At 46.2% G+C, this 134,225-nt stretch overlaps 1 protein-coding gene across 1 annotated transcript; it reads left to right on the plus strand.

Annotated features, from left to right (window-relative positions):
- Positions 1-30,135: 30,135 nt before the first annotated feature.
- LOC132381590 (zinc finger protein 585A-like) lies at positions 30,136-113,236 on the plus strand. The gene is made up of 7 exons (XM_059951083.1): positions 30,136-31,858; positions 59,834-59,905; positions 61,192-61,408; positions 64,028-64,960; positions 67,996-68,014; positions 92,446-93,250; positions 111,024-113,236. Exons 1-7 carry the CDS (start codon positions 31,852-31,854, stop codon positions 112,229-112,231), a joined length of 3,261 nt encoding a protein of 1,086 aa, XP_059807066.1. The 5' UTR covers positions 30,136-31,851; the 3' UTR covers positions 112,232-113,236.
- The last annotated feature ends 20,989 nt before the right edge of the window (positions 113,237-134,225 follow it).

The following is a 134,225-nucleotide window of genomic DNA, read 5'->3' on the forward strand; positions in this document are numbered from 1 at the left end:
GAGAAAAAAGGGGAGGAGGGGAAAATAAATAAATCAGGGATGGGGTAAGAAGGGGAGGAGGGGCATTAACGGAAGTTAGAGAAGTCAATGTTCATGCCATGAGGTTGGAGGCTACCCAGACGGTATATAAGGTGTTGTTCCTCCAACCTGAGTGTGGATTCATCTTGACAGTTTTAATAATTGTGTTTTACTAATATTTTTGATTTACCTGTTTTTTTCAAACTGAGTCGAGGTTATAGACGGTAGCTGGATACAGATATTGACCCTGTAGCGTTCTCGCTCGGGTGTAATGAAAACACCAAATTAAACGCCGAGATAAACCGTAGTCAATGAAAACAAGATCGCAGCAAGATTAACCATTTACTGTTCACTCTTCACATTAACGTATGGTGAAAACTGTTGATAAAACAATACAAGATTGATACAGTATTTGTTCCCTTCTTGACATCACATTTACATTGTAAATACTTGTAAAAGTAAACTACAACTACATTGCATTAAAGTGCAGCATACAGTCAGAATCTACCTACGCCATGGACCGCTTTAAATACACTTCATCACAAACTATCTGCAACTCTTTAACTAACGAAAACATAAACCTTATCAGCCGTCGTTACTTTTAACGGGATCGAAGTTAACATTTTAATTCAACATATCGATTATCTATTAACTTACAGCGTTGCTCTCACTGTGATTTCTAATGCATACAAACAACTCCTTGCTCTGGTCTCCCTTGTGCGAGCCCCCACCCTTGCGTTGATCCCAAACCGGTATCGTCCCACAAGACGCGGCTAAACCAGATGTGAAGTCATCGCATGCCAATGTATTTTACAGGCAATGAATATACTTTAGACAATTCTAATTCTAACTAGAAAATACTAACAAATGAATTACTAAGCGAAAATATTATAAACTAACTAACTGCCATAAAGGCAACACAGACCCAATAGAAACCTTGTGTACTTATAAATCCCATCCTTTGCATATTTACCAATCATAATGTGCATTTCAGGCTCCAATAAACCCATACATTAAAGGCCAGTATCATTGGAGAGTTGGTAAAATAACTGCCCAGCAGTAAGTTTGCCCTAGAATCTTTCGTTAGCATTTTTACCTTGTCGTGACCCAGGCTTGAGCAGTAAAGGCAGTGCGAAGGAGAACTATGTTTCCAAGGGCCGCGTTCAGCCGGGGAGACTGCACTCCCTCCACCACTGTCTCTGTCGGCTTATCGCCTTGTCTCACTGACTTCCCACACTCGGGAAAGGTTGTGCAAAGGCCATCTCCAGCTCTCAGAGGTTCGGTTCGGCTTGACGCCGCACAGTCCCTCGACTCCGTTCTGCCGGCGCGCCGTTTTCAGCCTCGTCGTGACTCAACTTCCACCCCGACAGTCAGCTGGAATTAGAAATACAGATCTTTCAGCAGAGTGTGTGATCAATAGCGTTACAGCATTGGGGGAAGCTCAGAGAGCTTAAACAAAGTGGAATTTGTTAAGGCATCACAAGACATAAAAATTAGGCCATTCAGCCCATTGAGTCTTCTCCGCCTTTGCATCATAGCTGATTTATTGACCTTCTCAACTCTATTCTCCTGTCTCCTCTTCATTACCTTTGACACCCTTACTAAGCAAGGTTCTATCTACCACTACGTTAAATATACCCAATGACCACCTCCACAGCTGTCTGTGGCAAAGAATTCCACAGGTTCTCCAACATCTAGCTAAAGAATTATCTCCATCTCTGTCCTGAAGGAGTGTCTGTCTTCTGAGGTTGTACCCTCTGGTCCTAGACTCCTCAACTACTGGAAACATTCTCTCCAATTCCACTCTGTCTTGGCCTTTCAACGGTCAGTAGTTTTCAGAAGGATCCCAACGCCACTCCCCCTCCCCTTCAGTCTTCCACACTCAAACAAGTGCAGGCTGGGCAATCAAATGCTGCTCGTACATTTCATTCTGAGGATTATTCTCAAAAATCTCCTCTGGACCCTGTTCAGTGTCACCACGTCCTTTCCTAGAAGCCATCAGAGGGTGCTGCCTGGTGGAGCTGCCTCTGACCCACATTGGGTCCATGTCCTGGTGTTGCCAGCTCTCCAGGGTGGTCCCGCAGTCTCTCAGCCTCGCCCCCTGCATTCGTGTCCCCCCGGACTGACTGGTGGAGCTGCAGATAATCCATCGTTTTTGGAGAATGAGGTAAGAGGTGCATATTGAAGGGAGATGCATCACCTGTCCTTTAACTCCATTCCTTCCCACCGTCCAGGGATCCGAACGGCCCTTCCAGGGGGAAGCGGTGATTCACGTGCACTTCTCCCCATCGCTCACTGCACTCTGTGCTCACAATGTGGCCTCCTCGACACCGGAGGGACCAGACACTCTGAGGGGAAGCTGCGTTCGGTCTGCAGGAGGAGCCCTGAGCTCTCAGTGACCGTTCGTTTTGAACCTCCATCCCACATCCACCCTTTCACTCTTAACCCATGACCTCTGGTTTTACTCCCACCCAGTCTCCATGGAAAAAGCCTGCTGGTATTTACCCCATCTATAGCACTCATAATTTTGTACACCTCTATCAAATGCTTCTCTGCGTCCCAAGGAATAAAGTTGTTATGTGTTGTAATGCACTGCTGCCGCAAAGACAACAAATTTCGTGACATACGCTGATTCTGATTCTGAGCCTGACATCATCTCTACAGACGAGATGCAAAACCAGGTTCCAAGGTAGTTTAAAGGTAAACCTTATCTTTATCTTCTTCTCTAATGTACGGGAGGTCCATTCTTGAATCTAGAAACCATCCTTGAGCCTGGCGGGACATCCTTTCAGGGTTGTATGTAGTCCGAGGGGAGGGGGAAGTGGGAGGCCGCTTTCCTGAGGCAGCTGCAGGTGTTGACAGAGTCCGTGGAGGGGAGGCTGATCCTCGTAACGGTCTGAGCTGTGTCCGCCGCCCGACGCAACTTCCTGCAGCCGTGTGCAGGGCGGTTTCCATACCAAGCAGGTGGTTACATCAGTGCTTGAGGGCACGGATACACCCCCAATTACAAGACCTCATCATTCTTTGCCGGTTTGGGGTGACCAGAACAAAGGGAGGGGCGAGGGTTCGGGGTTTGTGAGATCTGTCTTTGGTGAGGGGTTTGATATTTTAGTTTTGAATGACTCCCATGGTTTCTTTGGTTTGTGGCAGTCTGGAGAAGAGAAATCTCAGAGTTGTATACTGCATGCATACTTTGATACCTTTGAACTTTTAATTGTTCTTTCTTGGTGTGTAGTGACCAGAGCAGGCATATAACATCTGGTTGTGTCTAACTAAGATCCCTAACGGTAACGTTGTATCCACATTGTATTGTAACCCCCAAGAGAGAAACGGTGGGGGTGATTTCCCCGTAACAGAGGGCTGGGGTTCACGGGAAGGCTGGCCAACCTGATCTAGTGGAACATCCAAGTCCACAGAACCATCTAGTCCGTACGATCAGTCTGAACTCCGAGGTTAGTGATAATGTACGAAGGGGAGGTGTTACTGACCACTTGTAGCTATATTGATTAGTAATTGTATATTTTATATTTCAAAAATAAACTTTTTGAAATTAAAAAAGCATCTGCAGTTAAAGAATATACCAAAAACTGAACACTTCACATGCTTACTGTCAAATGGTCAATGCATTTGGCCCATTGAGTCTGTTCCACCACTCAATCACATCTGATCTATTATCCTTCTCGTTCCCATTCGACTTCCTTCTCCCCAAAACCTTTTAAACCCTTACTATCAACCTCTATTTTAAATATACCCAGTGACTTGGCCTCCACAGCCGTTGGTGGCAACAAATTCCATAGATTCACCACTATCTAGCTGAAGAAATTCCTCCCCATATCTGTTTGGACGAGACACCTTCATATTCTGAGGCTGTGCCCTCTGGTCTCAGACTCACCCCCACTAAAGGAGACATCTTTTCCAGATCAACTCTATCCAGCCCAACCAATATTCAATAGGTTCCAATGAGACCTGCCATTCTTCTAAACGCTAGTTAATGTCAACAATAGACAGTACACTGCTACATCTACTGGGAGGGCAGCAGCAGGAAAGCAGGGACCCCAACCGTCCCTACCGTCAGGTAGGAGGCACAGGATCCTCAGGCCCCATGTCACTAGGGCCCAGAACAGTTATTACCCCTCAGCCATCAGGCTCTTTAACAAGTGTGGATAACTTCACTCACCCCAACACTGAACTGATTCCACACATCAGGCTCCTGAACCAGTGTAGATAACTTCACTCACCCCAACACTGAACTGATTCAACACATCAGGCTCCTGAACCAGTGTAGATAACTTCACGCACCCCAACACTGAACTGATTCCACACATCAGGCTCCTGAACCAGTGTGGATAACTTCACTCACCCCAACACTGAACTGATTCAACACATCAGGCTCCTGAACCAGTGTGGATAACTTCATTCACCCTCAACAGTGAATTGATTCCACACATCAGGCTCCTGAACCGCTGTGGACAACTTCACTGACCCCAACACTGAACTGATTCCACACATCAGGCTCCTGAACCAGTGTGGATAAATTCACTCACCCCAACTCTGAACTGATTCAACACATCAGGCTCCTGAACCAGTGTGGATAACTTCACTCACCCCAACACTGAACTGATTCCACATATCAGGCTCCTGAACCAGTGTGGATAACTTCACTCACCCCCACACTGAACTGATTCCACACATCAGACTCCTGAACCAGTGTGGATAACTTCACTCACCCCAACACTGAACTGATTCAACACATCAGACTCCTGAACCAGCGTGGATAACTTCACTCACCCCAACTCTTGCACAATCTGTGCAATGTGTCTTCTCGGGCATGTTGGGTGTCTGACAGATTTTTTAATCAGTCGGTTTTCATAAACTATATTGTACTTTACATTCCTGTAAATGCCCGCAAGAAAATGTATCTCAGGGTAGTAAATAATGACATTTACATAGTTTGATAATAAATTTACTTTGAATTGACCTGCATTCATAATAATTCACATGCAGATTTTCAGGCAGACATGTGGCCCTCTGAGGCGATCCACTATTTCAATGTCTCATTCAGAATCAGGTTTAATATCACTGGCAAATGTCAAGAACGTTGTTACTTTGCGGAGATGCTAGGGTAAGGCAGAGGAGGATTCTTCCCCGAACTCTTTGCTCCCCGCCGTGGCCTACTACATCTGCCCGGAGAAGGGAACGTAGGAAGCGATGCGCGACGATGCAGAAGCACGGTAAATGCGAAAGGCTTCGTTCGAGGCCTGAAGCGGATGCCCGCAGGCCCGTGCTCCCGGCGATTCTACTCGCCAACATCCAGTCACAAGAAAACAAACTGGACTACCTGCATCTGCGTCCGAACCGGCGGGAGATGAGAGACTGCTGCACCCCCCCCCCCGCTGACAGAAACACGGCTCCAGGACACGACACCAGACTCGGCCTTCCAACTACTAGGCCTAACCTCCTTTTGGGTAGAAAGAGATGCCGCGACCTCGGGTGAGGCCGGCGGAGGAGGGTCTGCCGGTCTACGTCAGTAAGAGCTGGCGCGTGAATGACCCACAGCTCGCTGCAGTCAAAGTCCTTAACGGTGGAGTGCAGCTCCTTCTACTTCCTGCGGGAGTTCACTGCCATTGCGATTGTTGCTGTTTACGTCCTGCCTGGGCTGACGGAGTTTGGTTGTGCCCCCTGCACCCTCCAAGCCTCTCACCCTGCGCTGCGGACTTCAATCGTGCCAGCCCACAGGCACCCCTGCCAAAGTTCACCCAGCATGTTGACTTTGCAGCCAGAGGAGAGAATATATCAGGCAGGGGGACTATACTAGCATTCGTGGAGTCTACGAGGCTGCTCTCCGCCCCACGCCCTCACCTCGGGTACACAGACCACACTGACAATTTGCTAATTCCCCGCATACTGACCACCGGTGAAACGAGTCAAACCAGTTCTCGGGATCCAGCCAGACAATGGCACCTCAGCACTGCTGGGCTGTTTTGGAAGCACAGACTGGACTGCAGCAGCCAGGGAGGTGGTTACCTACGCTCATTGTGAGGTCGGAAACCGGCAGTCAGGCTATTACCGTGATTAAACACTGCAGGGCCAGGCCAGACCAAAGTTCAAAAGCTCAAAGTAAATTTTATTATCAAAGTAGATATAAGTCACCACGTAAACCCTGAGATTCATCTTCCTGTGGGCATACTCAGTAAATCTATAGAGTAGTAACTATAACAGAGTCATTGAAGAATCAGCCAGAGTGCAGAAGACTGTGCAAATGCAAATATAAATAAATAGTAATAGGTAACGGGAATGTGAGATAGAGAGTCCTTGAAAGCGAGATTTATTGATTGTTGGAGCCTCTCAGTGATGGGGCAACTGGGTGTAGTTATCCCCTTTTGTTCAAGAGCCTGGTGGTAACTGTTCTTGAATCTGATTGCACGAGTTTTGAGGTTCTCGTACCTTTTCCCTGATGGCAGCAGTGAGAAGAGAGCGTGGCCTGGGGGGTCTCTGCTTTCCTGTGACAGTGCTTCACATGGATGTGCTCAACGGTCCGGAGGGCTTTACCCACGGTGCACTGGGCCAAATCCACTACTTTTTGTCGGATTTTTGTTCAAAGACCTTGGTATTCCCATGTCAGCCGGTCAATATACTCTCTACCACGCATCTATAGCAGTTGGGCAAAGTTTTAGATGTCCTGCCAGATCTCCACAGACTCGAAGACCATGGCTGACAACCTCCTGCGGGAGCACGTCTGGGAGAGTCCTGTCTGGGCACATCTATCTGTGGTAGGGAAGACCAAGTTTCTGCAGGAGCACGTCTGGGAGTGTCCTGTCTGGGCACATCGATCTGTGGTAGGAAAGACCAAGTTTCTGCAGGAGCACGTCTGGGAGAGTCCTGTCTGGGCACATCGATCTGTGGTAGGGAAGACCAAGTTTCTGCAGGAGCACATCTGGGAGAGTCCTGTCTGGGCACATCGATCTGTGGTAGGGAAGACCAAGTTTCTGCAGGAGCACGTCTGGGAGTGTCCTGTCTGGGCACATCGATCTGTGGTAGGGAAGACCAAGTTTCTGCAGGAGCACGTCTGGGAGTGTCCTGTCTGGGCACATCGATCTGTGGTAGGGAAGACCAAGTTTCTGCAGGAGCACGTCTGGGAGTGTCCTGTCTGGGTACATCGATCTGTGGTAGGGAAGACCAAGTTTCTGCAGGAGCACGTCTGGGAGTGTCCTGTCTGGGCACATCGATCTGTGGTAGGGAAGACCAAGTTTCTGCAGGAGCACGTCAAGAGTGTCCTGTCTGGGCACATCGATCTGTGGTAGGGAAGACCAAGTTTCTGCAGGAGCACGTCTGGGAGTGTCCTGTCTGGGTACCTCCATGTCCCAGCAGTGGAAAATCCCTGGTCGTTCCTCTCAGAGTGTTGGCCTTGGCTGCACCGAGCCTCAGTGTGTGTCCCTCAACACATCCTCCTGCATCATGTGCCAGTCAATGGCAACTCGCTGGGCTGGATGCCCAACGGGTTTTGGGCAGACCGATGTGTGTCCTTATAAGGAGAGAGTTAATTGTGATTCCTCCTTGGTACTTGCCAAAAAAAATGGAAGTTCAAAGACAAAATGGTGTCAGGTTGGAATGTGACCAAAGTCTTGTCTCCATTTTGAATGTCCATCTTTAAGGTGAGATACCGGTGAAAAATGTTTTCCTCCTTACAGACCTGTCATCTCCCTTTTCCTTCATCCTGTGCCTGGGCTAGAGGTCGTAAGGGATAAGGGCGTGCAGCTTGTCCCAGCAAGGGATGGAAAAGTACTGGGGTGATAATTATGTTGTGCTTTGAAGGAATCTCAAAGGGTATAAAAAGGGGCCTTTTTTGTGAATTTTTAATACATTCATTGAGATACAGTGCAGCTTAGGTTTCTCTGGCCCATTGAGCCACACTGCCCAGCGATGCCCGATTTAACCCTAGCCTAATCACAGGACAATCCACAATGGCCAATTAACCTACCACCTGGTACATACTTGGACTGTGAGAGGAGACTCAAGCGGTCATGGGGCAAACATACTGTTACGGTCGGTCTCTGGAAACAACGAATATAGAATTGAGACAGGCTTTTTATAAACAAATAAACCATTTATTTAACTCTGTTCAACAACAAATGTAAAGTAAACAAATGACTAACTTAACCAGAAGTAAACTGTTATATGGCAACTCAGACAGTTCTTAAAGTGATAAATGTGACAACAGTTCTTAAAGTGGTAAATGCGAAAGTCCAGATGATTTATACACTCAGTTAGGAGAGACTTTCCTGAAGTAACCAATTCCTCAAAGAGGTGACATTACTGCTGATCCTAGAGGAAATATGCCTTGCCCGAAAGACTCACGATGAAGGCAATAAAAATGGCTTAAAGGAACTGACCTTTTCCTTGGCAAATAACTCTGCCCCAAACCTTTCTGCTCTTACAGGCAGGGGTCATCTCAGATGCAGGTTACTACTTCCTGAGCGAAGATCCAATAAGTTCGATCTAGTATTAAACCGCCAATGACGCCAACTTTACTCGATCCTTCGGGTTTCTGTACTTCGGTAAATGCTTCACTCTCCAACTGAATTGCAAAGGTAGAAAACCAAAACTGGCCGCGTTTGGTGAAACTGCCGGCAATAACCTTTGAGACTTAAGGTAGAAAGTAAAACTCCACTTTAAAACAAAACTGCATCATAAGACGAATATGCAGCATAACGGAGTAACTGACGAATTAAACCACGAATTGACCTGCGTCACAGCAAGGCTTTCCCCTTTTATACCTGTTGGAACAGGCCATCACATGACCTCACACTGGCAGGAAAATTACAGCATATGACCTCACACTGGCAGGAAATTACATCACCCCACCATCACAAGACCATTACATCATGCTCACCAGATACTCAATTACATCATGGTCATAAGACAGTCGCAAGATACCCACGGGATATGTTACAGTATAAACTCCTTACAGAGAGCAGCGGGTACCACAAAGCTGCTACCATAAAGCTGGCGTGTCGCTGGTACCATAAAGCATTATGCTAACCGCTAGGCTACCGTGCTGACTTAGTCTAGGTCATGACCAGTGCTAGTGTTAAGAAGACTGGGACAAGTACATCGAGAGAGTTAGAGAGAGTCGAGAGTGAGAGAGGGATATGCATGAAATTTGTCAGAGCTGTGCCTCCCCTTTGCCTTTGCAAAGATCAAATTGTTTAATTGATGGTATTACATAGAAACATAGAAAATAGGTGCAGGAGTAGGCCATTTGGCCCTTTGAGTCTGCACCGCCATTCAGTATGATCATGGCTGACCATCCAACTCAGAACCTTGTACCTGCTTTCTCTCCATACCCCCTGATCCCTTTAGCCACAAGGGCCATATCTAACTCCCTCTTAAATATGGCCAATGAACCGGCCTCAACTGTTTCCTGTGGCAGAGAATTCCACAGATTCACCACTCTCTGCGTGAAGAAGTTTTTCCTCATCTTGGTCCTAAAAGGCTTCCCTTTTATCCTTAAACTGTGACCCCTCATTCTGGACTTCCCCAACATCGGAAACAATCTTCCTGCATCTAGCCTGTCCAATCCCTTTAGGATTTTATAGGTTTCAATAAGATCCCCCCTCAATCTTCTAAATTCCAGTGAGTATAAGCCTAGTCGATCCAGTCTTTCTTCATATGAAAGTCCTGCCATCCCAGGAATCAATCTGGTGAACCTTCTCTGTACTCCCTCTATGGCAAGAATGTCTTTCCTCAGATTAGGGGACTAAAACTGTTCACAATACTCTACGTGCGGTCTCACCAAGTGAGTTTTTTTGTGAGTTCTGAACCAATGCTACTGTAGGTATCCGGTTTTCTTCCTGTATTGCATTTGTACTGGTTCTAACAAAGTGTTTTGCTGTGGTTTAATGTGTGTGCAGTGTCTCTGTTGTTAGTGAGTGAATCGGAAAATAACGCATGACGAATTTTAAAAGTAGTTGTGTTCCAGTTCTACTGCAAAGCGATGGTCTCGCAGCAGCTGTCAATGTCTGTCTCAATGTGTGACCCTGGCAAGAGCCCGTGGACGAGGGCGGGAGCCCTCTGTTAGCAGCTGCTTGGGATGAACTAAGACGAGGCCCCTTCATCCCCGATGATAGGTGCTGCCACATTGAGGCAGCGCCTTGTGCCCAGCAGGGCGGAACGTTGACAAAGCCACGGGAGCACCGACTTTGAGGGCTCCGACCGGGGGAGGAAAGATTGCACCGGCAAGGGACCAAACATAAAAACCGAGGGCCCTGGACTCCAGGAGCCATCGTGACAGCTCCATCACGGGCACTAGCCTCCCCACAACCGAGCACATTTTCAAAAGGCAATGCCTGAAAAAGGCTAAGGACTCCCACCTCCCAGGACAGGCTGTCTTCTCATTACTACAATCGGGGCGGGGGGGAGGTACAGGAGCCTGAAGACACACACTCAATGCTTCTGGAACAGCCTCCTGCCCTCACTATCAGATTTATGTATGGACAATGAACCTAATCGTTTTTGGCTCTTTCTTTTTGCAATATTTATTTATCTTCATTAACTTATTTCTTACTGTCATTTATTTTCTGAATAGCGCTGTACTGTTGCCACAAATCAACAAATCTCATGACGCATGTTAGTGATGATTAACCTGATTCTAATTCTGATCAGGTCCAAGCTTAAGCCGAGTCACTTTTATTGTCATTTCGAGCATAACTGCTGGTACAGTACACAGTAAAACTGAGACAATGTTTTTTCAGGACCATGGTTTTACATGACACAGTACAAAAACTAGACTGAACGACGTAAAAAACAACACAGAAAAAAAACTACACTAGACTACAGACCTACCCAGGACTGCATAAAGTGCACAAAACAGTGCAGGCATTACAATAAATAATAAACAGGACAATAGGACAGTAAGTTGGTGTCAGTCCAGGCTCTGGGTATTGAGGGGTCTGATAGCTTGGGGGAAGAAACTGTTACATAGTCTGGTCGTGAGAGCCCGAATGCTTCGGTGCCTTTTCCCAGACGGCAGGAGGGAGAGGAGTTTGTATGAGGGGTGCGTGTGGTCCTTCATAATGCTGTTTGCTTTGCGGATGCAGCGTGTGGTGTAAATGTCCGTGATGGCGGGAAGAGAGACCCCGATGATCTTCTCAGCTGACCTCACTATCCGCTGCAGGGTCTTGCGATCCAAGATGGTGCAATTTCCGAACCAGGCAGTGATGCAGCTGCTCGGGATGCTCTCAATACAACCCCTGTAGAATGTGATGAGGATGGGGTGGTGAGAGATGGACTTTCCTCAGCCTTCGCAGAAAGTAGAGACGCTGCTGGGCTCTCTTTGCTATGGAGCTGGTGTTGAGGGACCAGGTGAGATTCTCCATCAGGCGAACACCAAGAAATTTGGTGCTCTATACGATCTCTACCGAGGAGCCGTCAATGTTCAGCGGGGAGCGGTCGCTCCGTGCCCTCCTGAAGGGGGGAGATAGCAGGATAGGAAAGATGGGGAGTGGTCGGGAATGGAGAACATGTGGGACTCAGACAGATACACTCCACATTCGCCCAGTCTCTTCCACCACTTTCAGTTCCCTGACCCTGATCACCTCGTTTTTACCGCGGGTCCAGCCCCTATACTCTGATCTCCCGCATCAACGCTCTGCTTCTGTCTAGACCAGGGGTCAGCAACCTTTACCACTGAAAGAGCCACTTGGACCCGTTTCCCACAGAAAAGAAAACACTGGGAGCCGCAAAACCCGTTTGACATTTAAAATGAAATAACACTGCATACAACGTTTTGTTTTGCCTTTATGCTATGTATAAACAAACTATAATGTGTTGCATTTATGAAATTGATGAACTCCTGCAGAGAAAATGAAATTACATTTCTGCATGCAACAAAAACATTTTGAACTCCGAAAAAAAGACGTTGGGTTGAAGGTTACTTTTAAGTAAAATACTCAACGTCTATTTGAGTCCTTCTTGTATTTATGAAAAACGCCAAACTTAAATTTGCCGCCAGCAGCAAACCAAAAATAACGTCAGCCAGCTGTCAACTTGAAAAATAAAAGGACTATTTCACTGAACAATGAAAACATATGAATATACGTAAAATAATAGGCAATTAAAATATTTATCATACTTGGTCAGATTGACTCACACCTGACAATGCAGTCGTATTCAGTAGGGATGGATCGATGCTTAGGGGAGTGACCGGGAAGGATAATGTGTTTTTTTCCTCTCTGAACTCACAGAAGCGTTTCCCAAACGATGTTTGCATTGCGATGATTGCAGAATGTAAATACTCCGAATTTATCATGTCGTGACCTTGTTTGAACTCTCTCAAATTGGGGAAGTGAGACAATGTGCCTTTCTGTAAATCTCTGGCAAGCACTGTCAACTTGCGCTCGAATGCCAAAACATCCTCCAACATGTGCAGGGCTGTACGTCCTTCCCCTGAAGAGCTGTGTTCAGCGTGTTCAGGTGCGCTGTCATGTCTGCCATGAAGTGTAGCTTTTCCAGCCACTCTGGCTGTTCCAGCTCAGGAAAGGTGAGCCCTTTGCTGCCCAGGAAAGTTTTCACTTCTTCCAGACACGCGACAAAGCGTTTCAGCACCTCCCCTCTGGACAGCCAGCGATAAAAACACGTTGTAGCGGTGTGCTACACGCAGTCAGTAAACTGCAGTCAAAGATAGCTTTATTCGAACTAAACAGCCTTGCTTTTAAGCCTCCCTCAACCCGCCCCCACGTGGGCGCGGATGCTCCAAAAGACGCGTACTCACAAACCCCCGTAGGCTATCTCCCTTAGCCTGAACGCTGGCTAATTGTGAGCCGGTTTGGATGTGTCAGGAAATGGGTCGCCACAACGTCTTATTTAGATTGTACAAGATCACCATAATCTTCAAATTTAGAATTACATTTCAAAAACTAACAAACTAACATAAAATACATTTTAATTAAATACTGACCAATTATTTCCCAAAGCAACAGGGAGCCGCAGCACAGACGTAAAAGAGCCACATGTGGCTCCAGAGCCGTGGGTTGCCGACCCCCGGTCTAGACGACAGAACTAACTCGCTCGCGTCCATTGCCACCCTCCTCCTCCTGCCAGAACTGGTCCTTACACTGTTTATTCCCTGACCTGACCTGCTGAGATGCACCAGCATTTCGTGTGCGCCCAGAGCACGGGCTGTTGAATGCGTGTGAGTGTGGAAAGGAAGTCTCACTATCTGACAGTGAGGAGAAGAATCTGTCCCTAAATCATTGGGTGTGTGTCTTCAGGCTCCTGTATCCCCTCCCTGATGGCGGAGGGGAAGAAGCTGTTCCTGAATCGTTGAGTGTGTGTCTTCAGGTTCCTGTACCTCCTCCCTGATAGCAGAGGGGAAGAGGCTGTTCCTGAATCGCTGAGTGTGTGTCTTCAGGCTCCTGTACCCCCTCCCTGATGGCAGAGGGGAAGAAGCTGTTCCTGAATCGCTGAGTGTGTGTCTTCAGGCTCCTGTACCTCCTCCCTGATGGCAGAGGGAAGAAGCTGTTCCTGAATCGCTGAGTGTGTGTCTTCAGGCTCCTGTACCTCCTCCCTGATGGCAGAGGGGAAGAAGCTGTTCCTGAATTGCTGAGTGTGTGTCTTCAGGCTCCTGTACCTCCTCCCTGATGGCAGAGGGGAAGAAGCTGTTCCTGAATCGCTGAGTGTGTGTCTTCAGGCTCCTGTACCCCCTCCCTGATAGCAGAGGGGAAGAAGCTGTTCCTGAATCGCTGAGTGTGTGTCTTCAGGCTCCTGTACCTCCTCCCTGATGGCGGAGGGGAAGAAACTGTTCCTGAATCGCTGAGTGTGTGTTTTCAGGCTCCTGTACCTCCTCCCTGATGGCGGAGGAGAAGAAGCTGTTCCTGAATCGCTGGGTGTGTGTCTTCAGGCTCCTGTACCTCCTCCCTGATGGCGGAGGGGAAGAAACTGTTCCTGAATCGCTGAGTGTGTGTCTTCAGGCTCCTGTACCTCCTCCCTGATGGCGGAGGGGAAGAGGCTGTTCCTGAATCGCTGAGTGTGTGTCTTCAGGCTCCTGTACCTCCTCCCTGATGGCGGAGGGGAAGAAGCTGTTCCTGAATCGCTGAGTGTGTGTCTTTAGGCTCCTGTACCTCCTCCCTGATGGCGGAGGGGAAGAAACTGTTCCTGAATCGCTGGGTGTGTGTCTTCAGGCTCCTGTACCTCCTCCCTGATGGCGGAGGGGAAGAAGCTGTTCCTGAATCGCTGGGTGTGTGTCTTCAGGCTCCTGTACCTCCTCCCTGATGGCGGAGGGGAAGAAACTGTTCCTGAATCGCTGAGTGTGTGTCTTCAGGCTCCTGTACCTCCTCCCTGATGGCGGAGGGGAAGAAGCTGTTCCTGAATCGCTGAGTGTGTGTCTTCAGGCTCCTGTACCTCCTCCCTGATGGCGGAGGGGAAGAAGCTGTTCCTGAATCGCTGAGTGTGTGTCTTCAGGCTCCTGTACCCCCTCCCTGATGCTGGCACTGAGAAGAGGGCATGTCCCGGGTGGTGGGGGTCCTTAACGATGGACGCCGCCTTCTTGAAGTATTTTGAAGTCATCCCCGATTGCTTGGCCCGTGATGCAGCTCGGGTAAACACAGAAACATAGAAAATAGGTGCAGGAGTAGGCCATTCAGCCCTTCGAGCCTGCACCGCCTTTCAGTATGATCATAGCTGATCATCCAACTCAGAACCCTGTACCTGCTTTCTCTCCATACCCCCTGATCCCTTTAGCCACAGGGGCCATATCTAACTCCCTCTTAAATATAGCCAATGAACCGGCCTCAACTATTTCCTGTGGCAGAGAATTCCACAGATTCACCACTCTCTGTGTGAAGAAGTTTTTCCTCATCTCGGTCCCTTTATCCTTAAACTGTGACCCCTCGTCCCGGACTTCCCCAACGTCGGAAACATTCTTCCTGCATCTAGCCTGTCCAATCCCTTTAGAATTTTATACGTTTCAATAAGATCCCTCCTCAATCTTCTAAATTCCAGCAAGTATAAGCCTAGTTGATCCAGTCTTTCTTCATATGAAAGTCCTGCCATCCCAGGAATCAAACTGGTGAACCTTCTCTGTACTCCCTCTATGGCAAGAATGTCTTTCCTCAGAACACTAGCCTCCACACCATTGAGAACATCTCCAAAACGCGGTGGCTCAAGAAGGCAAGATCCATCATTAAAAACCCTTACCACCCAGGACAGCCCCTCTTCTCATTGCTACCCTTATCTTGTTCCACTTTATTCTGGTGGACGACATTCAATGATCTTAAACCTCGAGATGTTCGTGGGTTCGTTGTCCGTTCAGAAATCTAATGGAGGAGGGGAAGGAGCTGTTCCTAAAGCAGTGAGTGTGTGTCTTTAGGCTCCTTCCCCTCCTCCGTTAGATTTCTGAACGGACAACGAACCCACGAACATCTCGAGGTTTAGGATTGTTCGATGTCATTTCCTGTACACAATTGCAAAGTGGAACAGAATAATTGCTACTCCAGATCTGACGCAGCACAGGAAAAGACGATCAGATAAAGAATACGATAATAAAACAACACAATAAATATAAATACTTAGGATAGCTTATATACATAGATCGGTTGTATGTCCATAACATAAAGCCAGGTACAGGAGTGTCTACCTAGGGTGACTCTGGCAGGAAATGATAAAGTAGTGGTGGTGGGGAGAGGTTGATCAGCCTTACTGCTTGGGGAAAGTCACTGTTTTTGAGTCTGCTGGTCCTGGCGTGGATGCTACGTAGCCCTGTCCCTGATGGGAGTGGGACAAAGTCCATGAGCAGGGTGGGTGGGATCCTCCATGACATTACTGGCCTTTTTCCAGCACTTTACGGTATCTGCGTCCTTGATGGCGGATGGGGCAGAGCTGGCGATGCGATGGAGAGTTTTGACTCCCCTTTCCAGAGCCTTCCCGTCTGCCGCAGTGCAGTCTCCGTAGCACGTGGCGGTAGACTCGGTCGTAAGCTCTCCGTGGCACATCGACTCGAGCAGGAACGAGCGAAGACCGGCTCTCATCAGTCTGCTCCGAAAGGAGAGGCTTTGCTGATCTTCCCTGACAGCGTAGGACGTGTTCTGGGCAGTTGTGTGCGGTGTGCACTGCCAGGAGTTTGAAACAACCTCACTATTGTTTGTCTCTTTTTGCTCGACTTATATTTCAATATATTTCTTATTGTAATTTATAGTACATTTCAAAATCACTGATTATCACCGGTTTACATTGTGAAATGTGCAAACTTAGTGGCAGCAGTTCAATGCAATACATTACAAATATAGAAAAATTAAATGAATTACAGTAAATATATATGTAATTAAACAGTTAAATTAAGAATAGTGCAAAAACAGAAATTTTTTTTAAAAAGTGGGGCAGTGTTCATGGGTACAATGTCCATTTAGGATTTGCATGGCAGAGGGGAAGCTGTTCCTGAATCACTGTGTCACTGTGCCTTCAGGCTCCTGTACCTCCTCCCTGATGGCGGAGGGGAAGAAGCTGTTCCTGAATCGCTGAGTGTGTGCCTTCAGGCTCCTGTACCTCCTCCCTGATGGCGGAGGGGAAGAAGCTGTTCCTGAATCGCTGAGTGTGTGTCTTCAGGCTCCTGTACCTCCTCCCTGATGGCAGAGGGGAAGAAGCTGTTCCTGAATCGCTGAGTGTGTGTCTTCAGGCTCCTGTACCTCCTCCCTGATGGCAGAGGGGAAGAAGCTGTTCCTGAATCGCTGAGTGTGTGTCTTCAGGCTCCTGTACCTTCTCCCTGATGGCGGAGGGGAAGAAGCTGTTCCTGAATTGCTGAGTGTGTGCCTTCAGGCTCCTGTACCCCCTCCCTGATGGCGGAGGGGAAGAAGCTGTTCCTGAATCGCTGAGTGTGTGCCTTCAGGCTCCTGTACCCCCTCCCTGATGGCGGAGGGGAAGAAGCTGTTCCTGAATCGCTGAGTGTGTGTCTTCAGGCTCCTGTACCTCCTCCCTGATGGCGGAGGGGAAGAAACTGTTCCTGAATCGCTGAGCGTGTGTCTTCAGGCTCCTGTACCTCCTCCTTGATGGCAGAGGGGAAGACACTGTTCCTGAATCGCTGAGCGTGTGTCTTCAGGCTCCTGTACCTCCTCCCTGATGGCTGGGGAAGAGACTGTTCCTGAATCGCTGAGCGTGTGTCTTCAGGCTCCTGTACCTCCTCCCTGATGGCAGAGGGGAAGAGGCTGTTCCTGAATCGCTGAGTGTGTGTCTTCAGGCTCCTGTACCTCCTCCCTGATGACAGAGGGGAAGAAGCTGTTCCTGAATCGCTGAGTGTGTGTCTTCAGGCTCCTGTACCCCCTCCCTAATGGCGGAGGGGAAGAAGCTGTTCCTGAATCGCTGAGTGTGTGTCTTCAGGCTCCTGTACCTCCTCCCTGATGGTAACAATCAACATCCCAGCTCCTTACTTCATCCTTCCCCCTCCAGGTTTCCCCTATCACCTTGTGTTTCTCTCACTCACGCCCCCTCCTCAGCTTTTTTCTCCAGCCCTGCCAAGGGGTCTCAGCCCACAACATCGAGTGTACTCCTTTCCTAGACGCTGCCTGACCTGCTGAGTCCCTCCAGCACTTTGTGTGTGTGTGTGTGTTGCTCGCATTTCCAGCACCTGCAGCTTTTCTCCTGTTGTACAAAAGCGAGCTCGTGTTTCTGGGTTCAGTGCAACAAAACGGAGCTGCAGTGGATTGATCGTCAGCAATAATTTCAAAGAGTAGCTCAGCAGGTTCAAAGGGACCCTCTGGCAAACACCAGAGGGCATATGTACTAAATCAAGGGAGGGAAGTTTAGGGGAGACATCAGGGGTAAGTTTTTTACGCAGAGGGTTGTGAGTGCCTGGAATGACTTGCCAGGGATGGTGGTGGAGGCTAAAACATTCAGGGTATTTAAGAACCTCTTGGATAGGCACATGGATGAAAGAAAAATGGTTATGGGGTAGTGTGGGTTTAGTACTTTTTTTTAAGGATTATATGGGTCAGCACAACATGGAGGGCTGAAGGGCCTGTACTGTGCTGTAGTGTTCTATGGGACCCAGTGACTACCCATGTCACTAAGTGCCATGTTCTTAAACCACTGCAATAAGGAGCCATCGCTGGGCTCACAAAGCTTCGGCCTCCAAGCAGTTCACTCCCCCAGTTCACTTAACACAGTGCTTCTCCATGGGGCCGCCGGCAATACCTCAGAGGTGGAAGTTTCACTGAACTGCCTACAGGGGGGCGCTGCCTCAGGAAGGGCAACGTCCGTCGTCAAAGATCCCCACTCAGTCCTTCCACAGCGAACAGAAGCCTGCAGACCCACACCAACAGGCCCAAGAGCAGTTCAACCATTCCGTTCCTAATCATTCCTCAGGATCACTACAGCGTAGAACACTTTGCCCTAAAGTGTCTTTTTTTTTTAAGTTCTAACTGCATTTTCCTGTTTATAAAAACGTGTTTAACGTACCGCGTGTTTGTTTTTTTTTCTCGTGATCCCTGCTCATCTGACGCTGTCTCCCTGCGATGCAGTCGTAAGGGCGTTTTCCCTTGCGACTGCGCTCCCCGGTACTTGAGCATGTGACAATAACCCCGACCCACTTTACCACCCTCCCCCCACCTCCAGCCCTTTAGCTCTTCTGCCTATCACCGCTCAGCTTCCCACTTTGTTGCCCCTCCCCGCCCCGCCCACCTCCCTCTTGCCAGCTCGCAGGGCGCTCCCGGCAACAGAGGCACTGAGGAGATCAGGAGGCAGGTTTCGGAGAGGCCGTTGCCATGGTTTGACTTCAGCTTCTCCAATTCTGATGGGCACCTTCACCTTCGTGCAGAAGGTTTAGACGAGGCAGAGTTGGTTAGGTGTGGCCTGCGAGGTTCCCTGACATAATACGTGGACGGAGCAAGTGGAGGAGAGGCCCAACATGTGCACGAAGAAGAGCAGGATTCTCAACTCATCCATTAATAGAGGCTGCATCTCTCTAGTTTACATACTCTTCATGGTAGTTGACCTACTGCCCATTATGCCACTGGTATTTAGGACAGCAATGAACGTCCTCCATCTCCGGTGGTGTTCAGGGCTTCCTCCATCGTGTCAGGAGCTTCCTCTCGGTTTTCACTGCCGTCAGTCATGCGGGTCCCAGGTGGAGACACAAGAATACTCAGATATGGAAGGATTCTGCGTCGCTGTTTCTGTAACAGTTGTGTTTGACCAGCCGGAGTTGTCAGCCCTGAGCTGCACCACTAAACCGGGAGGACTGATGGGCCACTCTTATTCTGACCTCTACCCTTTGACCTTTTTTGGCATGATTGACACTACTAAAAGCCAAAGTATAAAGCCCTGACTGCAGCCAACATTAGCTCTCCGGCACATAAGCCTCCAAACCTAACCACAGGGTTGTGGACCTCTTGGAGGTGTGGTAATGAATACCCCTGTCAAATACCCCACAACCTCATCAGTTCCCAGCTTCTCCAGCCAATCCGCACACAGCTATTGTATCTCATCCCTGGAGGATGCTGCAACACTGAGGGGGGTGGAGAGAAGGTCTTGCTGTCTATACAACACCAAATAGAGTGAGTTCTCTCTCTCCCGTTTCTGACCTCTGACTTACCTCCACCATGTTTTCCTTCTCTGCAGCCACGATGAGCATATTGCTCTTCACCCACTTCCTTTACCTTCCCTCCTGATCCCCTTTGAAATATCTAAACTCTGTGACATCCCTACCCGCGTGACAGCCAGGCCTCCGTAACGGCCGCAACCCGTTCCACGTTCTGGTCACCACCCTTGCTGCTGATCCTTATCATTCCACAATTCCAACCGTTCACCAGACAGCATTTATGCCCCATTTTCTTCCTCACAGTCCCGATACACACTGTCTGGCTGGCATCCCCCTACCTGCATGCAGACAGAGACTAAAGAGCAGGGCATTAGAGCTAAGGACAACGATTGGGTGGCCACGGGCGGCAGAGGGGCGGCCGTGGGATTGCTTCAGGTCAGTCGACTGGGTCACGTTCAAGCACTCATCCGAGGGCCTGAACAATAAAGCACAGCTGTCACAGACTTCATATAGGCACTCGTGCAAGAGCGTGTCCCCACCAGATCATTCAGAGTCCTCTCCAGACAGAAGCCCCGGATGAACCGATCTAGCTGAGGGGTTCAGTTCTGGTGACCAAGTGGTCTCAGGTGAAGCTGGAATCACAGAAGGATGCTCAGGCCTTGGATGCTGTCACCCTCCGACAGCGACCCTGGGAATTCCGTATCTGAGGTCGACAGGAGAGCAGCGTTTAGAAGGTGGAACCCGCAGAAGGCGTCGGGCTCAGACGGGGTTCTGAAGACCAGGGCCAGTCAACTGGCCGGAGTGTTGACCGACATCTTCACCCTCTTACTCCTCCATTCTGAGATGCCCACCCGCCTCAAGCAGGCTGTAATCATTCTCGTCCCCAAGAAGAACGTGGTAACCTGCCTCGGTGGCTATCATCCAGGAGCACTTACACCCACGGTGATGACGTGCTTTGAAACGTTGGACATAAAACATATCCTCTCCTGCCTGAGAAGCAACTTGATCCACTCCAATTTGCCCACCGTCACAACAGGTCAATAGCAGGTGCCATTTCACTGGCTCTTCACTCAGTCTTGGAACGTCTGATCAGAAGGATGCATTCATCAGGATTGACTCGAGCTCAGCACTCAATACTGTCATCAACTAATCAGTAAACTCCAAGACTTTGGCCTGGGTCGTCAAGTTCCTCAGTCGGTTTGGACTGGGCAGCAGCGTCTCCCTGAACACCACAAGGCTGCGTGCTTGGCACCCTGCTCTACTGACTTCACACCTATGACTGTAAGGCTAAGCAGAGCTCCAATGCCCTATTGCTGATGACGTCACCTGTCGGTCCAAATCAAAGGTCGGCACATCGGAGGGAGATTGAAAATCTGGCTGAGTGGTGCCATAACTCCAAATTCTCACTCAATCTCAGCAAAACTGAAGAGATGATTATTGACAGGAGGGGGGAACTGAAGGTCCACGAGCCAGTCTTCTTTAGGGGGCCAGAGGGGCATTAATTTAAAATTCCTTGGCATTGTCATCTCAGAGGACGTGTACTGAGAACTACAGGCAAGTGCCATCACAAAGAAGACATGATAGTGCCTCTACGTTCTTAGAAGTTTACATAGACTTGGCCTGTCAGCTAAAACAGTGGGAAACTTATAATTGTGGACAGTGGAGGGTATTCTATCTGGATACGTTAGTACAAAATTCTATAAGTCTACAAAAAGTGATGGAAACAGCCCTCCCCACCATTGAGCACATTCACAAGGAGCGCTGCCACAGGAGAGCACAGTCCATCATCAGTGACGTCTACCATCCAGGCTGTCTTCTCCCTTCTACCAGCAGCCTCAGGTCCCACACCACCAGGATCAGGAACAGTTATTACCATCAGGCCCCCGAACCAGCATGGGTAACTTCACTCACCTCAACACCGACCCAATTCCACACCTACACCACCAGGTTCAGCAACAGTTATTACCCCTCAGCCATCAGGCTCCTGAACCAGTGTGGATAACTTCACTCACCCCAACACTGACCCAATTCCACACCTACACCACCAGGTTCAGCAACAGTTATTACCCCTCAACCATCAGGCTCCCGAACCAGCGTGGGTAACTTCACTCACCTCAACACCGACCCAATTCCACAACCCATGGACTCACTTGTTCTGCATCTCATAAACACGAGAAATTCTGGAGAAGCTGGAAATCCAAAGCAACACAAACATACTGCTGGAGGAACTCAGCAGGTCAGGCAGCGTCTAAGGAAATGAATAAACAGTCAATGTTTCTGGCTGAGACCCTTCTTCAGGACTGGGAAAGAAGGGGGAAGACAAGGTGGGGGAGGGGAAGAAGGCTAGCTGTAAGGTGATAGGAAATGCTCACCCTTCTCTCCTTTTCTATTTCCTTCTCTGACCTCTTACCTCTTCTCACCTGCCTATCACCTACTCCTTCCCTTTCTCCTATGCTTGACTCTCCTCGATCATCACGTTCCGTCCTCTCTAACCCTTGACCTTTCCCACCCAGCTGGCTTCACCTATCACAAAGCTATCCTCATTCCCCACGCCTCACCTTTCCATTCTGGTGCCTTCCCCCTTCCTTTCCAGTCCCGATGAAGGATGTCAGCCCAAAACATCAACTGTTTGCTCATTTCAATAGATGCTGCCTGATCTGCTGAGTTCCTCCGGCATTTTGAACGTGTTGCTCTACATCCCATGTTCTCATCTATCTATTTACTTATTTATTGCTTAATTTGTTTTCTCTTGCTTGGTCTTCAACTACTGCACAGAGTTTTGCCATCTTCAGAAGTTCTCTGATGACTTTGCCATAGTTGGATGCATCAGCAAGGGAGATGAGGCTGAGCACAGGGCTACGGTGGGAAACTTTGTCACATGGTGCGAGCAGAATCATCTGCAGCTTAATGTGAAAAAACTCAAGGAGCTGGTGGTGGACCTGAGGAGAGCTAAGGCACCGGTGACCCCTGTTTTCATCCGAGGGCATAGTGGAGGATTACAGATACCTGGGGATATGAATTGACAATAAACTCGACTGGTCAAAGAACACTGAGACTGTCTACAAGAAGGGTCAGAGCTGTCTCTATTTCCTGAGGAGACTGAGGTCCTTTAACATCTACCCGACGATGCTGAGCATGTTCTACGAGTCTGTGGTGGCCGGTGCTATCACGTTTGCTGTTGTGTGCTGGGGCAGCAGGCTGAGGGTAGCAGACACCAACAGAATCAACAAACTCATTCGTAAGGCCAGTGATGTTGTGGGGGTGGAACTGGACTCTCTGACGATGGTGTCTGAAAAGAGGATGCTAAAGCAAAAAGTAAAGGACTAAGAGGGCAACCTTGTCTAGTTTCCCACTGTAATTTAAAGGGCTTAGAAATTTGAAAGTTAGTCCTTTACTTTTTGCTTTAGCTATAGAACCCTTAGCAATAGAATTTCGAGAATCTAAGAACATTTCTGGTATACTAAGGGAAGGTATGACTGATAAAATTTTGTTATACGCTGATGATATTTTACTTTTTATCTCTAACACTGAAACTTCTTTACCTTCGGTTCTTTCTTTAATTTCCCAGTTTGGTTATTTTTCAGGATAAAAGCTGAACTTACATAAAAGTGAGCTATTTCCTTTAAATGACCTAATGTCATCAAATGCCAAATTTCCGTTCCAAGTTGTTACAAGTCAATTTACATATCTAGGTGTAACAATTACTGAAAACCTCAAGCATCTATTTAAAGAAAACTTAAACCCCTTATTGAATTAAGTGAAAAAGACGCTTTCTAAATGGTCTCCTCTTTCTTTATCCCTAATTGGCCGAATTAATTCAATTAAAATGAAGATTCTTCCTAAATTTTTATATCTTTTTCAGGCCTTACCTATTTTTATTCCTAAGACCTACTTTGATTCTTTAGATTCAATTTTAACATCTTATATTTGGAATAATAAACAAGCTTGTTTAAGTAAAGTTTACCTACAAAGAAATAAAGAGATGGGTGGATTAGCCTTACCCAATTTTAGGTTTTACTATTGGGCTGCTAATATAAGGAATATTACTTTCTGGTCCTATTATATTTATCGTAAAGATTGCCCATCATGGGTCTCCTTAATTCTGTAAAAAATTTCTGTATTGTCTCTTCTTGGATCATGCTCTTCTTTTTCAGCAAATCAAACAACAGATAATATAATTGTTAAGCAAAGTTTAAGGATCTGGTCTCAATTTCGGAAATTTTTTGGTTTAGCAAATTTTTCATTATCATCTCCCATTCTCCTTAATTATTTTTTTTATCCCTTCCATGACTGAGAAAGTCTTTAAGGATTGGGATGAAGTAGGGATTAAGTGTTTTTGGGACCTGTTTATCTCAGGGATTTTTGCTTCATTTGTCCAACTGTCAACTAAATTTGCACGGCCAAAAACACATTTTTACAGATACCTTCAAATTAGAGATTTCTTACATTCCCAGTTAGCTACTTTTCCTATAGGTCCTGATAAAAATTTACTGGACGATCTTTAAAATTTAAAACCTTTTGTTAATTATCCTATTACCGATATCTATAACTTGTTGATTGATTCTCGACAATACTTTTTAGATAAAATAAAAAAAGCTTGGGAGGATGACCTAAATTGTCAGATTTCTGATGAAAGATGGAATAAAATTCTTACACGGGTTAATAAATCATCGTTCTGTACTCATTATTCTCTTCTACAATTTAAAGTGGTTCAGGAATAAAATTCTTAAACAGGTTAATAAATCATCTTTCTGTGCTCATTATTCCCTTCTACAATTTAAAGTGGTTCATAGAGCTTACATTCCTAAACAGAAGCTGTCCAGTTTTTACCTGAATATTTCTCCACTTTGTAATAAATGTAACTCTGCTGATGCCTCTTTAATTCATATGTTTTGGTTTTGTCCTAAAATTGAAAAGTTTTGGTGGGAAGTATTTTATACCTTCTCACAACTTTTTAGGGTCCAAATCCCCTTACCGCCTTGTTTGGTATTATTGCAGATGAAGATATAACTTTAAATACTCCTAACCTACAGGTTTTAGTTTTTACCTCTCTTTTAGCAAGAAGAGCAATCTTGCTTAAATGGAAGGAGTCTACCCCTCCTACACATCTTCAATGGCTACGTGATATTGTGTCTTATTTAAATTTAGAGAAGATCCGCTGCTCAGTATTAAATTCGAAACAATCTTTTTATGATATCTGGGGACCTTTCCTAAATTACTTTTCCAATTTAGGAAGCTTAACAGTGCACAGACTTTTATGTATATTTTTATCTTCTCTTCTTAAGCGAATATGTTTTTTTTCTAATTATCCATTATCATCCATCAGCTTTTTTCTTTGGTAGTTGGTAGGGGGTTGACTTTTTTTTATATAAAAAATTTATTTTATGATTTATGACCTATCTTTAAATTTTTGATTACAAGGTGGTATACCTTTATGTGTTATGCTATAACATTTTGATCAATTTTATTACAATATATGAATGTACACAATTTATGTTGAAATGTGTTGCACTCTGTAAATCTTGTTTTTCCTTCTGAACAAAAATACTGTAAAAAGAAAAGAAGAGGGTGCTGTACAAGTCGCATACCGTCTTGGACAATGACTCCCATCCACTCCATAATGTACTGGTTAGGCACAGGAGTACATTCAGCCAGAGACTCATTCCACCGAGATGCAACACCGAGCGTCATAGGAAGTCATTCCTACCTGTGGCCATCAAACTTTACAACTCCTCCCTCGGAGTGTCAGACACCCTGAGCCAATAGGCTGGTCCTGGACTTATTTCCACTTGGCATGATGAACTTATTATTATTTAATTATTTATATTTTTATATTTCTATATCTCTACACTATTCTTGGTTGGTGCGGCTGTAACGAAACCCAATTTCCCTCGGGATCAGTAAAGTCTGTCCGTCTGCCTGTCTGTCTGTCTGTCTCATTGGTTGTTTGTCAGTCTGTTTGTATAGATTTTTATAAATTATGTTGTATTTGCCTGCTAGAAATTAATCTTAAGGTAGTATATGGTGGCATACAGTATAGTATAATATATATATATATATGTATTTGATAATAAATGTACTTGGTCTTGATGTTGAACTACTGCATGATCTGACCTAACATTCTGGTTCCCATCCCCTGCCAACTTAGTCTAAACCCTTCCCAGCAGTTTTAGCAAACCTGCCTGCAAGGGCATTGTTCTCCCTAGAGTTTAGGTGTAACCCGTCCCTTCAGGAGAAACTTCTTACTCCCAATAGAGGCAATAACGTGGGACACATTCCCACAGGGAGTGGTTGGGATAAACAGCACAGATGGGTTTTTTTTTAGAGTGGAATGAACACAAAGTTCTGGAAGCACTGGCTGGAGGGGAGGTCGAAGGTTATTCCCGGGGTGACACAAACTGTGCTGCTTGGTGGGGGACATGTTGGTGAGGACATATTAAAGTGGGGGTTTCCAGCCTGGGGTCCGCAGTTGATGGTAGGGGTCCATTGCATAAGAAAGGTCAGGAACCCCTACGTTAAAGGTTTGGGAGAGTGTTGCAAACACAATTGTTTGAATTGACATGTATCCAGGACATTAAACTTCAGCTCAGTTACAGGGGTCACTAGCGTTAGCACAGCACACCATATTGTTGCCCCCTCACAAGGATTCACTCCTGTGTGTGGTTATTTAGCTTTTTCTTTATTTAGAGATACTGTGTGCAAGAGACCCTTCCAGCCCACCCAACAACCCAAATATTTTACACCAGCCTAATCAATTTACAAACACCAATTGAGCCACGAACCGGTACGCCTTGGAGTGTGCGAGGGAGGGAAGTGGAGAAAACCCACACGGTCAAAGGGATGACGTATTAACTCCTTCGACGGTATAAAAATTGCAGTCCGAACTTCGCCACCCCGAGCTGTAACAGCTGTGCGGTAGCCACAACACTACTGGGAGAAGTGTAGTTTGTAGTGTAGAAAAATGAACATAGAACATAACAGCTCATACAGGACCTTCGGACCGTGACCTTAAGCCGACTTTTTAATCTACTCTAAGATCAACCTAACCTTTCTGTCTTACATAACACTTCGTTTTTCTATCATCCGTGTGCCTGTCTAAGTTTCTTAACTTTCCTTAAGTTTCTACTTCTGAACCCCCCCCCCCCGAATACATCTGAATTCTGATTTCCAGCATCCACCACTCTACGTAAAAAACAAACTTACCTGTGTGTTGATAACCCCTATGCTTTCCTCTTCACCCCCCCCCCCCACCGGTACACTATCCATATCTGCCCCGGGGAAAAAGCCTCCAGTTGTCCACTCAGTCTATGCCTCTTATCATCTTGTTGCCTCCATCAGGTCACTTCCCACCCACCATCACTCCAAAGATCTACCTTACTCCACCTATCTTCAAAAAACTGCCTTCTAGTCCAGGTAGATCTCCTCTGCACCCTCTCTAAAGCTTCCACATCCTTCCTGGAATGAGACAACAAGAATGGAGCATAATACTCGACGTGTGGTCTAACCAGGGTTTTACAGAGCTGCAACATTACCTCTTGGCTCTTGAACTCAATCTCCCAGCTAATGAAGGCCAATATACCACACGCCCTCTTAATAATATTATCAACTTGTGCAGCAACTTTGAGGGATCAATGACTGTGATCCTGTGTTCCTCCACACTGCTAAGAATCTTACCATTAACCCTGTATTCTGCCTTATTCCAAAGTAAATCACTTCCCACTTTTCTGGGTTGAACTCCACCTGCCACTTGTTGGCCCAGCTTTGCATTCTACCAATGTCCTGTTGTAACCAATGACAACTTTCTGCAATATCCACACCACTGCCAACCTTTATTTCATCTCCAAACTTACTAACCCCCACGCCTCCACTTTCTGATCCAAGTCATTGATAAAAACCACAAAGAGCAGGGATCTCAGAACAGATCCCTGTGGAACTCGTCTGGTCACAGACCTCTGGACAGAACGTTCCCAACCTTGCTTAATGATATTGGTCCATGGCATTAAAAAGGTTGGGAAACCCTGATCTTCAGCCACCCTGTGCATTCTTTGGGAAAGCCAATTCCGAATCCACACAGCTCGGTAGCCTTGGATCCCGAACCTCCTGACTTTGTGAATGAGCCTACATTAGGGACCTGTACCGAATGTGCCACAACTCTGAGGGGCCGAAGGGTACAAAGTAGCCCCCTCCTTTCTGAGGATCGCAAGATCGCTATTAATTCAGGTCTGGGACCCAGGAAATGAGAGAGAGACATCCAGAATACACAGGGTTTGGAATGTGTCCTGGCCTCTGAAAGACGGAACCATTGAAACGGCCATTGTCTCTTGCAGACGGAATTGTGTATTGAGTACTGTACTATTCATTGAAGCCCTCAGGAGATGACCAGAGTGGGCTGGTTGAGGAATTGCATCATCCCAACCTGATTGACATCGGAGACCCTGTGAGTAAGGATAAAAGAGGGTCTGGGGAACAACCCCTTCAGACGCACCAGGAGAGACGCTAGAAATCCCGTGACAGCGTTTAGTAGCGACAGCCGGTGGGGGGCCCGCGAGCGTCCTTTCCCTTTGCCGGGATTGGGGCCCTACCACAGAAGAACGGCTTAGCTAAAGAAGAGGCCACCAACAAAATTTCGAAGGATCGACATCATAAACAGGAAAAGCTGGCAAGTTTCTAAAAATCCGTCTCTTGACTCCAACCAGAAAGCTGCAGCCTGAATGAACTGAGTGACTTGTATATTTCCATCAGAGAATACATTATCCCCTAGACAACGATAGAGCTATTTCTTATTGATTATTATTATACCCGCACTTTTAGATTTAGTATTGAGGACGTATATTATCTGTATATTTGCATTGATATTATTTTTGTGTATTTTATCAATAAATACTGTTCAAAATAGTACCATCAGACTTCAACGGACCTCTCTGTCTTTGCTGGTAAGTGACCCAGTTACGGGGTTCATAACAGACCTTATCAAATGCCATACTAAAATGCATACACATCACATCTGTGCTCTGCCTTCTTCAAGGATGTGCTTCGTCACATCCTCAACAAGTTCAGTTAGGCTCGTGATGCATGATGTACTTCTCAGAAAACCCTCATCAGACTACGCTTCTCAAATGCTCCTAAATCCTGTATCTGGGAATCACCTCCAATAACTTGCCCACTGAAGCAAGACCTACTAGTCTATCATTTCCAGAGTTATCCATCCTTTCTTTTATAAGCAAATAAATAATATTTGCCACCTTCGAAGGAACCTATGTTGTCCCAGAGACGATAAGCCTAATTTACTTTCAAAAGTTCCAGCACATCCTCTTTCTTAGTGTTGACATATTCTAGCTTATCTGCCTGTTTAACTATGTCCTCACAAACGTCAAGTTTCCTCTCACTGGCAAATATCAAAGCAAAGTATTCATTAAGGACCCTCCTTACCTCTTCTGACTCCATATTTCCTCTCCTGACCCTGACCGATTCTACCCTTACTCTAGTCATACTCCTGTTCTTCACATAGATGTACAACACTTTGAGTTCTCCTTAATCTTACTTGCCAAAGCCTCTCGTGCGCTCTTCAAAACAGGCCCTTCAGCCCATGCCGAACTATTATTCCTCTAGTCCTATCGACCCGCACCTGGGCCATAGCCCTCCAAACCTCTTCCATCCATGTACGCATCAAAACTCCATTTTAAATGTTGAAATCCATCTCTTCGGCTGGCAGCTCATTCCACACTCCCGCCTCCCTCTGAGCGAACAGCTCCTCCTTAGAATTCACCTTTCACCCCAAACCTATGACCTCAAGTTGTCGTCTCATCCAACCCCAGCAGAAAAAAAAGCCTGCTTGCATATTCTCTCGCTATACCCCTCATTATTTTGTACACCTCTATCAAATCCCCTCTCCTCCTACACACCAACCTTTCCCTATACCTCTGGTCTCAAGTCCTGGCAACATCCTTGTAAATCTTCTCTCTACTCATCGATGTCTTTCCTGTAGGTCGGTGACCAAAGCTGCACATCATACCCCAAATTAGGTCTCACCAATGCCTTATACAACTTCAAGATAGTATCCCAAATTCTTTGATTTACTGTGAAGATGATTCAGAGTCCATAATACATTTGTAAGTGAAATCAATGAGGTAACTTTAAAGGAGGTTCTGGACTAGTTAAGTCAAGTCAAGTCACTTTTTATTGTCATTTCAACCACAACTGCTGGTACAGTTCACAGTAAAAATGAGACGACGTTTTTTTCAGGACCGTGGTGTTACATGACACAGTACAAAAACTAGACTGAACTATGTAAAAAAAAAAGCACAGGAAAAAACTACACTAGACCAGGGACGTCCAGTTGAGAGTGCCCACAAATCTCTGAAGATGTTGTGATAAGTTGGTGAGACTGCTTTAAAAAACCATGAAGTTCTTGTATTCATAGAGAACCTCGCCCAGCCTCAGGAGGTCCCGCTTTATATTTGATGGAGAGACGTTGCTGCAGGAAGTAAGCATTTTCTGTTCTGTGCTCAGCAAGATTTCACACACACACCAGATTCAAGATTCAAGTACGTTTATTATCAAAGAACGTTTAATTTATACAGCCCTGACATTTGCTTGCTCACAGGGAGCCACAAAGCACCGGATTAAAGAAAAAAATGAATAAAAATAAAAGACCAACATTTGATGAGCAAGAGTAATAAAAAAAATACAAATCATGCAAACAATTGAAGTGAACAACAAAAATGAGTCCTCAGATCTGAAACGGAGTAGGCCCGAAGCCTTGCTTATCAATTTGTCATATCAGCAGACACAGAGTGTGGCAGCCGGAGCAGTCTTCATAGCCTTAGACCATGAAGATGACCCTCATAGAGAATGAGTGAAATTGGCTCTTGTCTTGTCTTTTCTGGGCCACCATTTAAATTGACCCAGCAACGGAACAGTGAAAGGCTCCACGTCCTGGAGAGAGGAGTGACAATCATGGGAGAGTGAGCGAGACCATGATGAATGACCTTGGCTTGAAAGGTTGACTGTTTACTCTTCTCCATGGCCTGCTGCGTCCCTCCAGCACTTTGTGTGTGTTTTATGGAATGCTTGCTTTTATTAGTCAAGACATTGAGTTCAACAGTCAAGAGTTCATGTTGCAGATGTATAGAATTCTGGTTTGGCCACATCTGGACTATCGCACATGGTTCTTCCTACTGTAGGGACAATATTGAGGCTTTGGAGAGGGTGCAGAAGAGGTTTACCAGGATGCTGCCTGGTTTAGAGGGCACGTGCTGTCATGAGAGGCTGGACAAACTTGGGTCGTTTCCTTTGGAGCAGCGGAGGCTGAGGGGAGATCTGATCAGAGGTTCATAAGATTATGAGGTGTATGGAGAGAGTAGACAGGGAGTATCTTTTCCCCAGGCTAGAAATATCTAATATAGAAGGCATGCATTGAAGGTGGGGGGCGGGAGGGGGTAGGTACAATGGGGATGTAAGGAGTTTTTTCATTTAGAAGTGGTGGGTGCCTGGAATGGTGGTGGAGGCAAATACATTAGGCTTAGATAGGCAAATGAATATGAGGATGAAGGGATGTGGACATTGTGTAGATGGGAAGGATTTGTTTTTGTTTTCTAAAACATTTAATTTTTATCTGTTTCAGCACAGCTTTGAAGGCCAAAGGGCCTGTTTCTGTGCTGTACTGTACCGTTCTATGTAACACGTTGTGTCCAATACAGAACACATTTGGGGAAAGCACCAGAGGGGAGGAGAAGACTTACTATGAAATGGGAAGGAGAAATTCTCTTTAGGTAAAGGGAAGATTTAACACCAGAGATCAAATTGATAAGAGGTCTTAATGCAGCAGAGGGGCAGAAACCAGTTTCCTCCTAAAGAATGGCATTATTCCACTGTTCTGATATCAGCAGAACTAGTATCCAGACTGTCTTCTCTTTACCCCCAGTCCCGGGATTTGGATTTTAGGAGCTGGTGGTATTTGTACATCTCAAACCCTCTCAGTCAGTCGACCTGGCCGCAAACCGCTAGACGAAGCGGAGGCAATGGCCGCCGTCCTACCCACAATCCCCGGCGCCCCAGAAACCGCCCTCTCTGTCCGTAACGGGTCTAACGGGGGCCAGCCCCGGTGAGGGAGTGGAAGGGGCCGGGACTCCACTGTCCCAACGCGGCGGCGTGCGCTCGCCCGGGGAGGGGAACTCGACCCGCCGACACAATCGCTGGCCGAAGGTCCGCCGGGCGCATGCGCGCAGAGCCCTTCCCGTTCCTGCCGCCGCCGCCTCGGTTTCGCTGACAGCAATAGGACGCTCCTGGAGGCCGAAGGACGTCTGGACGCCATGGAGGGTATTTCTTAAAGTTCTTTCCAATTGTTCCTCTCGCTACCCGAGCTTATCGCTGCCCGTCTGGTAGCTGGCGAGGGGCGCTGCCATTGCAGGCATGGACTGTGCCCGTATCGCCGCTGCCCGATGTAGCCAGCGTTAACCCTGGGTCTCTGTGCACTGCCCTGGCTTGCTAATAGGTAATTGGTTTACTATTGTCACATGCACAGTGAAAAGCTTTTGTTTGTCTGCCATCCGGACAGATGATTCCGTTGTACAAAAGGGGTGTGTGTATTGTGTGTGATCTGGTGTTGCACGGAAAGCGCACTGTTTTGAATCCTTGAGATGAAATGCAAGGGGCACGGCGAGGTGGACTAGAGAGTTCAAGAGTTCGTTTTTTTTTGGGTCCGTTCAGTAGTCTCCGTGCAGCGGGATCGAGGCTGTCCTTGAGCCTGGGTCGGTACGTGCACTTGAGCCCCATGGACGAGAGGGGCTGGCTGTTCTGCGAGAGCAACGGGAAGTGCGGGCAATGATGGGAGGCTGGTGTCCATCACACACTCGGCTTTGTTCGCAGGATTTTCTTGCAGGGCTGTTGCCAGACCAAACCGTGAGGCGTAAAGAGGCGACAGTTAACAGAGATGTGTCGAATTTCCTTAGCCTGCTGCGGAAGTGGGGACACCGCTGTACCTTTTGTAGCGTGTACGTGTCTGGATGAGGACGCGTTTTGATAATATTTACCTAGGAGCTCGCTATCATTTCCACATCAGCGCTGCTGGTACAAAGTGTACACTCTGTCCCGCTTCCTGAAGCGCTCTTCTGTTTTGCTAACATAATGGTTGTTGTCATGATACCATGCTAGTAGACTCGCTGTCTTCTTCCTGCGCCGTCTCGCTCTGGTTTGAGATCCAGTCTGTCATGATACCGTCATCTGTAAACGGAGTGTAAGCGGACTGCGGGGATCCGGGATCAACTTTATTCACCATGTATATTTGCCTGCATTAGGAATTTCCTGCGGTGTGTTGGCACCATCTGCAACAAAAAAAAAACAACTTTCAACGGTGAAAATAATTATATATAAGTAAAGTTAGTACGGATCTGGAATAAAGTGTGCAGAAATACCTGCGTGTGTTTACAATGCAAACAACATTATCAACACAAGAGGTTCTGCAGATGCTGGAAATCCAGAGCAACACACTCAAAATGCTGGAGGAACTCAGCAGGCCAGGCAGCATCTATGGAAACCCTGAAGAAGGGTCTGGCCCGAAATGTTGACTGTTTATTCATTTCCCCTGATGCTGCCTGACCGGCTGAGTTCCTCCAGCATTTTGTGTGCTGCTCAGCATGATAAAAGTTGCTTAAAGTGTTTACAGTACAGTGACTGTGTTGATATGGATACAGCTATAAAGAAGGCCAGACAGTGACTACACTTCATTAGGAGTTTGAAGAGATTTGGCCTGTCAATAAATACACTCAAAAACTTCCATAGTTGTACCGTGAAGAGCATTCTGCCAGGCTGCATCGCTGTCTGGTACTGAGGGACCGAAAGAAACTGCAGAGGGTCGTCCATTTAGTCGGCTCCATCTTGGGTAGCAGCCTGCAAAGTACCCTGGACATCTTCAAGGAGTACAGGAGGAAATCTGCAGATGCTGGAAATTCAAGCAACACACACAAAATGCTGGTGGAACACAGCAGGCCAGGCAGCATCTACAGGGAGAAGCACTGTCGACGTTAACAACAACACACACAAAATGCTGGTGGAACACAGCAGGCTAGGCAGCATCTACAGGGAGAAGCACTGTCGACGTTTTGGGCCGAGACCCTTCGTCAGGACTAACTGAAAGGAAAGATAGTAAGAGATTTGAAAGTAGAGAGGGGAGGGGGAAATGCGAAATGATAGGAGAAGACCGGAGGGGGTGGGGTGAAGCTGAGAGCCGGAAAGGTGATTGGCAAAAGGGATACAGAGCTGGAGAAGGGAAAGGATCATGGGACGGGAGGCCTCGGGAAAAAGAAAGAGGGAGGGGAACACCAGAGGGAGATGGAGAACAGGCAGAGTGATGGGCAAAGAGAGAGAAAGAAAAAAGGGAGGGGGAATAAAACAAAAACAAAAAAAAACTAAATATGTCAGGGATGGGGTAAGAAGGGGAGGAGGGGCATTAACGGAAGTTAGAGAAGTCAATGTTCATGCCATCAGATTGGAGGCTACCCAGCCGGTATATAAGGTGTTGTTCCTCCAACCTGAGTGTGGCTTCATCTTGACAGTAGAGGAGGCCACGGACAGACATTTCAGAATGGGAACGGGACGTGGAATTAAAATGTGTGGCCACTGGGAGATCCTGCTTTCTCTGGCGGACAGAGCGTAGGTGTTCAATGAAACGGTCTCCCAGTCTATGTTGGGTCTCACCAATATATAAAAGGCCACACCGGGAGCACTGTACACAGTATACCACACCAGCCGACTCACAGGTGAAGTGTCAAGATGTAAAGATGAAGCCACACTCAGGTTGGAGGAACAACACCTTTTATACCGGCTGGGTAGCCTCCAACCTGATGGCATGAACATTGACTTCTCTAACTTCCATTAAAGCCCCTCCTCCCCTTCTTACCCCATCCCTGATATATTTAGTTTAGTTTTGTTTTTTTTCCCCCTCCCTTTTCTTTCTCTCTCTGCCCATCACTCTGCCTGTTCTCCATCTCCCTCTGGTGTCCCTCCCCCTTTCTTTCTCCTGTCCCATGATCCTTTCCCCTCTCCAGCTCTTTATCACTTTTGCCAATCACCTTTCCAGCTCTCAGCTTCACCCCACCCCCTCCAGTCTTCTTCTATCATTTCACATTTCCCCTCCCCCTCCTACTTTCAAATCTCTTATTATCTTTCCTTTCAGTTAGTCCTGACGAAGGGTCTCGGCCCGAAAAGTCAACATCGCTTCTCCCTATAGATGCTGCCTGGCCTGCTGCGTTCCACCAGCATTTTGTGTGTGTTGTTGTTAATGTTGACAGTGCTTCTCCCTATAGATGCTGCCTGGCCTGCTGTGTTCCACCAGCATTTTGCGTGTGTTGCTTCTTCAAGGAGCGCTGTCTCAGAAAGGCAGCCTCCAGTACCCAGGGGATGCCCTTTTCTCACTGTTACCATCAGGGAGGAGGTACAGGAACCTGAAGGCACACACTCGTCGATTCAGGAACAGCTTCTTCCCCTCTGTCATCTGATTCCTAAATGGACATTGAACCCATGAACACTTTTTAAAAATATGTACTATTTGCTTTTTGCGTGATTTTAATTTATTCAATATGCATATACTGTAATTTATTTAATTATTTTGTGTCTTTTTTCCCCTTCTATATTATGCATGGAACTGCTGCTGCTATGTTAACAAATTTCAAGTTCAATGCCAGTGATAATAAAGCTGATTCTGAATCTGATAGAGGGGGGTCAGGGGTTAACTAGAATGGTCGATCAGATTCACTGCCTGAGTGAATGAATTGATAAGTTGCTGCTTTAATAGTCCTGTGGCACTTTACAGAAGGGAGCTTTTGGAAAGGGCGGGTTGTGTCTCATCAGGCCACGGCCTTCCCTGGACACATACAATGACCTTTTCCACCGAGCTGACCTTGCTAAGGTTTCTGTATGCTGTGAGAGGATGCTGCACCAGACCAGACAGTGGTGGCTGATGTGAGGATGCCCTCGATGATGCAGGGTAGAACTGGACCAGCGCGTTCTGGGGAAGCTGGAATTTTACCAGCTGCCTCACAAAGTGCATCTTCTGACATGTATTTTTGTTAATGAAGGAGATGTGGTTTGCCCACGTGAAGTCCTGTGAAATAATATAGGCCGTAAAGAGGATGCAGTCTTATGGGTAACTGTGTTGAAGGTTCTGCCGCCATAGAACCATAGAACACTACAGCACAGGCCCTTCAGCCCTCCATGTTGTGCTGACCCATATAATCCTTAAAAAAAAGTACTAAACCCACACTACCCCATATCCCTCCATTTACCGTGTTCACTATTGACATCTACAGGTCTAGAAGTCAATGGTCCAATTGTGCAGGGGAGGGGTAAGGGGGAGTTGTGATTGTGATGCCGAGACCTAGGACTAACAATTTGGAATTATGGTGTTGAAGGCAGAACCTAGTCAATAAATAGGATCCTAATGTAGGTCTCCTTACTGTCCAGATCTCCCAGAGATATGTACAGGGCCAGAGAGAGGATGTTTACCATGGAACTCTCAAAGTTCAAAGTAAATTTTATTATCAAAGTACATATATGTCACCACATACAATCCTGACATTCATTTTCTTGTGGGTGTACTCAATAAATCTATAGAATAATAACCATAACAGAACTGATGGAAGACCGTCCAACTAGGGCGTTCAGTCAGAGTGCAGGAGAGAACAAACTGCAAATACAAACAGAAGAAATAATAAGCAAAATGTATCGAGAACATGGGATGGAGAGTCCTTGAAAGTGAGTCCATTTCAATGTTGGGGTGAGTGAAGTTATCCCCTCTGGTTCAAGAGCCTGAGGGGTAGTAACTGTTGCTGAACCTGGTGGTGTGGGTCCTGGAGCTCCTGTACCTCCTTCCTGATCGCAGCAGTGAGAAGAGAGCATGCCCTGGGTGGTGGGGACCCCGATGATGGACTCTGCTTTCCTGCGATAGTGTTTCACGTAGATGTGCTGAATGCTTGTGAGGGCTCTATCAGTGTAATTGAAATTCCATGGGTTGAACTTGTCTGGGAGGCTAGAGTTGATGTGTGGCGTGACCAGCCTCTCAAAGCACTTCATGATCGTGATGGCAGAGTTACCAGACAACAGCCATTAAGGCACATTATTTCAGAATCAAGTTATGAAATTTGTTGTTTTGCGGCAGAAAATACATAAGATATGCTATGAATTATAATGAGAAATGAGTGCCTTCAAATCCGAGTGTGACTCTTCAGGCTCCTCATTTTTCTTTGGCACGAGGATGATAGTGGTCTACTTATTGCAGGTGGGAACTTATTGGACGAGGAAGAGGCTAAAGATGTTGGCCCCCGCAGCGGATCTGAGGACACAGCTGGAGACGGTGTTAGTTTCCGCTGATCACTCTCAGGAACGCTAATCTGATGCCTGCGTCGATGACTGTGTATAGCAGTATATCAGTGGCTGACGGGACAGGTGTCGTTATTTCATTGACCTTCTGCTCAAAGAGCACATTGAGACATTCGGGGAGGGTTGTGTTATTGCTAGCGATACTGCCTGGCTTCACTTTGGTGAATGTTCCAGCTGTGGCTGGTCTGGGACTCCAGTTAGTATTAAGGGATTGGACACGCTGGAGGCAGGAAGCATGTTCCTGCTGATGGGTGAGTCCAGAACTAGAGGCCACAGCTTAAGAATAAGGGGTAGGCCACTTAGAACAGAGATGCGGAAAAACCTTTTCACCCAGAGAGTGGTGGATATGTGGAATGCTCTGTCCCAGAAGGCAGTGGAGGCCAAGTCTCTGGATGCATTCAAGAGAGAGTTAGATAGAGCTCTTATAGAAAGCGGGGTCAAAGGATATTGGGAGAGGGCAGGAACGGGGTACTGATTGTGTATGATCAGCCATGATCACAGTGAATGGCGGTGCTGGCTAGAAGGGCCGAATGGCCTACTCCTGCACCTACTGTCTATTGTCTATTAACTGTCTGAGGTTCCTTTGTTTAGTGGCTGCCTGCAAGGAGCCAAATCTGAAGGTTGTATACAAGAATACTTCAGTAATGTACTTTGAACACATCAGTCATGGCCTTCAGTCGATAGTGAGCCTCTTGGTTCACTCACGATTTTCCAGTTGGGGAAAATCTGGATCGATTGCTTTGGTGTGCGATCCTCTTACTGACTTCCTGCTACACTGCTGGTGTTTCGGGCAGCAATGGAGGTCCCCCCGTCTCTGGCTGTGTTCAGGGCTTCCTTCACCGTGACAGTGGCTTCCTCTCGGTTTCCACTACTGTCAGTCAGCAAATCCTGGATTCTTCGTTGCTGTTTCCGTGACAGTTTTGTAGGGCCAGTCAGGGTTGTTCACCCTGAGCTGAACCCCCGAACCTGGAGGACCGGTAGACCGCTGTTAGTCTGACCTCTGCCCTTTGACCTGTTTGGCATGGGTGGCCCAAGAACGGAAGCACAAAGCCCTGACTCCAGCCAACGAGGCTCTCCGGGTCGTTGAGGCACACGAGCCTCCCAACTCAATGAGGTCGTGGTCCTCTTGGAGGGCGTAGTCCTCTACATTAATGAAATCTGTGATTGCAAAGCCAGTCTCATTTAGATTGACTTATAAGTTCTTGAATATGGACCAGCTTGACATGAAACAATTGTGTACAGTTAATGAATTAGACCAGCACTGGGTGACTTTCCATACCAGATCCTGCCGTTTGTGTTTGCACCCAAGGAGAAGGCATACAGGTCAGTAGTTACTCTTTCCCAGGATGCGCTTCGGGACGGAGGAATCGGCATCACTGATATCTCTTATTGTCCCATGTACATTGAAATGTGCCATTTGTGTTAACAACCAACACACCCGAGGGTGTGCCGGGGCAGCCCGCAAGCGCCGCCAGATTCCGGTGCCAACATTGCAAGCGCGCAGTGCTTGGCAGAACGACACAGATCAACAGCAGTGGAACGAGATCTGTCCCTCCCCGCCCGCCCACAGTCCTTCAACCGCAGGGCAGGCTGTCTCCAGCAGAGTCACGGATTCGTAGTCACAGGCCCTGGCTCCCCGAGCATTCACAGATTCAGGCCTCTAGTAGAGCCACGGATTCATAGACACCGGGCCCCAGCTCCCTCAGCATTCACGCAAACTCACAGACTTGAGCTCCAGCCATCAGCCCTTGACTTCTGGAGATCCAATCGGCCTTCGGGTTTCAATCCACACCTCCACGGCAGGATTTTTGAAGTGCTTGCTGGGATAGGACATGTGCTGATAGCACACTGTTGAAATAGGCCTGGTTGAATTCCACACCCATGCTGAACTAAGCCTCGGAGTACACCATTTCAAGGTTATAGACTGTGGAGCAAAGTTCGTCAAGTCAGACTGTTGGGATAAGCGAAGTGAATCCCCACGACAAATAGTATCGCGGGCAGATTTTCAGGAAGTCAGCAGGATATGTCGTGGCCTAGTTCCAAGTGGAGCTGATTAGTGACAAAGGCTTGGTGTATCAGGTAAATCAAAGTTCAAAGTGAATTTTATCATCAGAGTACATACGTGTCACCATGTATAACCCGGAGATTCTCTTTCCTATAGATAGCAAATCTAACTATAACAGCGTCAATGAAAGATCACAAAAGATAACAAACTGTGCAAATGCAAATATAAATAAATAGCAATAAATAATGAGAACATGAGATAAAGAGTCCTTAAAGTGAGATTATTGGCTGTGTGAACATCTCAATAGATGAGTATACTTTTTTTATTGTATTTCAAGTAGTTACAAAATAAAGTATAGAAAAAAAATGTATATTACCCATCCCCCCTCCCCTTAACCCCTTCCCCCTAGCATCCCTATAGAAAAAAAAGAGAAAGAAAGAAAAAAAAAGAAAGAAAGAAAGAGTGCCTGGATGTTGGAAGATCCCCACAGGCTCCATGGAGTTCGTAATAACTTTAGTATATATATATTTATTTCTTTCCCCAAATAACCAATTATTTCATCTTCGGAGCACCTATATATTTAATCCTGTCTTTTGTAAATAAGGGCGCCAAATTTTCAAAAATGTTTCATATTTATCTCTTAAATTATAAGTAATTTTTTCAAGTGGAATACAGCTGGAAATTTCTTTCTTCCAACGATCTATACTTAAATGTGTATCCGATTTCCAAGTAACTGCAATGGTGTTTTTGGCTACTGCCAATGCAATTTTTATAAATTCTTTCTGATATTTATTCAATTTGGGTTTTGGTTTTATCCCTTCAATATCGCCTAGTAAAAAATAATGTTGGATTATGTGAAAGTTGTGTTCCAATAATTTGTTCCAATAAAACTCTTAAATTTGTCCAAAAAGGTTGAATTTTAGAACAAGACCAAGTAGAATGTAAAAAAGTACCGATTTCTTGGTTACATCGGAAACACTGATTGGATAAATTTGGGTTTAATTTATTTATTTTTTGTGGTGTAATATATAATTGATGTAAAAAATTATATTGCACTAATCTTAACCGGACATTTATTGTATTTGTCATACTATCAAGACATAGTCTTGACCAATTTGTTTCTTCAATTTTAATATTCAAATCCCTTTCCCATTTTTGTCTTGACTTATGGACTCCTTGTTTAATTGCCTGCTTTTGAATCAAGTTATACATACAGGAGATAAATTTTTTAATCTTTCCTTTTTGAATTAAAGTTTCTATTTCATTAGATTTCGGCAATAACATTGTTTGACCTAGTTTTTCTCTTCAATAAGCCCTTAGTTGAAAGTAACAAAAAAGAGTGTTGTTTGATACTTTATATTTATTCTTTAATTGATCAAATGACATTAATATACCTCCTTCAAAACAATCACCTATATATCTAATCCCTTTTTGAAACCAATTATATAAAAGTTGATTATCCATTGTAAAAGGAATAAGGCTATTTTGAATTAAAGATCTCTTTGCTAATAAGGATTTCTTTATCTCATCGTCAACATAGATGAGTATACTTGTCCTCTTTTTGCTCAATAGTCTGATGGTTGAGGGGTAGTAACTGTTCTTGGACCTGGTGGTGCAAATCCTGAGGCTCCTGTACCTTCTACCTGATGGCAGCAGTGAGAAAAGAGCCTGGCCTGGGTGGTGGGGATCTCTGATGACTCACTTTTGACATTGAAGAAAAACTTGGACAGGTACATGGATGAGAGGTGTATGGAGGGATGTGGTCCAGGTGCAGGTCAGTGGGACTAGGCAGAAAAATGGTTCGGCACAGCCGAGAAGGGCCGAAAGGCCTGTTTCTGTGCTGTGATGTTCTATGGCTCTATGATGGATGCTGATTTGTGCTCAAATGTTCAGATGTTCAGATGTGCTCAATGGTTGGGAAATCAGTTCTGTTTTAAACACAGAGTTCGAAGTCCTTCATATAGAGGTCATTTTCACAAATTAGTCCTGAGGTCCTCTGTTGTTTATCTTTTATATCGATGATTTGGATGAGAATATAATTAGTAATTATTGTCACATGTGCCGGGGCACAGTGAAAAGCTTTCGACTGCCTGCCAGACAATCATTCCCTGTGCAAGTATGCTGAGGTGCTACAAAAGGGAAGAAAGGAAACAGGAAGTAGAACGTAGTGAGAGAGTTGCAAAGAAAACGCAGTGGGGTAGACGAGTAAAGTGCAAGGGCCAAGTGTGGTAGATCGAGAGATAAAGCATTCATTCTTGGCATAGAACGTCTCTGTTCAGAAGCTTTATAACAGCAGGACAGAAGCTGTCCTTGAGCCTGGTGGTATGTGCTGACAAGCTTTCGAGACTTCTATCCAATGAGGGGGAGAGAGGATTGAAAAACCAAAGGGAAGGGGTCCTTGATTATGCTTTGCCAAAGCAGCAAGGAACAGCAAAATGATTACCAAGTCTTGAGGTGACACCAGAACTAGTGGTGAGTTTGTTTACATATGCACAAGTATGAATACAGAGTCGTAGAATACTACATCAGAGAAACAGGCCCTGCAGCACGTTTAGTCTGCGCTAGACTATTATTCTGCCTAGTCCCATCGACCTGCACCTGGACTAGTGCCCTCCGTACCCTTATCATCCATGAACTTAGCAAAACTTCCTTTAAATGTTGACATTGAACCCCAGAGGGCAAAAGTGAATGTTGTTGCTCTAACTGATGAGAAGGTATTTGAGAAGCTGAAAGGTCTGAAGCTAGGTAAGTCACCGAGACCAGAGGGATGACACCCCAGGGTTCTGAAAGAGGTGGCTGAAGAGATTGAGGAGGCATTAGTAATGATCTTTCAAGAATCACTAGATCCTCATGATTCCGGATGACTGGAAAATTGCAAATGTCACTCCACTCTTCAAGGAGGGAGGGAGACAGAAAAACAGAAGCTACGTACCCATTAGTCTAACCTCAGTGGCTGAGAAGATGTTGGAGTCAGATGAGGTATCAGGGCACTTGGAAGCACATGATAAAATGGGCCAAAGTCAGAATGGTTTCCTTTAGGGAAAATCTTGCCTGACAACCCTGTTGGAATTCTTCGAGGAAATAACAGGCAGGATAAAGAGAGGAGAATCGGTGGATGTTGAGTACTTGGATTTCTAAAAGACCTTTGGCAAGGTGCCGCACATGAGGCTGCTGAACAAGGGGTGGAGATGCATCTCTACCAAAGGAGGTGTAAGGTGCACCTGATCAGAGTCACGTGAAGCCATGGAGCAGGTGGTGGTTGGTCGTACGAGCTGCCGGTGCAGATCGCCTCTGGTTCTGTGACCGCTGACGCCAGGCAGGCAGTCTCTGAAGAGTATTGATCATGGCTGGGGTCCGCCATCTTGTGAAGACACTGCCCAGGAGAAGGCAGTGGCAAACCACTTCTGTAGAAAATTCTGCCAAGAACATTCATGGTCAAAAGATGCCCACGTCATACGACACAGCAGACGATGATGGTGATCGTAGAAAAGATGTGCTGACGTTGGAGAGGTTTCAAAGGAGGTTCACGAAAATGATGATAACACACACAAACTGCTGGTGGAACACAGCAGGCCAGACAGCATCTACAGGGAGAAGCACTGTCGACATTAACAACAACACACACAAAATGCTGGTGGAACACAGCAGGCCAGGCAGCATCTACAGGGAGAAGCACTGTCGACATTAACAACAACACACACAAACTGCTGGTGGAACTCAGCAGGCCAGGCAGCATCTATAGGGAGAAGCACTGTCGACATTAACAACAACACACACAAAATGCTGGTGGAACACAGCAGGCCAGACAGCATGTATAGGGAGAAGCGCTGTCAACATTAACAACAACACACACAAAATGCTGGTGGAACACAGCAGGCCAGACAGCATGTATAGGGAGAAGCGCTGTCAACATTAACAACAACACACACAAAATGCTGGTGGAACACAGCAGGCCAGGCAGCATCTACAGGGAGAAGCACTGTCGACATTAACAACAACACACACAAAATGCTGGTGGAACACAGCAGGCCAGACAGCATGTATAGGGAGAAGCGCTGTCAACATTAACAACAACACACACAAAATGCTGGTGGAACACAGCAGGCCAGGCAGCATCTACAGGGAGAAGCACTGTCGACATTAACAACAACACACACAAACTGCTGGTGGAACACAGCAGGCCAGGCAGCATCTATAGGGAGAAGCACTGTCGACGTTTCGGGCCGAGACCCTTCGTCAGGACTAACTGAAAGGAAAGATAGTAAGAGATTTGAAAGTAGTGGGGGGAGGGGAAAATGCGAATTGATAGGAGAAGACCGGAGGGGCTGGGGTGAAGCTAAGAGCTGGAAAGGTGATTGGCAAAAGGGATACAGAGCTGGAGAAGGGAAAGGATCATGGGATGGGAGGCCTCAGGAGAAAGAAGGGGGGAGGGGAGCTGCAGAGGGAGATGGAGAACAGGCAGAGTGATGGGCAGAGAAAGAGGAAAAAAACAACTAATTATCGTCAGGGATGGGGTAAGAATGGGAGCAGGGGCATTAACAGAAGTTAGAGAAATCAATGTTCATGCCATCAGGTTGGAGGCTACCCAGCCGGTATATAAGGTGTTGTTCCTCCAACCTGAGTGTGGATTCATTTTGACAATAGAGGAGGCCATGGATAGACATATCAGATTGGGACGTGGAATTAAAATGTGTGGCCACTGAAATGACTCTGAGATTGAAAGGCATGTCAAATAAGGAGTGTTTGATGGCTCAGCTTTTGTACTTGCTGGAATTTAGAAGAATGAGAGGGGATATCATTGGAACCTATCGAATGTTGAAAGATCTAGATTGAGTAGATGTGGAGAAAATGTTTCCTGTAGTGGGAGAATCTAGGACCAGAGGGCACAGATAGAGTAGATGTGGAGAGGATGTTTCCTATAGTGGGGGAGTCTAGGACCAGAGGACACAGATAGAGTGGATGTGGAGAGGATGTTTCCTATAGTGGGGGAGTCTAGGAACAGAGGACACAGATAGAGTGGATGTGGAAAGGATGTTTCCTATAGTGGGGGAGTCTAGGACCTGAGGGCACAGATAGAGTGGATGTGGAGAGGATGTTCCCTATAGTGGTGGCATCTAGCACCAGAGGACGCAGATAGAGTGGATGTGGAAAGGATGTTCCCTACAGTGGGGGAGTCTAGGACCAGAGGGCACAGGTAGAGTGGATGTGGAGAGGATGTTTCCTACAGTGGGGGAGTCTGGGGCCAGAAGACACAGATAGAGTGGATGTGGAGAGGATGTTTCCTATAGTGGGGGCATCTAGCACCAGAGGACGCAGATAGAGTGGATGTGGAAAGGATGTTCCCTATAGTGGTGGAGTCTAGGGCCAGAGGACACAGATAGAGTAGATGTGGAGATGTTTCCTGTAGTGGGAGAGTCTCGGACCAGAGGGCACAGATAGAGTGGATGTGGAGAGGATGTTCCCTATAGTGGGGGAGTCTAGGGCCAGAGGACACAGATAGAGTAGATGTGGAGATGTTTCCTGTAGTGGGAGAGTCTCGGACCAGAGGGCACAGCTTCAGAGCAGAGGGCTACTCTCACCACCGTCTTAATAAAGTAGTTCCCCCTCATGTTCCCCTCAAGCACTTCCCCTTTCACCCTTAACATATGACCTCTAGTTCTAGTCTCAGCCTGCTTGCATTTATCCTATCTATACTCCGCATAGTTTGGTATATTTCTATCAAATCTCCCCTTATTCTCCTACGCTCCAAGGAGTAAAGTCCTCACCTATTCAATCTTTCCCTCTAACTCAGGTTCTCAAGTCTTGGCAACTTTCTTGTAAACTTTCTCTGTACTTTTTTCAATCTTATTGATATCTTTTCTGCACAATTAAGCCTCACCAATGTCTTCCACACCTTCAATATAACACCCCATCTCCTCTACGAGATACTTTGATTTCTTGGGTGCAATGAAAATCTTATCTGCAGCATCAGAGGTACAATATTCATGAGGAAAAACTTAAATTATACTGAGCTGTATCAGAAAGAACACAGTTGCAGCCTGTTCTAGCACAAACACGTCAAGTGGTCATTATGTTGCCGCACTGAATCGTTGATTAGGGTTGTGCACGTTGCTTTTCAGAGTCTGAATGCTTGAAGGGATGGAGTTGTTCTTGAAGCTATTGGTGTTGGACTTCAGGGTTCTGTATCTCCTCCCTGACGGTAGGTGCGAGAAGATGACGTGGCCCGGATAGGTTCTTGATAGATGCTGTCTCGTTGAGACAGCACCTCATGTAGGTACTACCAGTAATGGGGAGGGACGTGCCCCGGCTGCGTTAGGCAGAATCCACTATGCTCTGCAGCTTTGTGTGTTGCTTGAATCACCATAGAAGTGGACCGTAAAGAAGGTTGTCTAAGCTTATGACAGAATCTGGAACACTTCAGGGCTAGTGACTATCAATTAGTTTTAAAGTAGCTTTGGAAAAGGGACCTGTGTGTTGGACCTGCCTTGAACCTGGCTTTCATGTAGGGCCTGGTTGCTTTAACCATGGCTCACGTACGGACAGCGCATGAAGAAGATCTGTCGTATGGCAGTGATGAGCTTCTTGAGCAAGTCCGTTAATTCAGGCCGCTTATGGTGAGCACTTTGAGGGCTCAAAGACACTCCACTGACGCAAAAAAAACCGACGGCAATTGACAGTATCGGCATTATTCTCATTGCTACATCGGGCAGGAGGTAGAGGAGCCTTGGGTCCCGCACCACCAGGCTCAGGATCCGTTACTACCCTTCAACCATCAGACTGTCACATAACTCCACCCAGCACATCACCAAGCTGATTCCACTCGCTCTCCAGGACTCAACAACTCGTGTTCTCAATATCGTAAATGGCTTTACCATTCTATATTCCGAACATCGTGGGGCAAAGAGCCTGGTACTGTTCTGTGTTCCGACACCTGGCTCTCAGGCAACGGGCGGAAGTATTGAAACCTTGCCATTTACAAATCATCAAGGACCCCGTGCTCTCTTCTCATTGCTGCCATCGAGGAGAAGGTACAGATGCCTGAGGTCTCACAACACCTGGTTCAGGAACGGTTATTAACCTTCATTTGGGATCTTGACTGGCATGGAAAACTTCACGCACCTCAACACTGAACTGATTCCACAATTTTCAAGGACTCCACAGCTCATGTTCTCAGTGTTAGTTACTTATATTATTTTTGTGTTTGTCCAGTTTGTCTTCTATGTTCCCTCTAACTTGTAACAGCCAGTGCGTGCAAAAATCTTGCGCTGTGCAATTTCTTTCCCCCGGTGACAACAGCATGTGTGCACAGAATAATTTCTTCGATTTAAAAAAAATAAGCCAGTTCTAAATTCTACAGACAAATAAATCATCGCAAACCTCACGTTGTCAACACCAGCCGCGTCAGAAGCTGGAAAAGGAAACATGATTGCGTGTGATCGTGAAAACTACCCAACATGCCAGCGGGGTAGGTGCTGACAACCTTTTGTGCACAGTTTAAAATTCCTCTGCGCGCTCGTGGCAGAAGATGGTGAGTGTTCGCGTGCACACGCCTTAGAGGACCACTCTTTGCACACCGCCTGTCAGTCTGTGTGTGTGCTTTTTCATTGATTCTATTGTACTTCTCTGTTCTACCGTGAATGCCCGCATGAAAACGGATCTCAGGGTTTTATACGGTGACATACTGTATACGTACTTTGATAATAAATTTACTTTGAACTTCGAGCTCAGTTACATGTGGATTTTACACTTTCACGATGATTTATCAGTACTCCACTTCCTGTGCTATTTGATCTTTGTAGGAGTTGCCTCTAACTGCACGGGACTTTGCTTTCTCTAGCTGAACAGCGATTGCCCTCACTCTCTCTACAATCGGGTGCTGTAATTTATGGCCTTGTGTTTCTGTTTTAACTCTGCCTAATCTTCTGATATCCCCGGCCAGCGATGCCTCGCCAGCTGAATGACTCCCTGGTCTAATTACTGCGCTGCCTCGTCTAACGTGGGCTTTAAACGAATTGTTGGTTGCTGTCACGTGCTCCCAGTTACAGTAAGAAGCTTTTTGTTTGCACACCATCCAGCAGATCATACCATACGTAGGTGCATGGAGGGAGTACAAAAGGACAGGAACAGAACGCAGGGTATAGTGTTACAGAGAGAGTACAGATGAATTGACAGATAATTGCAGGGGCCACAATGAGGTAGCCTGAGGGACTGAGTTTATCTTTTAACATAGGAGACTTCTGTTCGTGAGTCTTATGAGAGAGCTGTCCTCGAGACTAGGATACACGTTCTCCAACTTCTGCGCGAGGGGAGGGGAGTGTCAGAGACAGAATGCTTTGCTGCTTGCTTTTGCGGGACAGCAGGAAGAGTGGACAGGGTCGGGGAAGGCCAGGCTGCCTTTCATCCGGGCTGCGGTCACAACTCTCGGCGGCCCTGGGCGGATCACTGGTGCATCTAGGTGCGTTGCTTTTGGCGCAGCGCCTGTAAAAACTGGTGGGAGTCATTGAGAGGAAGCTGGATTTTCACACCTCCACTATTAGCGCGTTTCCCCGTCAACCTGTTCCAGCTCGTGTGACACTTAGTTGACCACATTACAAACTTTACTGATTTTCTTATGATTCAGACCACAAGATGTAGGAGTAGAATTAGGCCATTTGGCCCATCGAGTCCGCTCCACCATTTCATCATGGCTGATCCATTTTCCCTCTCAGCCCCAGTCTCCTGCCTTCTCCCCCATCCCTTCAAGCCCTGACCAATCAAGAAGCTATCAGCCTCTGCCTTAAATATACATAAAGACTTGCCTACCCCCTGCCCCCACAGCTGCCTGTGGCAACAAATTCCACAGATTTACCACTCTATGGCTAAAGAAATTCCTCTTCATTTCCATTCTAAAAGGACACCCCTGTGTCCTCTTGTCTTGGACCCCCCCCCCCCAAACAACATGGGAAACATCCTCTCCACATCGACTCTATCGGGGCCTTTCAAAATTCATAGAAACATAGAAAATAGGTGCAGGAGTAGGCCATTCGGCCCTTCGAGCCTGCACCGCCATTCAGTATGATCATGGCTGATCATCCAACTCAGAACCCTGTACCTGCTTTCTCTCTGTACCCCCGATCCCTTTAGCCACAAGGGCCATATCTAACTTCCTCTTAAATATAGCCAATGAACTGGCCTCAACTGTTTCCTGTGGCAGAGAATTCCACAGATTCACCACTCTCTGTGTGAAGAAGTTTTTCCCCATCTCGGTCCTAAAAGGCTTCCCCTTTATCCTTAAACTGTGACCCCTCGTTCTGGACTTCCCCAACGTCGGAAACATTCTTCCTGCATCTAGCCTGTCCAATCCCTTTAGAATTTTATATGTTTCAATAAGATCCCCCCTCAATCTTCTAAATTCCAGAGAGTATAAGCCTAGTCGATCCAGTCTTCCTTCATATGAAAGTCCTACCATCCCAGGAATCAATCTGGTGAACCTTCTCTGTACTCCCTCTATGGCAAGAATGTCTTTCCTCAGATTAGGGGACCAAAACTGCACACAATATTCTAGGTGCTGTCTCACCAAGGCCTTGTACAACTACGGTAGAACCTCCCTGCTCCTGTACTCAAATCCTTTTGCTATGAATGCCAACGTACCATTTGCCTTTTTCACCGCCTGCTGTACCTGCATGCCCACCTTCAATGACTGGTGTACAATGACACCCAGGTCTCGTTGCATCTCCCCTTTTCCTAATCGGCCATCATTCAGATAATAATCTGTTTTCCTGTTCTTGCAACCAAAGTGGATAACCTCACATTTATCCACATTAAATTGCATCTGCCATGAATTTGCCCACTCACCTAACCTATCCAAGTCACCCTGCATCCTGTCAGCATCCTCCTCACAGCGAACATCGCCGCCCAGCTTTGTGTCATCCGCAAACTTGGAGATGCTGCATTTAATTCCCTCGTCTAAATCATTAATATATATTGTAAACAACTGGGGTCCCAGCACTGAGCCTTGCGGTACCCCACTAGTCACTGCCTGCCATTCTGAAAAGGTCCCATTTACTCCCTCTCTTTGCTTCCTGTCTGCCAACCAATTCTCTATCCACATCAATATCATACCACCAATATCATGTGCTTTAAGTTTGCACTCTAATCTCCTGTGTGGGACCTTGTCAAAAGCCTTTTGAAAATCTAAATATACCACATCCACTGGCTCTCCCCTATCCATTCTACTAGTTACATCTTCAAAAAATTCTATAAGATTCGTCAGACATGATTTTCCTTTCACAAATCCATGCTGACTTTGTCCAATGATTTCACCTCTTTCCAAATGTGCTGTTATCACATCTTTGATAACCAACTCTAGCATTTTCCCCACCACTGATGTCAGACTAACCGGTCTATAATTGCCTGGTTTCTCACTCCCTCCTTTTTTAAAAAGTGGGGTTACATTAGCCACCCTCCAATCCTCAGGAACTAATCCAGAATCTAAGGAGTTTTGAAAAATTATCACTAATGCATCCACTATTTCTTGGGCTACTTCCTTAAGCACTCTGGGATGCAGACCATCTGGCCCTGGGGATTTATCTGCCTTTAATCCCTTCAATTTACCTAACACCACTTCCCTACTAGCATGTATTTCCCTCATTTGCTCCATCTCACTAGACCCTCGGTCTCTTACTATTTCTGGAAGATTATTTATGTCCTCCTTAGTGAAGACAGAACCAAAGTAGTTATTCAATTGGTCTGCCATGTCTTTGTTCCCTATGATGAATTCACCTGTTTCTGACTGTAAAGGACCTACATTTGTCTTGACCAATCTTTTTCTTTTCACGTATCTATAAAAGCTTTTACAGTCAGTTTTTATGTTCCCTGCCAGCTTTCTCTCATAATCTTTTTTCCCTTTCCTAATTAAGCCCTTTGTCCTCCTCTGCTGGTCTCTAAATTTCTCCCAGTCCTCAGGTGTGCCACTTTTTTTTTGCTAATTTATGTTTCTTCTTTGGACTTGATACTATCCCTAATTTCCCTTGTCAGCCACGGGTGCTCTACCTTCCCTGGTTTATTCTTTTGCCAAACTGGGATGAACAATTGTTGTAGTTCATCCATGCGGTCTTCAAATGCTTGCCATTGCATATCCATCGTCAACCCTTTAAGTATCATTTGCCAGTCTATCTTAGCTAATTCACGTCTCATACCTTCAAAGTTACCCTTCTTTAAGTTCAGAACCTTTGTTTCTGAATTAACTATGTCACTCTCCATCTTAATGAAGAATTCCACCATATTATGGTCACTCTTACCCAAGGTGCCTCGCACGACAAGATTGCTAACTAACCCTTCCTCATTGCTCAATACCCAATCTAGAATGGCCTGCTCTCTAGTTGGTTCCTCAACATGTTGGTTCAGAAAACCAACCCGCATACATTCCAAGAAATCCTCTTCCTCAGCACCCTTACCAATTTGGTTCACCCAATCTATATGTAGATTGAAGTCACCCATTATAACTACTGTTCCTTTATTGCACACATTTCTAATTTCCTGTTTAATGCCATCCCCAACCTCACTACTACTGTTAGGTGGCCTGTACACAATTCCCACCAGCGTTTTCTGCCCCTTAGTGTTATGCAGCTCTACCCATATCGATTCCACATCTTCCAGGCTAACGTCCTTCCTTTCTATTGCGTTAATCTCCTCTCTAACTGGCAACGCTACCCCACCTCCTTTTCTTTCCTGTCTATCCCTCCTGAATATTGAATATCCCTGGATGTTGAGCTCCCATCCTTGGTCAGCCTGGAGCCATGTCTCTGTGATCCCAACTATATCATATTCATTAATAACTATCTGCACATTCAATTCATCCACCTTGTTACGAATGCTCCTTGCATTGACACACAAAGCCTTCAGGCTTGTTTTTACAACACTCTTCGCCCTTATACAATTATGTTGAAAAGTGGCCCTTTTTGCTTTTTGCCCTGGATTTGCCTGCCTGCCACTTTTACTTTTCACATTACTTTTTGCTTCTACCCTCATTTTACACCCCTCTGTCTCACTGCACTTGTCCCCATCCCCCTGCCACATTAGTTTAAAGCCTCCTGAACAGCAGTAGCAAACGCTCCCCCTAGAACATTGGTTCCAGTCCAGCCCAGGTGCAGACTATCCTGTTTATACCGGTCCCACCTCCCCCAGAACTGGTTCCAATGCCCCAGAAATTTGAATCCCTCCCCCTTGCACCATTTTTCAAGCCACGTATTCATCTGAAAATATCCTCCTATTTCTACCCTGACTAGCACGTGGCACTGGTAGTAATGCAGAGATTATTACCTTTGTGGTCCTTCTTTTTAGTTTATCTCCTAACTCCCTAAATTCACCTTGTAGGACCTCATCCCGTTTTTTACCTATATCATTGGTACCTATGTGCACCACGACCACTGGCTGTTCACCTTCCCATTCCAGAATGTCCTGCAGCCACTCAGAGACATCCTTGACCCTTGCACCAGGGAGGCAACATACCATCCTGGAGTCTCGTTTGCGGCTGCAGAAACGCCTATCTATTCCCCTTACAATCGAATCCCCTATCACTATAGCTCTCCCACTCCTTTTCCTTCCCTCCTGTGCCACAGAGCCACCCATGGTGCAATGAAATCGGCTGCTGCTGCCTTCCCCTGATGAGACATCTCCCCCAACAGTATCCAAAACAGTATATCTGTTTAGGAGGGAGATGACCTCAGGGGACTCCTGCACTACCTGCCTACTGCTACGCTGTCTAGTGGCCACCCCTTCCCTTTCTGCCTGTGTAGCCTTTACCTGCGGTGTGGCCAACTCACTGAACGTGCTATTCACTACTTCCTCAGCATCGTGGATGCTCCAGTATGAATCCAATCGCAGCTCCAGACGCTCAATGCGGTCTGCCAGAAGCTGCAGTTGGACACACTTCCTGCACACATAGTCGTCAGGGACACTGGAAGTATCCCTGATTTCCCACATGCTGCAGGATGAACAAACCACGGGGCCGATCTCAGCTGCCATGACCTACCCAATACTTGCCTCAACTTTTCAAACTTTCTCCTTTGAAAGGAACTTACCTCACTTGGAGTGAAGCTCGTCTGCCGCCTCTTCTCTTCGAAGCCTCTCGAGTCAAAGCCTCAAATCTCCACTCCTTCACTGGCCCACTCACTCACTGGTCGCTTTCAAAAGGTTTCAACGAGTTCACCCTCATTCTTCTGAATTTTAGTGAGTACAGGCCCAGAGCCATCAAATGCTCTTTATATGACAAGTCATTCAATCCTGGAATAATTTTCATGAACTTCCATTGAACCCTCTCCAGTTTCCGCACATTCTTTCTAAGATAAGGAACCCAAACCTGCTCACAACACTCCAAGTGAGGCCTCACCGGAGCTGTATAAAGTCTCAACATGACATCCTTGCTTTTATATTCCAGTCTTCTTGAAGTGAATGCTAACATTGCATTTGCCTTCCTCACCACAGACTCAACCTGCAAACTAACCTTTAGGGAATCCTGCACAAGGACTCCCAAGTCCCTTTGCGTCTCAGTTTTTTGTGTTTTTGTATTCATTGTGTACAGTTCTGGTCACCGAATTACAGGAAAGATGTCAGCAAAACAGAGAGAGTACAGAGAAGATTTACTAGAGTGTTACCTGGATTTCAGCACCTAAGTTACAGGGAAAGATTGAACAAGTTAGGTCTCTATTCTTTGGAGCGTAGAAGGTTGAGGGGGGAACTTGATAGAGGTATTTAAAATTATGAGGGGGATAGATAGAGTTGGTGTGGATCGGCTTTTTCCATTGAGAGTAGGGGAGATTCAAACAAGAGGACGTGAGTTGAGAGTTGGGGGCAAAAGTTTAAGGGTAACACGAGGGGGAATTTCTTTACTCAGAGCGTGGTAGCTGTGTGGAACGAACTTCCAGTAGAAGTGGTAGAGGCAGGTTCGGTATTGTCATTTAAAGCAAAATTGGATAGGTATATGGACAGGAAAGGAATGGAGGGTTATGGGCTGAGTGCGGGTCGGTGGGACTAGGTGAGAGTAAGCGTTTGGCACGGACTAGAAGGGCCGAGATGGCCTGTTTCCATGCTGTAATTGTTATATGGTTCTCTTCATTTAGAAAATAGTCAGCCTTTTCATTTCTTCTACCACAGTGCATGACCAAATACTTCCTGACTCTGAATTCCACCTGCCGTTTCTTTGTCCATCTCCTTATCTCTCTCCATCCTTCTTCAGCCTCTTAACTTCCTCAAAACTACCTGCCCCTCCACCTATCTTTGTATCGTCTGCAAAGCCATCGATCCATCATCCAAATCATTGACATGTAACGTACTCCTGTGGAAAACTGCTAGTCACCAGCAGCCAGGGAGAAAAGTTCCCTTTGTTCCCACTGCTTTATCCATGCTGGAATCTTTCTTATAATACCATGGGCTGGTAGCTTGTTAAGCAGCCTCACTACAGTCACCGATTCTCCTTTGTCTACCCTGCTTGTTATTTCTTCAAGAATTCCAACACATTTGTCAGGCAAGATTCTCCTTTGCAGAAACCATGCTGACTGTGGCTTATTTTATCATGTGACTCCAAGTACCCTGCAGCCATATCCTTAACAATCGACTATGACGTCTTCCCAACCACTGAGGTCACACTTCTTCTTCCACTCTCCATTCTTGAAGAGTGGAGTGACATTTCCAATTTTCCAGTCTTCCAGAACCATTCCAGAATCTAGTGATTCTAGAAAGATCATTAACGATGTCTCCACAATCTCTTCAGCTACCTCTTTCAGAACCCCGGGGTGTAGACCATCTGGTCCAGGTGACTTATCTACCTTCAGACCTTTCAGTTTCCCAAGAAACTTCTCCTTAGTAATGGTAACTTCACGCAGTTCATGACCCCTGAAACCTGGAACTTCCACCATACTGTGAGTGTCTTCCAGAGTGAAGAATGATGCAAAGTACTCACTCAGTTAGTCCACCATTTCCTTGTTCCCATTGCTACATCTCCAGCATCGTTTTCTGGTGGTCCACTCTCCCCTCTCTGTTACCCTTTGTACATCTGAAGAACTCCTCTCTCATCTTATCGGCTAGCTTGCTAATAATGCCTTTACCTTATCAATGTATTTTTTAGTTGCCTTCTGCTGGTTTTTAAAAGCTTCCCAATCCTCTGACTCCCCACTAATTTTTTCTCTATTACATGCCCTCTATTTGGCTTTTATGCTGGTTTTGACTTCTCGTTAGCCACGGCTGTGTCCTCTTGCCTTTAGAATAATTTTTCCTCTTTAGAATATATATATATATCCCGTGCCTTCTAAGTTGCTTCCAGGAATTCCAGCCATTCCTGCTCTGCCATCATCCCTGCCAGTGTTCTTTTCCAATCAATTCTGGCCAACTCCTCTCTCATGCCTCTGTAATTTCCTTTACTCCACTGTAATACTGATAAATCTGACTTTAGCTTCTCCTTCTCAAATTTCAGTGTGAATTCGATATTATGATCACTCGCCAAGGTTCTTAAGCCGTTTCATAGGCATTCTAGAAACCTGATTTTCCCAATCTGCCTGCATATTGAAATCCCCCGTAACTAATGTAACATTACCCTTTTGACATGCATTTTCTATCTCCCTAAGCTCCCAGCTATAATCTTTCAGCTATGATTCAGTGATGCCTACAACATCGTACATTGCAGTCTGTAACTGTACTACAGTTTCATCTGCTTTGTTCTGTATACTGCATTCAAATATAAAACCTTCAGTCCTGTATTCACCCTGTTTGATTTTGTCCCCTTTTACATTGCAACTCATCCTGGTGGCTGCAATTTTGCCCAGTCATCAGCCTATCATTCTGAGCAGTCTCACTATACATAGCCTCTGTTTGCAAACCATTCTCAGCACTATCACTTCAGTTCCCATCCCCCTGCCAAATTATTTAAACCCTCCTGAGCAACTCTCACAAGCCTTCCCTGCAAGGATATTGGCTCCCTCGGGTTCAGGTGTAACCCGTCCCTTTTGTACAGGTCATACCTTCCCCAGTAGAGATCCCGTTGATCCATCAATCTGAACCCCTCCCCCCTGCACCAGTTCCTCAGCCACGCATTCACCTGCCAAACCGTCCCACTCTTACCCTCACCAGCGCGTGGCACAGGCAGCGATCCAGAGGTTACTTCCCGTGAGTTCCTGCTTTCTACCCAGTTCCCCAAATTCTCTCTTCAGGACCTGCTCAGCTTTGTCATTGTACCAACATGTACCAAGACTTCTGGCTGCTCACCCTCTCCCTTGAGAATGCCGTGGACCCAATCGGAGACGTCCCTGCTGCTGGCAGTTTACCATCCAGGTGACTGTGGCGCCCACGGGATCTCATCTCGGTTCCTCTGACTATGGAATCTCCTATCGGCAGTGCAGTCATCTTCACCCCTCTGCTCGTCTGAGCCATAGCACCAGACTCGGTGCCACTGTGACCCCAATCCCCCCCCCCCTCCAGTAGGTCGTCCCCCTCAATAGTGTCTAAAGGGGAAGGACCACAGGTGTATGGGTTGTGCATTTCCCCTTCTCCCGACAGTCACCCAGTTATCTGCCTCCCTGCAGCTCCGGCCTATCACCTCCTCATTCCCCCGTACGAGTCGAAGGTCAACGAGCTGTTCCTCAACACGTTCTCTCGGCGCAGATGTGGTCATCCGGGAGGCTGGAGGTCCACACGGAGTACAGAACACTGGCCCCGGAGCCATCCTCGCGGCAATACTTTGCTCTGGCCAATGAGGAATGAACAGAAAGAGAGAAGCTAACCGGGTACTTTCCCTCACCCAAGCCCGATGAGCCGAAGCCACTCTGAACACTGGCCCACTTGACGGAATGGCCGCTCCACTTACACCTGGGCTGTTTCTATTGGCTCTTTCTAATGAGTCCCTCTTCCTGATTGGTCGCTCGCCCAACTCAGAGAAACTGCCGCAAAACTCTGCCTTTTAAATCTTGACCGCAGTCCTGATCGAAAGGCAGCACTGACATTAGTTGTCCAACCAGATTTCTCCTTCAACTGGTCCACAGTCTAAAGTTCCAGAAAAGGGCAAGGCCAATCTTAATGATATTAGACACGTATTTTCAGCAAAGGGATGTCAGGCAAAGGGGCGGCATTTAAAAGGGAGGCGGACGGTGTTCTTCTGAGAGTGAAAAGCAAGGTTGGCAGGAGTAGGGATCTCTGGATGATGAGAGATCTTGTGTGGTCTGGTAGGGTAGTGCTTAGTGTAATGTTACTACAGCGCCAGTGTCCTGGGTTCAATTCTGCGTTGTCTGTTATTCTCCCCACAACCACATTAGGTTTCCTTCAGGTGCTCCTGTTTCTCCCACGTTCCAAAGTCGTGTGGTTCAGTAGGTTAATTGTTGACGGAATTTCAGATGGTGGTGAGGAGGACGAGATATGTGTTAGTGGAGTGGTGTCGCAGACACAACTTTATTCAAGGTCAGTAAGACCGATTGTGGACCTCAGAACAGATAAGATGAGGGAACACGCACCAGTCCTCATCGAGGCATTGGATGTGGAAAGGGTGAGCAGTTTCAAGTTGCTGTGGGTCGGCGTCTCCGAGGATCTATCCTGGGCCCAGCATGTTGATGCGATTACAAAGGAGGCAGATATAGTTCGTTAGGAGTTTGACGGGAATTGGTGTGTGACAGATGTACCATGGAGAGTATTCCAACGGACTGCATCGCTACCTGCTCTGGAGGGACTCCTGCACAGGCTCAGGAAAAGCCAGTGATCTTAAACCCGGTTCTGATTCTGGTCACGTGGATGTGACGTGGGCTCGTTGGGCCACGAGGTCCTGTTACCGTGTTGTAAAAAGGGAAAAGGGGGAGCCGTGTGCCAGGTGTAGGCAGCTGGGATCTGACGTTCTCTATCCTTTTTGCCCATTATTATTTTTTTTGTATTTGCGCAGTTTGTTCCCTTTTGCACACTGCTTGAATGCTCGTTTGCAAGGTCTTTCATTGATTGTTATGGATTTATTGAGTGTGCCTGCAAGAAAATGAATCTCAGCGTTTTACGTAAGTGGTGATATACGTGTAGTTGATAATAATTTTGCTTTGAACTTTATAGTATTGTTTATGCTAGTGGTCGCCAACCCGTCGATGGCGATCAACTGCTCAATCTTTGAGACTTTCCCAGTAGATCCCGAAAACAAAAAAATGAAAAATACACAAATACTGTTGTGAGATTGTTTCCGGGTTGCGGGGTTTTAGTTCCGTTCTTTCAGCCCAGTGCGCATGCGTGTAGCTCCCCCACCATGCACTACACAGTGTACTTCAGTGGTCCCCAACCACCAGACAGAAGCTAAGTGCTGAGAGTCATGTAAACTAAATTGCGGAATAGACTGGACATAAGGAACCTGCTTCGAGTATCGTTGTATTCCCGTCGTGTTTAACACACACACCCCCCCCCCACCCCGTCTGCAAGAACACTGTCAATATTAAACCGGTCTGCGGTGCAAAAAAGGGTGGTGACCTCTGGTGTACACACATTATTTCTACTTCCGGGTTGTGGGGTTTTACTTCCGGTCTTCTGGCCAGTGCACATACATGTGACTAATCGATCTGGGGTCGATCTTGCCTTTCACTAAGGCCGAGGTAGGGGATCTTGGGCTTAAAAAGGTTGGTGACCACTAATTCATGCATTGCTCTGTACTACTGCTGTAAAAGAACAAATTTCATGACATATGCTGGTGATATTCGACCTGATTCTGATTGTGATGTACCACGCCATAATGCAGCCTTTCAACAGAAATCTCCAGCAAGAGAAAACCTGCAGATGCTGGAAATCCAATCAAAACAAACAAACACGCATGCACTCACTTCACTCACTCTCTTGGAGAAACTCACCAGGCCTGGCAGCACCTATGGGGGGAAAATAATACAGTAGACATTTTCGGCCGAAACCGTTCGGCCGGACTGGAGAGAAAAGGCTGAGGAGAAGATTTGAGGGATGGGGAGAGAGAAGCACCGGGTGATAGGTGAAACCTGAAGGGGAAGGGATGAAGCAAAGAGCTGGGAAGTTGATTGGTGAAAGAGACAGAGGGCCATGGAAGAAAGAGGAAGTCAATGGGTGGCAAGGAGGTAACATGAGAGAGGGAAAAGGGGATGGGAAATGGTGGGGTGGGTGGGTGGAGGCAATACCGGAAGTTCGAGAAATCAATGTTCACGTCATCAGGGTGGAGGCTACCGAAACAGAACAAAGTGTTGTTCCTCCAACCCAAGTATGGCCTCATCACGACAGTGGATGGACATACGAGAAAGGGAAGTGGAATTAAAATGGGTGCCCACGGGGAGATCCCGCTTGATCTGGTGGACGGAGAGTAGATCTCGGCGAAGTGCTCTCCCATTCTACATCGGGTCTCACCGATGTACAAGGAGGCCACACGGGGAGCACCGAACACAGTAAATGACCCCAATAGACTCGCAGGTGAAGTGTCGCCTCACCTGGAAGGTGTTTGGGGACCTGAATGGGAGTGAGGGAGGAGGTGGAGGGGCAGGAGTGGCTCTTGCTCTGCTTGCGAGGGTAAGTGCCAGGAGGGCAATCAGTGGGGAGAGACTAATGGACAAGGGAGTCTCATAGGGAGCGCCCCCTGTGGAAATCAAAGTGAGAAGAAAGGTGGGACCCGTTTGGAGGTGGTGGAAGTTTCAGTGGGTTACGTCCTGGATGCGGAGGCCGGTGGGGTGGTAGCTGAGGACAAGGGGAACCCTATCCCTAACAGCATGGTCATCTTTAGAAGTGTCCGGCTGAACCCCCTACAGAACGTGAAGTTGCTGATGTGTCTTCCGTGTGTTTGCATCTGTGTGCTGGGTCCAGGGGGCAAGTCGTCCGATATGTCAGCACCCACAAATTTAAAGTTACTGACACTCTCTCTACTGCCGATCCTTCAGTGAAGAACATAGAAAGGTGCAGTGAAGGCCCTTAATCGCACAATGTTGTGCCGATCTTTAATCCCACCCCAAGTAATCAATCTAACCCTTCCCCCTACAAAAACCTCCATCACATCCTTTTGCCTCTCTTCAGAGTTTCTTGAATGTCCGATGTATTTGTCTCCACCACCACCCCCGGCAGGGCATTACACGCAGTCACCACTTTCTACATTTAAAAGAAACTTATCTCCGACATCCCCCCACACACTTCCCTCCAATCCCCCTGGGATTAGACTTTTCTACCCTGCGAGAAAGTTTCTGGCTGTCCACACAATCTAAGCCACTTACCGTCTTGTACACCTCTATCAAGACAGCTCCTCTCCAGAGAGAAAACCCCAGCTCACTGGTGCATGTTAAGTCAACCATCAGCTCTTTAGTTTCACCAATGTTTAGCAGCAGCACTCAACCAGGTATCCCATCCCACTCCCGCACACTTGGGAAGTTGAGAGCTGATTGGTGCAAACACGAGAAGGTCCGCAGACGCTGGAAATCCAAGCTACACACACAAAGTGCTGGAGGAACTCAGCAGGCCAGGCAGCATCTATAGAAAAGAGTAAACAGTCGATGTTTCGGGCCAAGACCCTCCTTCAGGACTCTGGAGGCCATGTGGCACAAGATGGCGGCGAACGGGAGCCATGTGGCACAAGATGGCGGCAAATGGGGGCCATGTGGCACAAGATGGCGGCAAACGGGGGCCATGTGGCACAAGATGGCGGCGAACGGGGGCCATGTGGCACAAGATGGCGGCGAACGGGGGCCATGTGGCACAAGATGGCGGCGAACGGGGGCCATGTGGCACAAGATGGCGGCAAACGGGGGCCATGTGGCACAAGATCTGATGAAGAGTTTCGGCCCAAAATATCAACCGTTTACCCTACCCTTTTCCATAGATGCTGAGTTCCTCCAGCATTTTGTGTGTGTTGTACGAACTGATCAGCGATGCTAGTGTGGCTCTTTGCATGGAAAATCACACTTGACAAACCTTATTGTTTTATTTTTTTGAAGCTGTGACCAAGAACATCAATGAGGACGGGACAGTAGACATTGTCTACGTGGACTTCAGCAAGGCACCTCATGGTAAGTTGCCCGCGACAGATTAGATCACCCGGGTGAGCTAGCCAGTCAGGTACAAAATTGGCCCGATGGTCATTATCTCTGAAGTTTTCAGCCTGGTCTGAGGTCCTCAGCTGTCTCCCATGGTGGGATTGGATCACTAATTAATCCGGGCCTCTGGGTCACGTGTCCAATGACATCGCCACATTCCGAGGCTGATTCCCCACTACCGTAATGCAGGTTGTTGTTGGCTCGGCCCCTGGCCTCAGCTTTGGCCAGACCGACTCAGCTGTGCTGTACCCCTTTACAAACCAGAATCAGCACAGGGGTCTGGTAATTGTGGGGGGGGGGGTCCTCGTGACTGGGGCTGAACCCGTCATTCATTGCTGCATCAGGGCGGACAGGGAGCGGAGAGTGTGAGGAAGGGGGGACGAGGGGAGGGGGTTCATCCCTGAACTGCCCCGTGGAATCCTGGGCAGTTCCTGGGATGAAAAACTTTTCCAGTCCCAGACAAGTTCACTGATATCCTGTGACTGGACTGATGTGTGTCCTGTGTCCCGCCTCTGGAGTGCTGGAGACCAAGGACGATGCGTTCTCAGCAGGTTACGGCAGTCCCTTTGATGTGCAGATCAGCTAACGGGCGGAGGGAGGGAACAGGCGGTGTCAGGGTCAATGATTTCCCTAACCTGATTGGCTAGCGTCTGCCCTGTAATTGGATTGGAGAGTGAAAATCAGTCACAGTTGTGTAACCTTCTAATGACACCCTCGCAAACCCCCACAACTTCATTCAGTATCATGCAGCGTCCATCATCAAAAACAGCCCCCCATCCAGCCCTTTCTCTCTTCCAGTCCAGCCTGTCTCGGGCAAAGCCCTCCCCACCATCGAGCAGACTTACCAGAAGGCCGCGTCAGTCGTCAGGACCCCTACTGTCCGGGGCCGTGCCCTCTTGTGTACCATCGGGAAGGAGGTACGGGAGCCTTCGGTCCCACACCGCCGGGTTCAGGAACGGTTATTACCCCTCCACCATCAGGCTCCTGAACCGGTGTGGATACGTTCGTTCACCTCAGTGCTGAACTGGCTGCACAGTCTCCGGACTCACATTCCCAGTATTGGGTTTTATATTTGTCTGGTTTGTCTTCTTTTGCTCATTGGTTGGTTGTCAGTCTTTGTTTATGACATAAATTCTATTGAATTTCTTTATTTTCCTGTAAATGCCTGTAAGACAATAGATCTCGGCATTAGTACATGATGATATATATATGTGTTTTTGTGAGTTGACTTTTGGATTTCATTGGGTGAACTGTTCCAGAGGTCTACAGCCAAGGAATGGAAGAAAACGAGAGTCCCGAGGAGGGAAACGCACGGGGACACAGGTTTGGGATGCTCCCCCAGACTCAGCCGGAGCGAGAATCGGAAGAAACGGGGGGAGAGGTGGAGGCTGAAGGAAAGGATGACTGGAGCGTCGGACAGGACGCGCTGGCCAACGAACAGCTTTCAGTGGCGCAAGCCAGCTCGCGGAAGCACAGGTAATTAAACACGCCGGGCTGGACCCGTCACGGCTCGGAGTGAAACGCGGGTCACCCTCACGTCATTTCGGAGTGGAGTGTGAACGGGGCCTAACCCCAGAGAACTCAACGGGGCAAACAGAGGGAAACTGCTGGTGAGAAGCAGGGAGGCTGCGGGGTTTAAAAGGCTCGGCGGTCGAAGATATCGCACGGGTGCCCTTTAGCGGACCTGTGGCATGAGAACGTCGGGATGAACCCGGCCCCTTGCCTGCGAGGTTGTCTGAAATCAAAAGCCGAGGTGTGAGAGGTTTTGGGGAGAGCTTTCCCGGGGGTGGGCATTGGGAAAAGCCAGGCTTGGAGGAGAAGGGGGGAACGTGGGCAGAAAATGAAAAAAGTTCGGGCGGCAAAGTGGCGAGGTGGTTAGCTTGACGTCACCGGCTGTAAGATCGGGGTTCGGCTCTCGCCGCTGTCTGTAGTTTATACTTTCTCCGCACGGCTGACTTGTGTTCCTTCCAAATGCTCCGGTCTCCTCTCCGTCCCAAAGGCTTACGGCTAGGGTCAGTGAGTTGTGGACACGCTCCATTGGCACTGGAAGCGTGGTGACGCTTGCGGGCTGCCCCCACCACAATCCTCGCTTATTCGATTTGACGCAAAATGACAAATCCCACTGTATCTTTCCAGTACAAATAGAGCTAACCTTGAAAACTCCTCTGAAGGAAGCGACCAGGGGTTGGCCTTATCACTGACCTGATTCTCAGAGTATTAACGGGCTGGTGGCTGTGGAAATAGATCAGGGAGTTTGTATGCAGAGAGAGGTTGAGCAGCAATCAGAGGTAGTGGGGTTAGTGGGGAGAGGGGTGCTATACACTAGGTGGCCACGTTATTAGATAAAGGGGTGGATCTCAGTGTGGTCTGCTGTTGCAGCCCATCCACTTCAAGGTTCAACATGTTGTACATTCTCAGACGCTTTCCTGCACACCGCTGTTGTAACGTGTGATTATCTGAGTTACTGTCAGCTTGATCCAGTCTGGCCCTTCTCCGACCTCTCTCATGTTCTTGCCCACAGAACTGCCTTAGTGCTTCTCCTTGTTTCTTCAGATTCAGTTTATTGTCATTTAGAAACCACAAATACAATGCAGTTAAAATATGAGACAATGTTCTCCGGAACTATATCACGAAAAAAGCACAAAACAGACCACACAAGAAAAACCACATAACGTTCGGCAATCCCCAGTCCAGAGTCCGGAGAGGCTGCTGCATATCGATATCGCGCTACCGTCTTAGCACGTTCCCTGGAAAAGAGCTCCAAACCCACCAGACAAAACAAGACTACCCAGACACACCAAGTCAAGAGACCAACTCTACCACCCAACAAACCAAAACCCTACACAAAACCACAGTTATACTTAACATTTAGTTGCAACAGTGCAGACAATGCCATAATTGATAAAAGACTGACAAAAATCACATGATTATAACATTTAGTTGCAACAGTGTAGACAATACCATAATTGATAAAAGACTAACTGACAAAAACCACATAATATAACATATAGTTCCAACAGTGCAAAGCAATTTGATACAAGCAGACCGTGGCACGGTAAAAGAAAATCTCAAAGTCCCCGACAGCCCACCGTCTCACGCAGACGGTAGAAGGAAGAAAAACTCTTCCTGCCGTGAACCTCCGGTGCCACAGCTTGCCGATACAGAGCTCTGGGAGCCCCGACCACAGCCAACTCCGAGTCCGTCCGAAAACCTCGAGCCTCCGACACCGAGCACTTCGGCCCCGGCGCCGGCCATTCTCTGTAATTTCTGGAAGATCCCAGGAGTTCAGCAGTTCCTGAGACACTCGTCAACAATCATTACACGGACAAAGCCACTCAGATCACATTTCCACTCCGTCCTGATGTTTGGCCCGAACCTCTTGCCCATGTCCGCCTGCTCTGCGGCACTGAGTTGCTGCCAGATGATTGGCTGATTAAATACTTGCATTAATGGACAGGAATACCTAATAAGGTGGCCACTGAGTGTATGTAGTCGAATCACAAACAAGAGAAAGTCGGCAGACGCTGAAAATCAAAGTAACACACACACACACACACACAAAGTGCTGGAGCAACTCAGCGGGCCAGGCAGCATTTCCGGAAAAGAGTAAACAGTATAGGCCGAGACCCTTCAGCAGGACTGAAAAAAGGATTAGAAGTCAGAGTAAGAGGTGGGGGGGGGGAGCAGAGGAAGAGGTACAAGGTGGTAGGTGATGGGTAAAACCGGGAGAGGGGGGAGGGTTTGAAGAGCTGGGAAGTCGATTGGTGAAAGAGATAAAGGGCTGGAGAAGGGGGAATATGATTGGAGAGGACAGAACGTAGTGATGTTGTGATGCAGATTGGAATCACCGAGGATGAAGCTGCTGGTTTTACCAGCTTTGTCTCTAGCTGTACTCTATTTCTTCTCCCGTGGAGGTGGGAGTCCACCAAGGTCCAGACCCCCCTTCCCTGGAGGACACCAGTCAACCCACCGTTTGTAGTTGGCCTGCCAGGTTCAGCGTCAATTTATTCCGATGCTGCGCACGCGATTTTTCCAACTTTTATAACCTGCCTTTCCTCCCCTCTCTGCTCCCCGGTTTTGGATTAATTTCCGCAGGGTCTCGGCAACGAAAGGAGGTTCACGTCAGGTTCGGCCAGGATCCCCGGGGTGCGAAGGTCGCCGCTCCTCGGGCGTGGAAACAAAAGGCTCCCCTCCCAACACGGAGGAGCAGTTCACCGGTTCGGAGTGCGGGCGAGGCTTCGGCCAAGCCCCGGGGCTGTCGAGGCACCTGTTCAACCATACTGGAGATAAGCGGTGGGAATGCGGGGAGTGTGGGAAGGGGTTCCTCTGGCCGTCCCATCTGGAAATCCACCTCCGCAGCCACACTGGGGAAAGGCCGTTCACCTGCCCCGTGTGCGGGAAGGGATTCACGCAGACCTCCAATCTACAGGAGCACAGGAGGGTTCACACCAAGGAGAGGCCGTTCATCTGCTCCTACTGTGGGAAAGGATTCTCACACTCGTCCATCCTGATGACCCACCAGCGGGTCCACACCGGCGAGAGGCCGTTCACCTGCTCCGAGTGCGGGAAGGGCTTCACCGATTCGTCCAACCTGCTGACGCACCAGCGGGTCCACTCCGGGGAGAGGCCGTTTGTTTGCACCCTGTGCGGGAAGCGCTTCACTCGGTCCGACAACCTGATGACGCACCAGCGGGTCCACACCGGGGAGCGGCCGTTCACCTGCCCCGAGTGCGGGAAGGAGTTCTGCCGCTCGTTCAGCCTCGTGAGGCACCAGCGGGTCCACACCGGGGAGAGGCCGTACATCTGCTCCGAGTGCGGCAAGGGGTTCTCGCAGTCTTCCACCCTGATGAAGCACGAGCGGATTCACTCCGGCGAGAGGCCCTTTGCCTGCTCTCTGTGCGGGAAGCGATTCACTTGGTTGGACAAGCTAGTGGCGCACCAGCGAGTTCACGCCAGACAAAGACAGTCCCTTCAGGTTTGGGAAGGGATCCGCACAGTCATCAAGGAAGAAGACACTACAGCCGATTCATACTGAAGAGAAGCCGTTCACCTTCTCCGAGTGTGGAGTGGGATTCACTCAGACAGCATATCAGTAGGCTCACAAGCATATTCTGTTTTGTGTGAGCCTTGGACCTGGTGTTGAATCTCTTAATCTAGATATCTAACAGAAGATTTAATTGGACCTTTTATGGTTTTAATTGAAGATAACGGATGGAAGGCATCTTTTCCCTGCTCCTTTCTGAGGATCAGGACCAGGGAGCCAAGCCTGTGGAACGCAGACTGATGAAACATTCCCACACGGTACAAATCTGGAAGTTAATGACGTAGATTTTAAAAGTACGATTTTGGAAATGGGAAAGAACAAAATATACCCCGGGTGCTGAAAATCTGAAATGGAAAGGTAAAATACTGGAAATACTCAACCCATTGGACTATCTTGGGGAATTATCGCGTGTCCTGCCCGTCCTGAAGGGAGCAGCTGAGCATCTCCTGTTGGATATTCCGAGTTTGGTCACTTAGTCAGGTGCTGGAGAATTGAGTAACACGGGACATCGTTTCAGATTTATCTCCTGTATCCCCCTCTGCTCTGTGAGAGGAGCTCGCAATGGGTACAGGGCAGGAAACGTTGTTATGTGCTCACTTCCATTGGACAGTTGGGGCTTTGATACTGACTTCAGGGGTGAGCCTAACCCTCTGGTGGAGTGATGAGAATCTGCCGCAGTGTTTGACATGATGCACAGCAGTGAGCCCGATTATACCAAAGTGATGCAGGAATTAAGGACTTTGATGAAAGTGGAGAGACTGGAGAAGCAGACTTAATTGGTGATTGTTTTATCATTGTCAAATGTACTGAGATACAGTGACGAGCATCTACTTGCATGCCATCCAGACAAATCATTCCATGCGTAAGTAATTTTTTAAAAAAGCAGATTATAGAATATAGTGTTACAGTTATAGCGAAAGTGCAGTTCAGGTAGACAAACTACAAAGATCATGACAAAGTAGATCAAGAGTTCATCTTTATTGTATAAGAGGTCCGTTCAAGACTCTTTATAACAGCAGCATAGAAGCCGTTCTTGAGCCTGGTGGTACTCAAGCTTTTGTATCTCCTGCGCAGCGGGAGGAGAGAAAGATTGGGGTCGGAGAGGGGGTGTCCCTGATTGTATGCCTGCTTGCCTGAGGAAACGAAAGATGCTGAGGAATTCTGCCCGAGGGCTTAACTGTCTTGAAGAATGGAGATAATATAGATTGGGAGAAGAGGTTCCATGAGCAGTGGGGCCCAAGAGCCAGAGGGCATGGAACATACCTGGTTTGGAGCGGAAACAAAGTGGCACATGAAAAGGTGGGAAGCTTCCACCTTGCAAGGCTCGACCTTATTAGATTATGTCAAAGACATTACTTTTTAAACTTTGGAGTAATTGTAATTTTGGGACCCTTCCCTGATATTTGGACACTTGTTTGATCCTGTTGTGAAATGCCCTTGGTCCACAGCTGGTAAGCTGGCATAGGATGGTCAAAGGATAGAGACCCTGTGTCTGTTCTGGAAACCGGAGACTCACCTAATCAGTGGAATAAAAACCAGAAAATGCTGGATGTACCCAGCAGGTCATTCAGCATCAGGTTAGGGAGAACCTGTTTGTGGAAATCTGGGAGAAGGGGTAGTATTTGTTCAGTACTGAACACGGTACACAAATCCTGGAGAAAGGGCAGTATTGTGTTCAGTTCTGATCTTCCCATTAGAGGAGGGACGTGGAGAGGGTTTTGCCAGGACGTTGACTGGATTAGAGGGCAGCGTGGTAGCATAGCATTGCGATAACCCACTGTACAGCGCGCCGGCTGTGAAGTTTGGAGAAACAATTCCTGCCGATCGTCCATAAGGACGTTCACCCTGTGACCGTGAGTTTCCCCCAGGTGTTTGTTGTTCTCCCTCATTCCAAAGACATACAGTTAGAGTGAGTAAGTTGGCACGGGACATTTGTGCCGGAAGTGGGGTGACCCCTGTGGGTTGACCCCAACACAATCTGCGGCGCAAGTAGCTTATTTCACTGTATGTCTCAATGTGCACGTGACAAATAGAGCTGATCTTCGAATCTTTATGATGAGAGGTTGGACAAACTTGGGCGGTTTTTCTCTGGAGCAGGTGCACAGAGACCTAACTGACGTTTATAAAATTGAGAGGCAGAGATCAACGGCTGGTGCCCCCCCACCCCCCAGGATGAGATGTCTAATACCAGATGACATGCATTTAAAATGGGGGGGGGGGTAAGTGCGAAGGAGATGCCCAGGGCAAGCTTATATTTTAAACACGGTGATGGGTGCCTGGAACGTGCTGCCAGGGGGAGTTGGCACAGGCAGATATGATAGAGGCATTGAAGGGGCTCTCAGCCAAGCTCATGGATATTTAAAGGATTTGAAGTGCATTTATAATCAAAGTATGTACAAATTATAAAACCTTGAGGTTCGTCTGCTTACAGGCAGCCACAAAGGAAGAAACCTAAGGAACCTACTTTTAAAAAAAAATAACGCCCAGTGTGCAGAGGGGAAAAGATGGCAAATCATGCAATCTGTAAAAGCAAGCAACATTATTCCCAGCCAAATTGAGTCGATGGACCCGAATCCCTGAGCAGCTGGAACAGGCCCATAGCCTCGGTCTCAGTTCATCGTAGAGCAGAGAGAAGAGGAATATGGTCCATGTGAAGGCAGAAGGGTTAGCTTAATTGGCCAGAGAGCCTGTTCCTGCACTGTACCGTTCTGTGTTGAAAGGAGAGTACGGTTTTCAGGCAAGCTTGCTAAGAGCCTGTGCATTTACACTGTTTGTACCCCAGCATTACCTTTGACAACCTGGGTTCCTTTAAATTGCAAATCAACACAGGGTTGGGGGGGGGTAACATCTGTAATGGGTATGAGCTTTACCTGGTCTGGCTGGGCTAGGGGAGTGCGGGATTGTGGTGTCGTTCCCTGTCGGATAAAAGGGGAGTTGGATTATGTCAAAGAGGTTGCTCGCTAAACTTTGGAGTGATGATAACTGTGGTGCTCTTCTCAGTTTTGATTCTGTTGTGCAGTGCCCTTGGTCCACAGCTGGTAAGTGGGAAAAGGTCGTGTTAAACTTGGATCGACACAAGATTTGCTGGTAAAGGAGATTAAAGGATAGCATGGGAAGGAAGAGACCATAGATTTAGGAGCAAATCGGGCCATTTGGCCCATCGAGTCTAGTCCATCATTCCATCAAGGCTGGTTTATTACCCCTCACAATTCTATTCTCCTGTAACACTTGACTCCCTGACTAATCAAGAACCTCTGCTTTAAATATACCCAGTGATTTGACCTCCACAGCCATCTGTGGCAATGAATTCCACAGATTCACCAGCCTCTAGCTAAACAAACTCCTCCTCATCTCCGTTCTACATAGATGCCTATCCATTCTGAGGCTGTGCCCTCTGGTCCTGGACTCACCCTCGATAGGGAACACCCTCCCCACATCCTCTCTATCACGTCGTTTCTGTATTCAACAGGTTTCAATGAGATCCTCCCTCATTCTTCTAAACTCCGAGTGCAGGCCCAGAGTAATCAAACGCTGCTCATGTGTTAACACTCTCAATCCTGGAATCGTTCTGGAGAACCTCCTCTGGACCCTCTTCAATGCCTGACAGCTCCGGGCGTCCCAGAGTTCAGAGTTCAATTCTGGCGCCGTTCTGTAAGGCGTCTCCGCACGTCCTTCCCGTGGGTGTGCAGGGGATCTCCCGGGCGCTTCGCTTTCCTCCCACTGTCCAAAGCCGTTAATTGGTCGTTATAATTGTCATGTGGTTAGGTTAGGGTTAATCGGGGCTGGGGCGGTGTGGTTCGAAGGGTCAGAAGTGATTACTTTGCACTGTGTCCCTAAGTCAGATCAAGGAAGATAAGGGGCCCAAAGGGGCTCACAATACTCCAAGTACAGTGTGAACAATGCCCTATGAAGTTTCAGTTACATCCTTGCTCTTGTATTTGAGTCCCCTTGAAATGAAAGCTAACATTGCATTTGCTTTCCTTGCTGCTGACTCTATCGGCACATTAACCTTTAGGGAACCCTGCACCCAGACCCCCAAGTCCCTTTGTGCCTGTGATTTTTAAAATGTTCTACCCCATTTAGAAAACTGTCTGTGCCTTTATTCCTTCTGAAGTGCGTGACTGTACACTTCCCAACGCTGTCTTCCATCTGCCGTTTCTTTGACCTTCCTTCTGATCTGTCCGAGTCCTCGTGCAGATTCCCTGCTTCCTCAACACTCCCTGCCCCTCCACCCATCTTCGTATTGTCCGCACTCTTGGCCACAGAGCCGTCATTTCAGATCATTGACATGTAACGTGAAAAAGAAGCGGCCCCAACACCGATCTCTGAGGGACTCCACCAGTCACCAGCAGCCAATCAGAAAAGGCTCCCTTTATTCCCATTCTTTGCCTCCTGGCAGTGTCCTGCTTCACATTCCCATTCGGGTATGTCCATACGTGGCCTCCTCTACTGCCACGATGAGGCCACACTCAGGTTGGAGGAGCAACACCTCATATACTGTCTGGGTAGTCTCCAGCCCCTCGGCATGAACATTGAATTCTCCAACTTCCAGTAATTCCCTCCCTCTCCCTTCACCCTTCCCAGTTTCACTCTGCCTCCTACTCCAGCTGCCTATCACCTCTCTCATGATTCTGCCTTCTTCTGCTACTCAGTGCTTTCCCCTTACGTTCCTTCTTCACCTCTCCTGCCTATCCCCTCCCCCACCCCTTGATCTTTCCCCTTACTGCTTTTTCACCTGACACCCACCAGCCTTCTCCTTCCCACCCTCCCCCCACCTTCTTTATGGGGCCCCTGCCGCCTCCCTCTTCAGTCCTAACGAAGGGTCTCAGCCCGAAACGTTGACCGCTCGTTTCCACGGATGCTGCCCAACCTGCTGAGTTCCTCCCGCATGTTGTATGTGTCAGCCAGTCTTCTATCCCTAGTACTGTCTCCCCTGTGATGCCATGGGCTCTTGCTCAACAGCCTGATATACGGCACCTTGTCAAAAGGCCTCTGAAAATTCAAGTAAACCACATCCACTGTCTCTCCTTTGTTATTTCCTCAAAAGAACTCCTTTTAAGGAAACCATGCTGACTTTAGCCTCCATGTAACCTGAAACCTCATCCTTATTAATGGACTCCAAAATCGTCCCAACCGCTGAGCTCAGGCTAACTGGCCGATCACTTCCTTGCCTCTGCCTTGACGAGTGGAACGACATTTGCAATATTCCAGCCCTTGGGAACCATTCCAGAATCTACTGATTCTCGAGAGGTCCTTAATGCTTCAGGTTCCTCCTTCAGAACCCTGTTCGAGATGACCTGGCTACCTGCAGACCTTTCAGCTCCCCAAGCACCTTCTCCCTAGTCACGGCAATGACGCTCACTTCTGCCCTCCTGACGTTCTCAAATTTCTGCTGGTGTTTTCCACAGTGAGGAACCTCCCCCCCCCCCCCCCCCCCCCCCGTTCGGGGTCAGCCACGATATTACAGCTTAGGGCTGCCTTAGGGACTCCAGATCTGGATTTCCCCTCTGGGCTTGCTCCCGGAATCTTCCCCGTAGCGGGTATTCCCGCAAGGCAGCAGAGGTTTGAGATTGGAGTTTTCCTGCTCCTAAAGGAGCTGCCGGTCATGGCAGGCAACCCCCATCTGCCCAAAGCAACTGGTTTTAAGGCACCAGTTATCTGCCTTTGACCCTTCTCCTGTCAGTAGAAACGATTTCGCCAGGCTTGGTAGCGAAGCTACACATGAAGGCCAGGAGCTCGGTTGTAAGGGGTTATTTGGGATGTACAACATTAGGAGCATTTAATTGGCAGTGAAAGCTTATCCCCGCTACCACCCCTGGCTGTGACAATGTTAAGGAACAGTCCACAATGAATACTGATGTAAAATACTTAGCAAGTTCATCTGCCAATTCTTTGCCCCTCATTACTACCTATCCAGAGCCGGCTAGTGGCATCAGCTAGTGGACTTTGGAGCGAAGGCTCCCGAGTTCGAATCCAGCCAGCTCCCTTGCCCGCTTTCCATCCGAGCTGGGTTGAACGTCAACTAGCAACTCTGCCTCGTAAAAACAAGAAAGCCTGCTTAAAAAAACAGCATCCTGATTGCTCCACTCGGAGATAAGGCTCTTCTTTTTCCTATCCAGCATAATTTTCCAGTGGTCCAATACCCAACTTTGCCTTACTTTTACTCTTCATGTATTTGATAAAATAAACTTTCTGTATCCTCTGTTATAACACTGGCTAGCTTACCTTCCATGTTTCACCTTTTCTCCCTTTATGACTTTTTTAGTTGCCTTCTGTTGAAAGTTTCCCAATCCTCGTAACTTCCTACTAATTCCTGCCATATTACATGCCCTCTCTTTTGCTGTTATGTTGCCTTTGACTTGATTGTCCGCCATGGTTGCTCCATCCTCTGTTTAGAATACTACTTCATCTTTGGGATATGTCTATCCTGTGTAATTCTGAACTGCCCCCACATCATCCCTGTTAGCGTCTCCTGCCAATCAACTTCCTTTACTCCACTGTTATACTGACACATATGACTGTATCTTCTCCCTCTCAAAACACAGGATGAATTCTGTCACATTATGATCACTGTCTCCTAAGGGTTCCCTTACCTTAAGCTCCCTAATTAAACCTGATTTATTTCACAACACCCAAACCAGAATTATATTTCCCTTACTGGGCTCAAGCACAAGCTGCTCCAAAAAGCCATCTTGTAGGCATTCTATAAACTCTCTCTCGCTTGCAGATCCAGCAGCAATCTGATTTATTCAATCTACCTGCATATTGCAATCCCCTATCGTATCGTAACATTAAGATCCTAATGATATAAGGGATAAATGTGCAGGCGGGGGGCAGTCTAATGCACTTTCAGGGCAATGCACACACTACGGAGAGGAATAAACAGTTGACGCTTCAGGCCTGATGTAGGGTCTTGGCCCGAAACAACAACTGTTATTCCTCTGTGCTGCCTGACCAGCTGAGTTCCTCTAGAATTTTGTGTGTGTTGTTCTGGATTTCCAGCATCTGCAGAACCCCTTGTGTTGCATCTAATGCACTTTGCCTGAGAAGGAACTTAGGGATGTCTGAGGGGCCCCACACTCATCAAAGCAGCCATCTTGCTAAATCAATTAAATGTATTTGGCACTGAATTTCTTTTTGAATTAGTAAACAGAGGATACTTTTAATAAGAAGACTATCTCGCATGTCAGTTTGATTGCAAGTACTTCACCAGATCTTTAATTGCTGCTCATTGTAATGTCAGGAAATCAGTAAAAGTGAGAAAGTGGAAGTAAATTGTGTATTTTTCTGTTAGGTGACATGTCTGTCAGTTTAAACAGTCTTTTAACAAGTGGTGAATCCCACGAGCCTAAAGAAGGAATTGATTATACTTGCTGATTCATAATGCTTGAAATAAAATTTGCTTGACATCACACTGATTGCGTGGCTATGATTTTCCATTCCAGTATTGTACATGTAGAACTATGAAGTAATTCCCTCATGACGAAGGAACTTTTCTCACTGATGGTCAAGGGCAGAGTTTAATAACTTTAATTTCAGAAATAAACTTCATTCATAATATAAGACCAGGCACAGGAGCAGAATTAGGCCATTCGGCCCATTGAGTCTGCTCTACCATTCATCATGGCTGACTTATGGCCCTCACTTCCACTTCTCCCCATAACGATTGACACCCTTACCAATGAAAAACTCATCAACCCCCGCTCTAGAGATCCCCAGTGACTTGGCCTCCACAGCTGCCTGTGGCAATAAATTCCACAGATTCACCACCCTCTAGCTCAGGGGTTCCCAACCATGGACCCTTACCATTAACCAAGGGGTCCATGGACTCCAGGTTGGGAACCCCTGCTCCAGCTGAAGAAATTCCTCAACTCTGTTCTAAAGGGATAGCCTTGTATCTGGGGCTAGGCCCTCTGGACCTAGACTCCACCACTGTGGGAAACATCCACTCTATCTCGGCCTTTCAATGTTAGACATGTTTCAATGAGATTCTTCCCCCACCCACATTCTTCTGTTCCAGCGAGTACAGGCCCAGAGCTATCACATGGTCAAGAAATAACCCTTTCAATCCTGGAATCACTCTCGTGGGCCTCCTCTGGACTCTGCAATGCCAGAACATCCTTTCTTGGATATGGGGCTCAGAATTGCTCAAAAATTCTCCATGTGCAAGGTGACCATTGCCTTTTGAAGCCTGGATATAAAACTTCTAATGTAAGTATGCACAAAAAGAAAAGCAGTACAAAACTGTAGCAGTCTTCATTCCGTGTAGTAGTAACACATTAAATGAGAGCACCGTTGCCACTTGTGGCCCCCGGGAGTGGCACACCTCATTCCATATTTGGTGGCTTCCTTACGTGACTCAGTCCTTCCGCGTCCAGTGACGGACAGAGCCTTGGTCCCCTTCCCCACGGAACTTTACTGCGTCAGTAGACACGTGCTCCTCCGGCCTGCAGCATTCCTCAACGGGCATCTCATTGTGCTGGAAGGCTAACAAGTCCTGAGCAGGCCAAAGGGCAGAGTTTCGCCGAGTGGACAATTATCCAGGAAACCTTAACATAACAGCGTAAAATATAGGAGCAGAATTTGGCCATTTGGTCCATCAAAACTGCTTTGTCATTCAATCACGACTGATTTTATTTCTACCCCACTCTCCCCTTTTCCCCTTTAACCTTTATTTCCCCCCCCCCATATAATGATTTGGAAATGTATGAGCCACATTTAAGAAAATATCATTCATCATAATATTCAAAAGAAGGGGGGATGCTACATGTAATCTCCTGTGCAGTTCCATCTTTCTGTCTCGTACTCCTTTGAGAATGTTGTTCCCACCCTAACTTGCATCCTCCTATCCCATAAAAAATCTGGAATCCAACGAACATTCTACCATCTATTCCCATCTTTTCCAGTTTAAGCAGCAACCCTTGTGTCCATAACATATCGTAAGCTTTCTCTACATCAAAGAAAAAGCCAGTGAGTGAGTGGGCCAGTGAAGGAGTGGAGATTTGAGGCTTTGGCTCAAGAGGCTTCGACGAGAAGTGGCTGAGGACGAGCTTCACTCCAAGTGAGGTAAGTTCCTTTCAAAGGAGAAAGTTTGAAAAGTTGAGGCAAGTATTGGGTAGGTCATGGCAGCTGAGATCGGCCCCGTGGTTTGTTCATCCTGCAGCATGTGGGAAATCAGGGATACTTCCAGTGTCCCTGACGACTATGTGTGCAGGAAGTGTGTCCAACTGCAGCTTCTGGCAGACCGCATTGAGCGTCTGGAGCTGCGATTGGATTCATACTGGAGCATCCGCGATGTTGAGAAAGTCGTGAATAGCACGTTCAGTGAGTTGGCCACGCTGCAGGTAAAGTCTACACAGGCAGAAAGGGAAGGGGTGGCCACTAGACAGCGTAGCAGTAGGCAGGTAGTGCAGGAGTCCCCTGAGGTCATCTCCCTCCTAAACAGATATACTGTTTTGGATACTGTTGGGGGAGATGTCTCATCAGGGGAAGGCAGCAGCAGCCGATTTCATTGCAGCACAGGAGGGAAGGAAAAGGAGTGGGAGAGCTATAGTGATAGGGGATTCGATTGTAAGGGGAATAGATAGGCGTTTCTGCGGCCACAAACGAGACTCCAGGATGGTATGTTGCCTCCCTGGTGCAAGGGTCAAGGATGTCTCAGCGGCTGCAGGACATTCTGGAATGGGAGGGTGAACAGCCAGTGGTTGTGGTGCACATAGGTACCAACGATATAGGTAAAAAACGGGATGAGGTCCTACAAGGTGAATTTAGGGAGTTAGGAGATAAACTAAAAAGTAGGACCACAAAGGTAATAATCTCTGGATTACTCCCAGTGCCACGTGCTAGTCAGAGTAGAAATACGAGGAAATTTCAGATGAATATGTGGCTTGAAAAATGGTGCAAGGGGGAGGGATTCAAATTTCTGGGGCATTGGAACCAGTTCTGGGGGAGGTGGGACCGGTATAAACAGGACAGTCTGCACCTGGGCTGGACTGGAACCAATGTCCTAGGGGGAGTGTTTGCTACTGCTGTTCAGGAGGCTTTAAACTAATGTGGCAGGGGGATGGGGACAAGTGCAGAGAGACAGAGGGGTGTAAAATGAGGGTAGAAGCAAAAAGTAGTAAGGTGAAAAGTAAAAGTGGCAGGCAGGCAAATCCAGGGCAAAAAGCAAAAAGGGCCACTTTTCAACATAATTGTATAAGGGCTAAGAGTGTTGTAAAAACAAGCCTGAAGGCTGTGTGTGTCCATGCAAGGAGCATTCGTAACAAGGTGGATGAATTGAATGTGCAGATAGTTATTAATGAATATGATATAGTTGGGATCACAGAGACATGGCTCCAGGCTGACCAAGGATGGGAGCTCAACATCCAGGGATATTCAATATTCAGGAGGGATAGACAGGAAAGAAAAGGAGGTGGGGCAGCATTGCTGGTTAGAGAGGAGATTAATGCAATAGAAAGGAAGGACGTTAGCCAGGAGGATGTGGAATCGATATGGGTAGAGCTGCATAACACTAAGGGGCTGAAAACGCTGGTGGGAGTTGTGTACAGGCCACCTAACAGTCGTAGTGAGGTTGGGGATGGCATTAAACAGGAAATTAGAAATGTGTGCAATAAAGGAACAGTAGTTATAATGGGTGACTTCAATCTACATATAGATTGGGTGAACCAAATTGGTAAGGGTGCTGAGGAAGAGGATTTCTTGGAATGTATGCGGGATGGTTTTCTGAACCAACATGTCGAGGAACCAACTAGAGAGCAGGCCATTCTAGATTGGGTATTGAGCAATGAGGAAGGGTTAGTTAACAATCTTGTCGTGCAAGGCCCCTTGGGTAAGAGTGACCATAATATGGTGGAATTCTTCATTAAGATGGAGAGTGACATAGTTAATTCAGAAACAAAGATCCTGAACTTAAAGAAGGGTAACTTTGAAGGTATGAGACGTGAATTAGCTAAGATAGACTGGCAAATAATACCTAAAGGGTTGACGGTGGATATGCAATGGCAAGCATTTAAAGATCGCATGGATGAACTACAACAATTGTTCATCCCAGTTTGGCAAAAGTATAAACCAGGGAAGGTAGTGCACCCATGGCTGACAAGGGAAATTAGGGATAGTATCAAGTCCAAAGAAGAAACATAAATTAGCAAAAAAAAAGCGGCACACCTGAGGACTGGGGGAAATTCAGAGACCAGCAGAGGAGGACAAAGGGCTTAATTAGGAAAGGGAAAAAAGATTATGAGAGAAAGCTGGCAGGGAACATAAAAACTGACTGTAAAAGCTTTTATAGATATGTGAAAAGAAAAAGATTGGTCAAGACAAATGTAGGTCCTTTACAGTCAGAAACAGGTGAATTGATCATAGGGAACAAAGACATGGCAGACCAATTGAATAACTACTTTGGTTCTGTCTTCACTAAGGAGGACATAAATAATCTTCCGGAAATAGTAAGGGACCGAGGGTCTAGTGAGATGGAGGAACTGAGGGAAATACTAGTACGAAATGCTAGTACGAAAGTGGTGTTAGGTAAATTGAAGGGATTAAAGGCAGATAAATCCCCAGGGCCAGATGGTCTGCATCCCAGAGTGCTTAAGGAAGTAGCCCAAGAAATAGTGGATGCATTAGTGATAATTTTTCAAAACTCCTTAGATTCTGGATTAGTTCCTGAGGATTGGAGGGTGGCTAATGTAACCCCACTTTTTAAAAAAGGACAGAGAGAGAAACTGGGGAATTATAGACCGGTTAGTCTGACATCGGTGGTGGGGAAATTGCTAGAGTCGGTATCAAAGATGTGATAACGGCACATTTGGAAAGAGGTGAAATCATCGGACAAAGTCAGCATGTATTTGTGAAAGGAAAGTCATGTCTGACGAATCTTACAGAATTTTTTGAAGATGTAACTAGTAGAATGGATAGGGGAGAGCCAGTGGATGTGGTATATTTAGATTTTCAAAAGGCTTTTGACAAGGTCCCACACAGGAGATTAGTGTGCAAACTTAAAGCACATGATATTGGTGGTATGATATTGATGTGGATAGAGAATTGGTTGGCAGACAGGAAGCAAAGAGAGGGAGTAAATGGGACCTTTTCAGAATGGCAGGCAGTGACTAGTGGGGTACAGCAAGGCTCAGTGCTGGGACCCCAGTTGTTTACAATATATATTAATGATTTAGAGGAGGGAATTAAATGCAGCATCTCCAAGTTTGCGGATGACACGAAGCTGGGAGGTGGTGTTAGCTGTGAGGAGGATGCTAAGAGGATGCAGGGTGACATGGATAGGTTAGGTGAGTGGGCAAATTCATGGCAGATGCAATTTAATGTGGATAAATGTGAGGTTATCTACTTTGGTTGCAAGAACAGGAAAACAGATTATTATCTGAATGATGGCCGATTAGGAAAAGGGGAGATGCAACGAGACCTGGGTGTCATTGTACACCAGTCATTGAAGGTGGGCATGCAGGTACAGCAGGCGGTGAAAAAGGCAAATGGTATGTTGGCATTCATAGCAAAAAGACTTGAGTACAGGAGCAGGGAGGTTCTACTGCAGTTGTACAAGGCCTTGATGAGACCGCACCTAGAATATTGTGTGCAGTTTTGGTCCCCTAATCTGGGGAAAGACATTCTTGCCATAGAAGGAGTACAGAGAAGGTTCACCAGATTGATTCCTGGGATGGCAGGACTTTCATGTGAAGGAAGACTGGATTGACTAGGCTTATACTCACTGGAATTTAGAAGATTGAGGGGGGATCTTATTGAAACGTATAAAATTCTAATGGGGTTGGACAGGCTAGATGCAGGAAGATTGTTTCCAATGTTGGGGAAGTCCAGAACGAGGGGTCACAGTTTAAGGATAAAGGGGAAGCCTTTTAGGACCGAGATGGGGAAAAACTTCTTCACACAGAGAGTGGTGCATCTGTGGAATTCTCTGCCACAGGAAACAGTCGAGGCTGGTTCATTGGCTATATTTAAGAGGAAGTTAGATATGGCCCTTGTGGCTAAAGGGATTGGGGGTATGGAGAGAAAGCAGGTACAGGGTTCTGAGTTGGATGATCAGCCATGATCATACTGAATGGCGGTGCAGGCTCGAAGGGCTGAATGGCCTACTCCTGCACCCATTTTCTATGTTTCTATGTTTCTAAAACTGCTACCACTGATTCTTTATTAACTTGGGCCTCACGACTATCAAGTTCCAAACTTAACACCGAGCCCATGGTTGTTCCCCCCTTTACAAAATCCACATCGGTATACAGCTAACTTTTCCACTACAGTCCTCAAAATAAGAAAGCCTTTCTATAACCATTCATTCCATTATCTTGTAGTTGGTGAAACAGATGTATAACTGGAAGGATTCGATTGATCCTTGCCAGGTATAAGAGCTACTAATTTCAAGGATGCGGGAGCTTACCCTTCAACCCACATTGCACTGAAGAATTGCAAAACCAACGTAAGTTTCAAATCTGATAACCATGCAAACATATTAGAACAAATACCATCTTTCCCTGTTGAGACTGACCGACACTATTAGGTGCTGACAATGTGAAACGACACCCAAGCAGAAACTGGAACGTTCTCCCCACCATACAGAGAAAATGCATCAACTTTTCTAACCTGCCCCCCCCCCACACACATTTTCTGTACCCACTCCAAACATATCCTACCTGAATCTCTTTCTCAATCCTACACAGAACCTTCTCCAATACACTTCTCTTTGCCCCCTTCACTACTTTTCTGGCAATGGTTTGAGCTGTTTTACATTGTATGAATGACGAATGGGAGTAACGATGCCTAACTTTGCTAAAAGTTTTATTCCACTCCCTCAGAGCTCTTCCCTCATCCCAGTTATAACAGGACGTTAGCAGCTGTACCCTCAAATCTTGGTCCCTTCTACCAAGGCTCAGATTTATCAGATCAGATTAATATTTATTTATCACATGTATGTGGAAAAATACATTCAGATGCGCCATTTTGCGTTAACAGCCAGCCCACCCAACAACGTGCTGGGTGTCAGCCCTGCAATTCCAGCGCCAATTTAGCATGCTGCAACGCTCCATAGAATACAACGTAGCATTGTCTTTGTGCCCGTTCTATCCAGGCCTTTCCGCCGCTAAGTTGTGCGGAAACCCGTTTATTCACAGCCTGTCATCATTTAAATAAAATGGTCAACGAATCCCAGGGAACGTCATCGTTGGTGTATTTAATATTCCTGTAATATTGTAAATATATCATTTGATTAAGCCTCAGTTCGGTACATAGACAAGTAACTTGTGGAGCAGTCAGGAGCAGGTTGGCGCAGGGATGAGTAAACCTGGTGGAGCAGGAAGCTGAACTGGCCCGTTGCTTGCCTGAGCCCTGACTTCATCCTCCTTCCTCTTCCTTTTAACGGTCCAACTTAAAGGTGTAGTACCACCGACGGGACTGCAGTGTGGAGTAGAGAGTTGGAAAATAAAACCCTGACTAGTTCTTTATCGAATGAAAACTAAATGACCCCAAAAAGCCCCATCGATTGTAAATAATGAAAGACAATATTATGAATTAAATTAAAGCCACTTCCATAGTAAAGTTTTAAAATGAAAACCGTCAACTCCCAAAGATGGTAGCAAAGCCTACGTTAGATTTCTTCCAACCTCATATGTTTCATGTTGTAAGTCAAGTCAAGTCACTTTTATTGATTTTTCGACCATAATTGCTGGTACAGTGCATAGTAAAAATGAGACAATGTTTTTCAGGACCATGGTGTTACATGACAGGGTACAAAAACTAGACTGAACTACATAAAAAACAACACAGAGAAAGCTACACTAGACTGTATACCTACCCAGGACTGCATAAAGTGCACAAAAACAGTGCAGTCATTACAATAAATAATAAACAGGACAGTAGGGCAAAGTGTCAGTCCAGGCTTCAGGTATTGAGGAGTCTGATAGCTTGGGGGAAGAAACTGTTACATAGTCTGGTCATGAGAGCCCGAATGTTTCGGAGCCTTTTCCCAGATGGCAGGAGGGAGAAAATATTGTATGAGCGGTGCATGGGGACCTTCATAATGATGACAAAACCTACACACCCCAGGTTGATGGTTTCCAACGAGCTGTAAGGAATAATTAAGCGTAGTATGCCCAATTCTAAGTTGAATCAACATAATTCCTTCCCTTCTTGTCTTACCCCTTCTCCCATCGATCCAACAGTTTTATATATACCGTAAAGGTTTCATTAGGTTCATTTACTATCAGAGAAATGTATACAATATACATCCAGAAATTCTTTTTCTTCACAGACATCCACGAAAACAGAGAAGTACCCCAAAGAATGAATGACGGTTAAAACCCCAAAGCCCTCTCAACTCCCCCTCCCACATACAAGCAGTAGCAAGACAATGACCCCCACCCCGAAAAAAACATTAGCACCTTCTACCGAGCACTCAAGCGTGCAGAAAAGCATCAATAGAGACACAGACTTGCAGTACCCCAAACACAGCACGTTCCCCTGGTAATTCGACATGCCACAGGCTCTCTCTCTCTCCCTAATGAGGGAAAAAGAGATGCCCCCGATCCACAGCGAGATTTATGATTTGAAAAGTCTGTTGCATCGCTTTTTACGAGCTCTGAGCGCAGAGGGTCGGCGCCAAAAATGTGCAGCTCTCTGGACACACAACCCCTGGTAGCTAACCCGCTGCTCCCGATGTTCCACGTTCTCCCGCGACACTTCAGTCAGGGGCATCAGCACATCCCTAGAGCCACGAAAACGTGGAACTCTGAAAGCGTGCCTATCTTCCAGGTAGTGTCCTTGGGATATCTGAAAGCTGTCTCCCCTTATGCTTATTATCCCCAAAGTCTTGCCATAATCCCCTACTTTTTAGCCCCACCGATCCCTAAGCTTCTGATTTGCTTAGTTGGAAGGTCTATATCCACAGATTAACTTTTTAGCAGCTTTTCTGGCCAAACAATTACCTGCTCATTCCTCTCACCACGTGCACGGACCCACAAGAAGAGACATGGAGACCAATACTTTGAATATGAAATGAAGTTTGAAGAGCTTCGAGCAGTAAATCTGACCCGCTGCTAGAATGACCTGTTTTAAGACTAGTCAAAACCAAAAAAAAGAATCAGAACAAATTACAACTTTGCAAGGACAAATTTCCTCCTCCCACTATAAGCCCAAAATGGTGGCAACCGATTCTGCTGTATATAGCGATAAATAGTTAGTAAGATGTTTCTTTATTGTTGCTAGTAACTCAGGCAGAAAAACCAACATTCCCAGTTCAGTTAGTAACATACCGATGAACCAACAGACTCTCGGGCATATCAGGATCCTTGGCATTCATTAAACCATGCAACCTGAAATTAACTAAAAGTCATTGGAAAAAAACCAAAGTGCAGTAACCAAGAAAGCTACAGTGGGATATATTGCATAGTCCAGCAAACCCATATTCCTAGCTTGATAAGAACAAAGCCAGCCAAAACTGAAAAAAAAAAACCACTCTTCTTGTGATGTTCCCAACCTGAGTAAAACTGGTGGAGCAGGAAGTCAACCGGCCCCAGCACACTTAACAGGGTGACCCCTCAGATTAATCCCCCCTCAGATTAATCTGCCCCCTCAGATTAATCCTGTATGTTAACATCAACTTCAATCTCCACAATTGTAAGGGTAATTGTCCAGTTTCAACCAGTAGATCCAAAACAGATCACCTTACTGCAGCACAACACATCCGAACATTTTAAAGTTGAAGATGAAGCCGATCCACAAGCCACGCAGCCAGAATCAAGCACAGATGTAATTGAACAAATATAAAGGGTCAACAAAAATTTTCATGTAGCACCCCAAGAACACTATTACATCCCTATTTGATTGATACAGAAAAGCTGAAGGCAACACTTCGTGTACTTTGGTCCCAGGAGATTAGGGGTCCTGGGAGACTTAGTGGAAGATCAGGAAAAAAGATTCCGACTGGGGGACTCCTCAATGCCTCGTCTGACAGAGGCCGGAAAACCACCAGCGAAACCTAAAGATATCCGGACGATGATAAAACGATTGGTGAAAGAAACTAAGGCTGTTTGTACTAAAACTCTACCGGTACTGGGACAAGAAGTGCCAATAGGATTCTTTACTGAAAAGGAGGGGAGGATTATGTTAAAGTCCGAGAGCTGGGAAACAACTTTGAAAAGCAACAGCCACCAGCAGAAGCCCCTCTACTTCCCCCTAAAGCCTCAGCGCGGGTACCAGGGAACCTATGGGCCCAACATAACAGTCATGTGGGAAAGGCCCGAACAGCCCCAGAGCATAAAATTACTCTTAAAAAAACAGAATGTGCCACTGCCCTGTATTAAACCGTACCGTATGGCTACTGAAGTAATTGACTCATTATTGCAGCAAGGGCTGCTGGTGAAGACACAAAGCCCTATATTACCTATTCCAAAACCGGGCCAGAGAAAAGAGTGCTGGTTTGTGCAGGACCTGAGAACCATTAATAAGATAGCCATCCCAATTGCTCCGCTGGTGCCGGACTGCGGACACCAACATTATACCTAAATCTATACCTGCAGAAGCTAGTACTTTTACTGTGATCAATTTGTGGGCATTTTTAGAACCACAGAACTTTACAGCACAGAAACAGGCCTTTCAGCCCTTCTTGGCTGTGCTGAACCACTTTTCTGCCTAGTCCCGCTGACCTGCACCTGGCCCATATCCCTCCATACCCCTCTCATCCATGTCCCTGTCCAAGCTTTTCTTAAATGCTAAAAGTGAGCCCGTATTTACCACTCTGTCTTGCAGCTCATTCCACATTCCCACCGCTCTCTGTATGAAGAAGCTCCCCCTAATGTTCTATTTAAACATTTCCCCCTTCACCCATATCCCCTGGTATTTTTCTCCCCTAGCCTCAGTGGAAAAAGCCTGCTTGCATTCACTCTATCTGTACCCATCATAATTTTATACACCTCTATCAAATCACCCCTCATTCTCCTATGCTCCAGGGAATAAAGTCCTAACCTATTCAACCTTTCTCTGTAACTCAGTTTCTCAAGTCCCGGCAACATCCTTGTAAACCTTCTCTGCACTCTTTCAACCTTATTAACATCCTTCCTGTAATTAGGTGACCAAAACTGCACACAATACTCCAAATTCGGCCTCACCAATGCCTTATAAAACCTCACCATAACATTCCAACTCTTATACTCAATACTTTGATTTATAAAGGCCAATGTACCAAAAGCTCTCTTTACGACCCTATCTACCTGTGACGCCACTTTTAGGGAATTTTGTATCTGTACTCCCAGATCCCTCTGTTCTGCTGCACTCCTCAGTACCCTACCATTTACCTTGTATGTCTACCTTGGTTTTTCCTTCCAAAGTGCAATACCTCACACTCGTCTGTATTAAACTCCGTCTGCCATTTTTCAGCCCATTTTTCCAGCTGGTCCAAATCCCTCTGCAAGCTTTGAAAACCTTCCTCACTGTCCACGACACCTCCAATCTTTGCATCATCAGCAAATTTGCCGATCCAATGTACCAAATTATCATCCAGATCATTGATATAGATGACAAGTAACAATGGACCCAGCTCTGATCCCTGTGACACACCACTAGTCACAGGCCTCCACTCAGAGTAGCAATCCTCCACTACCACTCTCTGACTTCTCCCATTGAGCCAATGTCTAATCCAATTTACTACCTCTCCATGTGTACCTAGCGAATGAATCTTCCTAACTGACCTCCCATGCGGGACCTTGTCAAAGGCCTTACTGAAGTCCATGTGGACAACATCCACTGCCTTCCCTTCATCCACTTTCCTGGTAACTTCCTCGAAAAACTAATAGATTGGTTAAACATGACCTACCACGCACAAAGCCATGTTGACTCTCCCCAATAAGTCCCTGTTTATCCAAATACTTGTATATCCTATCTCTTAGTACTCCTTCCAATCATTTACCTACTCCCAACATCAAATTTGCCGGCCTATAATTTCCCAGATTACTTTTAGAACCTTTTTGAAACAACGGGACTACATGAGCTATCCTCCAATCCTCCGGCACCTCACCTCACCGACATTTTAAATATATCTGCCAGGGCCCCTGCAATTTCAATACTAGTCTCCTTCAAGGTCCGAGGGAATACCCTGCCAGGTCCTGGGGATTTATCTACTCTGATTTGCCTCAAGATAGGAAGCACTTCCTCCTCTTCAATCTGTATAGGTTCCATGACCTCACTTCTTGTTTGCCTTATTTCCATTGACTCCAAGCCAGTTTCCTTAGTAAATACAGATGCAAAAAACCCATTTAAGATCTCCCCCATTTCTTTTGGTTCCATACATAGCCGACCACTCTGATCTTCAAGAGGACCAATTTTATCCCTCACTATCCCTTTGCTCTTAATATACCTGTAGAAGCTCTTTGGATTATCCTTCACCTTGACTGCCAAAGCTACCTCATGTCTTCTTTTAGCCCTCCTGATTTCTTTCTTAAGTATTTTTTTGCACTTGTTATACTCCCCAAGCATTATATTTCCTCCCTGTTGCCTATACTTGTCATACATCTCTCTCTTCTTCTTTATCAGAGTTCCAATATCCCTCGAGAACCAAGGTTCCTTATTCTTATTCACTTTGCCTTTAATCCTGACAGGAACATATAAACTCTGCACTCTCAAAATTTCTCCTTTGAAGGCCTCCCACTTACCAACAACATCCTTGCCAGAGAACAACCTGTCCCAATCCACTGGATTATGATCACTGGAACCAACACACACTTCCATCACCTGTCCTAACTCGTTTCCTAATAGGAGATCTAATATTGCATCCTCTGTAGTTGGTACCTCTGCTTTAGAAAACTGTCCTGAACACTCCATATCTTTGCATAAGGATAGCCAGAATATATAGTGGATCAGGCATGGGTCTAGTGATCTGAAGGTCACTAATTCGAGCCTCAGCTGAGGCAGTGTGTTGTGTGCTTGAGCCAGGCGACCACACCGGTGCCAAGCTGCTTGGGTCCTAGTGCCCTTCCCTTGGACAACATCGGTGGCGTGGAGAGGGGAAGGCCTGCAGCTTGGACAACCGCTGGTCTCCCATACAACCCTGCCCAGGCCTTGAAAACCACCAAAGGTGCCAATCCATGGTCTCACGAGACTATCTTATCTAAGCCAGAATATATTTGTCTTTACTTATAAGAACCAGCAATATACGTGGACACGTCGGCCCCAGGTTTATACCGAAAGCCCTGCAGTTTGCGCCGCAGCAGTTAAAAATGATTTGGCCGAATTCCAGTTGTCCAAATACCCCGCGCTGATTCAGTGTGCAGACGACATCCTGATAGCTTCTGCTACAGGTCCAATGTCTGACAGATTCTTAAACACTCCTTGAACATTTGCCATTTCGGAGAGAATGCAGATTTGCCAAGAGCCTGTCCAGTACCTAGATTCCAGCTCAGTAAAGGTTGGCGAAGTTTGGGAAGGGATGGAATAAAAACAATAAAGCAGGTCCCGGTCCCCAAAACGAAAAATGACATTCTTTCTTTCCTCGGCATTGTAGGGTATCGTCGACAATGGATTCCGAATACCGGGAGAGGGATGCAGTATTGCGTTTTGCTACTTGCATCCCAACTGCATACAGTGGCGCAGCATTTTAGCGAACTTGTATCAATTGGTGCGACTGTGGATAATTAGCTTGTGCGTCCTTCTCGTGGGTTTCTTCCGGGTGCTCCACCTCCCAAAGAGGAACTGTACAGTAGGTTAATTTGTTACATGGATGTAATTGGGCCGGAAGGATGTGTTACCGTGCTGTATCCCAAAACAAAATACACAAATGTCACGGGTGGTTAAACTCCTTCCCCGCTCTTTTCAACATTTTCAGTGACCTCTACCTCACACAGCTGGGTGGCTGTAATACACCGGTCCCCTCCACAGTACGAGAAGAAACGGTCGGTAAATCTCCAGTGGGGCAGGATCAGGAAGGAAACAAAGGCCAGTGCAAGGCAGGGCTTTGGGGCTCCAGAAAGTGATGAGGTCTAGAGTCTACGGAAGGGAGGAGGAACTCAGACGAGGAGGATGTGCCTACAAATGAAAGATAAACAACATTTGGAAACTGATTAGGGAAAAAAAAGTTAATTTCTGCAAAATGCTGCAGGAACTCAGCAGCGAGGCAGCATCAGTGGAGCGGAATAAGCAGTGGACATTTCAGGACTGGAAAAGGGTTTCGGTCTGAAACCTCGACTGTTTATTTCTGTATCGTGCCGCTACCTGACCTGCTAAATTCCTCCAGCGTTTTGTGAGTGTTGTTCTGCGTTTCCAGCATCCGCAGAACTACTCGTGGTTTTATTTTACATCTCCATTTGTGTGTGGACTTTAACATTTGAAACTCAGAATGCCAGTTGCTGCGGGGGCTTAAAGGAACTGTTCAGGCATTATGGCAGAGGAGTACGGGTGCGTTCAGACACCTTAAATGGCGCCGCGGCTACCCAGAAAGCACTGCGCATCAGAACTCGCAGTCGGTGACCCGCCGATCAAATGCGCCTCCACCCGGTTGACAGCTGGCGAGAGCCGCGCATGCGCTGAGTGGACAAGCGGCCCCGGGGCGTCTGCAGCGCAGGTAGGATCGGGGCTCCGGCCGGGTTTTATCAGCACCGGCCCGACTGCACCACGGCCCTGGGTCTCGGGCAATCCCCCTTTCCCTGCCCCTCGATTCGCACCCGAGCCCGGTGGGTGGGGGGGGGGGGGGCATTTCTCGGGCGCATGCGTCTCTCTTCGACCGTGACGGACAGGGGACATTGATGATGTCTCTGTACAGAGGCACCCATGGGTGATGCTACCAGGGCCGTAGGCTGAGGGAATGGGAGCCGATTAATCTCCCGGACACAACTGAGCTTCAGTTGCAAATCCAAGGATTTGCAGACGCTGGAAATCCAGGGAAACAAACACAAACTGCTTGAGGAACTCAGCAGGCCGGGCAACGTCTCTGAAAATGAATTAACTGTGGACATTTCGAGGGATTGGACACGCTGGAGGCAGGAAGCATGTTCCCGATGTTGGGGGAGTCCAGAACCAGAGGCCACAGTTTAAGAATAAGGGGTAAAAAGTTTTAAGAATAAAACTTTTTCACCCAGAGAGTTGTGGATCTATGGAATGCTCTGCCTCAGAAGGCAGTGGAGGCCAATTCTCTGGATGCATTCAAGAAAGAGTTAGATAGAGTTCTTAAAGATAGCAGAGTCAAGGGATATGGGGAGAGGGCCGGAACGGGGTACTGATTGTGGATGATCAGCCATGATCACAGTGAATGGCGGTGCTGGCTCGAAGGCCAAATGACCTACTCCTGCACCTATTGTCTACTGTCTATTTCTACCCTGGGAAAAAGATACTCCCTGTCTGCGCTGTCTATGCCTCTCATAATCTTATGATCAGATCTCCCCTCAGCCTCTGCCGCTCCAAAGTAAACAACCCAAGTTTGTCCAGTCCCTCATGATAAGTATGTTGTCTAAACCTCTTCCGCACCTTCTCCAAAGTTCAACATCCTTCCCATAGTGAGGCAGCCAGACAGTATGCAAATGTGGCCAAACCAGAGTTTTAAAAAGCTGCAACCAAACCTCTTGACTTTTGAACTCAATACCTAATTCCATAAGCATTCCATAAGCTTTCTTCACCGCCCTATTGAACACTGTAGCAATTTCCACAGAGCTGTGAGCTTGGACTCCAAGATCTCTCTGCTCAGCAACACTGTTAAGGCCATTTGAGGATCTGAATGACTACACCAGACTTTATTAAAATAGGTGAAGGTGTCCCCACAAAATCATTCAGGGTTTACCCCAATCAGAAGCCCTGGGTGAACTATGAAATCTGGAATTTTCTGAGGGCCGGATCAGAGGCATCTAAGTTTGGAGATCAAGAATGCTACAACAAGTGCAGGTATGATCTCCGGAAAGCCACCTCATGTCCAGGTGGAGATTCCAGAAGGGTATCTTCTGGAATCACTGAAGGGTACTCAATATCTGTGGCAGGGTTTGAATGCAATAACCTCCCACAAAGTTAATCCCAACAACATATGGGACAGCTGAGCTTCACTTCCAGATGAGCTCAATGCCTTCTATGCTCGCTTTGACCACCGGAACAGGGAGGAACCATCCCATGTCTCTTGATGGTCCTTTGGTCTCAGTCTCTGAAGATGACGTGCGGTCTGCCTTCAAGAGAGTGAATCCAAGGAAGGCACCTGGTCCAGGTGGAGTACCTGGCCGAGTACCGAAGACCCTGCGCCAACCAAGTGGCTGGTGTGTTCGCAGTTATCTTCAACCTCGCGGTCCAGCAGTGTGTGGTACTCACCTGCTTCAAGCCCAAGCCTGGTGCCCAAGAAGAATGTGTGTCTAAATCACTATTGCCCAGTGGCACTTGCATCCACAGTGATAAAGTGTTTTGAGAGGCTGTTGTTGAAACATGTCAGCTCCTGTCTGAGTGGCAACTTGAATCCACTCGAATTTGCCTACCGAAGCAACAGGCCCTCATTGGCTCCTCACACAACCCTGAGGCATCTGAACAGCGAAGATGCTCATCAGGATGCTCAACATTTAATACCATCATCCCCTCATAACTAATCAGTAAAGTCTAAGACCTGGGCCTCAATACCCCCTTGTGCAATTGGACTAGATTTCCTCACTTACAGACCCCAGTCAGTTCAGATTGGCAAAAACCTGTCCTCCCCAATCTCCATCAGAACAGGAGCACCACAGGGATGTGTATTTAGTCCCCTGCCCTACTTGCTTCACACCTATGACTGTGTGGCTAGGCACGGCTCTGATGCCATATTCAAGTTGCGGATGACACCACTGCTGTAGGCCAAATCAGGGGTGGTGATGAATCAGCATACAGGAGGGAGATTGAAGTTCGGCCGAGTAGTGTCATAACAACCTCTCACTCAACGTCAGCAAGACCAAGGAACTAATTATAGACTTTAGGAGAGGGAGACCAGAGGCCCATCAGCCAGTCCTCATCAGAGGGTCAGAGGTGGAGAGGGTCAGCAACTTTAAATTCCTGGTTGTCTCTATCTCAGAGGACCTGCCCTGGACACATCATTAAATGTAATTGCAAAGATAGCACGGCTTCCCCAGGAGTCTGCAGAGATTCGGCATGTCATGAGATACCCTGACAAACTTCTATAGATGCGTGGTGGCTGAAGGCACAAACTCAGAGGTTCAGGAACAGCTTCTTCAATGGACATTGAACCCATGAACACTGCCTCGCTTTTACAACAATTATTTCTGTTTTTACACTATTTTAAATTTAACATGCATACATATACTTACTGTAATTCTTTATTTTCCATATTATCGTGTGTTGTACTGCTGCCACTAAGTTAACAAATTTCACGACATATGCCAGTGATATTAAACCTGAACCTGATTCTAGAAAGTGTATTGACTGCCTGGTATGGGAACCTCAATGCCTTTGAGTGGAAAATCCTGCATATAACTGGTTCAGAAATAACTGGTTCTTTGAGTCTCAACAGTAGAGGCCTGGACACACACAGTTTTAATAATAAGGAATTTATTATTAAAGGGGAAGTCGGGTCAACACAAGCAACTACAATACACAGGAAGCGGTGTGGGGACAGGGTACGGTTACACAAACAAAGAACAAGGGAAAAGCACGAAGACAGCTATCCCCCCTTGACCTTGGATAGCTGCGGCTCCCTTACCAGGACAAACGATAGACCTTCCCAAACATAAATCAATGCACTTACCTTCAATGAGGTGGTCTGTAAGAGAGAGCAAGCCAGGCACATGTCTCACCTTTTATAGCATGGGGCTGGGCGCGATAATCCAATTAAGGTGACCAATAATTTAGGTGTGCATTGATTAGTTGGGAGGGACCAAATGTTGATTGGCATGTGGTGTGTCCTCCGACCAGCCAGGTGGCAGTGCGTCTGTCACGTGGCCGGTATCTCTGGATACAATAACGTAGTGGATTTGGCCCAAAACAACACAGGTAAAGCCCTCCCAACCGTTGAGCACGTCTACATGAAACTTTGTCGTGGAAGATCTGCAACCATCATCAGAGATCCCCACTGCCCAGGTTATACCTTTTCCTCACTGCAGCCATCAAGTAGAAGGTATAAAAGCTTCAGGACTCGCATCACCAGGTTCAGGAACAGTTACTGTCCCTCAACGATCAGGCTCTTGAACTAAAGGGGATAACTTCACTCTATTTCTGGTGTTCCCACAACCGATGATCTTGCTGTGAGATCTCTTTAACTTATTATTTCATGCTCTTGTTATTTACTTATATTTGCATTTGCACAGTTTGTTGCCCGTTGATCCTGTTTACAGGTACTGTTCTATAGATTTTCTCAGAATGCCCAGAGAAAAATGAATCTCATATGGTGACATGTATATATTCTGATAATAAATTTTACTTTGAACTTCGAACCCTCCTGAGTATCATTAGCAAACCTTCCTCCCAGGATATAGGTTCCCTCTCCAGTTCAGGTGCAACATGTCCCTCTTGTACAGGTCACCCCTTCCCCAGAAAACCCCTACTCTTCGTGATTTTTATAAATGACCTGGATGAGGAAGTGGAGGGATGGGTTAGTAAGTTTGCTGATGATACAAAGGTTGGAGGTGTTGTGGATAGTGTGGAGGGCTGTCAGAGGTTACAGCGGCACATAGATAGGATGCAAAACTGGGCTGAGAAGTGGCAGTTGAGGTTCAACCCAGATAAGTGTGAGGTGGTTCATTTTGGTAGGTCAAATATGATGTCAGAATATAGTATTAATGGTAAGACTCTTGGCAGTGTGGAGGATCAGAGGGATCTTGGGGCCCGAGTCCATAGGACACTCAAAGCAGCTGTGCAGGTTGACTCTGTGGTTAAGAAGGCGTATGATGCATTGGCCTTCATCAATCGTGGGATTGAGTTTAAGAGCCGAGAGGTAATGCTGCAGCTACACAGGACCCTGGTCAGACCCCACTTGGAGTACTGTGCTCAGGTCTGGTCGCCTCACTACAGGAAAGATGTGGAGACTATAGAAAGGGTGCAGAGGAGATTTACAAGGATGTTGCCTGGATTGGGGAGCATGCCTTATGAAAATAGGTTGTGTGAACTCGGCCTTTTCTCCTTGGAGCGATGGAAGATGAGAGGTGACCTGATAGAGGTGTATAAGATGATGAGAGGCATTGATCATGTGGATAGTCAGAGGCTTTTTCCCAGGGCTGAAATAGCTAGCACAAGAGGGCTCAGTTTTAAGGTGCTTGGAAGTAGGAACAGAGGAGATGTCAGGGCAACTTTTTGTATGCAAAGAGCAGTGAGTGCGTGGAATGGGCTGCCACGGTGGTGGAGGCGGATATGATAGGGTCTTTTAAGAGTCTCCTCGATAGGTGCGTGGAGCTTAGAGAAATAAAGGACTATAGGTAACCCTAGGTAATTTCTAAGCTAAGGACATGTTTGGCACAGCTTTTTGGGCTGAAGGGCCCGTATTGTGCTGGAGGTTTCTATGTTTCTGTGATCCAAGAACTTGAAATCCTGTTCCCTACACCATCTCCTCAGCCACTCATTCATCCATTCCTTTCTGCACGAGTCTATGGCATCGGTAGTAATCCAAAGATTACTGCCTTGGAGGTTCTTCTCTTCAGCCTCTTTCCTAACTATCTACTCACTCCGTAGGACCTCTTCCCCTTTCTGCCTACGTCATTGGTGCCAATATACTCCACAGCCTCTGGCTGTTCAGCCTCCACATTCAGAATACCCTGTAGTTACATCGATACATCCTGAACCCTGGCACCTGAGAGGCAACACACCATCCTGGTGTCTCTTTTGCGGCCACAGAATCTCCTGTCTGTCTCCCAAACTATTCCATCCCTTATCGCTACCACACTGCCTGACCCTATCCTTTCCTGCTGAGCCTCAGAGCCACTAGCCTGGCTGCTGCTGTGCCCCGAGGGGTCATTCCCCCATCTCCCCAGCAGTATCCAAAGAATTGGGCCATCACAGATTGATAACGGCAGAAATTCTGATACAAGCAGAAAGACAGAGAATTTAGTTGTCAATCCAGATTCCTGAGCCCTGCCCATTTCAATCAGGGGTTGTTCCTTCAGCTTGGAGTGAACCTTGCTGTAACAGTGTGACGTTAGACCCCCCCCCCCCCCCCATACAGAGTCACAGTAGTTGATTTAAAATGATGTCCTTCACCCATTCATGTCTTTACTAAATTTTCTTGCAGGTTAGAAACAACAAAGAATTTCTGTACCGGAATTTTGAAAACAAAACCACATCAATTCCGCGCTCTCGCTGGATGGACCCACCTGGAGATAAAGCTTGTAAATTGTCTTCAAGTTATCGAAGGAGTGAACAGATATTTCCCTTGTAGCACCAATATACCAGTTGTCGATCCTTTCCATCGTTCACCTGCTGTGAATGTGGGAACAGATTTACTCAATCATCTAAACTATTTGCACACCAGCGCATTCACTCCAGGGAGAGGCCGTTCCCCTCTTCCGTGTGGAGGAAGTAATTCTCTTGGTCAAATCAGCTGATGAGTCACCAGCGAGTTCAGACTGGGGAGAGGCCGTTCATTTGCTCTGAATGTGGGAAGGGATTTACTCGGTCATCTCACTTACTGGCACACCAGCGAGTTCACACTGGGGAGAGACCGTTCACCTGCTCTGAATGTGGGAAGGGATTCTCTCAGTCATCTCACTTACGGACACACCAACGAGTCCACACTGGGGAGAGACCGTTCACCTGCTCTCAGTGTGGAAAGGGATTTACTCAATCATCTAAATTACTTGCACACCAGCGAGTTCACACCAGAGAGAGAGCATTCAGCTGTTCCGTATGGGAGAGGGGATTCTCTCAGTCATCTCAGCTCATGACACAGCAGTCAGTTCTCACTCGTGAGAGGCCATTCATCTGCTCTGAATGTGGGAAGGGATTCACTGAGTCATCCAACTTACTGGCACACCAGCGAGTTCACACTGGGGAGAGACCGTTCACCTGCTCTGAGTGTGGGAAGGGATTTACTCGGTCATCTCACCTTCTGACACACCAGTCAGTACACACTGGGGAGAGACCATTTATCTGTTCTGTATGTGGAAAGGGATTTACTGATTCATCTAACCTACAAGCACACCAACGAGTTCACACTGGGGAAAGACCGTTCATCTGTTCTGTGTGTGGGAAGAGATTCTCCCAGTCATCTCAGCTGATGACGCACCAGCGTGTTCACACTGGGGAGAGACCATTCACCTGCTCTGAATGTGGGAAGGGATTCACTCAGTCATCCAACCTTGTGACTCACTACCGAGTTCACACTCGGGAAAGTGTTTAAGTAAGCAGCCTGCTGGATATTTAACCCTCACAGCTTCTGAATCCAGAGACACGTTCAAAAGTGACTGTTGGTGTCAGACTGTAATTATTGTTACTCTCATCAAACCAATTCTCCACCCTAGTGATCGGGATGGGAAGTGTTTCTTATGCCGATGTAGTGGGATTGGAGTTTAATATTCTGGATCTGTGATAAATAAGTAAGTTCTATTTTAAACACACTCTGGTGCTTAGTTAGTCTACAACCCACCCAGTGTACAGTCAGGACCCAACTTCTTGGCAGGATTGACCGATTATGTTACAGGCAGGTAGGCCATTGGGGAATTTGATGCAGAGACCAGATTCCTGAACCATGTCCAGGCAGATGATGAGGAATTGTTCCCTTAACTTGTGTGGAGTCTCATTTGAAATGCTGTTCTCCACACATCGATGTCTTTTGTAAATTTTTACAGGGCAGAAAAGGTGAAGGATTTGTGAATGCCAATCTCAAATGCATCAGTTGTGCTGTGAGTGACAGTTCACCAGCACTTCAGTACCATTGATCTATGAATATTATCTCCAAGGTTCTTGAGAACCTCAGACACCAGTCACAGCAAGAGCTGTTTTCAGTGTAGCGATGAGATTTGGATTAACCAATATGAAGGTAAAATTTATAAATGACCTTCAGTGCTACGTGGTAGGGAAATTCTAGGTAATTTCTAGAGTACAAATTCTAGGTAATTTCTAGGTACAGCATTGTGGGCCGAAAGACCTGTAATGTGATGTAAATTTCTGTGTTATTGAAGTGAGCAGATATTTCCTCATATTCTATGATATCCTCATATCTATATATTTATAACCTGTTGGAACCAGCCCAGGGTCCTGAGAACACCTGCATATCTTCAAGATCAGACTATAATAGACATTGTTGATCTAACCTGATAAATAGCCACAGAGATGATAGCAGTCAGATCTCATTCACGGGCTCTCAGTTTGGAAGAGATTCTCTTGGCCATCACGCCAGTGAGTTCACACTGGGAAGGAATTTTCCCGATCTGCAGAAAGACTGTGGGAAGGGTTCACTCAGTCATCCCATCTGCAATCACATCAGTGAGTTCACACCAGGAAGAGGCCTGTTTCTGGGAAGGAATTTTCCCGATCTGCAGAAAGACTCTGGGACGGATTCACTCAGCCATCCCATCTGCAATCACATCAGTGAGTTTGCAATGGGAAGAGGCTGTTCAATTGCTCTCGGTGTGGGAGGGGATTGATTAGGTCATTGCGGCTATGGAAACACCAGAGAGCTCACACGGGAGAGAGGCCATTCCACTGGTCCAGGTGTGGGAGGGGATTCATTCGATCACCTGAGCTACTGAAACACCAGTGAGTTTACAGGTGGGGGCGGGGGCGGGTGGTCGTACACCTGTTTGTGTGGGGAAGGCCTTCATTCATTCAAATCATCTTGAGTGTTCACACTAAGGAGAGGCTGCACTCATGTCCAGAGTGAGCACAGAGATTTATTTAATCATCCCGCCTGCTGAAACTTCACATCAGGAAGGAAGTTCCCATATGCTGTATGTTAAATGTTTAACCGTCATAGTGACTGAAGGGTTTGTTCTGCTGATGTTAGTGTTAAATTAGACTGGTGTTTAATATTATAGATCTGTGACAAATAAATCAGTTCTGTTTCAGCTCCTGTGTCTCTGGTGCTTAGCTGTCTCTGCCACACACCCAGTGTGAAATTCTGAGGCCACTCAGCCCAGCTGGTGCCTGCCCCGTTTCTGTTCCACGATAGTCTTTTAAAATCCATCCCTGATGTCCAGCTCTCGCTCCCCTTTGGGATGTGTTCCAAATGGTCATCACTCTGGGTGAGGCATTCATTTGGCATGACTTTCTACAAGGAGAATAGGATGAGCTCACTGGAGTTTTGACCCAGAGATTCCCCGTTCCTGGGGTTCGGGGTCAAAGAGAATGTCATGGGCTGTTAAGCTCCACCTTCACTGCTCTTTTCAAAGTTCACAGCCATTTTCTGTGTTTCCAAAGGACTGTGTCTCACACACTGGGTTGTTGAAATCCACTATTCTCCTCTACAACCTGATTGAGAAAGGTCAGAAACCAAGGGGGGGCAGCACAGGGCATTGTTTTGGGGTGCCAGAAAGTGATGGGGCAAAGCGCAAAGAATTGGGGGGGGTGGTGGCATTGAATGACAGATCAGCAATGATTTGAAGCTGATTCACTGAAAATATGTTGTTTAAAAAGTGCAAATTGCTGGAGAAACTCAGCAGGTAAGGCAGCACGGTGACGCGTGTTGGCCTGAAACATCAGCTGTTTATTTTTCTCAAATGATCCTGCCGGACCTGCTGAGTTCCTCCAGCAGGGTGTGTGTGTTGCTCTGAATTTCCAGCACCTGCAGAATCCCTTTGGGTTTTTGTTTTATGTCTGCATTTGTGTGGACTTTGACTTCTGAAGCATGGAACACCTGTTGGTATTGTGTATATTGACCGCGTGACTTCACTGCATTAAAGTAACTGCTGCATTCTCCACGTTTTAAAAAAAAAATTGCATTTGAGGCTTCTGGCAGAGGGGAACCTGTGGTTGCAGACAGCTTAGAGGTCAAATCAAGTGATGTACGAGACAGCAGCACTTCACTTCCAGATGAACTCAATGCCTTCTATGCTCACTTTGACTATTAGAACAGAGAGAAACCATTGTGAACTCCCACATTCCCCAGTGATCCCATAATCTCAGTTTCTGAAACTGACATGCAGGCTGCCTTCAGAAAGGTGAATCCATGGAGATCATCCAGACTGGACAGGGTACCTGGACACACACCAGAGGCCTGTGCTGATCAACTGGCTGGTGTGTTCACTGAGGTTTTTAACCTCTCTTTCCAGCATTACATGGTACCCAGCTGCTTCAGGCAGGTTTTGTTTACCCCGTTGCTCAAGAAGAACATGGAGACCTGTCTCAATGACTATTGCCCAGTTGTACTTACAGCCACAGTGACGAAGAACTTTGAGAAGTTGGTGATGAAATATCAGCTCCTGCCTGAGAGGTGACTTGGGTGTGCTCCAGTTTGCCTACCGGAGCAACAGGTCCACAGCAGATGCCATCTCGTTGGTTCTTCACTTAGTCCTGGAACACCTTGACAGTAAAGGTGCATACATCTGGATGTTCTTTGTTGACTACAGCTCAGCATTCAATACCATCAAAACTAACCAATAAGCACCAAGCTCTTGGCCTCTAGATCTCCTTGTGCAATTGGATACTGGATTTCCTCGCTTACAGACCCCAGTCAGTTTGGATTGACATCTCCTCTATGATCTCCATCGGTGCAGATGCACCACAAGCCTGTGTGCTTAGCCCCCTGCTCTGCTCGCTTTACACTCATGTCTGTGTGACTAGGCCCAGCTCCAATGCCATATCGAACTTTGCTGATGGCACCACTGTTGCGGGCCAAACCAAACGTGGTGACAAATCAGCATGCAGAAGAGAGACTGAAAATCCAGCTAAGTGGTGCCATAACAACAATCTCCTACTCAATGTCAACAAGACCAAGGAACTGATGGTAGACTTTAGGAGATCCATGCTCATCGGAGGATCAGAGGGTCAGCATCTTTAAATTCCTGGGTGTTACTATTTCAGAGGTCCTGTACTTCCTTAGGAGTTTGTGAAAATTCAGCGAGACATCTAAAACTGACAGTCTTCTACCGATGTATATAGATGTATATTGACTGGCTGCATCTCACCCTGGTATAGAAACACCAATGCCCTTGAACAGAATATCCTCCAAAAAGTAGTGGATTTGGCCCAGTACATCACAGGTAAAAACCCTCCCAACTATTGAGCACATTTAAAATGAAACACTGTCATCGGAAAGCAGCATCCATCATCAGGGATTTCCACTACCCAGGTCATGCTCTCTTCTCACTGTAGCCAACAGTTAGAAGGGACAAGAGCTTCAGGACTCGCACTACCAGGTCCAAGAACAGTTACTACCCTTCAACTATCTAGGCTCTTGAACAAAGGGGATAACTACACTCAAATTGTTTCATCATTGAAATGTTCCCACGATCAATGATCTCACTTCAAACAACTTTTTATCTCGTGTTCTCACTATTTATTGCTACTTATTTATATTTGCATTTGCACCGCTTGTTGTCTTCTGCACTCCAGTTGATCTTTCAATGATCTTGTCATAGTTACTATTCTATAGATATACTGAGTATGCCAAAAAGAAAATAAATCTCGGGGTTGCATATGGTGAAATATATGTACTTTGTTAATAAGATATACTTTGAACGAACTTTGAAACGGCACCGTGCATACCCAAAAAGGTCGGCGCTTCAGATATCACCATTCGTGAACCTTCAATCAAATGCGCATGCGCTGGGGCTCACACAAAGTTGCCAAGAACGCGCATGCGCTGGGGCTCACACAAAGTTGTCAAGAACGCGCATGCGCTGGGGCTCACACAAAGTTGCCAAGAACGCGCATGCGCTGGGGTTCACACAAAGTTGCCAGGACCGCGCATGCGCCCAGTGGACAAGCGGCTCCGGGGCATCGGGGGCAGCCGGACTGCGGGACAATTACCTTGGGCAATGGACACACCATGCCTCTGGATCCTGGCTTATTTCCCCCTCGATTCACACACAAACCCCGGGGAATTTCTACTGATGAACGATGTTAACGATGCCGTTTTTTGTGAAAATGTCTGTATGGAGGCAGCAATGGGTGATGCTGCCAAGGCTTCCCCCTCAGTCCGCCGTTCAATTGCTCTCGGTGTGGGAGGGGATTGATTAGGTCATTGCGGCTATGGAAACACCAGAGAGCTCACACGGGAGAGAGGCCATTCCACTGGTCCAGGTGTGGGAGGGGATTCATTCGATCACCTGAGCTACTGAAACACCAGTGAGTTTACAGGTGGGGGCGGGGGCTGGTGGTCGTACACCTGTTCTGTGTGGGGAAGGCCTTCATTCATTCAAACCATCTTGAGTGTTCGCACTAAGGAGAGGCTGCACTTATGTCCAGAGTGAGCACAGAAATTTATTTAATCATCCCGCCTGCTGAAACTTCACGTCAGGAAGAATGTTCCCATATGCTGTATGTTAAATGTGTAATCGTCATAGTGGTTAAGCTCATGAGGGACTGTTGATGTCAGATTCTGCTGTTATTGTGGCTGTTCACCACACCCAGGCCCGAACCCTGGTCACTGAGCATGGGAGGGGAGGGGAGACACAGATGAGCCTCAGCTCTCTGAATCCAAGGAATTGGAACAGAACAAAACTAAAGTTTCGAGTTCAGAATCAGAATCAGTTTAAATATCATCAGCATATGTCATGAAATTTGTTGTCTTTGCGGCAACAGTACATTGCAATGCATAATTTTAAAAAGTGAAATACATTAAGTGTGTATATGTGTCTATAAAAAATAATCCACCCACCTCCCCAGGAAGTTTTCATGTTTTATCAATTTACAATACTGAATCACAGTGGATTAAATTTTGCTTTTTTTAGATCTGATCAATAGAAAAAGACTTCTGTGCCAAAATGAGAACAGATCTCTACAAAGTGATCTAAATTATTTGCAAACGTAAAACACAAAATAATTGATTGCATAAGTATTCACCCCCTTTAATATGACACACCAAATTATCACTGGTGCAGCCAATGGGCTTTAGAATTCACATAATTAGTTAAATGGAGATCACCTGTCAGCATTCACTGTGTTTCAACTGCTTGTAGTAAAAATATATCTGTATCAGGAAGGTCCAACTGCTGGTGAGTCAGTATCCTGGCAAAAACTACACCATGAAGACAAAAGAACACTCCAAGCAGCACTGCGAAAAGGTTATTGAAAAGCACGTCAGGAGATGGATACAAGAAAATTTCCAAATAACTGAATACCCCTTGGTGTACAATTAAGTCAATCATCAAGAAATGGAAATAATATAGCACAGCTGAAAATCTGCCTAGAGCAGGCCGTCCTCAAAACCTGAATGACTGTGCAAGAAAGGGACTATTGAGGGAAGCCAGCAAAAGACCTATGACAACTCAGGAGGAGTTACCAGCCTCAGTGGCTTCAGTCTCTTGACTGTGCACACAACAACTGTTGCCCGGGTGCTTCACCAGTCGCAGCTTTATGGGAGAGTGGCAAAGAGAAAGCCACTGTTGGAAAAAAAACTCTCATGAAATCCTGGCTAGAGTTTGCCAGAAGGCATGTGGGAGACTCTGAAGTCATCTGGTAGAAGGTTCTATGAAGGTTTGGTCTGATGAAACCAAAATTGAGCTTTTTGGCCATCTTACTGTGAAGTGTGGTGTTGACTGCATCGTGCTGTGGGGATGCTTCACTGCAGCAGGCCCTGGACGGCTTGTGAAGGTAGAGGGTGAAGTGAATGCAGCAAAAATATATTCAAAAGTAAGGGCAGTACGTGTGGGGAGAGCCAGCCTTCGATAACTAAGGAAATAGAAGATAGTATCAAATTAAAAGCTCGTGTAAAAAGTCACAAAAAGAGTCATGGGAGACTGGAGGATTGGGAAAACTTTAAAAAGCAACAGAGAACAACTAAACAAGAAATAAGGAAAGGGAAGATAGAGTATGAAAGTAATTTAGCACACAATATAAAAACAGGTAGCAAAAGTGGTGCACCATCAATAACTCTCGGAGACGGGAGGTGAACAATAAGCTTTTATTAGCAGCAGAACGACTGAGGGGGGAGTTGGTCTTCACGGTGGAAGACGCATCTAGTTTGCCAAAGAATGATGTTATGGACGAAATGGGAAGTGAGGACCTTGATAAAATCACTGCTACTAAAGAGATAGTGATGAGCAAACTAGATGGCCTGAAGGTAAATAAATCCCCTGGTCCTGATGGGATGCATCCCAAGGTGCTGAGGGAATTAGTGGAGGTTATAGTAATCACGTTGGTAATCATTTATCAAAACTTTCTAGACTCTGGGCAGGCCCTGGCAGATTGGAAGACAGCAAATGTCATGCCACTTTTTGAAAAAGGATGTAGGCAAAAGAATATAGGCCAGTTAGCTTAACATCTGTAGTTAGGAAAATGCTTGAAGCTGTCATTAAGGAAGAAATAGTGAAACATTTAGAAAGGAGTGGTTCCATTAGACAGATGCAGCAGGAATTCAGACAGGGCAGGTCCTGTTTGGCAAACTTACTGGATTTCTTTGAGGGCATAATGAGTGCAGTGGATGGAGGAAGACAGGTGGATGTCGTATACTTGGATTTCCAGAATGTGTTCGATAAGGTGCCACACAAGAAACTTATAAATAAGATACGGATGCATGGAGTTGGAGGAAGTGTATTGGCATGGATAATAGATTGGTTAACCGATAGAAGGCAGAGAGTTGGTATAAATGGGTGTTTCTCCTGTTGGCAGTCTGTGGTGAGTGGGGTGCCGCAGGGGTCGGTGCTGGGCCCACAGCTGTTTACCATTTACATTGATGATTTGGAAGAGGGGACTGAGTGTAGCGTAGCAAAATTTGCTGATGACATTAAACTGAGTGGAAAAGCAAATTGTACAGAGGATGTGGAGAGTCTGCAGAGGGATATAGATAAGTTAAGTGAGTGGGCCAAGGTCTGGCAGATGGAATACAACGTTGGTAAATGTGAGATCATCCACTTTTGGAAGGAATCATAGGAGAGCAGATTATTATTTAAATGGTGAAAGATTGCAGCAAGCTGTTGTGCAGAGGGATATGGGAGTGCTTGTGCATGAATCGCAATAAGTTGGCTTGCCGGTACAACAGGTCATTAAGAAGGCAAATGGAATGTTGGCTTTCATTACTAGAGGGATTGAATTCAAAAGCGGGTGGGGGGGGGGGTCATGTTGCAACTACACAGGGTACTGGTGAGGCCGCACCTGGAGTACTGTGTGCAGTTCTGGTCTCCATACTTGAGGAAGGATATACTGGCTTTGGAAGCAGCGCAGAGGAGGTTCACCAGGTTGATTCCAGGGATGAAGGGGTTAACCTATGAGGAGAGATTGAGTCGCCTGGGACTATATTCTCTGGAGTTCAGAAGAATGAGAGGGGATCTTATAGAAACATACAAAATTTTGAAATGGATAGATAAGATAGAAGTAGGAAAATTGTTTTCATTGGTAGGTGAGTCTAGAACTAGGGGGCATTGCCTCAAGATTCAGGGGAGAAGATTTAGGATGGAGATGAGGAGAAACTGTTTTTCCCAGAGAGTGGTGAATCTGTGGAATTCTCTGCCCAGGGAAGCAGTTGAGGCTTCTTCACTAAATATGTTTAAGGTACATTTCAATAGGTTTTTACATAGTAGGGGAGTTAAGGGTTACAGGGAAAAGGCAGGTAGATGGAGCTGAGTTTACAGACAGATCAGCCATGATCTTATTGAATGGCGGGGCAGGCTCAAAGGGCCGGATGGCCCACTCCTGCTCCTATTTCTTATGTTCTTATGTAAAATACAGGGAAATTCTGGAGGTAAACCTGATGCAGTCTGCAAGAGAACTGCAACGTGTTTTCCAACAAGATAATGACCCCGAGCATAAAGCCAAAGCTATGCAGCAGTGGCTTAAAAACAATTAATCCTTGCTCTGGTCTCGGAGTTGTTGGCAGCCAGGAATTTGAAATTGCTCTCTCCTTTCAGTTTGACCCCTCTATGAGGCCTTGTGTGTGTTTCTTCATCCCACCCTTTCTAAAGTCCATATTCAGTTCTTTGCTTTTACTGATGTTGAGTGCAAGTTTGTAACTATGACAACAGTCAACAAGATCAACTATATCTCGCTCCCATACCCATTCTCATCACCATCTGAAATTTTGCCAACAACAGTTGTGTCGTCAGCAAGTTTATAGATGGCACTTGACCTGTGCTTAGCCATGCAGTCATAGGTGTAGAGAGAGTAGAGCAGAGGGTTAAGCACACATCCTTGAGGTGTGCCAGTGTTTATTGTCAGAGAGGTGGAGATTTTATTTCTAATCTGCACAGATTGTGGTCTTCTGGAGAGGAAGTCGAGGATCCAGTTGCAGGGGCGGGAACAAAGGCCCAGGTTTGGAGATTTCTGATCAGAATTGCAGGAATGATTGTGTTAAAAGCTGGGCTGTGTAGTCAATAAACAGTATACTGACACAGGTATTTCTATTGTCCAGATGATCCAAGGCCGTGTGGAGCCAATGAGATTGTATCTGCTGTAGACCTATTGTGACAAAGGCGAATTGCAGGGGGTCCAGGGCTTGGCTGAGGCAGGAGTTAAGTTTAGCCAGAACCAACCTGTGTCACAGTAGATGTGAGTGCTACCGGATGATAGTCATTCAGGCAGCTCACCCTGCTCTTCTTGGTTGTTGTCCTTTTGAGGCAGGTGGGAACTTCCGACTACAGGAATGGAAGATCGAAAATGTCTTTGATTGGTGGGCACAGGTTTTCAGAACCCGACCAGGTACCTCCATTGAGGCCTGTGGCCTTGTGAAGTTTCACCCCTCTTGAGGGACAGTCTGGCAAGACAGAGATCAGAGGGTAAATGGGCGCTGTGGTTTTATTCTCCCTTACAAAGCGAGTGTAAAAGGTGCCGAACTCATCCGGTTGTGAGGCATCATTGCCATTCATGATATTGGGTTTTGCTTTGTCGGAAGCACAGGAATGGCCTGCAAACCCTGTCAAAGCTGATGTGCATCCGATTGCACCTGCACCCTCGTTTGGAATTGTTCCTTTGCTCTTGAAGTAGCCCTCCATAAGTCATACCTGGCTCCTTGCATCGTCCTGAGTCACCAGACTTGAATGACACAAGTCTACCCGTCAGTAGACTACGAACCTCCTGGTCTTATCCACGGCTTTTGATTTGAATATGTACAGTATGTTCTTCAAGACACTCATCCACTGAGGTTTCAATGAAGTCAGTTTCAGCTGTGGCATACTCATTCAGACTGGAAGATGAACAAAGTACAGTCCACCGACTCAGAGCAGTCCCATAAGTGCTCCCGCGTTCATGCGTTTTTGGTCCTCACCATTGGTGCCGCAGTCTTCAGTCTCTGTCTGTACAGGGAGTAGAAGTACAGCCAGGTGATCAGACTTTACGAAGTGTGGATGCAGGATGACAAGGGAAGTACTCTTGATGGTGGTGTAACAGTGTGTTAGCTCCCCTGGTACTACAAGTAACTTATTGGGAATAGTTCGTTAGTTAGCCTGGTTAAAATCCCCCAAGATGATGGAGAAGGCATCAGGATATACTGTTTCATGCCTGTTTATTACATCACTCAGTTTGTTTGATATAGGCCTGACGTAGGCTGTACACTGCTGATTATCAGACATTCCACCTCTCCCGGAAGTTCCGGGAGTCTCCCGCATATTGATAGCAGCTCACTGATACCCACAAATTATGTACAATATCCTGGAAATCAACTTTTTTGAGAGGGAGAGGAAGAGGAAGAGCGAGAGGGAGCATCCTGATTGGTCTCTCTTTGTGCTAAGTAGACCTATCAGTTTTCCCTATGGGCGGGCTTTACAGTCGACCTCTCCCTCTCTTTCATCATCCATCAGTTCAGTTTAGCGTCCTGCAGCGCCATGGCAGAGTGTTCCAAAAAAAGAAAATATAAAACGTACTTCATCCCAGATGACACTGAAGTGTACCCCTGCCCAATAGGGGTCAAAAATAATGACAGTGTTGCTTGCTGCACTGTTTGCTCACGGTGGGCTAAATGACTGTTGAGGTGAGTTTAACAGGTGTCAGTCATTCATTAGCAAAGTTAACATTATTTAAACTAGCTGGCTAGCTGCTAAGGAGCTACTCTATTGATGTCCTAGGTGATGAGGCCAAACTCCCTGTAGACTTGCTTAAAGTTGTAACAGAATATAAAAACAACATGATAATATAATATAAATACATATTCTAATGTCACATTTTCTACATATACCCAACTTGGTTTACAGATTAGACAATATCACTAAACAAAGTATTACACCCACCCTTGGGGGTCAAGGGGGGCGGTGGGATATGGGGTTCCGGGGGGGGTAGGGGTGCTACTCCCTGAAATGAGTTTTTGCAGGGTGGGATGTCTGGATTATCATCAGATGTTCCAGGTCCAGTGAGCAGGACTGGGACAGCACCACCACGATTGTACACCACAAAGAGTTGATCATAATGCATACTCCAACTCCTCTGCCTTTGAAAGACACAGCAGTCCCACCTTGGCAGTGAACTGTGAAGCCATCGAGCTGTGTCACTGTGTCCGGAATATAAAACAAAAAACACAACACTTTTTAATGTCCCTCTGGTGCAGCAATCTTGCTCTGGTCTTTTTCATTTTATTTGCCAGCAGAATAGCTTGTATCGGTAGCAAAAAGCCACATTTCATTGAACAAACTTTTTAAACCAGAGTGACATCCTCTTATAGAGAACCACACCAGTGACCAGAGTCCAACTGAGTTTCATTGATATGATGGATTATTTTGAATCACCTTAAAATGATATTACTAACTGTCTGGTCCATAGGTGTTAGTTGTAGTCTAAAATGGGAATATTTGATGATCTCCAACAGAGCTGCTTGAACAAGTTGCCTTCTTGATGGTGCCCCAGAATCTCAGATGAAGGACTTCCAGGGCATCTTCTTGGTAGATAACGTGCTTAGTTGAGACTGGGGCTTGATAGATGGTAGTGGCATTCCATTCCAGTCCATTAAAGTGTCAATAAGTCAAAATCAAACTACATTTATTATCGACGTATGTATATTTATACAACCTTGAGATTCATCTCTTTACAGGCAGCTACAAAACAATTGAACCCATTAAAACAAAAGAAAGCTGTCAAACACCCAAAGTGCAGAGAAAGTAAAGAAGAAACATGCAAACAATAAAAGCAAAGTTTTCAGAACTTAAGTCCACCAAAGTGAGCTCACATTGTGATAGTTGCAGGACACAGCCACGGTTTGTTGCGGAGATGAATAAAACCTCGCGGAGTATCAAGTTGAAGTTCAGCGCGTAAACAAGTAAACCTCACGGAGCAGCAATCTGAACTGGCCTGTGCCTTGCCTCTGGCCCCGATAACCTGTCCTTTCAATTTAGCCAGCCACCTAAATTGTCCAGACCTTGCTCTCAGATCTGGACCCTTCCTCTCAGGCCAGGACTCCACCAGCTCAATTCGGCCCATACCAAACTTTTCTAATTTGGCGTGGTGTTTAAATTGGTCAAACGTTGGGTCTTTCCATACTACCAGGCTCAGATTCGGACCCCACTGCCACGACTCTGCATTGCCTCCACTTGGTTCTGCCAAATCAATTTGCCTCTAAATTCAGTCCAGGAATGGCCAAACATTGCCTCACTCCCGGCTCTCCAGCCCTGACTCCACTGCTTTGATTTGGTCCACAGCTGTCCTGCGCCTTCGAGACTTCAGTTCCAGTGGAAAAACAGCCAGGTCACACAGGCGGTTCAAAAGCTCAACTCCGACAGGGGAAGTCACAGGCTATCGTTTGCAGTGATTGTTTAGCAGAAGAAGTGTGATTAATAAAGTATTTAGTTATTTTATTTGCCACCAGCAAGCAGTCTCCGCTCTTCACCAGCACCATCTTAAACCAAGTTACTGCTCCTTATAATTAAACAATAATCCTTGCATTAGCTTTGGTTCTTCAGAATATCACCTGCCTCTCCTGGTTCTGGATCTTTCTACCCGCGAGAACGTTTAGTCCCATTCTCACTGGGAACAGACTGATATCAGACACTTTTATCTGGGGTGACCAGTGACCTGCAGCACTCACACTGGGGGGTGGGGAGGGGGGTTTGAGTACTTAGAAAGTCTCCAGAGCAGCCGTGTGCTCTTTGTAGCTCTGTGGGACGTGCCCAGAACCTGAAATAATACCGACCGGGAGAGACAAACACAGATTGATGACGGGCAGAAATGTCCATTCTGGTACAGATGGAAAGACAGAGAATTTAGTTGTCAGTCCAGGTTCCTGAACCATGGCCTGGCAGAAGATGAGGATTTGTTCTTGGAACTTGGGTCCAACTTCACTGTAACAGTGTAATGTTAGAGCTCACCATAGAGAGTAAAACTATTTCATTTAAAATGCTGACTTTCACTTATTAAATCTCCTTACAGGTTGGAAACATCAAAGAATTTCTGTGTGACAATCTTGTGAACAAAAACACGTCAATTCTGCTGTCTTTGTCAGCTCACCAGCACTTGAAAACAATCAATATCTGACTGTAGAGGAGGAGATGTTTGAGAAGACAGCACAGCACTCACAGCAAGAAGAATCCAAACAAGTGTTCAGTGTTGGGGTGAAATCTGGGTGAACCCACCAGGAGATAAAGCATCTAATTGTCTTCAGACTATCAAAGGAGTGACCAGATATTTCCTTTGTAGCACTGATCGATCAGTTGTCGATCCTTGGAGATGAAGGTGTGTCTCAAACCTGCTGGACCTGTGTTTTGTGTCTGAAAGGAAACATTCTGTTTTAACTCAGTGTAATTTGCTGGAACCGGGGTGCTGAGAACACACCAGCATTTGTTCCCCAGAGATCAGTTCTTCAACTGCATTGATTTGACACGGATTCACTCTGACTAACATCGGACTTGGTGAATTGGCAGACAATTGATAGCAGGGAGATATCATTCACCTGCTCTCAGGGTGGGAACGAATTCTCTCACTCAGTCAAACAGCAGAAAAACCAGTGAGGTCACACTGGGGAGAGGCCAATGATCTGCTTGTTGGGAGGGGATATACTCAGTCATCCAGCCTGAAGATACGTCAGCAAGTTCACACTATAGTGAGGCGGTTCGCCTGTTCTGCAGAATTCAGTCATCCAAACTGAAGATTACAGACTGGGGTGTCGGAGTTTGGATTTCAGTTCAGACACTGTCTGGAAGGAGTTTGTACATCATTGCTGTGACCACATGGGTTTCCTCCGGGTGCTCTAGTTTCCACTCACAGTCCAAAGACGTAGTGGAAAGACACAGTCCAAAGAGGTTAATTGGTCATTGTAAATTGTCCCGGATAAAGCCGGGTTAACAGGTGGACTGCTAGATGGAGCAGCTCATTGGGCTGAAGAGGCCTGTTCCATGCTGTATCTCCAAATAAAATCAAATAAAATCCACACTAGTGTCAGGCCGTTCACCTGCTCCTTGTGGGAAAAGATTCACTCATTCAGCCCACTGAGAGACATATCAGTGAGTTCATGAGGGAGAGAGACTGTTCTACAGTTTTGTGTGTAGACAGGGATTCACTAATTCATCCCACATGATGGGACACCAGTGAGTTCACACTGGGGAGAAATCATTCACCTGTTCTGAATGTGGGAAGAGATTCACTCAGTCACCTCACCCTTGTGACCCACTACCAAATTCACACTCGGGGAAGTATTTAAATAAGCAGCCTGCTGGATATTTGACCCTCACAGTTTCTGAATCCAGAGACAAGCTCAAAAATGACGGTTGGTGTCAGATTGTAATTACAGCTGCTCTCTTCAGATGAAGTCCGCACCCTAGTGACTGGGATGGGAAGTGTTTCCTATGCTGATGTAATGGGAATGGAGTTTAATATTCTGGATCTGTGGTAATTAAATGAGTTCTATTTTAAACACAGTCTCAGGTGCTCAGCTAGACTACAGCACACCCAGTGTACAGTCAGGACCCAACTCCTTGGCAGCATTGACCGATATGTTACAGACAGGTAGGCCATCAGGGCTTTGATGCAGAGTCCAGATTCCTGAACCATGACCAGACCGATGATGAGGAATTGTTCCCTTAACTTGTGTGGAGCCTCATTTGAAATGCTGTCCTCCATGCATTAGTGTCTATTGTAAACTTTTACAGGGTAGAAAACAGTGGGAAGTTCACATCTACTGATGCACAGGGCTATCCACGTCACTCCTTGTACAGTCCTGCAATTGAGGGAAGTACAAGCAATGATGCAGCCCGGTGTTCCTGTAGAAAGGATTTTGGGGGCTCATGCCAAGCTTCTTCAACCATCTGAGGTGAAAGAGGCACTGTTGTGGTTTTTTCACCACACAGCCAGCAAGTACAGACCACGTGAAACCCTCGGAATTGTGTATGTTGAGAAACTTAAAGCTCAACCCCAGATCCATTGATGTCAGTAGGTGTTAGCCTGTCTCCATTCCTCCTGTAGTCCTCAACCAGCTCCTTTGTTTTTGCGACAGTGAGGGAGAGGTTGTTTTCTTCACACCGCTGTGTCAGGGTGATGACTTCTTCTCCATAGGCTGTCACATTATTATTTGAGATAAGGCCAATCAATGTAGTGTCATCAGCAAATTTAATTAGCAGCTTGGAGCTGTGGATGGTGACGCAGTCATGAGTATACAGAGTACTGGAAGGAGCTTAGGACACAGCCCTGAGGGGCATCTGTGTTGAGAGTCAGAGGGGCAGAGGTGAGGGAGCCCGTTCTTATCACCTGCTGGCATCTGACAGGAAATCCAGGATCCAGCTGCACAAGGAAGGGTGAAGGCCAACAGGCTCTTGAACAACCATTAGGATTTTTAATAAAAGGGGATAACTACACTCAACTTCACTTGCTTAATCATTGGAATGTCCCACAAGCAATGATCGCGCTTTAAAGCCCGTTATCTCATGTTTAATTTCATTATTATTCTCATTATCTCATGTTCTCATTACTTATTGTTATTGATTTATACTTGCATTTGCATATGTTGTTGTCTTCTCCATGCTGCTTGATCTTTCAGTGATCATGTCATAGTTACTATGCTATAGATTTGCTGAGTATGCCCACAAGAAAATGAATCTCAGGATTATATATGGTGACATCTCTCTACTTTGACAATAAAACACTTTGAACCTTGAACTTTGAAATGGCACCGCGCATACCCAGAAAGCCCAGCGCTTCAGAAATCGCCGTCCGTCCGCTGTCAACCTGGACGCATGCGCATAGATCACAGCAAGCGGCCAAATCCGCGCATGCGCCCAGTGGAGAAGCGGCTCTGGGGCACCGGGAGCAGGTAGGAGCGGGGTTCCGGCGGGTTTTCATCAGCCCGGCGTCCGCAGCCGGACTGAGGGACAGTTACCCCGGGCGCCGGACACACTGCGGACCCCGGGATGGTCCCGCGTCTTCCCCCCCCCCTCTCAGCTCCACGCTTCACACCCGAACCCCGGGGAATTTTCCACTGATGATGGGTGCTGCCGACGCCATCTTGCGGCGCATGCGTATCGCGGGGCCCGTGACGGGTCCGGGGTTCGTGAAAATGTCTCGTCCGGAGGCAGCAATGGCTGATGCTGCCAAGGCTTTCCCCTCAGTCCGCAGGCTGAGGGACTGGCAGCCGGTTCATCTCCCAGACACAGCCGAGCCTCAGCTGTCTGAATCCAAGGATCTGGAACAAGAGTTTCCAGTTCAGATTCTGGTCTAATATCACCGGCACGTGTCGGGAAATGTGTTGTCTTTGCGGCAGAAGTACAGTGCAATATATAATCATAAAAATAGCCAATTACAGTTAAAATGTTTAACAGAAAATTAAATAGTAGTGCAAAAAGTATGCCTTCTTAACCACAGGGTCAACCTGCGTAGCAGCTTTGAGTATCATATGGACTCAGATCCCAAGATCTCTCTGATCCTCCACACTGCCACGAGTCTTGCCATTAATGCTATATTCTGTCATCATATTTGACCTCCCAAAATGAACCACTTCCCACTTCTCTGGATTCAGCTCCATCTGCCACTTCTCAGCCCAGTTTTGCATCCTATCAGTGTCCTGTTGTAACCTCTGCCAGCCCTCCATACTATCCACAACACCTCCAACCTTTGTGTCATCAGCAAGTTAACTAACCCATACTGAATGGGTTCTGATACAGGCGGAAGAACATGAAATTAATTGTAAAAGATAAGGAGTTGTTCCTCCAACTTCATCTGAATCTCATTGTAACAGCATAATGTTGGAGACTAAAGCTATTCAATTTAAAATGCTCTCCTTCACCCATTGATGTCTTTTGTAAATCTTCCTGCAGGTTTGAAACAACAAAGAATTTCTGAATGGGAATCTTGTGAACAAAAACACATCAATTCAGCTGTCTTTGTCAGCTCACCAGCACTTGAAAACAATCAGTCTCTGACTGTAGAGGAGGAGATGCTTGAGAAGACAGCACAACAGTCACAGCAAGGAGAATCCAAACACCTGTTCAGTGTCGGGGTGAAATCTGGGTGAACCCACCAGGAGATAAAGCATCTAATTGTCTTCAGACTATCAAAGGAGTGACCAGATATTTCCTTTGCAGCGCTGATCGATCAGTTGTCGATCCTTGGAGATGAAGGTGTGTCTCATCCCCGCTGGACCTGTGTTTTGGGTCTGAAAGGAAACATTCTGTTTTTACTTGGTGTAATTTGCTGGAACCGGGGTGCTGAGAACACACCAGCATTTGTTCCCCAGAGATCAGTTCTTCAACTGCATTGATTTGACACGGATTCACTCTGACTAACATCGGACTTGGTGAATTGCCAGACAATTGATAGCGGGGAGATATCATTCACCTGCTCTGTCAGGGTGGGAACGAATTCTCTCACTCAGTCAAACAGCAGATAAACCAGGTCACACTAGGGAGAGGCCAATGATCTGCTCTTTGGGAGGGGATATACTCAGTCATCCAGCCTGAAGATACGTCAGGAAGTTCACACTATAGTGAGGTGGTTCACCTGTTCTGCAGGATTTTGTCATCTAAACTGAAGATTACAGACTGGGGTGTCTGAGTTTGGATTTCAGTTCAGACACTGTGTAGGGAGTTTATACGTCTTTGCTGTGACCACATGGGTTTCCTCTCACAGTCCAAAGACTGATTGGATAATAGGTTAATTGGTCATTGTAAGTTGTCCCGGATAAAACTGGGTTAACAGGTGGACTGCTAGATGGAGCAGCTCATTGGGCTGAAGAGGCCTGTTCCATGCTGTATCTCCAAATAAAATCCACACCAGTGAGAGGCCATTCACCTGCTCCTTGTGGGAGAAGATTGACTCACCAAATCTATGTGCAGACACATAAACAAGTTCACGAGAGAGATAGATTGTTCCACAGTTTAGTGTGTGGACAGGGATTCATTAATACATCCCAAATGATGAGACAACAGCAAGTTCAAACTGGAGGGAGACCGTTCACATGCTCTGAATGTGGGAAGGGATTTACTTGCCCATCAAAACTGCTTTCACACCAGCGTGTTCACACCAGGGAGAGGCCATTTACTTGCCCTGAATGTGGGAAGGGATTTACTGAGTCTTCTAATTTACTGGTGCACCAACGAGTTCACACTGGGGAGAGACCATATACTTGTTCTGAATGTGGGAAGGGATTTACTCAGTCATGTAACCTACTGACACACCAGCGAATTCATACTGGAGAGAGACCATTCATTTGCTCTGAATGTGGGAAAGGATTTACTCTGCAATCTCACTTACGGACACACCAGCGACTTCACACTGGGGAGAGGCCGTTCACCTGCCCCAAATGTGGAAAGGGATTTACTCTGTCATCTCACCTACTGGCACACCTGCGAATTCATACTGGGGAGAGACCATTCACCTGCTCTGAATGTGGGAAAGGATTTACTCTGCAATCCCAGTTACGGACGCACCAGCGACTTCACACTGGGGAGAGGCCATTTACCTGCTCTGATTGTGGAAAGGGATTTACTCTGTCATCTCACCTATTGGCACACCAGCGAATTCATACTGGGGAGCGACCATTCATTTGCTCTGAATGTGGGAAAGGATTTACTCTGCAATCTCATTTACGGACACACCAGCGAATTCACACTGGGGAGAGGCCGTTCACCTGCTCCGAATGCGGAAAGGGATTTACTGGGTCATCTAACTTATTGGCACACCAGCGAATTCACAGTGGTGAGAGACCATTCACTTGCTCTGAATGCGGGAAGGGATTTACTCGGTCATCTAACCTGCTGACACACCAGCGAATTCACACTGGGGAGAGCCCATTCACCTGCTCTGAATGTGGGAAGGGATTCACTCAGTCAGCCCACCTTGTGACGCACTACCGAGTTCACACTCGGGAAAGTGTTTAGCCTGCTGGATATTTAACCCTCACAGTTTCTGAATCCAGAGACATGTTGAAAAGTGACTGTTGGTGTCAGACTGTAATCATTGCTGCTCATCAAACCAAGTCTGCACCCTAGTCACTGGGATAAAGTGTTTCCTATGTTGATGTAATGGGAATTGAGTTTAACATTCTGGATCAGTAACAAACAAATGAGTTCCATTTTAAACATTGTCTCAGGTACTTAGGTAATCTACAACACACCCAGTTTACCATTCGGAGCCAACACAGTCCAGCTGGTCTCCGCCCATGTTTCTGTTCCACTAATGTCCTTTTAAATCCATCCCTGCTTTTCACCTCTCATTCTCCCTGTGGTGATGGGTTCCAAATAGTCACCAGTTGTGGGTGAAAAGGTTCCCCTTGAATTTCCTATATGACTTTCTGCAGACTGAATACAAGCTCAATGCAGTTATGTGCGACAAGTTCTTCATCCCTCAAACCTTTGTGCTGAGGAAGAATAGCTTTGGTTGTTAACCTCCCTATTTCCTGTTCTTTTCTGTGTAATACACAAGAGAGTGCTGATGCCGGAAATCCAGAGTAATACTCACACAATGCTAGAGGAACACGGCAAGTCAAAAGGAAATTTGAAAGAATGGGACTGAGGGGGCCTTTTTGGGTTTGTTACTGGAGACTAGTGGTGTTTCTGCAGGAGTGATCTGGCTTCACGTCCGAACATTAAATGGTATGACAAGTAGCCAGTGGCTTCATTCTGAGTACAGTTACAACTGTGTACCAAATGTCCAATATGCTGAAGCTAATTATTATTATTCTTGGCATCAAGAGTTCCGAGCATGTCTAACAATGTCCTGTTGAATCTCTCAGGCTGAGGATCATCTTGAAGATGATATAGCATTGTTCTTGAAGTTCTGGACTCTAAACAAGCTCAGTAACACATGAATGAGACTGCTCACAAAATTCTTTCCCGGATCACTGTGCATCTTTCTCGGGAGGCCATAATGAATAAAGTATTTCTCCCAACAAAGCTTTTGCAATTGTGGATGCTTTCTGGTCCTTTGTGATGCAGCCAGTCAGAATGCTCTCCATGATACATTCGTAGAAGTTTTTGTGTTTTAGTTGACAAACCAAATATCTTCAAACTCCTACTGAAATATAGCCACTATGTTGTCTTCATTATAGCTGCACCCATATGTTGCATCCAGGTTAGGTCCTTAGAGAAATTGATACCTAGGAACTTGAAATTGCTCACTCTCTCCACTTCTGATCCCTCTATGAGGATTGGTTTGTTTCCCCTCGTCTTACCCTTTCTAAAGTCCATTATCAGCTCTTCAGTCTTGCAAAGAGTTGATTCAAATGGTGACTCACTCTTTACAAATCTCCGGTAGTACGCACGGAATCCAAGGAATGAGTGCGGAGCACTCACAGTTCTTGGTCATGTGGTTACCGCCTCTATCTTAGAAGGATCTGTAGCCCCTCTATTCTGAGAGTCTATGTGTCGTACATAGTTGACTGATGTTTTACAGACTGACATTTGTCCAGAGACAGTTTTAAACGTTCAGCTTTCGGGTAGTCTAACACCTTCAGTAGCCTTGTCTCCTGCTGCTCCAGTGTTGATTCAAACTCTGTGAGATCATTCAATTACTCAACTACTTCAAGCAGGTTCATGTCTCCAGCAGTCTGCTCCATGACACGTTGGAAGCTAGCCAGTGCTCCTGATATGCCCTGGGGCCTCCTTTCAAACTGGGAAAAACTCTGAGGACATAAGAATGCTCTTTTTCCTTTAGCAGATTCACTCATCGGTATTAGGTAACACTTGGTATATTCAATGAGGTGTGACATTGAATGGTGAAATGTGGATGTGGAAAGGATGTTTCCGACGGTGGGAGAATCTAACACCAGAGGACATAGCCTCAGAAAAGAGGAGTGTCCTTTTAGAACTAAGACAAGGAGAAATTTCTTTAGCCAGAGAGTGGTTAATCTGTGGAATGTTTTGCCATAGGCGCCTGTATACTTAAGGCAGAGGTTGATAGATTTTTTGATTTGGTCAGGGCATGAAGGGATATGGGGAGAAGGCAGGAGTTTGGGGCTGAGAGGAAAATTGGATCAGCCATGATGAAATGGTGGAGCAGACTCAATGGGCCTAATGGCCAAATTCTGCTCCTATATCTTATGGTAATCCCCAGTTCTTAGATCCAACACACTGAATCATTTTCTTCCACTTCTGCAGGCCAGAGCATCCTCTATCACAATGGAACTGTGTGATGGTCTGGGATTATACGTCTGTTCAGTGATAATCATCACATATTCATATGTTCCCGTTCTTTTTCCTCACAACAATTATAGATAACACATAGGGGCTCCTTAACTCTGACAATTCTAGCTTCATTCATTTTCAGTAGGAGATGCGTAACATCTTCAAACTCTGCTGGTGTTAACCGGCGAGACCTCTCTCTGAAAGCTGTTTCCTCTGTCACTCTGATAGTGTAAGTACTTAAAAAAAAAGTATCGTACTCATCATAGAAAAGATGTCTTTGTGTCCCAACATCTTATCAGTTCATTCCTTTTATCCATTACTCTGGTACTGGTGAGTCAAAGTTTTCAATGTCAACTTTTCCGATACAGGAGATTCTTTCTCTTTCTTTATCTCCACCAGAAAACTAGAAACTACACCCCCAGGAAAAAGATGTGGAATCTACACGCCACTTTTGCAGGTGAGGTATGAAATTTGGAAAATTCAGTGTCAGTAGGTCATCATAAAGCCCAACTGATTCACACTGTACAAAATATGATCTCTGTGAAGCTCTTGGATGCCAATTGAGAAAACCACAGCAAACTAGAGGGTCAGTTCCATCAGACAGATGACAGTGCACACTATGCCCAATGACTGGAGTTGTGTTGGGTCACAGTGGGTGAAGTCTACCTTGATGGTGCTCTTCAGCCCATTCGCAGTACATTTGAGATTAATATCCTAGATAACAGGTACCCAAGTCATTCCAGAACCTGTCAGACTAGAATCTATATGAAAAAGATTTTGGCTAAGCAAACCAAGCTCCTAGACATACTTAGCTTTGCTCAACTAGATTTGGGCAAGCTGGTCTGCCACTGGCACCTTACATCAAAGGTGAGGTCTTCCTTCAAAGAGTACAACAAAGACAAGTTGGGCAGCTCTCCTTCCATTCTGCTCTCCACGACCAGCCGCTATCAGACAACAGAGAGTGGGCCAATAGTCGACTCATGTCTGTCTGTTGGACATTGAGAAGGAAACCAGTAATGAAGGGTCGTTATGTGCACTTTGTGGAGAGACACTTCAGGAACAATTTTGCCGAGCTAGCTCCTCCACCAGATCCCTACAAAGAGAACTGGTGTTTACCACCCCAGAAACCTGCATAAATACAAATTGTCTTTGCTGTAAGTATGCACTTCAAGCATGTCTCACTGAACAATGCACTCTTGTGGGGTCCTGACCTCAATAACAGTCTGCTCGGGGTCTAATACTTCAGAACCGATTCCATCACAGTGATGGCGGACGTCAAACCACGGTTCCACAGTTTCCTAGCGAGAGAGGGTCACCGAGTTTACCTCAGATCCTTGTGGTTTTGTAACCACCAACTAGACAATGAGATTCTGGAGTCCCGTATCAGACTTCATGTGTGCGGTAACTGTCCCTCTCCTGCTGTAGCAATCTATGGCCTTAAGAGGACGGCTATTGAGGGAGAGAAGGAATTCAGAACTGAAGCACGTAGGTACATAGGAAATTCCATGTTGATGATGGTCTTCAATAATTCTCTAATGCAGAGGAAGCAGTCAGTGTGCTGAATGTGGGGCTAGATATGTTGACGTACTCTAATCTCAGGTTGCATAGGATCACATCCGATAGTGCTGAGGTCTTAGCAACAGACACAAAATACTGGAGGAACTCAGCAGGCCAGGCAGCATCTATGGAAAAGAGTAAACTGTCGTTTCAGGCCGTGACCCTTCATCGGTCAACTCTTTTCCATAGGTGCTGCCTGGCCAGCTGAGTTACCCGGCATTTTGAAAGTGTTGCTTGGATTAGACACAGTAAGAGAGGGTAAAATGGGAACATGAATAGAAACTTAGCCGGAGCCATGTCTCTTTCGAGCCACAGCCTGAGATTCCTACTCTCACCACTGGCCTACTCCGGACAATGGCCACCCTGCTTGTCCCTTCTGTACTTTTAAACAAGCTTCGCCAACCTTTATTGTCACCAAACAATTGATACTACAGTGATATTTGTTTCTGCGCTTCGCGCTCCCAGAAGTACAAATCGAAGTAAATATAATAAAAATTTAAATTATAAATCATAATTAGAAAATAGCAAACGGAAAGTAAGGTAGTGCAAGTCAGGTCCAGATATTTGGAAGGTACGGCCCAGATCCTGGTCAGGACCTGTGAGAAACCTTCTCACTGTGCCCTGCTCCTGCCACTGATTGGGCCACCAGAATGAGCCCAAATGCCTGTAAAGGTCTCCTTCCAAACAAGTGTCGCTGACCTGTCAGGGTAAGTATCGAAAGGCAAAATCGAAATATCAGGTATGATGGGTCGGATAGTTTAAAGTGTGTGTGTTTCAATGCTGGGAATATTATGGGTAAAGGTGATGAACTTAGAGAGTGTGGATCAGTTCATGGAGCTATGATGATGTGGCCTTTACTGAAACTTGGTTAAGAGAGGGGCAGCAATGGGTGACTATGTGCCAGGTTTTTGAAGTTTTAGAAAAGATGAAAGAGGGGGTGGAGCTGGACTATTAATCAGGGACAATATCACAGCTGCACTCAGAGGAGACGTAATGGAGGGTCAGACACTGAGTCCATTTGGGTGGAACTCGGGAACAGGAAGGGTGCAATCACACTGAGGGATTGTACTACAAGGCCCCTAATAGCCACACAAGGAACAGATATGCAATCAGATTAAGGAAATGTTTAACAATAATATGGTTGTTTTCCTGGGGGATTTGAACTTCCGTAGTATAAACTGGGACCTGCTGGTGTAAGGGGTTTAGATGGGGCAGAATTTGTTAAGTGTGTCCAGGAAGTTTTCTTAAATCAATATGTGGACAGTCCAATGAGATGAGGGGCCGTACTGGACCTGCTGTAGGGTAATGATCCTGGCCAGGGTGACTAACCTTTCAATAGGTGAGCAGTTAGGGAACAGTGACCACAACTCCTTATCATTTAGGGTAGCTATAGATAAGGATAGGTATGGTCCTTATGGAAGAGTTTTTAAATTGGAGTCGGGCAAATTACGAGAGCATTAGGCAGAAACTAAGAAAGTTAAGTGGAAATATCTTTTCTCTGGAAAGTCCACATCAGATGTGGAGAGTACCGTATTTAAAGATTAGTTGCACAGAGTACAGGAATTGGATGTTCCTGTTCGAAGGAAGGACGGGGATAGAAAGATAAGAAAACTTTGGATGTCCAGAAAGGTGATGTTTAGTCAAGAAGAAAAAGGAAAAGGATGTAAAGCTTTGGAAGTCACGATTAAAACAAAGCACAAGAGGAGTATAAGAAGCCAGAGAAGAACTAACAAAAGTGAATTCGGAAACTGGTAGGGGCCATAAGAAGTCCTTGGCAAGTCAATCACAAGGCATTCTATACATATATCAAGAGCAAGAGGATAACTAGGGAGAGGATGGGACCACTCAAGGATAAAGGGGGAACATTTGCTTGGATGCAGAGAATGTGAGGGAGGTACTTAGTGAGCACTTTACTTCAGTATTTACCAAGGGAAAGGAAATGGAGGACCAGGAAATCAGTGTTGAATGTATAAATATGTTACAACATTTAAAGGTCAAGGAGAAGGAAGTGTTGGGCCTCTGAATGAGTATTAAGGTGGATAAGTCCCCAGGGCCTGGTGGGATTTAACCCAGGGTATTGAAGGAGGCAGGAGATGAGATTGTTGGGCCCTTGACCAGTATCTTCTTGTCCTCTCTAGCCACAGGTGAGGTCCTGGAGGACTGGCGAGTAGCTAATGTTGTCCCTCTATTTAAGAAGGGAGCTATAGACCAGTGAGTCTCACATCAGTCAAACTGCTAGAGAAAATGTTTAGGGATAGGACATGTAAGCATTCAGAAATCAGGGAGAGCCGGCATAGCTTTGTGTGTGGCCGGACATGCCTTTCCAACTTGACTGAGTTCTTTGACAAGGTGATGAGAGATTGATGAGGGTAGGGCAGTGGATGCTGCCTACATGAATTTTATGAAGGTGTTTGACAAGGTCCCTCATGAGAGGCTAATCCATTAGATTAAGAGGCATGCAGAGACTGAGAGTATCTTTTTCCCCAGGTTGAAATGCCTAATACCAGAGGGCATGATCTGAAGGTGAGAGGGGGTAGGGGGTAGGAAGTGAGGGGTAAGGTTTTTACTCAGATCATGGAGAGAGGCAACTACATTAGAACTGGTGGTAGAGGCAGATACGTTAGGAGTTTTTAAGAGCCATTTGGATAGACAGATGGATGCAAGGAATACAGAGGGATATGGAGGTAGGAGGGATTGGTGTTTGGGTGATTCTGATTTGCTTTTTGGCTGGTTCAGCACAGCACTGCGGGCCAAATGGCCTGTTCCTATGCAGTACTCTTCTGTGTTCCACAATAGAGAGCATTCGGACTGTTTGTGTCACAGCCGGGTGTGGAGCTTCAATGCACAGGATCACAAGAGGCTGCAGAGGGTTGTAGATTCAACAAGCTCCATTACAGGCACAGCCTTCCCCACCTTTGAGGACCTCTTCAAAAGGCATTGCCTTTAAGATGGTGGCATCCATCATTATGCATCCTCATCATCAGGGACATTCCCTCTTCTCATAACTGCCATCAGGGAGGAGATACAGGGGTCCATGAACACCATGGGTTCCAGCTGCTAAGGCTGTCTACTGTTCATCACAGACACCCTTTCAGGGCGATGAGTGACACAGGAGTGTGCTGCCAGCATTACCTATTGTTGAGAAGGCAAAGAACAATAGAACCTCACTGGAAGCCACCAATGGCAGCGTGATCCAGACGTACAGGACAAGACAGCATGTGCTCCATTAGATCTGATGACTTAGCATCGCTGAGGCCAGACAAGGAGAGCAGCTGTTTGGCGTGTTCAAACTCCAATAGCCCAAAGGTCTGTAAAAGGTGAGTTTTCAGCAATCGGTTATTTCTCATATTCAGGTGGATGTTCTAGTAGACTCGCCACTCTTGATGCCGTGGAACGGCTGAGCGATGCTATTAGTGTTGTAGAATTTTGTGTGGTCCGTGGCGACTTCTCACAGAGTGAATTGTGTCTCAGCTTGTACAAAACATTTTGCTCCCAAAACTCCAGCAGTTTCAAAGTGACCATGTTGGCCAACATATTCAATAACTCTGGAATCGTCCAAGAGCATCAGGGTCTCCATTGTAGGTTTTCGCAAATAAAAATAGCAGAGGCATTTTATATTTAAGGAAAACTGTAGCAACTAATTTATTGTAATCTAAACAGTGGACAAAAAGCATGGTAAGCACAATTACATCATACATCAGACCAGCCTCTTAAAGTGAACCCCAATTTAATGTCAGAGGCTGTGAATTATATACATTTCCACCAATTATATTATCCTACACTAATACTTAGGAGAATGAGCTTGGGACGTTGAAATGTCTGGAGGTACATAAGTCAACTAGACAAGAAGGACTACACTCAGGGTCCTGAAAGAGGTGTTGAAGAGATTGTGGAGGTATTAGGTCAAGAATCATTAGATTTTGGAATGATTCCAGAGGACTGGAAAATTGCACATGTCATCCCACTTTTTAAGAAGGAACAGAGACATAAGAAAGAAAATTAAAGGCCAGTTAGCTTGATATAAGTGGTTGGAAGATATTGGAGTGCATTATTAAGTATGAGATGTTGGGGTACTTTGAGGCACATGATAAAATATGACAAAGTCAACATAGTTTCCTTGAGGGGAAATCTTGCCTGCCAAATCTGTTGGAATTGTTTGAGGAAATAACAAGCAGGATAGACAGATGAGTCTCAGTGGATGTTGTTTACTTGAATTTTTAGAAGGCCCTTGACAAGGTGCTGCACATGAGGCTGCTTAATAAGATAACAGCCCATAATATTACTTGAAAGGTTCTAGCATGGATAGATGATTGGTTGACTAGGAAAAAAAGAGGGCCTGTTCTGGTTGGCTGCTGGTGTTCTGCAGAAGTCAGTTGTTGGGTCTGGTTCTTTTCATGCTACATGTCAAAGATCTGGATGACGGAATTGATGGCTTTGTGGCCAAGTTTGTAGATGAAGATAGGTGGAGTGGCAGGTAGTGTTGAGGAAACAGGGATTCTGCAGACAGACTTAGAAAGATGACAAGAATGGGCAAAGAAGTAGCAGGTGGAATGTACAGTGGCATACAAAAGTTTGGGCATCCCGGTAAAAATTTCTGTTACTGTGAATAGCCAAGCGAGTAAAAGATGACCTGATTTCCAAAAGGCATAAAGTTAAAGATGACACATTTCTTTAATATTTTAATCAAGATTACTTTTATTAATTTCCATCTTTTACTGTTTCAAAATAACAAAAAAGGAAAAGGGTCTGAAGCAAAAGTTTGGGCATCCTGCATGGTCAGTACTTAGTAACACCCCCTTTGGCAAGTATCACACTTTGTAAATTCTTTCTGTAGCCAGCTAAGTCTTTCCATTCTTGTTTGGGGGATTTTCGCCCATTCTTCCTTGCAAAAGGCATCTAGTTCTGTGAGATTCTTGGGCCATCTTGCATGCACTTGCTCTTTTGAGGTCTATCCACAGATTTTTGATGATGTTTTGGTCGGGAGACTGTGAGGGCCATGGCAAAACCTTCAGCTCGTGCCTCTTGAGGTAGTCCATTGTGATTTTGAGGTGTGTTTGGGGTCATTATCCTGTTGTAGTAGCCATCCTCTTTCCATCTTCAGCTTTTACAGACAGTGTGATGTTTGCTTCCAGAATTTGCTGGTATTTAATTGAATTCATTCTTCCCTCTACCAGTGAAATGTTCCCCGTGCCACTGGCTGCAAAACAAGCCTGTGATTGATCCACTCCCGTACTCAACAGTTGGAGAGGTGTTCTTTTCATTAAGTTCTGCACCCTTTTTTCTCCAAACATACCTTTGCTCATTGTGGCCAAAAAGTTATATTTTAACTTCATCAGGCTTGTTTAGATGTTCCCTTGCAAACTTCTGACACTGAATTTTGTGGTGAGGATGCAGGGAAGGTTTACTTCTGATGACTCTTCCATGAAGGTCATATTTGTGCAGGTGTCGCTCCACAGCAGAACTGTGCACCACCACTCCAGAGTCTGTTAAATCTCCCTGAAAGTTTTCTGCAGTCAAACAGGAGTTTTGATTTGCCTTTCTACCAATCCTCTGAGCAGTTTTCTTGGAAAGGTCTTCCAGACCTCAACTTGACCTCCACCGTTCCTGTTAACTGTCATTTCTTAATTACATTACAAGCTGAGGAAATGGCTACCCGAAAACGCTTTGCTATCTTTTTGTAGCCTTCTCCTGCTTTGTGGGCATCATTTATTTTAATTTTCAGAGTGCTAGGCAGCTGCTCAGAGGAGCCCATGGCTGCTGATTGTTGGGACAAGGTTTGAAGAGTCAGGGTATTTATAAAGCTTTGAAATTTACATCACCTGGCCTTTCCTAACGATGACTGTGAACAAGCCATAGCCCAAACAAGCAAATTAAGGTCTGAGACCTTGGTAAAAATTATCAAATCTCTTGGGGTGCCCAAACTTTTGCATGGTGCTCCTTTCCTTTTTTCCCCACACTAAAACTGTGCAAAACAAAAATAATACACTAATCTTGCTTAAAATGTTGGAAAGCATTTTTCATTTTTAATTTTATGACTTCTGGAGATCAGTTCATCTTCTCCTCACTTAACTATTGCGCCAAATGCGCAGCCGCGCCATCTCCGGCCGGCTTCTGATGGAGGACGCATGTGCAGGACGACACAGAGGGCGGGCAGGGTCGCCGTTGTCGCCACTGCGCAGGTGCGCTGGCCTTTGCCGGCTGCTGCCGTGAGCGCGAGCGGAAGCGGTTGGGTCCACGCGGTCTGGGCGGGGGTTTGGCGGGAGGAAATGGTGGACGAAACAGGGCTTGGGGCAGGAGGGTCTGAGAATTGGGAGGCGTGGGAGGGCAGAGATGGAATGGACAATGGTCTGAGAGGAGGGAGTGATGTGATGGTTGGAGGGAGAGGGTGGAGGAACAAAATGGCGGGTTTGATGGTTGGAAGAGGGCCTGCGGGGAGTTCATCATTGTTGTGGGTAAAGGATAAAGATAAAACTGGAGTTATTCTCCTTCCCTGAGGTGAGGCAAATTTTACTATACTGAACAGTGATTTAGCAAAAGTGAACTGGAAGTAGGTAATTGAAGGTGAATGGGTGTTGGAGAACCAGAGAGCAGATTCAGGGTAAAGATGTTCCCCCAAAGAGAAAGGACGGCTACTTGGATAACAAGAGGCAGAATGGACGAGAGAAAGGGAAAATTGGAAGGTTTTAGAATAGAATAGTACAGCGCATTACAGGCCCTTCAGCCTTCAATGTTGTGTCAACCCTTAAACCCTGCCTCCCATATAACCCCCCACCTTAAATTCCTCCATATACCTCTATAGTCATCTCTTAGACTTCACTAGTGTATTTTGTTAGTCCCTGAGAACTCAATGCTGTAGTAAGTCTAGCGGTCACAGAAAGAGTTAGATTGCAATTAGAAAGAATATTAGGACCAAAATTGCTGACCTGTTCATGAAGGCAGAGGATATGGTTCATGAAAACTTTATCCACTTGTGAAGAAAACAAGAACGACCATGTCGTTCAGGAGGTGTTAGTTTTAGCACCTTTCAGAGCCAGTGCATCTCCAGACCCTAATAAGTTTATCAGAGGTTAAAATTATACAGCAAAAAGAAATTGTGGAATCTCTTGGGTCAATGATGGCTGCTTGTACAATACTGTTCCATGAGAAGGGTAAGTGGGATACACAGAGTTGTTAATGCTGGGTAAATTATTGGAATCATTCTGAAGGACAGCTTCACCCATCATTTATCAAGGCACATGTGATCTGACGGCAGTCTACATACATGTGTTACTGACAGGTCAGTTGTGATTATATTTCTTAGTCCTGAAACAATAACTCTTGTTTCTCTGTATCACGGATACTTCCTGATGTGTTCCTATTGCAAGATACCAGCATCAGCAGGTTTTTGATTTTGTTTCTCACTGAATATTGTGAGGAGTTAGTTTGAGGTTCTGTGCAGGGAGTATATTGTCTGTGGATTTTATCAAAGGTTTTAATCAGGATTTGTATGTCAGGATGTTCAAAAAAAAAAATCAGCACCAGGATCCATGAAAAAAAGTTGAATTGGCTCCAAAATGGACTCAGTGGCAGGAATCAAAGGATAATGATTAGATTGTTTTTGTGACTGCATGTCTGTTCCCAATACAGTTTTAAGTTGCACCAAGTACTTCTTACTTTTGTAATACATATCACTAAAAATTGGTATGGGGATCATGATCAAGTAATTTGCAGATTGACTACATCGTTGACAATGTGGAAGAAAACTTTCACCTGCAGGAGTGTGTTGATGGACTGATCAGTTGGGCAGCAAGGAGTGACTGGAATTAAGTTGAGAGAGGCGAGGAGAATGTATTTGACAACGAGGCATTAGTTGGGAGGGTGTACTGAGAACTGTGGAGGAACAAAAAACTGGCAACATAATATAGACAATACGCAACTACTATAAGCAGGTCATCTGCAACACTTGTGGATGCAGCACACAACCTATGTTAGCATCAAGAACGGTACTACATCCCTCATCTTCAATAAATCTTGAAGAGCATGGCATTGGTGAAGAAGACTATGAAGAATTAGACAGCAGAGACAGAAGACTGCTTTCAGTCAGTGGTCTGAATCAAGTTCAAGGATTCGTCAGCTTACCTAATTGAGTATCCTATAGTCATCAATGAAATGACTTCATAGATGTGCATTGGCGACTATGTACCCATAAAAGCATTCCAAGCCATAAGATGTGAATGATCCTCCAGATGCATAATCGTCTGAGGGCAGGGCTGTTCAGGGCTGACAACCAAGAGACTTAAGAGCTCCAGGTATGACCTCTGGGATGCAATTGTGAGTGCAAAGAGGTGATTTTGAACTAAGCTGAATCACAGCTGGACACTTGAGGGTTTAGAAAGTTTTGCTTTCTGCATAGCGGCAATGACTCATCGATCACAGATGAACTTAATGCCTTTGTTAAGGATAAACATGACACACTCACGTGTGCCCCGAAACTCCAGATGACCCCGTGTTCTCAGTTTCAGAGACCAACATCTGCGTATCCTTCAAGAGGGTAAATCCCCAAAAGGCAATTGGTTCCGACGGCATGCCTGGGTATTAAAAATGTGCAGGCTAAATAGTAGGGGTATTTACAGACATATTCACCCTCTCACTTCTGTGGTCTGTGATTCCCACCTGCTTCAAATAGTTATCTAATGTACCAGTGCTCAAGAAAAACATAGTGCCCTGCCTCAGTGACTGTTGTCTGGTAGTGCTTACATTAATTATAATGAAACACTTTAGGAAATTGGTTTTCACACTAATCAAATCTTAGCAATGACCTCTATCCACTTCAATTTGCTTAGTGCTGCAACCGGTCAACAGCAGATGCAATTTCTATGGCTCTTCATTCCACTCTGGTCCATCTAGAACACTGGAGTACATTTATCATTCCCTTCAAACATCAGCAAGTTTCAGGACCTGAGCCTCTGTATCTTTGCAACAAAAATCCTCAACTTTCCTATCAGCAGACCTGCATCAGTGAGAATTGCAAACAATATGCCCTCCTCACAAGCCATCAACACAGGTGCACCTGAAGTCTGTATGCTCATCCCCACTCCACTCCCTGTAAACACATGATTGTAGGGCTGAGCATTGCCATATACAAACCCTCTACCAAGACCACTGATGTTGGATAAATCACAGCAGTGGTTAGGGGTGAACATGGGCCAGTCTACAATAGTGGATCAGTGCAGAAGGTCAGCAGCTTTATGACCGTCCAGGGTCCAGCACAAACAGTAGTTACAATCACAATGAAGGCACAAGGGTGTCTACTTAGGAGTTTAAGAAGGTTCAGCTTGTCACCAAACACTAACAATCTTCTACTGATGTACTGTTGAAAGTTTTCTGACTTGTTGCGTTTTGGTCTGGTACAACAATATGAGTGTTCATGAACTTAACAAGCTGTAGAGATTAGTGGGCAGAGTTAAGAGCTTAATACACCACAGGTACATGCCTCTCCACCATTGGTAGTAGCGATATGAGGGACTGTCTTAAGAAGGGAACATTGTTTGAAGATCTCCATCGTTAAGATCATGCCATCTTCTCACAGTTACATTAAGGAGTAAGTACAGATGCCTGAAGACCCACATCACCAGATTCAAGAACAGTTACTTTCCTTAAACCCTGCAGCTCTTCATCTTGTACAGCCCTAATCACTACCTCGTTTTGGTAACACTGTCCACTTTGTGCTACAATGGACTTCTTTTGCTTTAATTGTTTGTCTTAAATAATTTGTGTTTATTTTTCTTATGAACATTGTGTTCTTGATGCAACATGCCTGTGAAGCTACTGTACATAATTTCTTCATTGCATCTGTGCATACATGTACTTCAGCATGTGACAATAACCCCAATTTTGACTTTGGTCATTAAAATAAAATATTAAAGTATAGAAACACTCAGCAGGCTTCAGTTAGACCTGCAGCATGAACTCTGTTTCTCTGTTCCAGCAATGGCAATTTTGTTTTTATTTTCACTTAATGGTAAGCTGGCCAATCAGTGATGTGGTGTCATCTGCACTGAACTTCAGGGCGAATGCTCCCGGGTTTAAGTCCAGCCAGCTCCTTGCACTCTTTCCACCCATGCTGGGCTGAGCATCGAGCTGGAAGCTCAGCCTCGTAAAAAAAAAACAGATACACACTAAAGAAACAGCAAGGTTGTGATGCATGGGAGGAACAACAAGTTAATGGTGGCGTAGTAATGTAGGGGGTTTAGTAAGATGTATGGTCTGCTTAGCAGACATACACTTGACACTCTTCGTGTTTATATCAGAACTTTATAACACCTGTAGTGTATAGTCTAATCTGCATTATTGGATAGATGTGCTTGCATAACAGAGTGTGGAGGGGAGATGATAGCAGAAATTTTACTGAGATTTAAAATTGTTAACTAGAAGAGAATAGGTTGTTTTCATTGGAATGGAGGATGGCGCAGGTAGATTTTATTGTCTAGAACAGGGGTGGTAAACCTTTTTGAGAATGTGTGACCAACTTGGCATTAATCTTCGTAAAAGAAATTCCCTCGTGTGCCATGGTAATTTTGAGCAGAGATTATCATTGATTAATGAACTAATAATAATTATGGATGCTTTTAAAGAAAAGGAATGAGTTCTGTTGTTTATTTACATTTATGACTATTAATAAAAATATAACAACTTGAAATAAATGGGCCAATTTACAGAACCTGTTCAAAATTATTTATATTAATTTAAAATTGAAAAATGATATAATTTATGAATGGTTTTGTTATGTAACCATTTACTATTCAAATAATGATGTGTGTAGTGGGTTCGCAAAGATTTCAAAACATATTATTCAACGTCAAGTGCACTTGTAGTTGTCTAAGCTAGCAGCAAGCCTGTGTGAGACTTTTGCTGTGGAAACCCATCTCATTGTTCTCAGCACACACAAAATGCTGGTAGAACACAGCAGGCCAGGCAGCATCTATAGGGAGAAGCACTGTCAACATTAACAACAACACACACAAAATGCTGGTCGAACACAGCAGGCCAGGCAGCATCTATAGGGAGAAGCACTGTCAACATTAACAACAACACACACAAAATGCTGGTCGAACACAGCAGGCCAGGCCGCATCTATAGGGAGAAGCGCTGTCGATGTTTTGGGCTGAGACCCTTCGTCAGGACTTTGGCCCAAAACGTCGACAGCGCTTCTCCCTATAGATGCTGCCTGGCCTGCTGTGTTCTACCAGCATTTTGTGTGTGTTGTTGTTTGAATTTCCAGCATCTTCAGATTTCCTCGTGTTTGCTCATTGCTCTCAGATTGTTTTTTTTTGAAGAAAGTCATTTGATGCTTGATTTAGCAGTAAAGATAATGATTAGTTATCTTTTTTATAGTGTGAATGGATTTTAAAGAATCAAGGGGTGGCACTGCATGCTAACAAAGTTTTTGAGAGTGTCATCAGTTTGCCATCTGTGTCATAGAATAAACTGAAAGGACAGAGAGCTCAAAACCAGGACATGTAGATTTAGAATAATAGTGTAGAGGGTTTTTGATGCAGAAGTTGGTAGGTCTCTGCAAGTCACTGCAAGAAAGAACAGTTGAGGCAGTGATTTTCATCATATTTTAATGGTACTTAGACAGATCCTTGAACTTTAACCTACAGGGGAGCATGAACCTGATGTTGGAAAGTGGCATTTTGTTTAACAACATGTAAATAGGCTGTCTGGCGTTTTTTTTGTGTCATAACTTTTCAAAGCTTTGTATGTGCAAGATAACAATTCTGTGGGACAGGCCATATGGGTTAGCTGCCTTTGATATTTTTGTCATGTTTTACTTTCCCCCTGTTTCTTCAGAACAAAAGACAAATCAGTGTGGCATAGAAACTGTAGATTTGGTTCAGTCATGTTGCTGTCCTTGGTCCTATTCTGTCTTGAAGGCATCAAGAAACTGTCTAACATTGCTTTGCCTTCGGATGTCCAGCAAACATGCACCAAATTTTGAACAGGAATGTTCCCTTGGGGGCCCTGAGTTTTGATATTCAATATTTTGAGTTGACTCCCATCAATGGTGGCGAAATTGTTCAAGGCAGCATTTCTACTCGAAGCAATAGGATTGCTTCAAGTCAGTGAACTGGGCTGTGTTCAGGGACTCATCTGTGGATCTGAATGAATACACATGGGTTGTCATTAGACTTTATAAAAACAGGTGTAGACAAGTGTGTCCCAATAAAATTACTCAGAGTATTCCCCAACCAGAAACTCTGGATGAACCAAGAGATCTGCAATCTGCTAAGGGCCAGATCAGGGGCATTCAGGTCTGGTGACCAGAAGAGTTACAAAAGGTCCAGGTACAATTTCCAGAAAGCCATCTCATGGGAAAAGTAGCAATTCCAGAATGTTGTACAGTTGTGGCATGGCTTAAATGCTATCACCTCTTGTAAAGTAAAATCAAGTGACATAGGCAACAACAGCGCTTTGCTTCTAGATGAGCCTTGCTCACCTTGACCATCAAAACATGGAAGAACCAACATAAACTCCTGATAGACTTGTGATTTCAGTCTGTGAGGCAGACGTGCAACATCCTTCAGGAGGGTGAACCCACAAAAAGCATCCAACTCAGACCAGGTACCTAGTCAAGTATTAAAGACCTGTGTTGATCAAAAGGCTGGAGTGTTCACTGAGATCTTTAACCTCTCGCTTTGGCAGTCTGAGATACCCACCTGCTTCAAGCTGGCTTCACCTGTACCCATACCTAAGAAGAATGTGATGACCTGCTTCAATAACTATCATCCAGAGGCAGCAGCTAAATTTCATTAGGAGTTTGAAGAGATTTGATTTGTCACCTAAAACACTCAAACTTCTGTTAATGTACTGTGGAGAGCATTCTGACAGGCTGTATCACTGTCTGGCATGGGGTGAGAGAGAGCTACTGATCAAGACCAAAAGAAGCTACAGAAAGTTGTAAAATTAGTCAGCTCCATCTTGGGTACTAGCCTGAATAGTATCCATGACATCTTCAAGGAGTGGTTCGTCAGAAAAACGGCATCCATTATTAAGGACCCATCAGCCAGGACATGCCTTCTCATTGTTACTGTCAGGAAGGAGGTACCGAAGCCTGAAGGCACACATTCAGCAATTCAAGAACAGTCTCTTTCCTTCTGCCATCCGATTCCTAAAATGGACATTGAACCCTTAAACACTACCTCTCTTCTTTATATTGTTTCTGTTTTGCACTATTTTTAATCTAACTATTTAATATACTTACTGTAATCGATTTTTTTTTCTCTTTCTATATAATCATGTACAGTACTTGGATTTTCAGATGGCCTTTGACAAGGTGTCACGCATGAGCCTGATAAACAAGATAAGAGCCCAGGGTATTACAAGAAAGATACTAGCATGGATTGAAGATGAGCTGACTGGCAGGAGACAGAGTGGGAGTAAAGGGGCCCTTTTCTGGTTTGCTGCCTGTTACTACTGGTGTTCTGCAGGGACGGTGTTGAGACCACTTTATGTTATATGCCAGAATTGGCTTTGTGGTCAAGATTACAGACATACAAAAGTAGTTGGAGAGACAGATGGCATTGAGGATGGCAAGGAGTCTGCAGAAGTCTTAACAGCTTGTGTGCTGCAGTTCCCAGGGAGATATTGGATTGCATAGATGGAGCAAAATTTTAAAAGAAGCAGGCAGCAGCAGTCAGCACAGTGAAGGTGGAACCTGTATTTGAGGAACTGTTTGCACCTGAACTAGTGGCCACTAATATCCTAGTGGAAAGGTGTGTCAGCACTATACAGGAGAGAGGGTATGAACTAGAGCTGTAGGGAGATGGGAGTCAGAGCGCCAAAACAGACACTGGAGTGATTGTTAATGTTGTTAAGCCTATTTACAAAGTCAGAAATCAAAAGATTGAGCATGATTGGACTAATGTTCTGAGCTGCTTATATATCTATGTAAGGAATATTATAGGAAGAGCTTAGGGTATGAATCATCTCATGGAATTATGTCATTGTAGTGATTAGTTAGATATGGTTGCAAGAGGGGCAGGACTGCCAGCTCTATGTTCCGGGGTTCCCTTGTTCCCATGATAGAGTGGGAGGAATTAAAGGGGGAGGAGTTGGCATTACTGAGCAGGGAAAATTTAATGGCAATGTTCAGTCAGGACAGACTAGACAGCTCATCTAGTGAGTCTTTATTGGTGGAACTGAGGAACAAGAATGGTATATTCACAATATTGTGATTATATTATTGTCCGCCAATGTGTCGTAGGATTTAGAGCAGCAAATTTGTGGACAAATCACAGACTATTTGTAATAGTAGGTGATTTTAATTTTCCACATATTGACTAGGGCTCCCATGCTGTAAAACAGCTGGATGGGAAAGAGTTTGTCAAGTGTGTCCAGATAAGTTTCCTTAATCAGTACATAGAAGTCCCAACTAGAAGCAGTGTGATACAGGAACTCCTTTAGGGAATGAGACAGGGCAAGTGACAGAAGTTGATGTAGGGGAACACTTTGAATCTAGTGATCATAATGCCATTAGTTTCAAGGTATGTATAGAAAAGGATTGGTTTCTTGGGTTTACATTCTAAACTGTTGGAAGTTAATTTTGGTAGTTTCAGAACAGATCTGGCAAGTGTCAATTCAGGCAGGTTGCTTTCTGGCAAGGGTGTATTGGTATTGATCGTGTGGATAGTCAGAGGCTTTTTTCCCAGGGCTGAAATGGCTAACACGAGAGGGCATAGTTTTAAGGTGCTTGGAAGTAGGTACAGGGGAGATGTCAGGGGTAAGTTTTTTACACAGAGTGGTGAGTGTATGGATGGGCTGTCGGTGGAGGTGGAAATGATAGGGTCTTTTAAGAGACTCCTGAATAGGTACATGGAGCTTAGAAAAAAAGAGAGCTATGGGTAAGCCTAGGTAGTTCTAAGGTAAGAACATGTTCAGCAGAACTTGGTGGGCTGAAGGGCCTGTATTGTGCTGTGGGTTTTCTGTACTTTCAGTGGACCAACCGCAGTAGGTCTTACGGCACTGAGGAGTACAGTAGAATAGAGGGATCTGGCAGATCCATAATTCCTTGAATTATGTCACAGGTCGATAGGGCTGCAGAGAAAGGTTTTGACACATTGGCCTTCATAAAGTATAGGAGGGGGATGTTTATTTGAAATTTTATAAGATTTTGGTGATGGTTTAAGGCAGACCGCACTTGGATTTTTGTGAGCAGTGTTTTATCTGAGAAAATATGTGCAGGCATTGGAGATGGCCCAGAAGAGGTTTACAAGAATCATTCTGGGAATAAAAGCCTTAAAGTATGAGGATTATTTGATTGCTCTGGGCTTGTACTCTTTGGAGTTTAGCAGAATGTCTTGGAATCTATGAGTGGACGTGGAGAGTAAGTTTCCTATTGTGGGTCAAATATGATGGCAGAATATAGCATTAATGTTAAGACTCTTGGCAGTGTGGAGTATCAGAGGAATTTTAGGGTCTGAGTCCATAGGACTCTAAAAGCTGCTGTGCAGGTTGACTCTGTGGTTAAGAAAGTGTACAGTGCATTGGCCTTAATTAACCATGGGATTGGGTTTAAGAGCCGAGTGGTAATGTTGCATCTATGTAGGTTCCTGGTCAGACCCCATATGGAGTACTGTGCTCAGTTCTGGTTGCCTCACTACAGGAAGGATGTGGAAACCATAGAAAGGGTGCAGCAGAGATTTACAAGGATGTTGCCTGGATTGGGGAGCATTCCTTGTGAGAATAGGTTGAGTGAACTCGGCCTTTTCTCTTTGGAGCAACAGAGAATGGGAGGTGACCTGATAGAGGTGTATAAGATAATGAGAGGCATTGATCGTGTGGATAGTCAGAGGCTTTTTCCCAGGGCTGAAATGGCTAACAGAAGAGGACACAGTTTTAAGGTGCTTGGAAATAGGTACAGAGGAGATGTCGGGGTAAGTTTTTTGCGCAGAGAGTGGTGAGTGCATGGAATGGGCTGCCAGTGGAGGTGGATATGATAGGGTCTTTTAAGAGACTCCTGGACAGGTACATGGAGCTTAGAAAAATAGAGAACTAGGGTAAGCCTAGGTAGTTCTAAGGTAAGGACATGTTCAGCACAGCTTTGTGGGCTGAAGGGCCTATATTGTGCTGTAGGCTTTCTATGTTTCTATGTGGGAGGAGTCTAGTACCAGAAGGCATAGATTCAAAATAGAGAGGTTATAGCGATGTACTACATACAGAGCTAGAGACGACACACAGTTGGTAAGTCGTTTCGAGACTAGTTTATTCAAACTTCACAGCGCTGGCATTTAATCCCTAGCGCCTGCCCTCTCTGGGCGGAAATGACGTCAGAGGTGCATTACCAAAGTCTCCCCCCGCGCGCTGGCTATTTGTGAGCTGGTTTGCCTGCGCAGTAAGTGGGTTGCCACATAACCCCCCCCCCCCCCAGAACCGGCAATGCACCCCCCCAATGTCCACATTCTGGATCAGCCTCTGCGCCGTGGTGCCTGAACCTCGACCAGCTGCACCAAGTCCACATGGGCTGGATTGAGTCAGTCCACCATGAAAATCTCCCCTTTTCCCCCAATGTCCAGAACGTACGTGGACCCGTTGTTGTTGATCACCTTGAACAGCCCCTCGTACAGCCACAGTAGCGGGGTGCCCAGTCTCTGCCCCTTCGTACAAACACAAACTTACAGTTCTGTGGGTCTTTGGGTACATGGGTCAGGGTCCGTCCGTGCTGTGAAGTCGGCACGGGGGTCAGGTTGCCGAGCCTTTCTCGTAGTCTGTCCAGGACTGCTGCGGGTTCTTCCTCTTGCCCCCTTGGGGCTGGTATGAACTCTCCCGGGACAGCCAGGGGTGCGCTGTATACCGACTCGGCCGACGAGGCGTGCAGATCCTCTTTGGGCGCTGTGCGAATTCCAAGCAGGACCCAAGGAAGCTCATCCACCCAGTTAGGTCCTCTCAGGCGGGCCATGAGAGCCGAATTCAAGTGACAGTGGAAGCGTTCCACTAGTCCGTTCAACTGTGGATGGTAGGCAGTAGTGTGGTGTAGCTGCATTCCCAACAGGCTGGCCACAGCTGACCACAGGCTGGAGGTGAACTGGGCGCCTCTGTCGGAGGTAATGTGGGCTGGTACCCTGAAATGTGCTACCCAGGTTGCAATCAGTGCTTGGGTGCAGGATTCGGCAGATGTGTTGGTGAGCAGGACTGCCTCTGGCCACCTCGTGAACCTGTCTACCGTAGTTAGGAGGTACCGCGCTCCTCGGGGGCCCACGATATCCACATGAATGTGGTCAAACCTCCAGTGGGTGGGTTCGAACTGCTGCAGCAGGGCTTTAGTGTGCCACTGCGCCTTGGCTGTTCGGCACTGCGCGCTTGTTCTGGCCTATTCACTGACCTGCTTGTGAAGTCCGTGCCATGCGAACTTGCTGGAGACCAGCCAGACGGTTGTCCTGATAGATGGGTGTGCCAAACCATGTATGGAGTCGAAGACTCACTGCCTCCAGGCTGCCGGGACGATGGGGCGAGGTTGGCTGGTAGCCACATCACACAGGAGGGTCCTCTCACCTGGGCCTACGAGAAAGTCCTACAGCTGCAAACCCGAGACTGCGGTCCTGTAGCTGGGCATCTCGTCGTCTGCCTGCTGCGCCTCCGCCAGTGCTGCATAGTCCGCCCCCAGGGACAGGGCCTGGACAGCTGGTCTGGAGAGTGCATCCACCACGACATTGTCCTTTTGTAGGTGCTTGCTGAAGAATGCCAGGGGTTGCCAGCGCCCCTCGTTGAGCTGCTCCAGCACCCCACCAACTGCTGTGTCAGATGCGTCCACTGTGAGGGCAGTCGGAACATCCATTCTGGGGTGCACCAGCATTGCGGCATTTGCCAAGGCTTCCTTGGCTTTTATGAAAGCAGCCCTCCTCGTCCCAAGTAATGTCCTTGCCTTTACCGAACATCAGGGTGTACAAAGGGTGCATGATACGGGTTGCTGAGGGGAGGAAACAGTGGTAGAAGTTCACCATACCAATGAAATCCCGCAGGCCTTTGACCGTGTTGGGCCGGGCAAAGTGGCGGATTGCCTCTACCTTGGCGGGCAGAGGTGTTGCCCCATCTTTGGTAATCCTGTGGCCCAGGAAGTCGATGGTATCGATACCGAACTAGCATTTGGCCGGGTTGATCGTGAGGCCGAAATCACTCAGGCAGGAGTAGAGCTGGCGGAGGTGGGACAGATGCTCCT

This window comes from Hypanus sabinus, chromosome 26, assembly GCF_030144855.1.
Source record: "Hypanus sabinus isolate sHypSab1 chromosome 26, sHypSab1.hap1, whole genome shotgun sequence".
NCBI lineage: Eukaryota > Metazoa > Chordata > Chondrichthyes > Myliobatiformes > Dasyatidae > Hypanus > Hypanus sabinus.

Bases quoted from the DNA above. Each gene is read 5' to 3' on its own strand.
- LOC132381590 (XM_059951083.1), top strand. The intron at 61,409-64,027 runs GTAATTAAACAC...TAATTTCCGCAG, and splicing joins GCCAGCTCGCGGAAGCACAG to GGTCTCGGCAACGAAAGGAG. The intron at 93,251-111,023 runs GTGTTTAAGTAA...GGTCATTGTAAG, and splicing joins CCGAGTTCACACTCGGGAAA to TTGTCCCGGATAAAACTGGG.